Source organism: Balaenoptera ricei, chromosome 6 (assembly GCF_028023285.1).
Source record: "Balaenoptera ricei isolate mBalRic1 chromosome 6, mBalRic1.hap2, whole genome shotgun sequence".
Lineage (NCBI taxonomy): Eukaryota > Metazoa > Chordata > Mammalia > Artiodactyla > Balaenopteridae > Balaenoptera > Balaenoptera ricei.
The window spans coordinates 121,928,216-122,066,998 of NC_082644.1; the positions used below are offsets into that span (position 1 = coordinate 121,928,216).

The 138,783-nt window shown below is 62.3% G+C and overlaps 1 protein-coding gene across 1 annotated transcript; it reads right to left on the reverse strand.

The window, feature by feature from the left end:
• Window positions 1-481: 481 nt before the first annotated feature.
• NOTCH1 (notch receptor 1) lies at window positions 482-47,366 on the reverse strand. The gene is made up of 34 exons (XM_059926058.1): window positions 47,078-47,366; window positions 45,242-45,323; window positions 27,015-27,277; window positions 26,170-26,508; window positions 24,009-24,131; window positions 23,247-23,480; window positions 22,743-22,898; window positions 22,427-22,612; window positions 21,990-22,103; window positions 21,139-21,252; window positions 20,601-20,834; window positions 20,415-20,525; window positions 19,656-19,848; window positions 18,097-18,242; window positions 17,748-17,861; window positions 15,867-15,986; window positions 15,404-15,556; window positions 14,484-14,712; window positions 13,570-13,771; window positions 12,631-12,784; window positions 12,318-12,502; window positions 11,711-11,843; window positions 11,289-11,546; window positions 11,101-11,213; window positions 9,819-10,390; window positions 9,195-9,590; window positions 8,483-8,631; window positions 7,539-7,755; window positions 7,294-7,381; window positions 7,034-7,199; window positions 6,142-6,437; window positions 5,069-5,216; window positions 4,885-4,982; window positions 482-3,610 (listed from the first exon to the last, which is right to left on the reverse strand). The coding sequence occupies exons 1-34, from the start codon at window positions 47,136-47,138 to the stop codon at window positions 2,168-2,170; spliced, it is 7,590 nt and encodes a 2,529-aa protein (XP_059782041.1). The 5' UTR covers window positions 47,139-47,366; the 3' UTR covers window positions 482-2,167.
• Window positions 47,367-138,783: the final 91,417 nt, after the last annotated feature.

Here is a 138,783-nt window from a genome sequence, read left to right on the forward strand (position 1 = left end):
GATGCCCCAACTCAGGATTCCTGAGCCAATGGTTCTGCCCAGCCTGCACCCCTTGGGGTCACCCCCATGGTGCCCCTGCTCAGATGTTCCCGTGGCTCCCTCTGACCTCACACTAGGGTCTGGACTCCTCCCCGTGGCCTCCCGGCCCCTCGCTGTGCCCCTCTTTCCTGCAGCGGACCCCGGGCCGTGGTCCCCACGCTAGTCAGTGGTGCCTCGCCCTCCGTGGCCCAGACAGATGGGAGAGCCCGGAGCCTGGTGTCGGGCTGTATGTGCCCGGGTGTCTGCCTGTGGGGTGTCTGCCTCCCCGTGGTAGACAGGGACACTGGACACCTTCCGAGCGGACAGAGTGACGCCGGCGCCCACGGGCCAGGGCTGGGCGGTCTCACCACCGCTCTCCCATCAGGAGGTACTTCGGAGCAGATTGCCCTGCTCTTCCTCCCTCTCAGAAAGCAAGCCAGCACCACAACCGAGGTTAGCAAAATCTGGACGACCATCAGAATCATTTTTATTGCAAATCAGCTAACAAAAAAGATGAAAAAAAAATACATCATTTTCATCACCTGCAGTTTTGCATGTAGATAACTTTTTTAAAAAGTTTCCTTTTCATGTAAACTACACTCTATTTTATAAAACACAGTAAGAAGCAACATCTTAGGAAGTGTCTGGTCATGCCCGCTAGGGGTGGCCCAACATTGTGCCTGGCGAGGCGCGAGCAGCCGCCGGAGCACAGTGGGTGGCAGGACCCTCCCTGGCTTTGCTCTCAGGAGCTACGGTCCGGCAGCTGCAGGTCAGGTTGTGGGGCCTGCGTTCTGACATCCCTTACCAACATGACCCCTGACAGATTTGTTCAATCAGATTTCTTAAACAAAATCCCCCTTTAGAAATGTATTTACAGACATTTACTCTGCCACAGGCTTATACTTGATAATGTAAGAATCTGCTCCCTCCCCCGGGCGCACGCCCCCCCCGAACCGGGAGGGGTGGCCCGAGAGCAGGCTCCCGGCGCCCCAAGCGCCCCACTGAGCCGCGCCGGGCCCTGGCACGAGGGTCTCTGAGCAGTGAGGCTGCACACCATGTTTCTCCAAGTCTCCTGTAACGACAGGGCCCATCAGCGCTCGGGCCCCAGGAGCACCAGTCCGTCTTCCGCTGAACCTGGGAGACGCGGTTCAAGTCAAGACGCCTCCAACGGGGTGGCCCAGGCAGTGTCTTTCCCCAGAAAGGGGTAGGCCTCCCCGACGTGGGGTCCAAGGTGGGTACCACGCCTCTGACTTCTCACTCCGCACGATGCTTAAATATCAGCGGGGGCTGGGGGGGGGTGGGGCGGACCTGGGAGCCTCCAGAAAGAACAAGAACTCACAAGACCAATGAACAACTACGTAATACTGAACCCGAAACAAAGATTCATGATTGGTACCATGAAATGTACCCTTGGTATACCCCAAGAACACATTTTTAAAAGCATGTTTTAAAAAAGTCATTTAAAAGAACACCAAAATGCATAAACCATATCATTTCACGTTACTTTCCTATTTTAGATGCAAATTAACCCATGTGCCAAAGGAGTAAAGGGTCTGCTTTTCTATCTCTAGCTGCATCTTCTCGCAAAACGCAGGTGCTCCTGGGAGCGGGGGTCGGGGGAGCGCTCCGGCTTTGGAGGAGGGGTGAGGGGGCTGTCTGGGGAAACGGCAGCAGGCCCGGGCACCCCGGGAGCTTTTTGAACAATGCTGACTCAAAAACCTCCCTTCTCTGACATTTCTTTTCGGATTTAAAAAAAAAAAAAAAAAAAAAGGAAATCAATAAATAAATGGCATTTGGAAATCATGAATCTTTGTTTATATTTTACAAACACCTAGGAATCTTTATCCTAAGCAGGGAAATCATGATTGAGAACTAGTTTATTTTCTTGGAGCAGATAAAAGTTGCTACCTGGTGATATACAAAACAGTACATATAAATAAAAAGACAGTGTTTCCAGGTAAAATAAAAGTACATAAATAAATACTAAAAAAAAAAAAAAAAAATTAAAAATCCTTGTCCTCTTATTTTGTATAAAGACGTGTTTTTTGAAAAAAGCTCCTTTGGTCGGCCCCGACATCCACGGAGCGCACGCGAACGTCCAGCAGGGCTTGGGAAAGGAAGCGCAGGGTCCTTGGGGGCAGCCGGCTGTTTACTTAAAGGCCTCAGGAACGTGGGCGATCTGGGACGGCATGCTGGTGGGCGGGCTGGAGATGCCCTCGGACCAGTCGGAGATGTTGGAGTGTGGCGATGAGCTGGACCACTGGTCGGGGGACTCCGGGGACGGGGTGAGGAAGGGGTGCTCGGGCACCTGCAGCTGGTGGCTGGGGGTGTTGTCCACGGGGGAGGAGTAGCTGTGCTGGGAGGGGGGCGTCAGGAACTGGGCGGTGGTCATGGGCGGGGCCAGCGCGGCCGGCAGCGACGTGGGCAGGACCTGGCTGTCCTGCGGCAGGACGGTGTGCGCCGCCAGGCTGCCGGGACCCAGGGGCTGCACGTCCGCCTGGCTCAGCTCCCCCGCCAGGAAGCTCCGGCCCACGTGGCCGCTGGTGGCCGAGCCCACGCCGAGGTGCGGCTGCGGTGCCTGCGGCTGCATGTTCGGTGGCTGCATCTGCAAGTTCTGCTGTTGCTGCTGCGGCTGCACCAGGTGAGGCTGGGCGGCCAGCCGCGTGTTGGGCAGGGCCTGGTAGCTCATCATCTGGGACAGGGCGGTGGCAGACAGGCCGCCGTGCAGCGGGCCCACCATGCCGTGCTGGAGGGCGGGGGCCTGCGTGCTCAGGGTGCCCGGCGCCACGCTCCCTCGCAGCGGGTTGTACTGGTTCGGCACCAGGCCATTCTGCAGCCGGGACAGCCACTCGCACTGGCCGTTCAAGCCTGCGGCCCCACCCACGGTGAAATTCACGGCCCCACCGCAGCTCCCGCTGCCGCCAGCACCCAGGACCGTGCTGGTGCCGGAAGCCACGGGCAGGTGGGAGAGGCGTGGCGGCCCCGCCTCGAAGGCCAGCCGGCCGCCCCCACTCAGCACTGCCATCTCGGGCTTGGCCGCCACGCTCAGGTGGCTGACGCCCAGGTGGGCATCGGGCATCCCGGGCAGGTGGTTGAGGGGCATAGAGGGAGACTGCTGGAAAGGGGAGGGCAGGAGGGGCGGGGAGGCCACATCCGACAGGTAGCCGTGGGGGGACTCCAGGGAGTCCACGGGCGACAGCACGCTCGAGCTGTCCAGCAAGCAGCCCTTGCCGTCCTGGGACTTCTTCCTCCGCGCCTTGAGGTCCTTGGGCTCCTTGCCGCCGCAGGCCAGGCCCTTGGTGCTGGGCTTGCGGGCCTTCTTGCCCTGCACGGCGGGCTTGAGGTTGCCCAGGTAGCCGCCGGGAGAGCAGAGCGGGGGCGACAGGGTGGGCGCGCCGTGCAGCGGGGGGCTGCGCACCAGGCTGTACTCGTCCAGCAGCCGCACGATGTCGTGGTGCATGCGCTCCTGCGCGATGTCGCGGGGCAGGCGGTCCATGTGGTCCGTGATGTCCCGGTTGGCGAAATGGTCCAGCAGCACCTTGGCCGTCTCGTAGCTGCCCTCCCGGGCGGCCAGGAACAAGGGCGTCTCCTCCTGTGGGAATGGACGAGGGCAGGTGAGGAGGTCACCTGTCACCAGAGGGACCGGCGGTCTGCCCCCCTCCTCCTGGCCACGGCCGGGGTGGGGGCAGCTCATCTCAACCCTCCCCAGCATGCTACCTTTACCTGGCCTGTTAAGTCTTAACAAAAACGGCCTTAAATACATCTTCTGAGACCCACCCAGAGACGGTCTGTGGGATCCTAAATTCTAAATCAGTAAACCTTCACCTTTCCGGGGGTCATAGGCCCCACAGGAAATCTAACAGACTGTGGCCCCTCTTCCCTCCCTCCAAACCTGCACAGACGCAAACCCTGCCACAATTTCAGGGGCTTGGGGATGCCTAAGGTGCATCCGTGGGCACCACACGGTCCCCCAGGGACCCTGACATCTTAGCTCTGTCCCTGGGTCTTGGTTTTCTCATCTGTACAGTGGACATGCCGCATATGCCCCCGAGGCTGCTGTGTGTGTGTGGGGTGAGGCCTGATGGTGCCTGCCTGGTACACACAAGGCCTCGGCCACGGCCGCTGCCACACCACGGCAGTCCCTTCGGCCAGCCCCTCCGTCTCCGAGGCCGAGTCTCCCCAGCGGGAGGTGGGATCACGTCTCTGCCCCACCGCGGACTCAGGAGCTCCTGGGCCCTACACTGCCCCCTGCGCCCCTCCCCCGGGACAGTCTGAAACGCAACCAGGAGTCAGTGAAGTATGGGGTGGGGCTGAACACACAGAGGAGCCCAGCGACAAGTTCAGGAGACGTGGGGTCAGACCGGGTTGGGGAGGAAGGAAAGCGCCTCCTTAGCCTCAGGGCACAGACTGTGGCAACGCTGAGGGAGACCGGGGGGCGGTCCAGGCGCAGAAGGTGGCCACTCGCGTTTACACCTGGGGGCCTCCCAGCACAGGGCCCCCCACGCCCACCAGCCTCTTGACTCAACGTGCACCATCTGGGTCACTCCACCCCACCCAGGGACAGCCAGGGACAGGGGTGAGGTCCAGGTCACAGTGACAGAGAGCGGACAGCTGCAGCCGCTCACTCGCTACGCTGGGATGCACGCCCTGCGCTCGAGGGGGGACCCGTAAATACGGCAGGAGGGAGGGAGGGAGAGCCAACGACACCCAGGCACTCGCTGAGGGGTCCCCATCTGTGTGCCGGGGGGTCCTCCGGGGACTTTACAGGTTAGGGAGTTGAGGCCCAGGAGCTGAAGTCACTGGCTTGGGGGTCCCCCAGTCGGAAAAGAGCGGCGTTAGGGGACGTGACTTGCCAGCCCGGCCCACCTTGTTGTTCTGCATGTCCTTGTTGGCCCCGTTCTTCAGGAGCACGACGGCGGCCTCCACGTTGTTCACTGCGGCGGCCCAGTGCAGGGCGGACTTGCCTGCGAGGGGAAGCAGAGGGCGGGTTAGGGAGGAACAGGTGCCCGCAGGCACCCCCGCGGGCTGGGCTGGGCGCAGCCTGGCTCACCCAGGTCGTCCACAGCGTTGACGTCGGCGTGGGAGTTGATGAGGTCCTCCAGCATGCCCTCGACGGCCAGGCGGGCGGCCAGGATCAGTGGAGTTGTGCCGTCGTGCATGCGGGCGTCCAGGTCCGTGGCTCGGTTCCGGATCAGGATCTAGGCGACAGGGAAGGTCTCAGGTTCGGCCAGTGGGAGCGCGAGGCCCCCACCTGGGACAAATGCTTGGGATCCGATCCCTGACATGGAAGCAGCCCCTCCTGGGGTCTAAGTGGCCCCAGCGAGACTGGACGGCCATGGGGTTGGGGCGGGGGGTGGGCGGGGAACCACTGGCCGCCGCTAGAGGGGCCGGGGCCAGAGCACCCGTGAGAAGGACGGTCACTGCTTGCTGGTGGGTGAAAGGAGCTGGGGACCAAGCCGTGTGCGGGACGGGCCTAACTCTTGTGAAGCAAGCGCCCGTGGGAATTTGTCTCTAAGCGCCAGAGAGGCTGCCAGAGCAAACTCGCCAGGGCCTGCCTCCAGGGGCTCATTTAAATCGTCCTTGATCTCTTACTTCCATAGAAAGACAACACGTCAAAAATTACTAAATTAAAACCCCCGTCTGTGCCCCAGAGCAGCACTGCCCAGAGCCTGGTTGGTCGGAGGCAGGGGGACCGGCCGGCGGCTTTCACAGCACCTCTGCCAGGGACATGCCCCAGAGGCCCGGCATCCAAGTCCCTAATCCGCCCTGGTCCTGAGACCCCCAGCAAGGCCAGAGCCCCCGGTTTGCAGGCAGCAAACAGCAGCCTCCAGCCCTTCTCCCCACCGCCAGAGGCGACGCCTCCAGCCAAAGCAGGGAGGGAGGGGCAAGGCGGGAGGGGCAGACGCAGGGGACGGAGCCTGGCTCCTCCTCGAGGACGACACGGGGCTTTGATGCCCTCCCCGGCCTCGGGCCCGCTTCAGGGTGCAGAGGCTCAAGATGGGGAAGAGGGGGAGACGCCAGCTGCCCCGGCTCTGGCCACGCTTGCAATGAGGGCCCCGGGGCCGGCCACGAGGAGGGAAGGCGGGCGCGAGCTGGCAGAAGGGCGCGGGCAGGGCTGCCCACCTGAAAGACACCCTGCGCGTCGGCAGCCACGGCCGCGTGCAGCGGGGTGCGGCCCATGTTGTCCTGGATGTTGGCGTCAGCGCTGGCCTCCAGCAGCCGCTTGGCCGCGTCGGAGCGCGAGTAGCGGGCCGCCAGGTGCAGGGCGGTCTCGCCGGTGCGGTCCGTCTGGTTGTGCAGGCTGGCGCCCTGGTAGATGAAGTCCGAGATGACCGCGGGTGCGTCCTCCTCCTCCTCGCTGTTGCCCGTCTCCAGGCCCCCTCCACTGCAGGAGGCTATCATGAGGGGCGTGTAGCCGTCTGCAGGGGCGGGACAGGGGCGGGGCCTGGTCAGGAAGGCCGGCCCCCAGCAGCTGCTGGGGACTGTGACACCGGTCCGCAGTGGCGGGCAGCCCTGTGGACACGCGGCCCACGGAGGCCACCCTGCCTGGGGCCAACGCGGTCCATCCAAGCGCCCCGAGGGCAGAGCCAAGTCCAGCTCCAACGGGCTGGTGGGCGACAGAGACGCCCGCCGCTCCGCTTCCTGACCTGCCCGAGACCTTCACCAACAGCCCAGCCAGGAGAGAGACCACGTAAGAAATGGGTGGTTAGGAAACCAACACCTCGGGTGTCTCAGAAGAAGCGTTTCGGATCAAGAAATTAACTCGGAGGGCAGAGTGAGTTTTGAGACCGTCACCCCGAGGGGGGAGCCAGCGAGGAGGCTGAGCGACTCCCCGGGGTCCCCACGCCCTCCAAGGTCTCATCCCCCCGAAGCTGAGCTTCCAGCTACTGAGCCCGAGGGCTCAGGGGAGGGGGGCAGGCGGGTCACGAGGTCAGGGAAGAGCAGGCTGCCCGAAGCGGCTAGGTGTCCCGGGGTGGAGCGCCGGAGGGTGGAGCGGGGGGCCGGCGGCACCTACCCGGCCCGCGGACGTTGACGTCCATGCAGTCGGTGTCGGCCTCGCCCTGGGGCGGCGTGGGGGCCATGGCGGACACGCGGAGGTCAGCGGCGTCCAGGTGCTGCTGGGTCCACTGCCGGTGGTCTGTCTGGTCATCCAGGTCGGGGAGGACCACGGGCTCCTCGAACTAAGGAAGAGGGTCGAGCAGAGGGCCACGTCCTAAGGGGCCGGGAGGGGTGAGGGGCTGGGGCGGGGGCGGGGGCCCTGGAGCCCCAACTCACCCGGAACTTCTTGGCTTCCAGGCCCTCGTCGCCCCACTCGTTCTGGCTGTCGTCCATGAGGGCGCCGTCCGAGGCGTTCTTCAGGGGCCTGGGGGTGAGGGGGTGGGGAGGCGGGACTGAGCGGGGCTCCCGGGAGACCCCCGGGGCCCTGCCCGCGCCTGGCGCCTGAGGTGGGGCCCGTGGGTCCACAGGGGGCAGCCCCGCCTCCCGCAAGTCCCCGAGATGCCGCGGCCACGTCCACTAACTTGAGGCCCACGGAGTCCTCGCCGAGGGGCTCCCGCCGCTTCTTCTTGCTGGCCTCCGACACCTTGAAGCCCTCGGGGAACCAGAGCTGGCCATGCTGCCGCCGGCGCTTCCGCGACAGCAGCACCCCGCAGCCCACGAAGAAGAGCAGCACGAAGGCCACCACGGCCACGTACATGAAGTGCAGCGGCGGGGGCGGGGGCGGCTCCACCGTCTCACCTGCGGGCACAGGGGCCGCGGGCGGGCGCCCGGACATCAGGCCGAGCTACCAGGCAGGCTGGCGGCCGGGGGCAGCGCACTGGCTCCACGGCCGGGCGCCTCCTCGCCCACTCTCCTCCATCCCGCCCCCCAAAATAAGGTCATTTTCTACGCGATTAATCAGAATTGCAAACTATCGCTAAATTCTCTCCTGCACCAGCCGGCTATCTGGAGACGGCTTTTACTTTTTTCTCCTTTAAGGGAGAAGGATTAGCCAACTTCAAATCACTGCACTTGCATTGAGCTGTTAAGACAAAGGATTTAGGGGGATTTTCGAGATACAAACTTCAACACTTCACATGACACCGATCAATTCTTTTCTCTCTCTCTCCTTTTTTTTTTAAAAAAAAAGCTGTAATGATTTTGAAATAATACCCAACAAAGAAAAATCAGGAGGAAGGGGTGGGGCGAGAAAAAGGCTCCCACTTTCTGGTGGATGTGCTGGTTCCCCTGGGCCAGCCTCGCTGACAGCTGTCACTGTGGGAGGGAGAGAGTGCGGGGCGGAAAACGCCAGCAAAGCACTCCCGAAACTCTGGATGGCGTGACACCCCCGTGGGTGGCGAACGGCACGGAGAACGTGAGCGTCTTGGAGGGGAGCTGGGAGACAGCCCCTCCCAGGCGGACCTCTCCCAGTGCACGCAACAGCTCCCGAGGGAGTGCGGCTGGGCGAGCAGGGCGGGCCACTCACTCTGCACGGCCTCGATCTTGTAGGGGATGTTGAGGCTGCCCAGCGAGGCGAGCGCGCCCAGGAAGGCGGCCACGTCCGTGGCGCTCTGGAAGCACTGGGAGGACGACTGCACGCACTGCCGGTTGTCGATCTCCAGGTAGACGATGGACCTGGGGGCGCACCGGGGTCAGGGGGCTCGGGCCCCAGCCTCCCCCGTGCCCACCCGGCCCGCTGCCCCCAGGGACCAGCTCTGGGCCCTGTGGCATCACCCTGATGGGCGCGGGCAGAGGCACTCCCAGAACCCGAGGGGGCAGCCTGGGGCGGCGGGGAGCTGGGTCAGGACAGGAACGACCCTGGAGGTGGACACCACGTGCGCCCCAGCAGGGCACATGTGGCTGCCCATCCCAGACACCCCTCAGAGTGCGCCCGCCCCACCCCCGGCCCCGGGGCTCCCTCGAGGGCCACGGGCGCCCCTGTTCCTCGTCTTGGAAGGAAAGCCATGTCGAGAGCCTGACCCTCCCCCGAGCGCCGACCCCAGGCTCCAGGGCGCGGGCCATGGGGTGAAGAGTCCCGGGGGAATGCCATCTCTGCCCCTCACCCCTCCCAGGACCCGTAAGTCCTGGGTCTCCTTCGCCACGTAGTGGGAAGAGCGCTGACGCTCGGGGGGGAGCCCTGACGGCCAGGGAGGGCCTGGCCCGCGCGGGTGGGAGGGGCCCCGTGGGAGCGCACCCACCCGCGGATGTCCATGGGGTCCAGCTCCCTGCGCCGGCGCCCGCCCCCGCTGCCCGGGAGCAGCGAGGCCCCGCCGGCCACAGAGCGCCTGATGGGGTGCTTGTGCAGCTCCTCCTCGCGGCCGTAGTAGGGGAAGATCATCTGCTGGCCGCTGGCGTCGCGCTTGAAGACCACGTTCGTGTGCAGCAGGCGGCTGAGCTCGCGCAGGAAGTGCAGGGAGTGGTTGCGCAGCTGCTCGGGCGGCATCAGCACCACCAGCACCAGCGTGCCGGCCGCCAGCCGCTCGGGCACGTGCCCCGCGCAGTCCAGCCCGTCCCACTCGCACTCGGCGCTGTTGCAGCCCTGGTCGCAGTGCCCGTCCCTGAAGTGGTCCTTGCAGTACTGGTCGTACAGGGGGCTGTGGGCACAGGGCGCGCTCAGGGCTCCCTCCACGCCGGGCCCCCGGGGGACCCTCGGCCAGCACCTGCCCCCCCCCCCCCCCCCGCCGCCCCGCCTGCGAGCTCGGGGTCCTTCCTCCGCCTGCGCCCCTTGCCCTCCCCCTGCCCGTGAGCGGACGGCTCCCTCGTGCTGCCCCGCGAGCCCCGGGGCCCCCGCGGCGCAGAGCGGCCGTCCCCGCGGGCCTTACTTGCACTGGCCTTCTGCGCGCTGGCAGTCGAAGCCGTCGAAGAGGCAGCCGGCCGAGTTGCACTGGCTGTCGCAGCGGCCGTTGCTGAAGTACTTCCAGCACCGCAGGGCCTGCGTGCAGTTCTGCCAGGGGTCGTTGAAGTTGAGGGAGCAGTCGCCGCCGTCCCAGCCGCAGGCGTGGTTGTTGCACTGAAGGCTGCAGACCTTGTTGCCGGCCTCCTCGCGGCAGCCGGGGAGCTCGCAGGCCTCCTCGATCTGCGGCGGGGGGATGTCGAGGCCCACGCCTCCGCCGAAGCTGTAGTCCAGGATATGGCACAGGAGCCCGTTGAACTTGGCGGGGCACAGGCAGCGGTAGAAGGGGCTCTCGGACGTGGGCTCGCAGCTGCCCTGGTTGTAGCAGGGGTTGCCACCCAGGCAGGGGCTGCTGACAGGGAACTGGCACTCGGGGCCGGTGAAGGGGCCCAGGCACAGGCAGGCGGGGCTGCGCGGGCCCGAGATGCAGGTGCCGCCGTTGAGGCATCGCAGGCTGCCGCAGCTGCGTGCGTCGTTCTCACACGTGGCACCCTCGAAGCCCTGCCGGGAAGGGGCCACACAGGGGGTGTCGGGGTGGGCCGGCTCCCCAGACGCCCGGGGACCCGCCCAGGCCTGGCCGTGCCTCTGCATCCCCCATCCCCCTTTCCCCAGGCAGCCGGACCCTTTAGAGAAAGTCAACATAAAACGCTCGGGGGTTCCCAGGGGCTGCGAGTGAGGGAAGAGGGAGCACAGCGGGGAGCATGGGGCGGTTTTAGGGCACCGACAAACCCACGCGATCCTGCAACAGTGCACATGTGACACTACACGTGTGTCAGACCCAAACACCACAGGAGAGCAGACTTGACTTAACAGTGTATCAGTGTTGATCATTTAACAATGTATTAATGCCCGTGGTAAGTGGTAACAATGTTCCACGTGAGGGCAAGTTGCTAACAACTGGGAAACTAGGTGTGTAGAGGGAGGGGGTACGTGGGAACCCTCCTTCTGCACGATTTTTCTATAAAAGTGCTCTAAACATAAAGTTTATTGACACAAAACACACGGTCTCGAGGGGAACGAGGAGGCTGAAGTCCAGACACTCAAGCCACCCTTTGTCCTCCGGCACGTGTGTGGGCTGGGGGGAGGCGGGGTTCTCTGGCCACCTCAGTACCCCAGGTGCACCAAGTGGGCGCGTCCTCCTGTCACCTTCCGACCAGGGAGCCCTCCTGGCCGCACAGGGCCCTTCCCACCGCCCGCCCGGCTGTACCTACCGCTGGGCATTTGCAGATGAACCCGCGGGCGGTGTTGGAGGCCACGGCACAGCTGCCCCCGTTCTTGCAGGGCCTGTCCTTGCAGCCGTTGATGACCGACTCACAGCGGCGCCCTGGGGACGAGAGCAGGTGTGAGGGGCTGACCCCGACCCCGGCACCGCTTCCTGCCCCCGGCCGGCGGCACCCACCAGTGTGGCCGGCGCGGCACTCGCAGTGGAAGGCGTTGACGCGCTGCACGCAGTTCTGGGTGCCGCGGGCGTCGCACGGGTTGGACAGGCACTCGTTGACATCCCCCTCACAGCGCTCGCCCACGAAGCCGGGCGGGCAGGTGCAGCTGTAGCCGCCCACCTGGTCCACGCAGGTGCCGTTGTTAAAGCACTTGGGGCCCCGGGACACGGGGTCGACGGGGGGGTTGCAGTCGTCCACGTTGACCTCGCAGTGCACGCCTGCAGGCCCAGGCGCCGTCAGAGCCCGTGCGGCGGCTCGCTGGCCCCGCTCCTCCCCCGGGTGCGCCCCTCGGCCAGCGGTCAGGACCAGGGAGCCCGACGCCCAGGAAATGGACGCCGGCCACGGGCCCGCACGCTCCCTCCCCGGGTGTGGCCTTGCCTACCCTGTGTGCCCCGGGGGCAGGAGCACTTGTAGGTGTTGGTGAGGTCGATGCAGGTGCCCCCGTTCCGGCACGGCTGGGACAGACACTCGTTGACCTCCTCGGAGCAGTTCACCCCGTGGTAGCCAGCCACGCACTGCAGGGGGACAGCGAGGGGCGGGCCTGAGGCTCTGTGGGCAGCCGGGGTGTGGCCCCCTCACCCCCTGTGCAGGCTGATGGGGCCCATGAGCTGCCCTCTTGCCCAGCGAAGCTGGGGGTTCCTCCCACTTGGCGGACCCAGATGGAGACCCCGGGAAGAGCCCCAGTAAGCTGCAGTTTACTGCCCAAGGTGGGTGTTAGACCCGGTTCCCTAGCATAGAGGTGGGGGCCTTGGGGCAAATCTGGGGGAGGGGAAACCCCGTCCCATTTCCTCTTCCAGGTGCCCCCCCCCCCCAGAGGACAACTCCTCCAGGCAGTCTTTCCTGATTACTGAGCCCTCCCTTAATAAGACTGAAAGTTGTACACGTCTATGGGCTTGGTCTTCCCTGCTGCACCGGCTCCCAGCCCAGGGCCCAGCCCTCGACGACACTCATACCAGACACGTGCACCCTCACCAGGGACGGGTCCCCACCTCGCAGGAGTAGCCACCAGGGTAGTCGGTGCAAGTGGCCCCGTTCTGGCAGGGGCTGGGCGAGCACTCGTCTACCTGGTCCTCGCAGTAGCTGCCCGTGTAGCCCGCTTGGCAGTGGCAGTGGTGCGTGTTGCCCACATTCATGCAGAGCCCTCCGTTCCGGCACAGGTGGGTAACGTTGATGCCTGCAGGGGACAAGGTGGACGGAGCGTGAGGCCTGGGCTCCCCTCCTGACCGCAAACCTCCTGACCTCAGAGGACAGACGCCGGTGGCTGTGGGGAAGCCCGGGCCAGGCCGGGACGCGGCCGGTTACCTTGCTGCCACGCGGCCACCTCACAGGAGACGCTGGGCACGTCGCAGTAGAGGCCAGTCCAGCCACTGTGGCACTCGCAGCGGTACAAGGCGTTGGTCTGCCAGCACCTGCCGCCATTCTTGCAGGGCGAGGAGTCACACCAGCGCACGAGGCTCTGGGGGCGGCAGGGAGCGGCCTCGCTCACAGCGCCCCACCCGCCACCCCCAAGGGGCCCAGCCCACCCGGCAGGGGAACACACACGCGCCAGAGAACCTCTCACCCAAGGTGGCTCGTGACCCCATCCTACAGAAATGGACCCCGAGGCCCATGGGCCCCCCTGCTCAGGAACCGCCAGGGGCTGGGGTGGGGGTCTCTCTCTTGCTCTGGGCCCTCGGTGAATCCGGACCACCAGCTGCCTTTCCTTTTTTTTTGGGGGGGGGGAGGGGGCACACCACGCACCTTACGGGATCTTAGTTCCCCGACTGGCGATTGAACTCGCGCCCCTGGCAGTGAAAGTGTGGAGTCCTAACCACTGGACAGCCAGGGAATTCCCAGCTGCCTTTCCTTGAAGGAAGATTTTTCTTAAGAAGTAAACAGCTCTTTTGTAACTGATGTTTTATGTGAAAATCTTCGATGAATATAAATCTTTAATACCTTTACATATTTCCTATGAAAACACTGGCTTTTAGCTGTCTTCCCCCAGATCAGGTGGTCCTCATTCGCGCTCCATAAACCTCTGCTACCTGAGTTCAAGTTCGCCTCTGACTCCTTATCTAGCAGCTCAGTCCACGGCTGGGCCCCAGGCTGGCAGCCCAGATCTCCAGGAGCCACCCCCGCCCTCTGAGCCTGGCCCTCTCACCCGTACCCCAGGGTGGTGAAGCCAGCTGGAGCTGAGGCGAGGGGGACCCAGTGGTGTGGCTGTGACGCTGAGTGGTGGGCACCCCTGTGGCCCTGACTCACCTGGCAGTTGAGGCCAGTGTAGCCCTGCGGGCAGGTGCACTTGTAGGTGCCATAGCTGTCGTGGCAGGTGCCACCGTGCAGGCAGGGCCGAGAGTCGCACTCATTGACGTCGTGCTGGCAGTAGCTGCCCGTGAAGCCTGGCGGACACAGGCAGGTAAAGGAGTTGATGCCATCCACGCAGGTACCGCCGTTGAAGCAGGAGCTGGAGGTGGGTGGGCAGCAGGGAGGGCGGTGGTGAGCGGGGGTGGGGGCAGCAGGACCCTGCCGAAGCAGGTACCTCCACGCTGGCGTCTCCCCCTCGAATCAGTGTGGCCAAAGGGGCTGAGTGCCAGGACAGGCCAGGAACAGCCTCCCTGAGGTCAGCCAACAGGAGTCCCAGGAGGTCACCAACACAGGACCAGGGACCTCAGATTCTCACACCATGTCATACTCCCTTCCTTTGCCTTCTTTATAACTCACGCTGAGAGGAGCTTCATTACACACATGGTATATAGCGGTTAAGATAAAAATAGGCAGAAACCAGAACTGCACAGACAACACGGGAGATAGTGATGTCAGAAACCAGGGATGAGAATAACGTTCAACACTGAGCTTCCTGGCAGCCAAGGCAAATAAGGAAACAAGATGGGTTACAAGGTCCTTGGTCTGATAGAAGGAGGAACACCAGTTCTTCAGGATAAACCACCAGGGTTCCTGCTTCTAAGTCACACGGGTCAATGGACAACAGCTCTTTTAGGAGGAACAGCATCTGAGTCAACCCGACTGGCACCGTGTGCCCACCAGGCCGACACCTGCTCGGTGCGCAGGTTGCCAGACACTGCGTGGCCCTGCGGCCCATCTGCCTCCCCACGTCAGCCTAAGGCCCGGGACCGCCCTGCACGGCGCCCATACCGGTGGCCGTGGCCCCCACGCACCTCTCCGTGCAGTCAGGCGTGTTGTTCTCACAGTGGATCCCACTGAAGCCCGCGGGGCAGGTGCAGGTGTAGCTGTCCACGCAGTCGGTGCAGTTGGCGCCATTGCGGCAGGGGTTGCTGGCGCACTCGTTGATGTCCTCCTCGCAGAAGGCGCCCTGGAAGCCGGGCAGGCAGTCGCAGAAGGCCGTGTTGATGCCGTCTGTGCAGGAGCCCCCGTTGTGGCATGGGTCTGGGAGGGGAAGGGAGGGCAGGCCTGATGGGCGGGCACCACCCCCGCTGCCAGGGCAACGGAAGCTGCGGGGACCCCGGCACTGCCCCCACGGTGTCCGGCCAGGAGCCCCGGCCCAGCAGGCTGCATCACGGGCTTGGGGTCTACACCCCTCCACGTGTTCCCGGTCCCCAGGCCACAAGGGCGGGGAGAACGCCCGGGCTTAACAGTGAGACCAAGCAAGGCTGCAGTCAGTCTTCCCTGCTCGCCAGTGAGGCCAGATGAGCTACTCGGCTTCTCTGGACGCCAAGGTCATGTGAACCAGGGGTCTGAGAGCCCCGCTCCTCACGACAGCGGTCACGACAAGAATAAGAGCCACGCCGGACCGGGGCAGGCAAGGCCGTCGGGGAGGAGCCCTGGAGTCTGGTGGGGAGATGCGAGGATGGGCTTGAAGCCTGGCAACCTGGCGCCAGAGCCTCCAGAACCACGTGGGACCACCTCGCTGGTCAACAGCGCTCCGTCAACAGCAGCCACCCCCCCAGCACTCCTCCGGCCCCCGATCGGGCGCCCTCCTGGCGGGTCCAGCTGGACCAAGGGGGCTGCCAGCGCCAACCCTGCACCCGGGTGCTGCCCCGTCCACTCTCCCATCCGACCCCGACGAGCTCCCTGCCCTGAGCATCTCAGAGGTGGACGGGGCTGGCCGGCCACTCACTGGGCCGGCAGTCATCGACGTCCGTCTCGCAGTTACGCCCCGTGTAGCCGGCCTGGCAGTGGCAGAGATAGCCACCATTGGTGTTCTGGCAGGAGGCTCCCGCGCGGCACGGGCTCTTCACGCACTCGTTGATGTCAATCTCGCAGGTCTGCCCTGGGGGAGGCGGAGAGGGATCTGTCAGCTCAGCCCCCGCCCCACAGGACTCTCCCCTGCCCCCCAGGAGCGGGGCCTCTGCAGCCGCGGGATGGCCCTCTGGGGGCGTCCCGGGAAGGAGGGGCTCTCCGACTTGCTGTCCCCCAACGTGGGGCCGAGCAGGATGCAGACGTCCAAGGCCAGGAGGGCTCTGCAGCCCGCTGGCTCATCTCCAAGGACGGGGAGCTCACGACCTCTTGCTCTACAGACGCCCCAGCTCCACGGAACGCCCAGCCTCCCTGCCCCAGCGCCTCCTGGGCTCGTGGCTCACCCTGCCAGCCCACGGGGCAGGCGCAGGAGAAGCTCTCGTAGTCCTTGGACTCCTTGCACTCGCCGCCGTTTCTGCAGGGGCCGGGGGCACATGGGGCCAGCACCACCTCGCACGTGGCTCCTGAGGGGAAGAGGCACAGGCGGGGAGCCCCGGCCCGGAGGGTCAACGCCCCGTGGCACCACCTGACAGAGACCACTGCGGCCACCGCCTGCGGCTGGTCCTACCACCAAAGCACATTTGGTTGCCCCGCAGGGGGGCATACGGCGTGGCACTGGAACCCCCGTGAGCGCCTGGCTGAGTCGGGACCCGAACACAAACCAGATGATCCCCTGCCCCCCAGTGGGCTGCGGGGCACGGCCTGGGCCTCACCCCACCGAAAGCGCCAGCAGCAAGGGCTGGGCTGGGACTGACGCCCCCCACAACGTCACAGGGGCCTTGGACCTGCTCCCAGCCTCACGCCCCCTCCTCACCTCCTGGTAGCAGAGGGCCCTGCACTGAGCCGGCGGCCTGGGAGCTAATCCAGGGGCTCTGTGTCAAGGGCAGCAAGTGCCCAACGCAGGAGGCCACTGAACAAAGGCTGCGACAGCAGGGGACGAGCCCTCGCTGCCGGAGACGTGCCAGCCTCAGCCCCGAGCACGGGCTACTTATCAGGGCAGCAGCGGGTGAGGTGTCAGGACCCCCAGGACGGGGACGGGAGTCTGGCTAGACCCCCGGGCACACTGGGGGACTTTTCCTCCCTGAAAGCCCTATGCAGGGCTTCCTGTTTACAGCCCGGGGGACTGAGTCCTGAGGCCGCGAGGAAGCGTTATCTTCCCTGTGGTCCATTATCTCCCCGGCCCTCGGGTGTGATTGTCCAGGGCCTTTCTTTCTATCGGTTTCCACAGCGACCCGGGCAGGCAGGAAATTCGCTAGAGTTTCCGACAATTGTGCAGAGGGAAGCAGGAAGCGGGCAGACGGGAAGCAGGTCAGCACAGGCCGGCTCCTCCCCGCCGGCCCTCCGGCCCCCGATGTCAACGTGTCCGAAAGGGACTCGGGTGCGCCCTGGGTGCGGAAGCCCCTGGGCGGCCACCAGGGGAGAGTTTCCTCACCGGTACAAGAGAGAAAGTCCAGCTCCCCAGCTTTGGTCAAAGAAAACACTGCTCTGGCCATGGGCCGCCCGATGTCATGAGAACCACAGTCATGGGCCCCACCCCGCCCGCCGGGTCCCTCTCAGGACCGCTGGGGGCCACAACTGTCCCCAGTGGCAGCACCCTCTGCCCACTCCCCGTGGGGCTGGTGGCCCTAGTCGTTGTGGACTTTTATTTTTTAACACTTGGCAAATCTCTTCTAAGGAAGGGACCATATCTCGCGATCCCCTTGGCCAGGCCAGTGGCAGAGGCTGAGACGCCCGGGGACAAGTCTCCCGCCGCTCTCAGCGGGAACAGAGGGCTCCTTGTTTCCCCACACAAAGAGGGCCCGCCATCAAAGGAATCCCTCAGGCCCGGCCAGCGGATGGGGAGGGCGGCCTGGCCCCCGGGGGCCCAAGGCAGCATGGACGTTGGGCCGTGGAGGCCAACAGCCCAGGCCCAGCTCCCAGCTCTGCCACCAAGGGGGTCACCTCACCAGATAAAATACTTGGGACCTACTTATACTAAAACTTCCTCCCAGGCAGCCGGTATTTTGTGGGCTCATCTGGCAATGACACCTGCAGGGCGAGGCCCTAATGTGGCCAGGCCCAAGGCTCCGAGTACAGAGCAGAGCCTTTGGGATGCCCGCCGAGCAATGCAGACAAGGCCAGCCCCGGAAAGCCACCGCGTACCCCTCAGGCACCACTCCCATGGGCGGCCCAGGCCCCGCCCCCCACCTCCAGGCCCCGCCCCTGCCTCCAGGCCCCGCCCTCACCTGTGTAGGGCAGGAGGCAGTTGCACTTGTACCCAGCCACATCATCGATACACGTGCCCTGGTTCAGACACGGGTTGGACGCACACTCGTTGATGTTGGTCTGGCAGTTGGGGCCTGGAGAGGGAGGGACAGCAGTCAGTGTGGCCGTCACCCTTGGTGCCGCGGCCAGGTCCCACCTGGTGTGGAGGAAGGGCCCTGCGCTGAGCCTGGGGCCTGGAGTCGACCCCAGCAGGTCCGCACCCCCCGCAGGGAGGGAGCCGCCACGGGTCGCGGTGGCTGGACCTGTGTCCTGGCTCCGCGCTGCCGCCCTGGGGGGCCCGCTCTGCACCAGGAGCCCCGCCCCACTCACCACTGAAGCCTTCCCGGCACGCGCACACGTAGCCGCTGGTCATGTCCTTGCAGGTGCCCCCGTTGACACAGGGGTTCGACTCACACTCGTTGTTGTTGATGTCACAGTTTGCCCCACTCCACCCGGGGTCACAGTCACACTTGTACCTGCAGAAGTGACCACACGGCATCTCAGGTGTGGCCCAAGAGGGGAGGGCCTAGGCTGGGGGCACTCCCCGCTCTGCCACCTTCCTATGATCTGATTGGACGGAGGCGCCGGTCCGCTCTGACCCTCGGAGTCCTTTAAACACCTTTAAATAGCCCACCTTGCCCAAGAAGGTGGTGAGGGTTTGTTAAACTAGACTGGGGACAGTGCCCAGTTCAGGGCAGTGGTCAGAAGGCCCTCCACCATTCACTCGCTGTGTGGCCCTGAACAGTGTGCTTACCCTCTCTGTGCCAAACGGGGGCATGGGGTCCCTGCCCATGTCAATGGCCCCATCTAGACAGAGCAGTGCCGGGCACGTAATGGGTGTCAGAAACTAAAAGTAAGCTTCTCTACACGCTAACATTGACGCCACACACGTAGGGGGTTTCGCACACCACGCAATCCTCCAGCTCCGGGGACACCAGCTGAGTATCCCACAATTCATTTCTGGCACTAACTACCTGGAGTCAGCGCAGACCCCACACCTAGGGCTCGGTCCCACAAGACCGGCCCCAAGTCAGACACTAACCTGAAGTCCCAGGTTGTCACCTGTACTTCTGAGCGAACAGCTATGAATCAGACGCCTTCCTTGTTGCTAGAATGGCTCACAAACTCAGGAAAACAGTTTACTTACAAGGTTAGTGGTCTATTATAAAAGGTGAAACTCAGGAACAGCCCGATGGAAGAGATGCTCAGGGCCAGGTACGGGGAAGGGCTCAGAGCTGCTCCCGCCACCCCAGCACCTGTTCGCCGACACGGAAGCTCTCTGAACTCCTGCGCTTTGCATTTTTATGGAGGGTTCCTCACACAGGCGTGACCAATTTCGATCACCGGCTGTTGGTGATTAACTCACCCTGCAGCCCCCCTCCCCTCCTTGGAGGTCAGGGTGGGGCTCAGAGATCCAACCCCCTCCTCACACGGTTCCCCGGCACCCAGCCTCATCCTCAGGCGTGCTCGAAAGGGGCTTCGACAAATAACAAAAGATACTCCTTCCACTTCTATAGATCTGAGTGATTGCAGGAACCAGGACAAAGACCAGAACAATCATCTCATCGCGCCGCGGTGTCACAGAAACCCTGCCTGCGGCCACGGCACCAATGTGTGTCCCGAGCGCACACTGTGGCCCGTGAGCACACAGAGCCCAGGGCAGCGCTGGGCACAGACCAGGAGCGGAGCGAGCGCCCGACGGCACATTTCAGGGCACCAACGGCAGATCCGTCCTTGAGGGGCACCCACCCACTCAGCCCGGGGCCCACCGCTGGCCAGTCCGGGGCTTCGCGACTGCCCCGCCCCGGCCCGCCAGCCGCCAGCCCCCGAGCAGGCCGCCTCCCTGGGGCAGGGCTCCCGAGGACGCAGGGTGCGGGGCGGCCCCGTACCCGTTGAGGCTGTCCCGGCAGGCCCCATGGATGCAGGGGTTGCTGCTGCACTCGTTGACCTCGGACAGGCAGGTGGGGTCGTGGTAGCCCTCGGGGCAGCGGCAGGTGAAGCCGTTGACGCCGTCCTCGCAGGTGCCACCGTTGTGACAGGGGTTGTCCGCGCACTCGTCGATGTTGATGTGGCACATGCTCCCTGCGGGCGGTGGCACGGGGTGGCGGCTCAGACACCCACGCCCACCCCCCCCAGGAGGGAGAGTGGGAGGGGTCCCAGCCCTCGGGGCCTCAGTCTCCCCCTCCGTGGAACCCCCTCCCCAGGTCCTTCCGAGGCGCAGACTCCCACCGACACAAACTCCCCTCCTGGGGCCCAGGGGCCGAGCTGGCCGGTGAGGGCTGAGGCTCAGGAGGCCCCGGACACGCTCAGGGCAGAGGGCCGTGCAGGGCAGCACGTGTGCCGGGAGCCTGGCTCTGCTCTGGGCCTGCTGGGCCGGCTTTGACCAGGAACGAGAGCCTCAGGGATGCCCGTCCGGTGCCGGCCGGAGCCCCGATCCTTCCGTGGTCTCGGCCACCGTTGCCAAAGCTGGTGGTCTGACAGCTGGGCCCTGGGCGGTGGGCGGCCTGCACCATCCTGCCCCCACGGTCCTCAGACCTGGCCCATCCCGGAGACCCTGACGTGTGAGCACAGCCCGGGCCCCTGAGGCAAGGCCGTGACGAGGGCGGGGGGACAGAGCCCTGCGGGTCCCCGAGCCCTGGGCGGCTCACCTGTGTAGCCCGGCGCACACACACACTCGTAGCCGTCAATCTTGTCCAGACACGTGCCCGAGTCACAGGGGTTGCTGGCACAGTCGTCCAGGTTGATCTCACAGTTGGGTCCTGGCGGTGGGAGACCAGAGGCGGTCGGTTCCCGCTCCCGCCCCCAGCCCCCCAGTCACAGCCCCGGCCAGGCACCTGTGGTCCCCTTGAGGCAGAAGCAGAGGTAGGCATTGTCGCGGTCCTGGCAGGTGCCCCCATGGCGGCAGGGCTGGCTGTGGCATTCGTTGATGTTGGTCTCGCAGTGGTGGCCCGTGTAGCCCGGCCGGCACAGGCAGGTGAAGGTGGCAACGCCGTCCTTGCAGGACCCGTAGTGGCAGGGGTCGGGGTCGCACTCGTCAACGTCCACCTCACAGTGGGGCCCTGTGTAGCCTGCAGGGCGGGGGCTGAGAGGCTCAGTGGGGCTGCTCCCCGGGCACGCGGCCGTCCCATCCCAGGACGCCACCAACCAACCCAGGGTCACTTGCGCTCCCGCCGGGGGAGACTGGGGAGGGATGTCTGGGGACGTCCCCCACTGCCCGGGTCAAAGCCTCACCTTGCTCTTGGCCCCTGGACCAGAGGCCCCAGAATGAGGGGTCACCTTCCCAGCCTCAGCTCCCGGCTATTCCCCTTCCCTGGACCCTACACGCCCGCTTTTCCTCCCCCCGCTCAGCCTGGCAGTCGGGCGGCCCCGCACCTTCCGTGCACACGCAGGTGTAGGTGTTGGGCCCGTCCAGGCACTTGGCGCCATTCCTGCAGGGCGTGCTTGCACACTCGTCCACGTCGTACTGGCACAGGTGCCCAGTGAAGCCTGTAGCCGGGGAGAGGGACGGCGGTCAGACACAATGGGTGCAGTGGCCCCACAGCCAGCCAAGGGCAGGGAGAGCCTGGGGGGGCCCCTGGAGAGTGCTTTGGCCGGGGCTGGGCAAACCCCCCATTCTCTTCTCGTCCCCTTTCAGCTCCCGCCTTTCGGGTCACACGCCTCCCGCTCCCTCACACAGGGGCCTCTGCCCCAGACTGACTCCGGTTGCTATGGCTACAGCCTCGTCGGGCTGAGAATCGGGTTCCCGGCTCGGTGTCTGGAACAGCTGATTTGCATCTCGGGAGAGCCAAGGCTCTGACCCACAACACCTCCCCGGGCCCGGCGTCCCCCAGACCCCAGCCCTCCCCTGGGACAGACTCAGGCGCCCAAAGGCTCCTTAGGCCCTCCTGGGCATCGTGTGCACTGCAGGCTGGCGGAGACGGGAGGCCAGGGCAGGCTAGACCTCCTCCCGTCGAGGTCCCTCCGGGCTTGGCGAACACACCGCTGCTCCCAGGGACCCGCCAGCAGGAGGAGGGTCTCTGGGTCCCGGGCTCCCCAGCAAGGTTGGGGGGCCAGGACCCCCTGCCCAACCCAGCCTTGCCCACTGGCGGAAGCCTGAAAACACCCCGCCCACTCCCGAGGTGAAAGTCGGCAGTCTCCCACCCAGCCCCTGGGGGACCCAAGCCGGCAGCCCGCAGGGACAGCGGGGCGCTCCCGCGGGGGGCGCAGCTGGGGCCAGGCCTCACCTGTGGGACACTCGCACACGAACTCGTTGATCTTGTCCAGGCAGCGGCCATTCTGGAGGCACGGGCTGCTGGCGCACTCGTCCGTGTTCACCTCGCAGTGCACGCCCTCGTAGCCTACGGGGAGGGGGCGGTCAAGGGGGGCGGGACCCCATGACCCACCTCGGCGGCCCTCACCACAGCCGAGGGCTGCCCCCTCCACACCTGCTCCCCGGGGTGACCCAGCTGCCCAGCTCTGGCCTGCTCTCTGCTGTGCCCCACGGGCCTGGCTCGGTCTCCCCAGGTACCCGCTGGGGCCGCGGCCTGGGTGGGCACAGAGGCCGGGGGCAGAGGAGGTGCGGCCGGGGTGCTCCCCGGGGTCTGTCGGCCTTGACGCGGCTTCCCTACCCCCGCTTGCCCGGCGGTGCCCCTGACGGTCGGGCGGGAGGCTGGCCACGTACCGGGCATGCAGATGCACTGGAACTCCCCAATCTGGTCCAGGCAGGTGGCGTCGTTCTGACACGGGTTCGACACACACTCGTTGACGTCGATCTCGCAGCGCGGGCCGGTGTAGCCCTGCAGACACCGGCACTCGAAGGAGCCCAGCGTGTTGATGCACTTGCCCGCGTGCTCACAGGGGTTGGCGCCTGCGGGTGGGCGGGCACGGCACGGTGAGGGGCGGCTCCGGGAACCCTGGCCTCCAGAACCCTCTGGGGTGTGCCCGCCTCCCCCCTCAGACTATTTCCACCAGGTTCCCAGCGCCCTGGCTGCCCGTACCCAGCGAGCACTCGTCCACATCCTGGCTGCAGGCCGGCCCCGTGTAGCCCGAGGGGCAGGTGCAGATGGCCTTGCCGTTGACGGGGTTGGTGTCGCAGTTGGAGCCCTCATTGCAGGGGTTGCTGATACAGGCGTCACTGAGGTGGCACAGCAGACCTGGATGGCGTGGCGGTGGTCAGCCGAGGCACTGCCCCCGGGCCTGGGAACGCGGGCCGCCCAGGGAGGGACAACCCCCCCCACCCACTGTGCCACTGCTAGTGACCCCGTGGAGCGTCCCACGACGCCCGAGTCACTCCGGGAGGTTCACTGCCAGCGGCCCTGACGGCAGGCAACGCCCCAGCCCCGCCAGCCCCTTCACCCCAGAGAGGCCCCTTTTGGGGTCACCCTCACAGGCCCCGCAAAGCTGCAGTCCGTGTGTCTGCGCAAGGGCACGCACGCGAGCCCTGACCCGAGGGGGCCCACCGCCGGGCGAGGGCAGCGAGAACCCGCCTCGTCGGCGCTCACCCGTGCGGCCGTGGGGACACTCGCAGTAGAAGGAGGCCACGCGGTCGTGGCAGGTGGCGCCGTGGAAGCAGGAGGCACTGGCGCAGTCGTCGATGTTCTCGCTGCAGTCCTCGCCCGTCCAGCCGTTGACGCACACGCAGTTGTAGCCGCCGTGGGCATTGTGGCAGGTCCCGCCGTTCTGGCAGGCGTTAGGCATGAGCTGGCACTCGTCCACGTCCTCGGTGCAGTGCTGACCTGCGGGGGCCGGGACCGTCGGGCCGGGCGGCGCCTCCAGACCCTCAACCACAGCCGAGACCCTCCCCCTCGGGGCGCAGGGCCCCCTCCACCAGGAGGCCTTCCCTCATGACTCCTCCGCCTGCCGCCAGCCTGAATCACTCCTTCCCCTGCACCCCTGGCGCCAGAGGGGGCTCTCATCTGGCTGCTGTGCAGGCACAGGTGCCCTGGGGTCCACGCTCGTCTGTGGGCGGGGCCGGCGTCCTACCGGCCAGCGTCCCCGGGTCCTGCCCAGCAGCCGGCCTCAAACTGGGGACCTGATTCTGGCTCAGGGCTGCCCAGGGCCAGGCTGCAAATGGCCCGCACAGACCAGCTGATGCCACATCTGTGCTGACTGCTGGGGCGGAGGCCTCAGAGCCCGGCGGCGGGGCAGCCCCAGGTCACTCCGGAATCCCTCCCGGCCTGGACCAGGTTCTCGCCCCCCCTGGCCCGCCCCGTGCGTGTGCTCCAGCAGCGGCGGTGCCCACCCAGGCCTCTCCGTGCACGCACCTGTCCACTCCGGGGGGCAGCGGCAGTTGTAAGTGTTCACGCCGTCCACGCAGGCGCCTCCGTTCTTGCAGTTGTTTCCTGGACAGTCGTCAACGTTTGCCTCGCAGTTCTGGCCGGTGAAGCCTGTGTGGCAGGGGGGAGCCAGGGGCCCGGTCAAGCCTCCCTACAGGGCTGGGCAGCGCGCGTCGCTGCCCTCACCTTCCCTGCCACGCTCAGTCTGGGCTCTGGCATCTTCCTGGCTGCACCCACGACACCCTACTCTGGACAGAGAGCTGTCCCTCCATGGCCTACCCCGTGATGCCCGCTGCCTCACAGCCCTCGGGGTCCACGCCCCACCCTTCCCACTCCTGTGACCAGGACGGGCGACACATTCCCCTCTAAGGAATCATTTTGTAAAGAGCCAGCTGATCAGACAGGAACTCAGGATTACAGGTCCTAGAGGCTCTGCTGTAGAAGACCTTCTGTGCGGTGGCTCCAGCGACTGGACGCTGCCTGCCGGCTCGCCCCACGCTGGGGGGTTCTCTGCAACACCCCTGTGTGCGGCCACAGGTACCCCGCCCTGCAGGGGCTGCACTGGGCCCGGGGGCCCCCCAAGCGGGGAACCGGAGCGGGGAGACAGTGGGACCCAGGTGGGCAGTGCTGGGGGGATTGCAGGTGTGGCCCTTGGCTTCCCAGGAACAGAGGCGCGGGCAGGGCCCACCTCCTCCCCCAGGCCGGGCCCACCTCTGCAGCACCAACTCCGCGGCCAGCCAGTTAGCTATTAATCCATTCAACTCCCGCTGGTTCAATAATCAACCCAGAAAGGTGCGTCTGGCGATAGCCAAACCTGCAGCCAGTTACTGATTAATGCTCCTCCCGGGGTGCCTTTGGACTCCCTCCTGCCCCTCCCTCTGAGGCCCCCGCACGGGAGGCTGGCGCCCTCACTCCAGACCCACTTGTATGCGGTGGGCCGCAAGTGCTGCTTCTCCCTGGCTTTGGAGGGTGAGCTGTAAAGCAGGAAGGGTCTCACCTCACCCACCCCAGGCGTGCAGCATCCTCTGGCTGGCCCCCCACTCCGCCCACCTCCACGGCCCCACTTGACCCACGTGGCCAGACACAAGGTCCCAGGCCTGGGGTCCCACAACCACCAAGAAGGCATTTGAACCCAGAACCGGGGGGCACGCCTGGCCCAGCCCCCTGTAGACAGCCGAGCAGCCCAGCTGGGCGGCCAGCAGCGCCGCGGCAGGCAGGCGGCGAGGGGAGCGCCAGTGACATGCAGGAAATGCACGCGCCCGGCGTCTGCACGCAGAGACGGCCGCTGCAGTGACAAGGCCCGGGGCTCATGGACAGTGGGCGGGCAGAGCACTTCCTCTTTGCAGGGGCCGAGCTGGGCCGCGGCAGCATGGGGGCTGGGGCGAACCTCGGCTCACCCCTGGGTCAGCCAGACCCTGGGCTCCCCTCCAGCACCCAAACCCCAGCCCCACCTCCTCATCCCGCCCCCTCCTGAAACACCCTTCCCTTCCTCGTTCCTGCCTAACGGCCTAACCGCCAGTGCGCAGCTGACAGACGCGAGATCTTCAAACCTCTTTGTCGTTACTAGTATTTTTAGATCACCAGCAGCAAAACTGACTCAAATGAAAACTACAGTGGCAAGTCTGGGACACACAACAGGGAGAGTGGAGCTGCTGGGGGGGGCCGTGCCCGTCACTGTCGCCCCACCGGTGGGAGACCAGCGGGGCCAGGAGGAAGGGCCACCACTGGGGCAAGTGACGCATAAGCCCCAGCCTCACTGTCCCCACCTCGGGGAAACAGGGGAAGCCCGGGGGCCGCACGAGCGAGGATACTCCCTGCTGCCGTGGAGAGCTCTGTAACGTGCACGTGGGCCCAGGGAGCTCAAGATTCGGGGGTTCCTGAGTGGCCTGGAGAAGGCTGGCGGCAGGGGAGGAGCATCAGGGGTCACGGGCCCAGCTGTCTGGTCACAACGGACCCGTCCCCGGGCAGAAGTGGGTGGGCGGGTGCCTAATGGGTGGCCCCCATTCCAGACCCGCCCCTACACCACACCCAAGGCTGCCTTCCAATCGCCCGCGCTCAGTGGACGGCCACCCCCAGGCCCAGCATGCCCTGCTCCAGCCCCGTGCTGCCTCTGCCCTGGGCACCCCCAGCAGGGGCCGGCGAGCGGTACCTGGCAGGCAGGCGCACTCGTGGGCGGTGTCCCCCGTGGGGCGGCAGGTGCCCCCGTTCTGGCAGGGGGAAGGGCTACAGGGCACGTAGGGCAGCTCGCAGCGGGGGCCGGTGTGGCTGGCGCGGCAGGCGCAGCGGTAGGAGCCGACCTCATTGTGGCAGGTGCCACCGTGGTGGCAGAGCCCGGGGTTCTGGCTGCACTCGTTGACGTCCTGCCTGCAGGTGGGGCCGTGGAAGCCGGCTGGGCAGCCGCAGATGTACGAGGCCTCGAAGGGCAGGCACTGGCCACCGTTGGCGCAGGGGTTGGAGGCGCAGGGGTCGGCCTGCTGGCATGTCTTCCCTGGGGGGGCAGGAGCGAAGGGGGTCAGCCGGCCTCCCTGCTCCCCGCGCCGGGCCGCCCCAAGAGCCGGGGGCAGCCTCCAGGCACCACGGAGGAGGTGCCAGCCGGGGATGGACCCCACGGTGTCGGCTCCTGACACCTCAGGACCCCGACAGCTTAGGGGCCGAAGGCGCCCCTCCAGAGCCCGTGTTCTTAAACTCTGGTGCCCGCAGTGACACCACGGCTCCTGCAGGGGGGCCTGCACTCCTGGCAGGAGGGAGGTGGGGGTCTCCCCTTTGCTCACAGAGGCGGGCAGGGGTGGGGCCCTCCAGGGCTGGAGAGGGGCGTGGGGACCCTCCGGGGGGGTGCTCTGCGCCACTTCTGGATCACGGACCCCAACAGCCGAGCAAAGCCCTCCCCAGCCACACAGACGGGGCCGGCATCTGCTGTGCGGGCAGCTGGGGGAAGGCCGGGGCCTGCCCACCCCTCTCGAGCGCCACAGCCCCGTCCCCCGCCGGCGTCCTCACCTGACCAGCCCGGGGGGCAGAGGCACTTGTACTCGGTGAGAGTGAGCAGGTCACAGGTGCCGCCGTTGAGGCAGGGGCTGGCGAGGCAGGCGTGGTCGCGGGGCGTCAGGCACAGCGGCCCCGAGAAGCCCAGGCGGCAGCGGCAGGCGTAGTCCACCAGGCCGTCGCGCTCCACCGTGTGGCACGTCCCGCCGTTCTTGCAGGGGGCGCTGAGGCAGGGGTTGGGCGCCTGGCATCGCTGGCCCGCAAAGGCCCCGCTGCAGCTGCGGGAGACAGACCGGGGCGGTGAGTGCCCGCCCCCCAGCCAGCCACCCGCCACCAACCCCGGCGTCGGTGGGGCCCCACCCCAGGCAGCGGGCACGGCCGGGAGCGGCCCCTCGAGGAGTGAGGGGAAGTTCTGGGACCAGAGGGGGTGGTGGTTGCCCAATATCACTAGTGCGCCAAACGCCACTGAACTGTACGCTTTTAAGTGGTTAATTTTATATTAAGTGAATTTCACCTCCGTAAAGAAAAGCGATTATGTTAATTGGAGAAACTAGAGACCAGAGTGTTCGGTGGGCCCCGGCGTAGGTTTCAGAACTCACGGAGGCATCTGTCTGCACCCTGGCAAGCCACCGAGAAGGGGACCGACCACGCGGGCAGACACGGCCGTTCTCTGCCGAGGGGAACGGTGCTCTGTAAAATCTTTAGTTTCGGGGGCCTGCCTGCTTTTTCTCCTCTTTAGCTTTTCGGTAATGAATGTGCGGTATTTGGTTAGTAAAAGAGTTCACAGCTTTTTTTCTTTCAACATCGATAGGATAGCAAACGTGGAAAGGACTGCCAACACGACGTGGCCTGGCTTCCCATTTTCTTCGCAACGTGGAGTTCTTTGTCAGGGGTCTGATGCGCTGGGGACCGTGCTGGTCGGCACCCATCCCCACCCACACGTGGCACCCAGACACGGCTTTTCCGTTGTGCGGTCAAGGCTTCACGACAGATGTCCACACGACGTCAGCCAGGAGCAGAAACACCCGCTGCCCAGCTGGAGAAGCCGGGGTCCAGGAGGACCGCCGCTCTGGCAGGCCGGCACACTCACCCAGGTACTCACTGCCCAGGCTGCGACTGGAGCAGGTGAGCCAGGAGGGCGGCGACCTGCCTCCCCTGCCCCCAGGCCTGGTGCCACGCGTTCCCTGCAGGGAAGGGCTCAGCGCCTGCCATCCCCACCCCAGGGCCCCCCTTAGCCACCTGTCGCCTCGGCTTCTGGGGGCTGGGCCATAAACTGCCCCCGCGAGGTCACCTCGCGGCCTTGCACTCGAGGAAAAATCTCAGGAAAAGCTCTGGGACCAGCCAGGCATCACTCTTCCCAGCGGCAAAGTCTCTGAGGTGGAACGCTCCTGGCCTGGCCCCCAGCCTGCAGCAGCCTGAGAAGGCGGCCCCAACGCTGGGCCCACAGCTCTGGGCCCTGTGGGCGGGGCCTCCTCCTACCTGGCGGGGCAGCAGGGGGCGCTGCCAGGAGCCTGGGGTCCCCTGGATGAAGAGAGGGCCCTCCTGAGCCCGGACCATCCCACCTCCCAGAGCCCACCAGAACCCCTGCCCCCAACAAATGCCAGCCCCCCACCCCCTCCCCTCCTGCCTGCCCTGGGGGCTAAAATCAAAGCTGCACAGGGAAGAAGGGGAGGGGCGGCCCCTGGAGAGGCCCTTCGCCAGTGTTGGCGGTGGCAGTGTGGGGGGGCCGGGGTCTGCGTTTCTCAGCAGCTGGGCTGCCCCCCGGCCCCGTGGCCTGGGAGGCATCTATCTCCCTGAAGCCTTTTATCTGGGGCTGGGGCTTGGGTAGGGCAGGCGGGGAGGACGCAAAATGGCCACTCCGGCCCACCATCTGTTGCCAGAAGCCAAAAGTCCCAAACCAACTGGCTTAAAGAAAACCAGCTGCCCTCTGGGAGGGGTCCAGGGGAGGTAACTCAGGCCTGAGCCAGCCCGCTCAGGGAGTGGGGGCTGGCTGGCCCCTCGCGAGGGGCACAGACCCCAGCACGCGGCCCCCGTGCCGCTGGCGCCCTGGCACCTTGGCTCCTGCAAGGCCACACCCCGGAGCCTGGGGAAGGCGGTGTGACCCCCACTGTGCGTGGATCCAGTTACAGGCCGCCTGGTCCCGGCCCGAGTGGCACTGGGAGCCCAGAGCCCTGGGGGTGGGAGGGGGGAGACCCAAGAGGCAGCACCTCCGCCACCTCTCAATGCCCTCCATTGTCAGGCAGGAGCTGGCCGCGGCTCCCACTTGGAGAAAAGGCTCTTTTTTCTTCCCCAGCTACTGACGGAGCAGGCAGGCGGTGGGTGCTGGACAGAGGGTGCTTGGTCATCAAAGCGGGATGGGAGCCAGTCCTGTCCACGCCTCCCTCTCGCCTCTGGGCCCTGCCCCCATCCCACCAGCTCCAAGGGGAGGGAAGCCCACCCGCATGGGCAAGATGAGGCGGGCCTGCCCCACGGCTTCGAGGGGAATCCACACAAGGCTGCCCGTCGCCGTCCTTCTTGTAGGCTAGGCCTCCACCGTTGGTCCCGGGGGTGGCGGGTGGGAGGCCTGCAGCCACTAGAGCAGCCCCCTGCTCAGCCGTGCTCCCAAGTGGACCAGAAGGGCCCACTCGGACGCACAACCCTAGACCCTCCAGCCATGGGGCGGTGTGCCCCTGAACCAACCCCCCTCCGTCCCATCCTGAATGGGAGCCTCACGTGGACGACTGTGGGAGAATCCGCCTGGACCGGGAGCGTCCCGGCCAACGAGGCTGTATCACGCTGGGCCGGCAAGAGGGAAAACGCACCCAGTAAATCAGGCGTCGGCAGCACGGACAAAGGGCGGCTGGGGAGCAGGTGTGCCTGTGGCTGGGTACGCGGGCAGCAGCTGCTGCCGGCCCGGGCGCGGCGGCCGCCAACCCCAGTGGGCGGGGCAGGGGCCAGGGAGGCCCCTCTGTGGGGGAAGGCGGCAGCTGAGGGGGTCCATTGTCCTCCCCACTCCCGCCCAGGCCTGGTGGACCCTGCCGTGAAGGCACGCTGCCCATCCGGGCCGGCTCCGGGGCTGGGCCTGGGCCTGGCCGCCGTCCACCAGCACCCCAGCCAGGGGATGGGCAGGGCCAGAGGGAGGGGCAGCCTCCGGGGGTGGGAGTGCCGAGGCAGGTGCTTCGTGGGGTGTGAGGTACGACCAGGGTCTGGCCAGGAGCCTCAGCTGGGAGGGAGGAAGCCCTGAGCCAGGCGGGCAGGGCCTGGGCCTGGGCCTGGGCCTGGGCGGGTGGGGGGCGGCGGAGCAGCTTTCAGCCAGTCCCGGAGGCCACTCCCCAGCGCCTCCCACCCCCGAGTTCTGTCCCTGCTCTGGCCAGCCTCCAGCCATGCCCCCTCTGTCCCCTGGACCTGTCTGCACCTCTCTCCTACCCTGGCAGTAGTGCTGGGCTTCCTGGGGAGGCACCCACGGCACCCGCCCTTCCCTAAGAAGGCGGAGGGCCCGTGAGGCTGCTCAGACGTGGCCAGGGCCAGCAGCACCCGTGAGCGAGCCCCTCACGGCCATTCTGTCCTCGACACCTGTCCTGGCAGGTCAGTGTAAGTGCCCGGCGGGGACGCGTGCCCGGGCTTGAAGAGGGAAGTCACACCCAGTACCTGCCACGCGATTCCAGGCCAGGGGCCGTCGGGGACCGTGTGGAGAACCCAAGATGGGAGGCACGAGCCTACTGAAGGCTGGACGAGAACCACCCCACCCACCACGCGGCCCAGCCCCTGGAATCCCGGGGCCCATGATGGCTCCCCGTTCCTTGCTCCCCTCCTGAGGGAGGTCACCCCAGCACCTGCTCCTCCACTGGCCTCCTCTCCCAGCCACACACGGCCTGGCCGCCTGGGCGGGGCGACCTGTCCTGGCCCACCCTGGCCAGCGGCAGGTGAGTGACAGGTGGGGCTGAAGGCCCCAGGAGAAGGGCCGCCCCCCCCCCCCCCCCCCGAGGAGGAGCACCTAATGGCTGCGGCCCGCCCTGCCTGGGGCTTTGTTCCCGCCTCAAAGTTTCCACCGTGCCGCTCGGCCCTCCCTGCCACACCCCCCCAGCGCTGCTGCATAGAAATGCAACCCCAGAAAGAAGCATCCGGAGGCAGATGTTGCCTCGACCTTTCACCCTTTCACCCGGGACTAATTCTAAATTGTGCTGTTTTCCTTTCTAAGTTAAGCAGGCCATCTGCTGCCCCCAGGGGACAGATGACAGCTCCCTCCTCCCCTCAGTTCCAAGGGGGAGGGACTCAGTACTGAGGAGGGATTTACTCAGTTCTGCCCTCAAGGAGTTTACGGTCCAGTGGGGCAGAGCCAGGGGTGAGCACGGGCCCTGCACCCTGGCCGGGAGCGGTGGAGTGGGGGGCCAGGGGATCCGTGATGTGCTGCTGCCCTCCTTCCTTCTGCAGGAGGGACAGAGGTGCCCCAGGGAGGGGCGTCCTGGGGGCTCCCCCAATGGATGGGTGAGACACAGTTCGGTCAAAGGGACTTTGGGGGGCGAGAGGGGCCTCCTCCCGCTCTGCCAGCCCCGGCTCTGCGGTGTGCCCCGCCTTCCTGTGCGGGGAGGGGGTCGAGGGGACTGCGTGGGCTCATAGAAGGCCCCACGCAGAGGCAACCTGGCCACGTGGGCAGAGGAGACTCTCGCTCTAGCCAGCGCCGCTGGATTTGATCTGCACGCAATTCACCGATGTGTCCCTGGGAACATGTTTGCTGCACCAGGGGAGGTGTGCCTGTTTAAGGAAAGCCGTGAGGGACACAAGGGCTCCCCAGGCACAGAGGGCCCCGCCCCACCCCACGCTGCCTGGGGGCCAGGACGTGCAGGACGAGCTTGTAACCCCGGCCGGAGGCCACATCTGCAGGGCCCGGAGCCTGCACCCCAAAGGTGGGCAGGGGCCGCGCCACCCAACCCAGAAAGGGGCAGCTCTGCAGGTCCCTGGGCCCTGGCCGGCCCCCCCCCCCCCACCCCAGGCAGCCTGCGTCCCGAGCCCCAGGGGGAAGCAGCCCCCGGCTGACTGCAGCCGTCCTGTTCTCACCTGGCTCCACCTGGCCCCGGAGTAGCAGGGAAGGCAGACTCCCCCCGCCCGCCCCTGGGACAGCCCCTCCACCAGCGTCCGTTCCAGCCCATCTTCCCGCCACCTCTGAAGTCCAAAGTCTCCTCTGGCCGCGGAGCGCAGCATGGTTACTCACAAGCAACAAAGCGGGTGGGTGGGGGGGGTTACCCTTCCCAAACACCCGCCCCCAAGCTGGGGGCCACCAAGCCGCCTGCTCCCAGGGAGGCCGAGTCAGGGCCTGGGGTCCCGCCCCCAAGTTGGGGGTCCTACAGCCAAAGGCCCCTCCCACCGCAAAGCTTGGCCCAGCTCCGCCTGCAGCGGGTTCCGGTGAGAAAGCCCTTTCCCCACACCAGCACAGCCTCCTCTCACAGGCTTTCCGCCCAGGACCCTCCAACACACAGTGTCACCAGGGCCCCTGATGACGGGGGCCAGGGAGCATGGCTGGCTCACCTTGGTACCCGCGCTCCTCCCCAGAGGTGGTCCCTGGTGCTGAACAAAGAACACTGAGGCCCGCCGCCAGGCAGGCACGCCCGCCCACCCCTGGGCAGCTTGGCCAGGCGGTTCTGAGACCCCTGTCCCAGCCCAGGCGACTGGGGCCACCTGCAGACTGAACAGGGAGACTGAGGCCAGGAGAGAGCAGGACAGGGGGCGCCAGACTCTGGGTCCCCAGCTCCTCCCCCAGAGGGGGCGGGGTCAAGGAGCCCAACTGTGTTCTTGGCCAAGGCGTGGGGGGGCGGTCCTGGGCTCCTCTGGGCAGAGGCCAGTCCAAGGCCCCCCAGATCCCAGTTGAGGGGTCACACCTTCCAGGAGGCACCAGCTGCTAATGGATGATGTGCTCACGGCAGGTGTGGGCGCGCGCTCGGTGACATCTGCTGGCCGCCCCCCCACTGCGCCCACCCAGGGTCCTGGGGTCCTTCCTCACTGGGAACAGCCAGGACAGCTCAGCTCTGGGGAACAGAGCCCCCCAGGGAGACATGAGCGCCAGGGTGAGAGGGCGCCCGGTGCCTCCGACGGCCCCTTGTCCTCACCTCCCCAAAGCCCCCAGGACGAAGAGCCACGGCAGGCCAAGTCCCCAGGTTTCTTTCAAGCCTGCAGGATCCTTTGTCCAGATACCTGTCTGAGGGACAGGCTGGGTCCCCGCTGTGACGCTGCTGTGCCCGAGGGGCACCTGGAAGACGGCCCTCTGCACTCCCCTCATCTCTGCCACTTTCTGCTTCAGGGGGTACCCACCCACCCAGGGCATGGGTCAGGTGGGGGTGTGCCTGGGTCAGCCCGGAGCGTGGTCGGTCCTCCATGGGTCTGGAGGCTACAGTGTGGGACTGCTGCCCCCTTGCCCGACCTGCCGCCCCACTGCCCCAGGAAGTGACTGCAGGGGGCCGGCCAGCACCTGGCTGAGCTGTGGTCTCCCTCCAGCCTGTGCAGCCGCCGGGCTGGGGCAGCTCAGAGCCGCGTGGGGTGGGGGTCCCTGCCCTGGCTCCCAGGGCCTCAGGAAGGAGGAAAAGGGCAGTCAAGGCTGCAGAGGGACGGGGGACCCTGGAAAGGGACCAGCCAGGTCTGATGCAGACAGACCCCAACCCCGAACAACAGTGATCCTCAGCCCAGAATGGCAGCAGCGGGCAGAGGAGGCAACCTGGTCCCCGGCGGGGTGGGATGTGGAGCCGCTCGGCCCCAGCAGCTGCTCCCAGCACTCTCCGCTCTTTGTCTTGAATCTTTCTCCCAAGTTGCATCTTTGGATGGTTTAAAATATGCTGGAAATAGGAAGTGCCGGAGCACGGGGAAACCCTTTGTGTGTGGGACGGAAGCCGTCCTCCCGGGAAGCCACCTTTCCCACTGCAGGGAAAACAATGCCCACCCGCGGCTCACGGCCCCCCGCGGCGCTCAGAGCTGCCCCACCCTTGACGTGGGAAGTGGCTTGCCCGTCTGAAGGGACGGAAGGGCCGGTGCAGAGGTCAAGCGGCTTCCCGGAGATGGCCTAGCTGCAGCGGGCAGAGGCAACCCAGACCCACCCATGGGGCAGGGACGGCCGCTGCTTGGCCAGCCCACCCCCATCCCCCGGACACTGCAACACTGCAAAAGGCACAGCCAACGGGGCCAGGGTGTCCTGGGAACGGGCTGTCCCGAGAGAGCCCCTGGGGGCTGTTGGGCGTGTGAGAAGAGCCTGCTGCCCCCCCCACGCCCCCACTCTGCTGGGGGAATTTACCAACCACCCCCAAAAGATGGAGCCTGAAGCTGGAGAAAGGCTGGAACGGGCGTCCTTCCCTGGGCTCACCCCAACGGCCCCCCGAGACCCACGTGGACGAGCCTGCTGACCCCTACCGCCAGGGGTCCCCACAGCTGCCGGGGCCTCTGCTCCCAAGCAGGACGGAGCCAGACCTGCGTCCCCAGACGCTCGGACGCAGTGAAGGGATGGATGCGCGCGCAGCCTGGTGCCACGGGGCGGGCTTAATCCAAAACTCGATCAATGCAGTCCGCGACCGCAGACCGAGCTCCGCACCAAAGCCAGAAACCATTCTGCAACTCCCCGCCTCTGCTCTCAGGAGCAGATGCCATCCCGGGGGTTCGGGAAGAAGGAAGGGTGGCCCGGCGGCGCCCCTGTCCTCTCCCGCTGACCAGGGCAGACGCTGGGGGCAGCCCCGCTTGTGTCCAGAGTCTGGTCAAGAATGCAGGGGGAGGACACCAAGGACCCCGTGACATGGGTCCCAGAATGAAGAAACTGTGGACGCCCCTCCCCAACCCCCGGACCTACTTGGACTCTGCCAGCTGTATCTCGTCTTACTCTTGCAACGGTCCTGCAAGGACACACTGGGCCCATTTTACAGATGAGAAAACCAGGGCTCAGCCAGGTTATGCCCACGGCACCACCTGGATTTGAATGCAGCTCTTAACCTCTCCTGCCCCCAATGGTGGCCCGATGCCGGCCACCAGGGCGCAGTCAGAGCACGGCCGTCCCCCTAGAGGCAGTTAAAGGGCCAGAAGGCGCTCCCTGGGTAGAGAAGGAATGTGTGGGTCCCCTGCACCCCAGCTGTCCCCCGCCCCCTGCCCCTAGCAGCCTGGATTTCTTGCCTGACCGTCGCCTGCTCTCCCCAGACCGGGAGGGCCGGAGCAGACAATGCATTCTTACAACCCCACAAATCAGCTGAAACTCAAAACCCCAGATTCGGGGGGTGGTGTCTGGGTGAGATGCCTGGGAATTGGGGAGCTCCCAGCCGGTGGGTGGGACTGCTCTGGGCCCCGGCTTCCCCGCACCCCTTCCGGGCAGCAGGAGGGTCCCACCAGTGCCGGACACCTGTCACCACCCTCACCCACAGTGCCTGCGTGGCCTTCCTTCCTGTCTTGTCTGGCTCTGGGGACGGAGGGGACGGAGGCCACAGCCAGCCATCCCCAGGCCAGGCCAAAGGAGAGCCGGCCCCTGACTAAGCCACAGCACAGGGCGCAGGCTTCCGGGGGATCCCAGGGCCCACCACCAGCGCCCCTCTCTCTGGACCCTTCTCCCAGCTCAGGCAGGCCACCTGCCCACCGCCACCCACCCCACCCAAGGCAGACCACCAGGCTCCCGTGCCCCCGCAGGACCTCGTGCCCCCCCAGGCTTGCACACGGGCCCATGGTACCTCTGGCCATCCACTTATAGCCCTTGCTCTCACCCCAGGCCCAGCACAGTCCCCAAGGCACCGGGGGGCACAGCAAACACCAGGAGACAGAATCCTGCCAGCTGCACCCAGGCCTTCGTGGGACAGGCCTGCACTGTCACACCCTGGGGCCACCCGGGCATCCTGGGCCAGTTGGTGTGGGTCTAGGGCCATCTGGGGGTCTCTTCCCTGTGGGGAAAGCAGTAGGTTCTTGGGTGGGGCATGACCTTCTGCCCTTGCGTGACCTCGCCCAAATCCTGAGCTCGGCTGGTCTCTGGGAGAGCTTTCTGGACGAGGCCTTGGAGTATTAGGAACAAGCTCCAGTGTGGAGTAAAGCTAAGCCGACACGTCCCATCGGGGTCAATCCACGGGACCACCACGTGGGACCGATCTGTGATACTTCTCATAGGGGAGCTCAGAGAGGTGAGTGAGCAGCCCAAGGTCACACAGCCCAGCACAGGCCGTGCTGTGGATGGCCGCACCATCCCAGCGCGGCCGGGCGGGAGCAGCGTGCTGGAACGGGGGAAGCCCAGCGCCGGGCAACCGGCTCAGACCAAGCCTCCCTGTGTCCTGCAAGCCGGGCCTTCCCGAAACCTGCATCTGCCCACCTGCCTCCACTTCCTGCTCCGTGCCCACGGCTCCAGCCCCCAACCAGGCGCGCACGCCACATACCTGCCGAGGGCCTATGCTGTGCCGGCCCTGGACCCTGGACCACCCGGGAGGACGCCACCATGGTCTGGGCCCCTGCCATGGTGGATGCCGGGACACACAGCCCTGCCCGGCCTCCCCCGTCTGGCTCTCAACCAGACAGGCCTGGTGCCACCCTCATCCTGACCCCAGAGGAGGAAGTGAGGGGAGCCCCGCCCTGTGGGGCCGCCCCCTAGGAGCCGGTCCCAGCCTGGGGAGCGGGGTAATGAGACCCTCGGCTGACCCAGAAGGCCCAGAGGTAGTCACCTCCCCCAGCCCTCTGGACGGACGGGAGACGGAGGCCCCAAGGGGCGGAAGTGTGGCCAGGCCCCCGCCTGTCCCCGCCTTAGCCCGGCCTTTAGCTCAGCATCGCTCTTACTGAAAAGCTCTCAGGGAAAAACACACACACTCAAAACTCTGGCTTCTCCCCCAAACCTCTCATTTCCAGTAACTGTGCAGTTTCCGCTTATCAACAACCGAAACAGAGAGGAAATGGTGGGAGGCAGGTCCCCGTGCCCCAGGCCCTGCTGCTGGGGTGCTGACAGATCTTCCCAGAGGCTGCCGCCCACCTCCTCGCACACGCGTCCCCCCGCGGGCCCTCGACGATCTGCCGGGGCGGCCAGGGTCCAGGGCAGCGCCGCAACCTCCCGGCAGCTTCTGGGGCCCAGCATCGGCTGGCCGATGCTGAAACGGGGCAGGGGGCCTCCCCGGGGCCCGGCAGAGGGGCCGCCGCTCGGCTGTGACGCGTGCTGGCCCACGATCGTGGGGTGAAGGAGGCGGGAGGCCGGGAGGGATCCCCGGAGAAGGGGACGGCCCTGGGCCCGAGCGGCACCTTGGCACCAGGCCCAGAGCCGGGGCTCTTCCCAGCCTCCAGCTGCCTGTCCCCCATCCAGCGTGTCTCAGACCCTCAGCCCCTCTCCCAGGCCCACCGCCCTCACACTAAGGCCCATGTGACGACGCGGGACCTGCCTGCACGAGGCCTCGGCTGGGCTGGGTGAGGCTGGCCTTTCGTGCCACCTGTGCGGCGAGAGTTTGTTCAGCAAATCACAGTGTCAACAGAGGAACAAGGGACCGTTTACCCAGCTGAGAAGAGCAACCAATTCAAGCCCTTCAGAGACACACGACTGACACCCAGCCCGGTGACAGACGGAGCAGGAGGGACAGGCGGGGACGAGGCTCCCACACTCACGGAGCCAGGCCAGACTGCGTGCGGCAGGGTCGCAACGCGGCCGTTTCTTTGGCGAAAATCCCGACAACAGAGCTGGCCCTGGGCCTGGCCTACTGCCGGTGAGAGCGGCTCCCACCCGGCGCCCACCTGTCTCCGGGCAGCCGTGGGGGTGGGGGTGAGCTCTGTGAGTGCAGGTTCTGGAGCAGCGTTTAGGCCTGGCACCTGCCCCACGAGGACTCCCAGATCGAGGCTGGCGGGGGCTGGGGGCCTGCCCGAGCCACTCGCAGGTTTGGGAACCGCCGTGTAGGCGTTGGAGGTGAGGCCGCCCCCATCAAGGCCCGCTGGGAGCCAGGACCCCGGGCACTCCTTCCAGGAAACCGTGAGGGCCCCAGAGGGCTGCCGCCATCGCTCAGGCGGAGAGAGGCTCCAGGTCAGACCGCCAAAGACGGCCCCCAGCCCCAGCCCGGGAGAGCCCAGGGCGCCACAGTGCAGCACGTGGCAGGGGGCCCCGGGAGGCCTGAGCCGCAGGAGAGGCCGGACCCTCTGGAGGTGTCCACACCCCACCTGATGGGTGCCCACTCAAGGCAACAGCTTGGTGTCAGGAAGGGAGCGGGGAGCAGGCAATGCTTAACCTAATACACTCCAAAGTGTGGACGACAGGATGATGACCCCTGCCCCCAAGCCCTGGGGAGTGGACGGTGAGGTCGAGGGCCCCCTTTCCCAGAATGCTTCCATCGCAGGGGCAGAGGGTGCGGGTGGGGAGGAGACCCTCAGCAAGAAGGGACCACTCAGTGGTGAAACCCTGGGAAGGGGTTCTGTTCCCGTAGTTCCATGCGTCCCAGAGTTGCACAGAGAGCTACCCCCACCTGTGATGCGGGGACCAGCTCGACCCTCCCCACTGGGGCCGAGCAGGTATCCAGATGCTAACACCGTAGGCGGGCCACTTTCTCAAGGGCCCGCGGGCCCCTCTGGTGCCCTGTAGGAAACACGGAGCCTCCCTGAGCCCCGAGGGCCACTTGTAGGGGACCCATCTGTGGCTCAGAGCGAAGGGCCAGGCCCCTGGCCTTCTCTCCTCTCACACAAGGCTGAGTGCCTCCTGCCAGGGGTACACCCAGTAACTCTGAGCTGACCCTGAGGGTCCAGGAAAGGATGTGCTCCCACCCCAGGGAAAGGCCGGGAAGCGGGCAGATGACGTGGGCAGGGGCCGAGGGTCTCAGCCTTGCTCCCCAACACGTCCAAAGCCTTACCGCCCACCGCTGCCCCTAGCTGCTCCTCCTGCCTGCGGCTGCACTGCCTGCTGACCTGTCCCAGCCCCTCTGCCCGCTGCCTCCACGGTGGACTCACTCCAAGGTCGCGGCAGGCCTGGGGCACCCGGGCGAGGGGTGCCCACAGCACCGGCCTCGCACCGCAGGCGGTGAAGGCGTCTGCCCTGAAGTCTGGCTCTGAAACAACGAGCCCCCTTCTCCTGCACAGGCCGGGCCTGTGTCTGCCTTGCCCGCCCAGACCCAGCCCCGGCACCTAGTAAGTGCTCAATAAAAGTCCGCTTTCCCCTCGCATTCCTGACGCCGGGCAGGTGGGGCGCTGGCCCTGGAGCCCCGTGTGCCCCTCCTCTGGGCCCGTTGGCGCTCGGCCGGTGCCGGCCAAGGCCCAGGGGCAGGAGCCGAGGCCGCAAGCTGACGTGGAGCCCTGAGCAGGCTGGGACCGCGGGCACGCTGGGCCATGCTAACGAATACACCCAATATGTGCCAGGCCCCACTCGAGGGGGCTCCGTGGCTGCCAGGCGGACGGCCACACAGGCACAGAAATGAGCACCAACTCCTCCAGGAAGCCTTCCACACATCTACCACCCCCAACACCCACCTCCTCTGGACTTCTGTCCAAGACCGCATAAGGACTAGGAAGCTGGTGCCACCGCCAGCCAATCCCTGACAGTCTCAGGCAGGTCAAGTCCAGCGCCCAGAGGAGCGAGGCACAGACATGCGCACTGAGTGAAAGAAGCCGGGTAAGAGAGAGGAGAGGCATGATTCCACGCGTGTGAAACGTCCAGGACAGGGAACGCCAGAGACAGACAGTAGATGAGTGCTCGCCAGGGGCTGGCGGGGAGGAGAAAGGGGAGTGCCTGTTTAATGGGTATGGGATTTTGTTCCGGGTGATGAAAAAGCTCTGGAACTAGGTAGAGGCGACGGTTCCACAACCTTGTGAATGTACTAAATGCCACTGAATGTACACTTTAAACGGCTAAAATCATAAAACTTAGGATATGTGCAAACTGACCACCAAAAAGCAAATATCGATCCCCCCCCAGTCTAGTCGTCAGCTTCCTGGGTTCTCAACGAGCAGAGTCGGGGAGGGTGGCAAGGCCTCGAGAAAGGAGATGCCAGGGGAGAAGCCAACAGAAGCCACTCTGGCAAAGGGCCTTCCTCTGCCTGCCAGCCCCTCCTCTGCAGTACCTGTCAATCACTGCTCCCTCTCTAGTGGGTGTGTCCCCAGCCCAGCGGGCCAGGCGGTTAAGGACACCAGAGCCCAGAGCTGGCCCCAGACCGGCAGAAGCTGCCCTGCTGCACAGCCAGGTCTGACTCCTGGGCACCTCTCCACTCCACCTCTCCACCTCTCTCCCACCACGCTGCTGCCCACTGCCACCATCCGGGCATCTACAGGCCCATCCCAGGGTCCTGCTGGGATGCAGTTGGAAGGGAGCTCCAGGGGCCACCTAACCCCACACCCTCACATACAGAGGAGGAACTTGGGGCCCAGAAAGGAGACACGAGTCTCAGGGGGCACAGCAAACCAGAGCCAGCTGGCTCTGTATCTGCTAGATTGCCTGCGGCGGGGCATGAGGTGGGGCCCACCAGAGACAGCCCCGCTGGGAGCTTCAGGACCGTCAAACACATCCTGACCCACAGTCGTGATGCCCCGAAGCCAGCCACTCATTAAAGCCTCTGGAAAGAGTCTGAAAAGTTCTGGATATGCCCATACATGAAGGCAAAAGCTGATGCAAGCTGGCCTCAGATCCCCACCCCCTTTCCCAGCCTCTTCATCTCTCAGCCTCAGTTTTCCCCACCTGAGGAAACTGGGGGTTTAGAAAAAAGCAGAGCTGGCCACCACCCCAAGGGGGTATGAGCCTGGTGAAGAAAAGTCTGCCAGGGGTTTTATGAGGCCGGATAAAAGCAGCTGTCTGTGTGTGGAGGCATTATCGTTACATTATTGAGGAAAGCAATCAGGATACTCAATCAACTCTGCAAAGCCACAACTTTCACTATTTATAGACAAGACACGAAGCAGGAAAGGTGCCCTCCCCACCCCAGGAGGGCGCAACCCCTCAGCCCAGCCCGGCACTGCCCAGTGGGCCCCACCTGCCAGCAACAGCCATGGCCACCCCTCAGAGTCACAGTCAATGAGGAACAGAGACAGTCCCAGCTCTCATGGGACCTTCAGACTGCCACCCAGCACTCGGGGAGGGGAGCCGTGACGCCCTCTGGACCTGCCCCCCACCCCTCCACTCCGGCTTCCTGGGGTCCCAGCACCCAGCCCACGCCCCCCGCCACCCAGACCCCGCTCAGCTGTCCTGATGAAGAGCTTCTCCTCCATCAGCTGTTTGCCCTGCCCCACTCTCTTCCAGCTAAGGGCACAGTTTTCTTTTTTTCTCTTTGTTAAAACACGTCACTATTATTTTCTCAATGGAAAAAACGTTGGCTGCTGTACAGAGGCAGGGCCAGGCCCCAGAAGGCACCTTCCTGCAGAGATCGCGTGTTCCTTGATGTCCCTCTGCAGTCAGAGGCAGGAGGTGAAGCTTTCTAGCTGACGCTGTGCGTTTACCATGTGTTTTTCTAACCCTACGTCCTTGGAGCCCGGGCGCTGCATAAACAGAGGAAGTCCTGTACAGACCTTGTCCGCTCTCAGCCTAGGAGTGAGGATGAGAATTAACCTGTTCCTCCCCCCCCCCCCCACCCCACGCCTCGCCCAAGGCTCGCAGGTGACTCACTGGAAACAGACAGACCAGGTGACAGAGACGCAAAACGTTCCATCATCCCTCTGCAGCCGAGTCACTTCCACCCGACCCTCTGAACCGCCTCTTTTAAGGAAGTTGTCGTCCCCGCCCTGCTTCCTCACAGAATGGCCAGCGAGGGCCCGGGGCAGCGCAGGCAGGATGCGGCAGTGGTTAGGAACACACGCGCTCTGGAGAAAGAGTTAGGGCTGGGCTCTACTCTGCGCTGTGAGATGCTGGGGCCAAGTGCCAACTTCTCTGTGCTCCGTTACATGCCTGATTCCCGTGGTTACGGGGTTGCTCCGAGCCCCACCCACCGTGCTCACCTCCACCTGACACGTCACGTGTTCATGCTGCCTCTCCTGCCCCCACAGCGGAAAGTGGACTCCATGAGGGCAGGGACTGTGTCTGCCCTGAGCCCACGGTGCCCAAGTCCAGAGCAGAGCCCAGCACACGACAGGCGCGCAGAACCGCAGAAGCAAACAAGGAAGGCACCGATGGGAGCCATCGTGGGCGATGAAGTCCTCCAAATTGGCCAGCCCCTCCCAGGCAGCACGCCGGCTGGGACCCAGCAGGCTGCACCTTTCGGGTTCTCTGAATTAACTCATTAGCCAACGAAACATTCTCAAATGAGGATCCTGAAACCAGCGGCATCAAGTCAAAAGGAGAAGACAGGGAGGAAATGGGCCCTTGCCCTGTGCCTGCTGCGCGCCCCTCTTACGCAACCTTACACATCACCGAGAGATCAACCGTGGGTCAGCCCCGAAGGACAGACTGGGGGAGGGAGGGGTCTGGATTCAGGTGACCCGATGACCTGAGGTCACGAAGCCACTGGGTGGCAGAGCCAGGCCTCAAATACAGGATCGTCCAAAGCTGAGGGCCACCACACGCTGGCTGGCCGGACTTCCCTCCCAGGTACTCTGGGTGCGACGACGGTGCACCCCACTTCTGCGATCACCTGGAAGACGTCCTGGTAAAATTCTGACTTTCTCGCAGGCAGGGGGAGCGTCTGAGCCATCCTGGGGCCTCAGCTCCCAGTCCAGCACCGGGCAGCACCCCCCCACCAACAAGCCTTTCAGACGGAAAACACACGCTCACTCCACAGATGGCAGCCCCCAGAGGCCTTCCCACACCGCCACCCCAATCAAAAGGAAAGAGGGGGCGCCCACTTCGGTATCTCCTCAGCACTGATGGGGCGGAACGGAGGCTGGAGACGCGCAGAGGGTCGCGAAGACCCGCCTTAGCCTGCCCCCCCGGGCCACCACACGCAGCCACTGTCCAGAGACAGCGCTCCGCCCCTGGGGACACGCAGCCTTCCCGCCGCGGCCACTGGCCAGCCGGGCACTGGCTCTCCGTGACTTCCCGGGGGGGCCTTCGCACCAACACGAACCTCTTTTTCCCAGCCTGAGCCCTGTAGACACCTGACTGGCAGCTTCTGGGGAAGGCTCCTTCTCTTTCGGGTGGAAACAGATGAGTCACCTGCTATTAACGCGCCTGGCACAACGACACCACCGTTTCCCACGCCCTGGCCATGCGGGAGCCAGCACATCGACAAGAAAGTCAAGGAACTTTCTGAGGGTCCTGGCTGGATGCTGCCGAGCTGGGACGCACAGCCAGGTCAGCAGGGCTCCGGAAGCCCGCACCCTGACACCTTTGAGGCAAGAAAGTGGCTCCCCGTCAGCTGGGAGAGCAGGGCCTCCCCCACGAGCAGACCGCCCGGGGCCTCCGCGCAACGGTGGGTGATGGGCGAGAGCGGGCAGGCACAGGCCCCGGGGTGGCCGCAGCGCCCCCCGAACTGCCCGGTGAGCCTGGACCCCTGCCTCTCCAGAGCCGGGACCGGCCTGCCGGTCGCGGCTCTGATACCCTTGCCTCCCACCCGGGGTGCCCAGTGGTGCGGCCTCTGAGGACGGCGCTTCCGTTCATCTTCCAAGTGGCTCTGTGGGGTGTGCACAATGGGGTCTCTGTGTGCCGAGCCCGGCCGGGTGCCAGGCCAGACAGGCGGGCTTCCCGCCAAGGCGGGGGCGGGGCGCCGGGCCCAAGGGAGGAGAAAGGCCGGCACCACAGCCCTGATCCCTGGCCGTCTTGGGGGGCAGGACTCCCAAAGTGCCCAGGCTTGGAGAGCGGGAGAGCACGCCCCCGTCCCCCTGAAGTGCCTCACTCTGAGGCCAGCGAGTACGCTGCAGCAGCCTGTACCCCAAGGCACCCCCTTCCCCGCCCAGGCAACACTCGGCTGGAGCTTTGGCCCCGGGAGGCCCCGGGCTGTCCCGGCTCCCCGTTCACACAAGTAGAGACTGCTCCCACTTTCCCCAGCACAGCACTCCCCCCCACCCTCCCAAAGCCCTCTGCAGAAACGCGGAGGCTGCCCCCCGCCCCTACACGTAGACACACACACACCCCAGTGAGCTGAGCGGCCAAGCTGTAGCAGGAGCTCGAGGGGCGGCAGGGAAGGAGTCTGCATTCTGGGAAGCCACGCATAATTAATCACCCAGCATTAATCCACCTCCCCAACAATAGCCACTGCACTTCCACTGAATCCCAGCTGTCGGTCTCTGAATGAAAGGAAACAAGATTTAGGGCATCAAGCGTCGGTGAGGCTTCTGCAGGAGAAAAAGGCCCCCAAAAAGCAAAAAAAAAAAAAAAGTAGTGCGCATTCATTAGTGTCTGACAAAGACACAATGCGCTTTGTCCATTAAACTGCTCACAGACCTGCTTAATTGGCTTCAGTCTGGGGAGGGTGGGAGGCAGTGGAAGGAGGGGGCTGCTTGCCCACTGGCTGGGCAGGCAGTGAGCCCGGGCTGGGGGTTGTCAAGGGAATGGGTCCTCAGCAGTTGGAATGAGGGCGCGCCAACTCGGCAGCCACTTGGGCAGCCTGGGGAGGGGGGCGTTTCTCCAGCCACCAAGCACCTCCTCATTATTCCCATCAGGGACGAACTCAAGTTGAAGGGCGTCAGCCACAGCAGAAAAACTTCCCTCAGGCTGACTGGTAACTCAGAGGCAGGCGGCCAGACAGTAGATTCTAACCAGATTACCCGACCACAGACCTCAGTTCACAGCTGAGGACCCAAGGCTGGGAAGGTGAAGGGCCAGCCGGTTAGGAGGCCAGAGCTGCAGATGCCAGGACAGAAACCAAGTTTCTAGCAGGCACTCCCAGCCCCACACCCAACGGAGGTGGGCACAGCCAACAAGACGAGTTCCAACTTCCCTTCCCCAACCTCACCTGAGGCCAGAGAGAAGTAGGCGGGGAGGGCAGAGGGCTGGGAAGGGTGGGTTTGGCTTTGAAATAGTCAGTTTCTTGCTGTGAGGCATCACCTGCCCAGGAGGCGCTCACCTGCCCCGAAGAGGTACTCCCTGGTTGGCAGGGCGGTGAGGGCCGGGCGTCTCTACAGATGCTCCAGGGCCTCCCTGGCAGGTCAAATTGTTTCTCAGGGACTTCGGAAAGAAATGGGGTACCAGCGATTCCCACCTAGCTCCCCGGGAGCCTGAGGTGGCCCACAAAGGAGCGCTCCAACCTCCATGGGCCAGGCCAGCTCCACACGCAGCATAATTGCTGGTGATTAAGTAATTGCCAGGCTTTGTCCAATAAAACTAGCACGTGACCGCGCCCAGCCTTCTGGGCCATCTCCAGAAGACAATGGCCTAGTGTTCTGTCCCTGCTGGCCCGCTGCAGAAGGCAGGGGCTCTGCTCCCGACAAAGCAACAGGTCCCTGCAGGGGCGCATACTCACACACAGGCCTCAGTGCCGTTGGGGAACACTTCACACTTCCCGCCATTCAAGCAGGTCTCGCTGGGCTGGGAACATCGCAGGCCTGGGGAGAGGCAAAGGGAGACGTCAGCCTGGCCAGCACCCCAAGGGGCACTGCCCACCCCTCACCTCCTGTCATGGGGTTGCTGGGGGCCGGGGGCCCCAGGAAGCTTGGCATGAACCCCAAGGGGATTCAACATTCCGCCCAGAGTTCTGGGGTCAGCAATGGAGGGAGGGGGTGTGGTGGGTGGCGGGTGCTAGGTCACGCTCAAAGTGGAGGCAGGGTGGCCTGAGACGCCTCGGGGACAGCAGTGGAGGAAAGCTGGGATGACCCCGGGCCACGCTCCCAAAGTTCTCACTCCCCGCCCCGTCTTCACTGCGGACCCTGGCTGGGCTGGGGCCCCTATCCAACCACCAGGATTGTCTTGCTGTTCAAACAAGTTCTTCGAGGGGGCGGCGCTGAGTGGGGGGTGGGCAGCCCTGGCCACACTCAGCTCCTCCGCTCGTGGGAAAATGCGACAGCTGCAAGGCCCGCTGCCCCTCCCGCCAACAAAGCGCCGACCGGAGGAATCAGAGCGGCCCATTGTCGCGCCAGGGCCGCCTCCTGGGGCACCGGGACTGCACCCCAGGGACCGGGCCGCGCCTCCACGCCCCCACCGACACCCAATACCAGCTCCCCAGGGCGGGCATCTTCAGTGGCAGCCCCCCCCCCCACACACACACCCAGGGGAGGGGGATGAAGACACTTCATTTGGAAGGAATTCGACCCCATTCCCTGGAAGGGGTCAACTAATCAAGCCCCTCCCTCTCCCTCTTACCAGGGCTATGTAAATTAAGCCCCCCATGGGGGCCGGGGCGGGGTGTGACACGGAACCCTATCTTCAGGAACCTAGGAGCTAATACTCCCTCCAACTTTTAGGAGAAGAGAAAAATTAATCACCATCCGATTCCTCGGAGATCCTCTTGATGTGAAGAGGAGAGAGGAATGTCCGACACCCCCCCCCCGCCGCCCCCCGCAAGGTTTCCAAACTTGAACTCCACAAAGTGAAAGTCCCACAAGTAGCAGCTGTCTTCCGCACACACACACCCACCCCCCAAATTGTGAGCCGGGATGGGGGCAGCGACCCGGCGTGGGGAGGGGACACCGCGGGCGGGGCGGCCAGGAGCCCGGGGACGCCTGGGTCCGCGTCCCTCGCCCCGGCCCTGCGCAAACTCTCTTACTCGGGAAGGAGGCCGGGCCCGCCGGGCCCGCCCAACTCCCCTCTGCCCACCACGCCCGGCGGCCGGATCCGGCAGTGCGGCTCCGTAAAGACCAGCGCGGCGCCCCGGACCCCACGCTCCACGCTCCACGCCCCAACATCCGCCCCCAGCGCGGGCAAGAGGCGAAGAAAAAAGATAAATGGCCCCAAAGCAACAGGAAACCAAAACCGACTCGATTCAAATCGAAAAGTAGTAGGCAGCTCGTCCGTCCGCCCCGGCGGCGAGCCCCACGCGCGGCTGGCCAAGGGCGAGCCCAGGACAGGGTCTCCCGGGCCCCCAGAGGCCCACGCCCGGCTTCAAACCCGACTTCAAACCCGGCCCCAAACTCGGTTCCAGGCGCGAGCCGCCTGAGTCCGCCCCGATGGGGCAGGCGGAGCGGGGGAGGGTCAGTCCTTCTTCCCGAGCCCGGGACTCCGGCCCCTACCCTGTCCCAGGTCGCCCGGTCCCCCTCCACACCCTGGCCGCCCGCTCCCAGGCACCCGGGGCGCGCACCTAGGGCGCCGCCAAAAGTTTCCGAAGGCGCGGAAAGTTGCGGGCTCGCGGCGGGCGGTCGCCTACCTCGTGCGGCGAGCGCGGGCAGCAGCGCCAGGCAGAGCAGGGGCGCCAGGAGACGCGGCATGCCTGCCCGCCGGCTGCCCGCCGCGTCCGGTGGCGGCCTCCTGCGCCCGGCCGGCGGGGCTCGGGCGCACACGCGCGCGCCGGACTGTCCCACGGGCGGTGGCGGCCCGCTACTGCCCTCTCCTTCCTGGCTGGAGGGCGACGCTGCGCTCTCGCGACCTCGCCGGCCCGTCTCCGCGCCCACGATCGTTCCTCCGCTGCGCCCGCGCCCCGCGCCCCGCACCCCTGCGCTCCCTCCCACGGCCGAGGCACTAGTGAGGCGCTGGGCCGCCGTGCGCTCCGCCCCCGCCCCGCCGGCCCCGCCCCCGGGTCCCGCCCCCGCCGATCCCTCCGCAGCCGTCGCCCCCTCGCTGGCCGCGCCCCTCCGCGCGCCTGGACCAGCCCTGCGCCTCCTTGGTGTGGGGCGCGCGTCCCGAACCCGGGTCCTCCGGGGATGGGGGCCGCGGCGGTGCGGAGCGGGGTCGGGGCCCGGCCCTAGGGACTACTTCTCGTTCGAAAGTTTTCGGAAGCCAAAAGTTTGGTCCGTGACTGCGGAAGGATCCGGCTCTGTCCTCAGCCGCGCTTGGCGACAATTGACAACGATTTGCATCTCAATAGCGGAGGAGGCGCGGGGCGAGTGGGGAAAGGGGAACCTGCGGGAGGCCGTGCCCCGCGAGGAGCTGGGCCCCGGCAGGTGGGGAGGAGCTGCCGAAGCCCCGTTTGGGGGACCCTGGGAGGCGGGCTCTGGGCGAAGTCGCGCCCTGGGCGAAGTCGCGCCCTCGGCAGTTCTGGGTGCACCCCTGGCCCGGGGCTCCAATCTCAGGAGCCCGTGGTCGCAACTTTAAGCCTCTGAGAGATCGAGCCCAGGCACCCGTGGCTGTGAAGTTCGGGGCACTTGACCCTGAGGGATGGTGGCACCAGGGCCGCAGCCTCTGCAAAGGGGGCTCTGGGTGCCCCAAGGAAGCATCCTGGGGCCAATGCCTGGCCAGGCGGACTGCGCACCAGCTCCCCCGGGGGGGACCCGCCTCTAGACGCCCCTTGGTCACTGTTCTACCCCTTCTCGGGCGCCTCCAGCCTAAGGAGCCCGGCAAAGCACCCGTGGGCCGAGCAGACCTAGTGTTAGCACTCACGCAGCCCTGGGCCCCTCCCACGTGCTCCTGCCGGATGATTTATTTCTCCACCACGATGCCAGATTTGGACATCCTGTGCCAGCCCGGGTTAAGTGCTGGGCGTCCAAAATGCCTGCCATAGACTCTACTAAACCAAAGTTTACAGCCTCGCACTGGGTACAGACTCGGCCCTACGTTGGGGGTGGGGGTTTCCTGGAGTAGGTGATACCAGAGGGGAGCCTTAAAGGCTGAGAGGGACCTAGCAGGGTAAAGGGTCCGGGGCAGGAGAACCCTCAGGAATGCAGAAATCCCAGAGGCTGTCTGAGAAGCAGCCCTTGCCAGGGAGGCCCAGAGAGGTGGGCAGAGTGGGGTTGCCTGGTGGTGGGCAGATCGCACACCTGACCCCAGCCCGCCCTTCTTGGCACACCTGTTGCGGGGCACTGGTGGCAGCTGGGCTGCTGCTGGGAGCACAGGAGGGACAGCTGCCGCTGGAGCCACCCCGGCCTGCAGCCTCCCAGAAGCTGGCGGCGCTTCTCAGAGCCCGGGGTAACTTCTCTTGGGGTCGGTGCCCAGGAGAGAAGGCGTCTGGAGACAGCAGAGATGTTTACAGAACGGCAGCCTGGAGGAGCAGATTTTCCGTAGAAGGAAGAGGGGGGTTGCGAAGTTCCTCCCATGCCTCCCTCCAGCTCACAGTCTCAGGGCTGTGCACACCACAGGCCCCTCGTCTCCCGGGGATGGACTGAGGACCTCAGGCCAGGCGCTCCTCCGGGGCGGGGCCGTTGCCTGTGTGCCCTCCATCAGAGCTAGCATCTCTGCCAATAGGCCCCAGGCCGAAAGTGAAGGCCCACCCAGCCCTGGCTTGGGGGCAAGTTCTCACCCTTCCGTCAAGGGACAGCCCTGGCGGAGGGCGCTCGGGGGAAGGGAGTCTTACCTGGGAGGGCGCTCGGGGGGGAAGGGAGTCTTACCTGGGTCTGCCCGGCTGTGCCCAGTACCCAGGAGCTGGGCGCTCTCTTTAGCCTGTGGTACAGACAGCGCAGCTAGGCCTCCCAAGCTTCTAAGCCCTGTGCCACCTGCTTCCTTAGATATCTCATGGGCAGCTGGGGCCCCCGAGGAGACCCTGGGAAAGCCAGAAGTGCCTGGGGCTGGGGAGGGGCTTGTGTGAGGCCAAGGACAGGGCCTGGGCTGGGCCTCCCTCCCCTCCAGGCCCTGGCAAGTGGGCACGGAGCTTTTTTGTTCACAAATTAGGCCGGGGATTTCTGGCCTCCCCTTCTCCTCTCTTTATCAAGTTTCCCAGGCCAGGGGGTTTGAGGGAGGAGAGGACTGGGGGTCCCCATGGCCTAGATCCTGGAGACCTTCCCTTACAGGATGGGCAGCCTAGGGGCAGCCCTGGTTGGGGGATGTTGGGGAAGATAAGGAGAAACAGGGAGGGGAGGGAAATTTGGGGTGCTGGCCGCTTCCAAAGCCCAATGGGAGGGTGGGGCCTGGGATGGCCAGAAGTTGAATCAGGGTACAGCAATGGGACACCACTTTGGGCTTCCTGCCTGGCTTACGTTGGGCGCTGGGGCCAGGTTCGCAGGGAAGTCCCCTGCACAGGCCGCTGAATGAAGAGCCCCCAAGCTGTCTGAAGAACCTGGGACCAGGGAGGGTGAGGCCGCAGGCCCGGCTCCCAGAGGTGAGTGTCCAGCGGCCACTTTCTTCTCCAGGGTCCAGCTTGCCGGGCCCCGAGGGGGAGAAGGCCCTCACGCTCCACACCCCAGGCTGAGCTGGGTCAGTTCCCCTGTCTCTTGCCTCCAGAGATACAGGGATGCCATCGTCAGGATGGGCTGAGCTGACGTTGGCCCATTCCTGCCCCGCAAAGAAAACCCACCCGAGCCCCCTCCTGCAGGGGGTCCAGCATGACTTGGCCTGCTTGGTGGGTGGGGGAGCATGTTTAAAGCTCCCCCCGATTCTAAGGTGCAGCCAGGCTGAGACTCCTGGTCCTGGGCCCCCAGCTCCTCTCTTTCCTGCAACGGTTGTTCTTGGCACTTCAGACGCGCCCCTGTGACCCCCGCAGCCCGGGGGGGCGGGGTAGCGTGATGCGCATGACTTTTCCGAGACGCTGTGACAAGACTGGTTCTGGGTCACCCAGGTCCCCGCCTGGCTCTTCAGCAGGCAGATGGGCTCCGGGAGCCCGTGGCAGGCTGTCTGTGACCACGAAAGGGCTGTTCCCGCCCTGCCCTCGTGGGCTGCTCGCAGGTTGGTGTGGGTGACGGTGGCCCTGAGGCAGAGGATACGGGGTGTCGGGAGGAGGGGTGAGGGCTCGGGGGCGGGCCTGAGAGTGGGGGCCCTGTGATGGGCACACCAGCCTGACCGGGTTGGGGGCATACCAGCCAGGGCAGCTGTGGGGCGATTCCAGAACACCACGGGAAGGGCTCGTCCACCTTTGGAAGTTAATTGTCAAACGTATCTGAACTGCTTGCAGAGAGAGCCCAGGGGCCCGAGACGTGTCCAGCCTCCTACCGCACCACAGCCAGGCCCAGGCCCAGCGCCAGACCCTGACCAGCAGGCCCACTGAGGGACCATCACTGTTCCCTGAGCTCAGTCTTCTCCACTATCAAGAGATTTCCAAAGTCCTGTCTACCTTTTTCTACTTGAAACCAAGCCAGAACCTTTCCAGAGGTTTGAGCGTTTTTCCCGGACGTGGTTTCAGTGGCTGTGTGGCGTGGCTTCAGGTGGACGGGCCAGGGCTGGCTCCTCAGCCCCCTGTGCTGGACCCCGGGCTGGGCGTCCCTGTGCGTTCGCGTGTGGAAGCTCCGCTAGTTCCTCGATGTTCTTTCCCAAGGTTGGATTCAGGCCGACGTTGGAGGGCTTCCCCTCATCCTGAGAAGGGAAGGGGCAGGCTGGGGTCTAGAGTTTGCTTTCCTGCCCGCCCTCGCCCCCAAGCAGGGATCCACTGTCGCCCAGGCCCGAATGTGCTGGGAGTGGGCTGGTTGGGGCCGCCCGCAGGTGCCGGCATTTCCCCTGGGCCAGCTTTGCCAGGCCTGATGGGGGAGGCCACCTGCAGTGGGTCAGTTCCCCGCTCTGCTGTCTGCGTGTCGTGTCCTCTGCTGAAATGACCCCACCCTCATCGGCCTTCACCTCCTCCGGGAAGCTGTCACAGAGCCCCCGGGCTTCCCAACTCCTGCACCATCATACAGTATTCCTTGGGGGGTGCACGGTCCCGGATGTAGGAACCTGTCACTGTGTGTCCTGCCCCCTCCAACAGACGCAGACTGACCCACGGCTACCGGACGGCTCCATAATGCGGGACCCTGCACCAGGCCCTGCCCTGCTGAGGGTCCTGCCCACCCGTCACCCACAGTGGTCACTCCTTGCAAGCCCCCAGGCCTCTTGGCAGCTCAGGGCCAGGACGCAGGTTGGCTGTGAGCCCCCCTGCTGCCCACGAAGCCCAGGAAGGAAGGTCAGCATCCCAGAGGCGGGCACAGAGCCTGGGGAGCGTGTTGCCCGGGCAAGTCCCCGACAGGTAGCTGCCGCCCTGAGCAGGTGAGCCGATGCGGCCGGCTGCTGTGGGCTCCGAGGGCCGCAGGACGGGCCCTGGTCCTTGTCATTTGAGGGGTGGGCTGCGGGGCGGCCAGAGGAGCACAGGCCCCGGCGGAGACCACCTGCTCCTCCCCGGGAGCCCCTGGACTAACTGCTCAGGGCGCTGACCCCAGCGGCAGGGGGCCCTGGGCCTGGTGTCCCAGCTCTGAGAAGGAGGGGCCCTGCCTCCACCTCTCCAGGCCCCGCGACCCCCTCAGCTGCCCACAGAGCCTGGGCGGAACTGGGCCTGGGGTTGGATCACTCAGGGCTCGGTGGCCCACCTCTGGGTGCCCCTGGGGGACAGCCGGCCTCGGAGGAGCCTGCCCAGACTCTGGGGCATTGTGTGGAGCGGGCTGGGCCTGCTGAAATCACGGAGGGACACCGGCGGGGCGGGGCTGGGCTCCGAGCTGACCTCTCCTGGCAGGGGCTGGCAGAGGGGCTGCAGCAGGGACGCCGTCACCGTGCCCGCTTTACGCACACTGATGCTCTGAGAGGGCTGTGGGGCCCAGCCCGGGTCTAGGTCTCCCCCTCCCACCCCCGGGGATCCTGGGACCCCTGCAGAGGCGGCTGGGAGAGGGGCTGGCTCTGGGGAGCTTCCACCCGGCCTGGCCCTGCTGGCTGCAGCTCAGAACTTTCTCCAAAGAGAAAGGGCCCCGAGGAGGTTGGGGGGGGGGGGGCGGGAACTGCTTGGCCCCATCCCTCAGGCTTCAGTAGGAGCCTCTGCAGACCTGAGTCACTCACCCAGGGAAGAGCCGGCCAGGCTCCCTCCTCCCCCGTCTCCTCCCTCTCCCCTTCCTTCCTTCTTTCGTTCCTTCCTTCCTTCTGTCCTCCCTCCCTCCCTCCTTCCCTCCTTCCCTTTCTTCCTTTCCGGGGTTAAAAATAGCTGGAAATTACCTTCTAAAAAAAGTCCATTTTTATTTTTACAGGGAAGGTATAGGCTTCTCACAGCAAACTCTTTCTGCCCCAGCGGGAATTGCTGGAGGGAAGCCAGGAGTCCCCGCAGACTGTCTGTCCCCCGCACTCTCCACACCACACCCGCATCCCCACCCACCGGCTGCCCTGTCCCCCAGGCGGGCCTTCGCGGGGAACCTCAGCCCCTCAGCAAGTTTCTCAGGGCCGCCTGGGCTTCTTCCCATTTGCTCCAGACACATTTAAACATGTCTAGGGCTTCCCCCTCCCCCAAACTCCCCCCCAACGGCCCCCTGTTACAGAGAAAATGGGCCTGGAAATCAGGGTTTGGGTTACAGGGAACACAGGGAATCGCGTTCCCGAGGTAAACGGAGCGCAGGCATTAGCAGGTACCGGCACATCTGTGAGTTATTTTCGTGTCTCCAGGGGGAAGGGAAAAACCCCCAACAATCCTTAAGTAAGACCAGAATTCTTCTATATTTCTGCCTTGACAGCTAAGGAAAAAATTTGCCAAAAACCAGAGGCGCTGCTGAGTGTTGGCGTGGGAATGTTAGTTTAGTCAGAGACTTGCTCTGGGCCATTTAAATAAAAACAGGCACTTTGGTGGCAAATGCCAGTGGGCCGAGCCTGCGACTGGAGCTTCTGCGATCCAGGGGGGGTTTTGCAATCTCCCTCTCGCGTCCCTTTTGCTCCAGCCTCCTTATCGTCACAATCAGCATCTCGTGGGTAAACATTCGTTGCAATAATTCTCAAAAATCAGCAAGGAAAGCCGTCTTTCACGTGGCCCCAGCTGGAGAGAGGACCGCTCAGCCGTCGGAGCCCGCCCCGGGGGCCTGCAGCCGCTGGAGGGTCTCTGCACGGCATAAATCAGACCGACTATCACTCAGGCACAGAGAGGATAAACATGTTTCAGCATTGTGGGAACCAGCAGGCCGCGATGGGATTAGCTTGCAGGTTCCCAGGGGCGCGCGGCCTTTGGGGGGGGCCGCCGCCCCTCCTCACCTCCGTGCGGGACCTGCCGGGGTGTCTACTGTGTGCTGAGCATCTGCGTGGGCACCCGTGAGGCTGGGGTGAAGGGCCTCATGGGTTTTTTCCCTCTTTGGTTCCCACGCATCGCGTCTCGTGGAAGGAAAGCTGGTTCCCATGCCTGTGGGCAGGGCCGAGAAGGGGCGACAGGGGCCCAGGGCTCTGCTAGTGCCGGGGGAGTGTGGGGGAAGTTCTCCCTTGGCCACCCACCCGCTGTGCAGGGCGCTGGGGGAGGGGGGCGCCTCACCCCCTCCCTGGGGGCCCTGACTCGCGGGCGTGTCCGTCCTCCCTTCCCCAGAGCTGGGGGTCCTGAGTATGCTTGGACTAACGTCTGCTCATCACTTAGAACAGCAAGGCTTGGGGTTAATTCAAGGGGAGAAACGTGACGCAAAGCAGACGCCACCTGCGTGGAGACCCCCGTGCTCTGCCCCCGCAGTCTGGGAGCTCGGCAAAGCTGGGGGCAGGGAGAGGCCTTATCACTCCGACGCCTGACCCCGGCGGCTGCAGGGGGCCGGCGGGTCCCAGAGGACCTGAGGCGGTGTGCCGAGCCACCGGCCCCAGCGGCCTGCCGTCCATCCATCCGTCCATCTGTCTGTCCCTGGGCCTGGGCCCCTCACCGGGCCGGGGCTGCGACCCCCAGGCAGCAGTTACGCACTGGGTGTCAGTGCTACGAGGCCACCTGGGCCCCGACCTCTTCCACCGGCTGAGCCTGGCCCGCGGCCCAGCTGACCCCCAGCTGAGAAATGGACCGGCGCCCGGAGCACAGGGGTGCCATGGCAGGGGGTTAAGGCGGGATTTGAGAAAATCTCGGGCTCTGCGTCGAGCAGGACGGGTGCCCTGGCCGGGGAGGTGACAGGGCCTTTCGTTGGCTCAGAGGACATCGCTCCTTCCCGGTTGTGTGACGGGACTGGCGGGAGGGGAGCGCTGGGTCCTGCTGGGCGAGGTCAGCTCAGGAGGCCTCTCTGAGGAGGCGACGGGGCGGGTAGAGACCCCAGGAAGTGAGGGACATCTGGGCAGAGTGGCCCCAGCACACCCCGCTCTGCTCCCACGGGGACCGGCCACGGGTGCCAAGGGCTCGCTTGTGCCTTTAGCCTGGCAGCCCACGGTGGGCCTTTGGAATAAGATCGGATAAGTCTGGCATCGTCCACCGGCCCAGTCTCCCTCATTGTGCCCGGCTCTGCCCGCCGGGAAAAGCTCCTCGTTTGTCACTTGCCACTCGTGGGTGTTATGAGCTGAATTGTGTCCCCCAAAGATGCATCGGGTAGTTTCCTCCTGGAACCCATGGATGTGACCTTACTTGGAAATAGGGTTTTTGCAGATGTGATCAAGTTAAAATGAGGTCAGACTGGAGTATGGTGGGCTCCCATCCAGTGACTGGTGTCCCGAGAAGAGGGAATTTTGGACCTGGGAGCAGACCCCGTGAAGACAGACGCAGAGATCAGGGTGATGCAGCCACAAGCCCAGGAACACCGAGGACTGCCAGCCACCGGCAGGAGCTGGGAGAGGCAGGAAGGACCCTCTTCTAGAGCCTCCGACACCTCGATCTCGGACTTCTGGCCAGGAGACTAACACAAGGGGTTTTAACGCAGAGAAAAATGGTTTTTGAACTTCACAAGCTTTGCGCAAGGCTGTGTGAAGTTGGCAAAAGGGGGGATGGCGGCGAGGTGAGTGGGGGCATCTCGGGGTCCCGCTCCCTCGGGAAGGAGAGAGCGAGGTGTGCCGCACCTGCCTCCGCGCCCACTGGCGGGCACGTGGCTACAGCAGGTCCCTCCTTAGATGAAACAACATGATGAGAGGCCTTGCTGTCTGTTAGACTGTGGGCTGGGACTCGGCTCGTCACAGCTGGCGGGGAGAGCACCGCTCTGGTCCCCCCCGGCTCTCTGGTGGCTAAGGGACTCTGCCCTGTGTCCGCTGGTCCATGGCGTGGGGCCGATCCCTCCTCAGGCCGGGAGGTGACCCGCCGCCTCCACAGGGTGCGAACACTCTGCTAAAATGCGACAACGACGCTGAAACTTGAACTTGCTCTGTCCCCAGACGCAGACTCCGACTGGCAAACTGTGCTGTGTTTGCACCACTGCGTACGTCCAAGCCCGTGGGCTCAGCGTTTCCAAGGAAAGGACAAAACAACCCAGAGGGATTAGTGTGGGTTACAAACATCCCAAGTTGGCTTTAAAGTGGAAACTAAATCAGGGTGGGTTCAAGTTCCCTGTGACTCAGGTGAAAACTGAGGACGGAGCATTTCTCCAGGCTCCTCTGAGTCCTTTCTTCTGGGCGTTTCTTCCCAAGGGAGACGGCTGAGGGGTCCTCAAAGGAGCCGCGCTTCCTGTTTCTGCAGAAGGAGGAAAACGGTTGCTTCTCGAATCTTCTGGGCCTTGCTCGGGTCCCCAGGCGGCTGACATCGGTCCTTGCGTGCGACTCCTCCAATTAACTGAACGTGCGGTAAGGGAGCTGGGTGCGCGTGGCACACAGCCTGCTCTTCTGAGACGCAGTGTCCCAGCCCAGCGAGCGGGGACTGAGACCACATCTTGGCCTTTTCTCAGTCAGTTCATCTTCTCGTGCAAAGGTGGGCGATTTTGGTTCCAAAGGAGACTCTGGACTACAGGGAGGCGGCCCCCGTGGGGTGGCCCAGCCCCTGCTCGCAGACCCCGCAGGGGGGCAGGAGTGGCCTGTCTGGGAGGTTCTGGAAGAAGGGGCCCTCCTCCCCTGCCACACACGGCCCAGAAAGGCACCAGCTCCAAGGACATGCGCGGGACCCCGGGAGACAGAGGGACAGGCCTGAGATTTGGACCAGCTTCCCACTGGGAGGTGGTAGGGACCAGCACCCGTCTCCCTGAGGCCCTTGTCAACGCCCCACACCACTGATTTCTGCCCTCCACCCCCTCACGTGCTGCTCAGTCCTGAGCTGGGCCCTGGGGTGACGGACACCCCTGGCCTGTGTCCCGAGAGGCCCCCCAAGAAGGGAGGTGCTGTGAGATTTGGGGAGGCCGGTCTCTGCTGGAGCTGCACCCGGGGAGGCGGGGGCAACCTTCCCACCCCACGCCCAGCGGGAGGCCCCATTTCCTTGGAGCCCAGAGCCAGGAAACGGCTTCGCTCCACGGACCCCTTCCAACGGGACCGACTCAGCCCCCTGGGGACCCTCGTCCAGACACGGCAGGGGCGGGAGGGCAGTGATCCTGAGAGCCACACAGGCCGGGGCTGGGGACCCAGGGACCTGGAGGGGCACAGCCGGGGAGAGGCCCAGGGAGGGCCAGGTCTTCTGACCCGGCATCCTCCTCTTGGTCACAGCTGAGCCGGCGGCCTCTGAGCTTCCCAAGAGGGGAAACCAAGGCAGAGAAGCCGGAGGCTGGGGCCACTCTTGTAGGCAGGTCGCGGGTGGCCTGGGCCTCTCTCCCTCCGTGGCAAAGCAACATTTTTTTTTCACTTCGAGGCCAATGGAGGAAAAACAAAATGTTTGTGTTTACTGGTTACATCTTTTCACACAAGTGAAAATGCCTCATCCCCCACCCCGTCACAAAAATTCAGACAAAACCAACAAGCGTAGCAAAGGAAATTACATTGCGGGCAACCCCAGCAGAGGCCGCGGGTTTTTTTGTTTTTGTTTTTTGTTTGTTTAATTTTTACTGAAGTATAGTTGGTCTATGATGTTGGAAGCCGAGTTTTAAATGCATCTGGGGGCTTCTTTCCACCTCTGTTAGAATCCACAGCGTGGACTGTTTTGGGGTGGAGGCCCCTCCACTCTCGGGGTTCCCCTCCTGGGAACCTCCGCAACCCCGCACCCCGACCTCTGGGCCCACCTTTATGGTTAGACGTCGTAGTTATTTTCGTGAGTCTTCACCCACTGGATCAGGACTCGCTCCTGAGGACAGGGCCTGGGTGGGACCGTTTGCCTGGGGTCTACAGGGCCTGACGCAGTGTAGACGCTCAATCCCGGAGCGCCAGTCCTATGAGCGAGTATAAACTGGGGACTTTCTGAGCCAGCGCACGGCGGCCCCCACCTCCCACCCCGTGGTCCGCTCTCCGGCACCTTACCTGTGGTCACACCCCTGTAGCCCAGGTCCTCTGCATCTCGAGGTCAGGAAAGCTCTGGGTTCTGGGCGGGCTGGATGGAACAGGGAACTAAAAACCACGATGACCTGTGTCCCAGAGTCCTTGAGCCTCTTGGGGACATCCTGTGACCCAGCTGTGGGGGAGGGCCCTGTGGCCGGGCTGTGGCCACGGTCAGAGTCCCCATGGCCAGGGTGAGTGAGTGAGGGCGCACGTTGGGGAGCGGTGCTATTTTCCTTGGACGGTGGAGCTCATCTGGGATGCCATGCCCTCGGGGGCTGGCCCAAGACACGTTGCTTCCTCAGTGGAGGCTGTCGTGGGCTGGAGGGGACCCCGAGGCCCATGTTCCCCATGCCCTTCCCTGGACCTTGGGTGTTCTCTTCCAGCATCTCCCGGGCAACCTGGCATCCCAGGAGCTGAGGGAAGACTCCTGAGAGCCTCACCCGAGGTGCCGTGGGGTGCCGGGAGCAGAGGCAGTGGGGCATTCTCCAGGCCAAAACCCACTGTAGCTGTCCTGTTGCACGAGTGTGTGTGTTCATATTTAAAAACTGAGTTTAGGGGCTTCCCTGGTGGCGCAGTGCAACTAAGCCCGTGCGCCGCAACTACTGAGCCTGCGCTCTAGAGCCCGCGAGCCACAGCTACTGAAGCCTGCCCGCCTAGAGCCCGTGCTCCACAGCAAGAGAAGCCACCGCGATGAGAAGCCCACGCACCGCAATGAAGAGTAGCCCCCGCTCGCCACAACTAGAGAAAGCCCATGTGCAACAACAAAGACCCAACGCAGCCAAAATTAATAAATAAATTTTTAAAATAATAATAATAATTGAGTTTACATTTGTTTTAGAATTCAGGCACACCTCGTTTTATTGCACTTCTCAGATATTACGTTTTTTACAAGTTGAATGTTTGTGGCCACCCTGCGTTGAGCGGGTCTATCTGAGCCATTTTTCCGACAGCATTTGCTCACTTCCTGTGTCTGTGTCACATATTGGTAATTCTCGAAATATTTCAAACTTTTTCTTTTTTTTAATTTTTAAAAAAGTTTTCTTTTATTTATTTATTTAGGCTGTGTTTGGTCTTTGTTGCTGTGCGCAGACTTTCTCTAGTTGCAGCAACTCTTGGTTGAGGTGCGCAGGTTTCTCATTGCGGTGGCTTCTCTTGTTGCGGAGCACGGGCTCTAGGCGCGCGTGCTCCGTAGTTGTGGCTCTAGAGTGCAAGCTCAGTAGTTGCGGTGCACGGGCTTAGTTGCTCCGCGGCATGTGGGATCTTCCCGGACCAGGGCTCGAACCCATGTCCCCTGCATTGGCAGGCGGATTCTTAACCACTGTACCACCAGGGAAGCCCTCAAACTTTTTCATCAGTATTACATTTGTTATAGTGACTGTGGTGAATGATCTCTGATGTTACTTCTACAACTTCTGCATTTTTTAGCAATAAAGTATTTTTTAATTAAGTTCTGTACATTGTTTATTTTTAGGCATAATGCTATTACGCACTTAATAGACTACATTATAGCGTAAACATGACTTTTAGTTGCACCGGGACCAAAAAATTCGTGTGACTGGCTTTACTGCAGTACTTGTTTTATTGTGATACTCGCTTTATTGCAGGGTCTGGAACTGAACCCACAGCATCCCCAATATCTTCCAGTTGCCCCTAAGTAAGACCCTGCTCAGAATAAAAAGGCTCTGCTTTGTCCCATGGGTCTTGGCTCTTCTTGTGCCCCACAAGTGCCCCAGTTCGAGGAGCTTTACCTCAAACGTCAACCCCAAATAGGAGGAGCACCGGGTGGGCAGGCCCTGGCACTAGGGTGATGACTGACTTCTGTACTACCGAGGTTTCCGGGATCGCTCCCAAAGCCCGCGGGAGAGCTTGGGGGTTGCATCCTAGACTTTGGGGCCAGGACCCCCTGATCCGCATCTCTTGGCCACAGTCTGGAAGCTGGGTTAGGCTTACGCAGGTGGCTTTCCTGCTGTGAACCTCTGGCTCCTTATCTGTAGGATGGACTCACTTCTGGCCTTGTTAGGGCATGAAATGGGCTAAGTGGACACTCAGTGCTTCTGAGTCCGGCTCATGGTCAGCACTTTCGGTGGACAGCTGTGGTTTGGAAACCTACTGTTCCCCTAACCATCTGCCTGTGTGTTTGGACTTCTGGGTCCACGGGTGGGCACATGCAGAGTCCCTCTTCCACAGGAGTTGCTGAGCAGGGGGCACCTGAGCCATCTCTGCCACTCTGTGGGGAGTGGGACCCCAGGAGCCCAGAGACAGACAGAAAGTCTAGATGGCATTGCTGGAGCCCCGGGATCCAGCCATACCTGAAGCTGTTGGGGTTTTTTGTTTGTGTTTTCTGGCCATGCTGTGCGGCTTGTGGGATCTTACTTCCCTGACCAGGGATTGAACCTGGGCCCATGGCAGTGAAAGGGCAGAGTCCTAACCACTGGACTATGAGGGAATTCCCTACCTGAAGCTGTTCTTAATAACCCCATTTACCCTTCCAGGGCTTTACTGTCTACAAAGCAACTAAATATTCATCTTCGCCTTTTACCTTCAGCGACCCTGCTGGAGGCTGGGCAAGGCTATCCTGCCTGCAAGACCATTGGGACACTGAGGTCTGAGAGAAAAGGACAGCATTCAGGATGGCACAAGGCTTTGGAAGCAGAACCAGGATGAGAATCCAGGCCTGTCTCCCTCCTCAGACCCCTCCAGAAGCCCCCTGGCTGGGCAAGCTCTGCCTGCCTGTTGGGCTGGTGTGAGAATGACCACTCAGGGCTTCCTGAGCGGACCTGGTACCCGGCCAGAGCTGGGAGGCCCGGCTGTCCAACGGCAGCCAGAAACCCTCCCAAGGCCCACCCAGCGCCCCCCCCCCCCCACCGCCCGCCCTCTCTGGTCTCTGTACCACTGCCAAGTCAGCCTGAGAGGCCCCTGTGGTCAGCGACCTCAGGGCTTGGAGCAGACCCCTTGGCTCAACGCCTGTCACAGCAGACACTGAATCCACCCACTTCCTTCCCAGGTCGCCCAGCCCGGCCGGGGGCTGCACCGCTAGCCACCTGGGTGCCAGGGCCCCTTCCCATCCGGGCCCAGCAATGGGCACCCTCCCTTCAGCCTCGGGCCCTTCATCCGCCCCTGTGCCCACTTCCTTCTTCAACCCTGGACAGGCAGCTTGTCGAGGGGAGGGTGTTGGCTCCGCTCAGGAAGCGTCCTGACCCTGATGTTTTCCCTCATGCTGAGCTGTGCCCTCTGCCGCCTTCATCCCAGGGGCGAGCAGGTGTTTCCGCACCCAGGCGCCCAGAGAACCTCCAAGCCTCACAGCGGGAATCAGAGGCCCCCAGAGGCCCCACAGCTTGGCCACGGTTTCTGTTGACTCTTAGGAGAAGTTCCCATCCACCTCGGCAGGAGCTGGTCCCCCAGCAACCAGCCAGCCCAGCCTGGCCCTCTCTGGGCGAGTCTCATTTCTGTCCTAGGATCACGAGGGGCCCGTGTCCGGGTGGGAGCCGTGGGGCTGGGTTCTCCCCTGGCTCATGGGTCCTCACTCTTCCTCAGGCAGGTCCAGCTCTCCTGCATCAACTTTCCCATCTGTAAAATGGGGCCAACAACCCCCCCCCAGAGACAGCCGCAGTGAGACACGGGGAGGGGGGTGTAGAGGGGTGGCCAGAGGCTCAGACGCAGTGCCAAAGAGGAGCAGACTCGTGTTACAGTGGGAGGTACCGAGGTTGATGCCAGACCAAGGAGGTGGGGCATCTTCTGGGCCTCACCTGGGAGGGGTGCCCTGCTCCTGGGCCCTGGCCCCACCTGGCACTCGGGTCTTCAGCCAGCTGTCCACAGGGCGTCTTTTGGGCCCCTGACCCCAGCGTCCTGGCCTGCCCCAGGAAGGCCAGACCACCGGGGACAGGAAATGTTCCCCTGGGGACTGTCCCCTCCCTCACCTGATGGTAGCAGGCCAGCTTTGTGACCACAGACAAGTCACCTCACTTTTCTGAGCCTTACTTTTCTCCTCTAGAAAATGGGAATATTTCTTCCTACCCTATTCACCCCATGGGATTGGCCAAAGATTGGAAAAGGTAAAACGGGGGGGGGGGGCGAAAATGCTGGAAGAATTAGGAAGAGTTTGGACTCCTCCAGCCAGGCCACCTGCCTGGCCCTGGACCACATGCCACCTTGGGAGGCATCAGCCCGAAAGTGTGTTGGGCGTTTGACCATCCACAAAGCAAGGCTGACACTTCACAGTTTGTCTACACTATTGCATGGGACCCTTCCCCGTGGCACCCTGGTCTCTCCGACACTAGGACCCCCTCCCCCCAACACCATCCCCCAGGCTGGGCTCTTCCTGGAGTTTGGAAGATGGGGGTCACCACCCTGCCCCCAACCAAACCGACCACTTGGAAATGTGTTTGTTGGGATGGGGTGGGCCTGAGGCTCTGAGGCTCCGGGTTGGGGTCACACTTGGAGAACCTACTTCAGTAAGCCCCCCACGGCCCCGGCGCTGCGTTTGGGCCTTCAGGGGTCACAGCCTCGCAGGCCATGGGCAGCCGGACAGCCCGTCACAGCTCCGGGGCCCTGAGCCCGCAGCAGGGCCCTCCTCTGCTGTGTGAGACAGTGTGGCCTGGTGTCAGCCTGGCTGCGGGGTGCCAACCCCCAGACCAGCCCGGCTGTCCAGGACCTGGGGGCCTGAGGCCGAAAATGGAATTGAGCAGTCCTTTCGGGAACCAGCCCCGAGCAGAGGGGCCGGGTCAAGGACAGCCTCTGGGGTGCAGGAAACAGCAATATCCAGGGGGGCTGGAAGCCCGGCGAGAAAGGGAAGGGCTGGGTCATAGGGCTTCACAAAATATTTGAAATAGGCAGGAAGTGATGACTTCTTAATGTCTACTACACCCCTCACTCCCGCCGCCCGCTGCTGCGCCAGCTCTGAGGCCACCAGGGTCCCAAGTCGGAATTTCAGGGAGCCCACAGCGTGGGCTGAGGTTGGTGCCCGCCCGGCGCCCATGAGGAAGCCCAGGCTCCTCTCCCAGCCCTCCGGGATGTGCAGCCAAGCGGACGGTTCTGGGGGCGACCCGGCCCCAGAGGGTGGCTCAGCACAGGGTCCCGTCTCAGTGCCAGACGGAGTCCCAGATTTATTCTGACGTCAGTGTGTAGCGACAGGCGTAAAATGTTCATATTTTTGACCCAGTAATTCTACTTCTGGGAATTTAACCTGAGGAAATAATGTGAAACCCAGAAAACCGGCCGCTTGGAGACTTCTCTGGCTGCAGCCAGAACCTGGAAGCAACCCAGATGTACGGAGAGGCTGGCTAAGAAAACCATCCGTGTCTGTCTAATTGAATAATGTGCAGTTGTTAGAAGGCATGCCTGTGGAAAGTTCCAACAACGTGGGAAATGGTTCCTATGTGATGGGGGGTGGAAGAGGTGGCAGACAGCATCTCCGGGCCACACGGAACAAAGCCTTGAATTTCATGTGTCCTCCCTATCTGCCCTGGTTCCGGGTGGTGGGAAACAGTGGTTTATGTTCCTGCCTAAATGTTCTGCTCTGGTCCGTGGTCCACGGTGGGGACCTTCTTACAAGACCCTGGACTCAGAGACCTTCCACCTGGGCCCCCAGGGGCTGGAATCCCAGGGTCTGCCTTCAGCTCAGCAGGTGCAGGGGGTCTCCAGAGGGGAGTTGGGAGGGAGGGTGCACGTGGCCTCCTTATGGGGGGTGGGGCGACAAGGACGTGCGCCCTTGAGGGTTAGTGGGTCCCAGGGAGCACAGGACCCCGCGGCTGGGCCTGCCAGGGTCAGGAGGCGGCCCTCGGCAGCTCTGGCCTTGGTACGGTGAGCACCAGTCTCCTCTAACCTCCGCAGGCGGCAGGCACGGGCCCAGGCGCTGGGCTCTGCGGCTGGCCGGGGTTAGGCTGGGGGCTCTTGCTTGGGAGAGCACGGACAGCAGTAGCCACGTTCATCCCAGCGGGCACCACTTTTACTCTCTCTACTGTGTTACCCGACCGTCCTTTGAGGAAGGCCCATGTAAAAGTGGGGAAACTGAGTCACATGGTGTGTGTGGGGGGGAAGGCAGGGCAGGATTGGGTCCGATCACCCTAGCAGTGGCCGCAGCGTTTCTCCACAGTTCCCAGGACACCCTGGAGTCTGATGCATGACTTTGAGCTTCTGGTTTTCCTGGGGGAGGGGGTCTGAGCCTTCACCAGGCTCCCCAAGCCCCCCATGCCATGCAGAGGGGAAAAGCCAGGGAGCTGGCCCGGGCTGGCCAGGGAGGAGCCTCCCACAGCCATCTGGCTGGCGCTGGGCCGCACACCTCTCCCCAGAATACTTTCCGTTCTTTCTACTTAAGACCTAATTTCAGGGGTGACCCAGGAGCAAAACGGGGAGGCCAGCAGGCTGGGAAAGGCCACGCACCCGTGGTGACCGATGCACCCCTGCGTGGCACGGCAGCTTTCTCACCGTTAATCATCTCGATGCTCACACAAGACACAAGTAATTACCAGGCTGAGTGAGGGTGTTGATCTGCTCTCGCTGCCGCTGCTGGGAGCGCGGGGCTGGGTTGGGCCCAGGCTGGCCTCCCGTGGGCACCTGGGGCTCCCTCATTCCCTCCACCCCACCAATGGGGAGCCCGCCCTAGGGGCGTGCAGGGAAGCCCCGGTCTGACTTCAGACCGTCCTGCTCTCGCCTCCTGGCCTTTGGCCCCAGCTCCCTCTGCCAGGCGCACCCCCCCACCCCCTCCCTGTTCCTAAAAGCGCAGCCCAGGGCCTAGTCTCTGGGAGCAACGCCAGCCCCGCTAACCTCCCCGGGCTCAGTCTTCTCACCTGGAAATAGGGGCAGCGCTACCTTCCTCATGGGCCGTGAGGTGACAGGGGCGGCTACGTGAGATTTCTGGGGACCTCGTGGGGACAGGCTGAGCTTTGCCCTCGGCATGAATGAAGGAAGGAAGGAAGGAGGGGAATGCAGTCCTGACACGTCTACACACGATGTGCTCAGTGAGGAAAACAGGACAGGAAGGGCACGTGCTACAGGCCACCGTTGATACGAGGTGCCCACGAGAGGTAAACCCAGCAGGTAGAGCAGTGGTCGCCAGGGCTGCAGGCCGGCCTGGGAGTGACTGCTGACGGGGAGGGCTCTCCTCTGGGGGTGACAAGGAGGTTCTGGAACTGGACAGTGGTGATGGTGGCCCACCACAGAAGATGTATGAGATGCCCCTGAACGGGGCATCTTAAAGTGGCTACGTCTACGTTATGTGAATTTCATCTCAAGTGAAAAAACCAAAGCATGAACGGGTGGAGGTGCCCCCCCCAGGTAGCCGCCTACCCCCCGGCACGACTCTGGCCCCAGAGGTGAGCGCTGGCACTGTCCCCTCCCAGGTGAGGAAGCTCAGCCCAAGGAGGGAGGTGACTTGGTCAAGGGCACACGTGGTGGGTGGGGTTGAACCCAGGTCCCTAGCTGCAGAGTGGACAGACAGGAGGCCCTCCGACCCGGTTTCCCCCTCTTAAGCCCAGGCCTCGGGCGTGGGGCAAGGTGAGGTCCGTTCTGGGGGCCGAGAGTCTGTATTCCCCGAGGGCATCCTTGGAGGCAGGAAAAGGCTGGACCAGGCCTGGGGGGCAGGCGGGCGGGGGGGGACGGGGGGCGGCCCTTTTGTGGGCCACACTCTCGACTCTGTCTGGTCCGCCCTCCCGCCCACATCCGGGGCCGCCGATGGCCGGAGTCTGGGCCTGACCCTGCGTGTAAACAGCTCCCGCCCCTGCCCTTCCTGTCCCTTCGGCCCCTCACCCCAAACCAGGCCTCCCCTTCAGCCAGAGCCCAGGGGCTGAACCAGGGCCCCATGCCAGGGCCCAGAGCCGGGATCGCTGCCTGGCAGGCCCGCCTGGCACTCAGACCCTACCTGAAACGAGGTGACAGGCCCCCAGCACCGCTGCCCAGGGTGGGGCCAACCTTAGCCCCTGCGAGGGTGCGGTGCCCTCTCCCTGCCCTGACCCGGTGTCCCGGCCACTCGCTGGAGGCCAGGTGGATCTGAGGCTGGGAGTTGCTTACAACCCCTGGGGTGCAGGCCGGGGGGCCCTTCTCTCCTCCCTGTGCACCCCCACCTCAACTCTGCCTCTCACAGACTGTCCTCAAGGGTCCCGCTCAAGCTCCGGGCCACATCTTCAAGGGACCCCCGCCCAACCCGCGGCCCTTCCTCCCCTGCAAGGCGCATCTGCCTCCTCCCACCGGTCAGGGCAGCCCCACGCCACTGCGTCCTCTGGGCTCCCACTTCACGGGCGGGGGTTCCTAGGGCAGGGAGGAGTTGACTTGCACTCTCCGGGCACCCAGCTAGGTCTCCGTGACTGTCCCAAGCTCTACGTGTGTGTGTGCACACGAGTGTGCGCATGCGTGCACGGGTGTGTATGCGTGTGTGCGCGCACGTGTCGGGGTGGGGCACGCTACGCGCTCTCGGCCTCGCTGGGCCGCTGACGTCTGCTGCTGCGGAGATCCCCGGGCCGGGAAGGAGGAGAGGCCTTTCTCCCACAGCGAGGCCCAGCTTCCCGAGTGTTGGCAGCGGGCACGCAGGCTCAGCTGGGCCCCTGGCCGGGGTCAGGCCCCCTATATGGCCGGGAGAGGCTCTTCCGATGGGGCGGCTTCTCGGGTCTGCAGGTGGAAAGGCTCCTTGCTGCCGGCCGTCAGCCCAGCTCGCTGATGCCTGCCCCAGGTTTGGCCCGCGCCGCGAGCCCCCCAGATGCCCCTAGACTGCCCAGACCTTCAGGCCCCCGTTTCCATTCCTGTCCTCGTTGTCCCTCGTCTTCTGTGTCCTCTGTCCTCCCCCAGAGGTTCCTGAGCCCGCCCTGTCCATCGCTCCCTCCCTCCATCCGCATCCCTGGCAAGCCCCTGCCACTCCCAGAGCCTTTTCCTCAGCCTCACAGTGAGAACTTGGCCCTCCCAGCACTGGGGACCCCGGCCCACTTGCCTTTGGCCATGTTCCCACTCCCAGTGTTGCCTCCGCCAGGGAGCCCTCCTGGCTTGTTCCAATGCCAACAGGAACCCCCTCGGCCAACTACATGGAGCCAGTCAGAGCCTCAGTGAGCCCTGGCCGGTGAGGTCAGTGGCCATCCCCATTTGACAGACGGGAAACTGCGGCTGGGAGCAGAGAGCCGCTGGCCAAAGACCACACAGATGTGTGGTCAGATGTGTGGCTGAGCGGGGCCACGTCCCCTTGGAACAGGTGAGAATGTCCTTCCCTCCCTGTCTAATCCCCAGGGGAGCCATCGGACGGCAGTGCCTCCCACTGAAAAGGGACGGAGGGGCTGCGCTTCCCCAAGCTTTGGCCTCCCAGGAGCCCAGCCTGATCCGTCTCCTGGCCCCAGCTGGCCTGCTGCCTGTCGGCGTCCCTTGCCACGGCCGTGGATGCCAGGACAGGGCTGGTCAGGGCCCTGCCACACCCCAGGCTCTCTATGGCATCCACTGACCACCTGTTTCCGGGATGGCATGTCCCTTGGCTGGGGCAGAGAGGGGACAGACCGCCGCACCCTGGGCCTCCCGGCTGCCCCTCTGGCCTCATTTCCCCTCAAGGCAGCCCCCCTTCCCTCGTCCTCCTCAGCTCCCCCGCCCCCCGTGACCCACCTGATCACCGATGTCACCGACAGCCCTCCCTGCACCTGGTCACACCCCAGGCCTGTTCCCACCTTCTGGCCTTTGCCCTTGGCTCCCTTTGCCAGGTGCACCCTCCCCCGTCCACCCCCCACCCCTTCTCCAGAGAGCACAGCACAGGACCTCTGTCTCTGGGAATGATGCCAATCAGACCAGCCATGATTTCTGGGGAGCTGATACTGGGCAGCCTCTCTGATACTTACCAACCCCCTTACCTCCTGCTCCCTGGGAGACACCATCCCTACTGCCTCCCCCATTTCACAGACAGCGGGCAGGGGTAACTTCTGAGCTGCTGACCATCACCCCAGATCTGCAGGGGGCACTTCACCACAGCGTCCGGGGCCCCACACGGCCCACAGCAGCCCCTCATGCTCCTGCATGGCCCACAGCCTGTCAGACAAGGGCCCTCTCCCTTCTCACAGACTCAGCAGATTTCCTTCCCTCTTCCCTTCCCTTCTGCCTCATCTCCCCTTCCCACCTTGGGCTGAGACCATTTTACTGCTGAGATCACTAAGGTCAACAGGGAGGCTGCAGGGTTGCTGGTAGTTGTGGCTGCCCAGGTGAATGGCGTACCCTGGTGTTGTGCAGTGCACAACCTGAACCACTGTGCTTGGCAGCCCGTGGTCACTCCCACTTGGTGCCTAAACCTGGCCAGTCTCTCCCTGTCCACCCTCTGCCTGACAGGTGTGAGTGACAGGAAGACTCAGAAGCTTGACAAGGATGTGCCTGGCTGGCCAAGTGCTGGGACCATGGCCTCCTGGTGGCTCAGGCAGCATTCCTGGGATGCTTGTGCCCCTTTCAGCAGCCAAGGCACTTGCTATGCAAACACTCAGGGCCCCACACACAATGGTTCCCGCCAGCCTGGCTGGCCAGCCAGACCCCCTCCTCTACCTCCTCCCTACACCATTGTCCTTCCCTCTGGAGAGGGGCAGTGTGGGGAGCACTGGGAGGGGGACCCAGGCCCGGTCCCTTTCTCCAAGGCAGGAAGGGGCTTCTGGGGTGTCTGGGAATGCAGGGGAGGATGAATGGCCATGCAAATGAGATGCTGATGACCCTGGGCCAGGATTCCCCAGCAATTGAGTCCTGGGAGCTGCCCCACCCCAGCCCAAGGGAAGGGCTCACCCACCCCACCCCTGCCCCATCTGTGGGCTCAACTTCCAGCCCCTCCACTGGAAATTCCTTGGGTGGAGAGGGCGGCTCATCGGCCTCCCGCCTTGGCCTCACACATTCTCTTCCTTCTGTCTGGGACCCCAGCCTGGTGGGCGCCCCTCCTCGGGGTCTGGCCCTCCACAGCGCGGCCCATGCCACAGGGGATTGTCATTGCCCACCTGCAATGGTGCTCCGTCACCCCGGCTGAGGTCTGAGTTGGAGAGGAAAGGGCCTACTTGGTCGGGACTGAGTTCTGGGGCCAGCAGCCACGTTTGATGAATGAATGGGCAACCTAGTCAGCCTTCCACACCTACTCCCACACACCCAGAGTCCCGACCCAGGCCTGGAACAGGGGGCTTTGACAGGACCCCGGCCCCTCCTTCGCTCCTCCTCCCCTGCTGTTGCCGACCCTTCCCTCCGCACTCGCGTTCCCAATGGGAACGCATTCGCCTGGTTCTGAAATCAACAAGGATCCAAAGAGCGTACTGAGGAAAGCTTTCCACACCCATCCCGGCTCTCCGCCCGTCCTGAGGGCCAGCAGGTGTCGTGTCTGTGGGTCCTTCCTTAGACCAGATTCTGCAGGCACGTCGAGCGCACATCTCTCTGCCAGCCTGCTCTGTTCCTTGACACGGTCGGGAACCCATTCTGCACACCGCTGGGCATCACTCTTTTCACGTACGACGCGCAGAAATGGCCCCTTATTAAAACTTGAAGGCCTTCTTCCGTACTCTTTTCTTTGTCCATCGAATATTCTGCCATATGGTTTCTACAGTCCACTGATGGGCATTTAGGGTTTTCTTCTGGACAGCTCAGGAACCATGACCTTGTACCTGAGATCACTGTGGGCAGGATGCCTTCCTAGAGGTGGGACCACTGGGTCAAAGGATGTGCATTCGTAGTTCTGAGACAGTTTGCCAAATGGCCCCCTGCTGTGATTGTACCCATTTCCAATAATTTACAGTAATATGTGCGAGTCCCTGTATCCTCACTGCACTGCCAACAGTTTGTCATCAGAGGCTCTGCCAATCTGATAGGTACACATGCCATGGGTGCATCTGTAATTTGCATTTCTCTCACCAAGAGTGAGGCCAAGTATCTTTCATCTGTTCATGAGCCATTTGCTTTTCCTTTCATGTGAACTCTCTGTTCATATCCTTTGCTTTTTCATTTTTTCCCATACTGCATTGGTTACCGTTTTATTGATTTGTTGGAGAACTTTACATATAAGATAAATGATCCCTTTGTGTGATAGAGCTTGCAAATATTTTCCCCATGTTGCTCTGGGTGGTTTTTGCTAAGTAGAAATTTTATTTCGTGTATTTGAATTGGTCAAAACACTTCTTTGTGTAAATTTGATTTTTGTATTTTATGTCATGCTTAGGAAGTTCTCACCTCAAATTTATAAAGAAATTTCTACTGTTTCTTTCTAGGCCTTTGTGGTTTTATTTTTCACCTTGAAATCTCTGACCCATCTGGAATTTATTTTGGTATGAGGTGTGAGATATAGCTCCAATCTTATTCTCTCTTTATTCTTTCCAGATGGCTTCCCAGGTATGGGTGGGTCTTTGAACCATCCATCTTTTCTCACTGATTTGAAATTCTATCTTTGTCACATGCTAAATTCTTTTACGTGTTTGAACCTGCTTTGGGGCTCTATTCTGTTCCATTAATCTACCTGTTTATTCTTGCACTAGTATCACACTGTTTTAATTATTGTAGCTTTAGAATCGTTTTGATACTTGGTGGGGCGAGTCTCCTCTTCTTACACTGACAGAGATTACAGGAGCCCACCCCAACATCCATGACCTTCTCCCTTCCTCCTTTGTAACCTGGTTTTATTTGAGGCAGAAAAGCACTAAGAACCTGCATCTCCCAGCTTCAATGCAGAGAAGTGTGGCTACATGACTAGGTTCTAGACAGTGAGAGAGAAGTAGAAGTGAGGTTTAGTGCTTCCAAGGACTTTCCCTGTAAAGGAGGGCGTGAATGCTTCTCCTCCCTTTCTCCTCCCAGCTGCCTGGAATATGAGGTGATGGCTGGAACTCCAGCAGTCATCTTGCACCACTGGGCAAACTTGGAAAGGAAATCACACAACAGAAGGGCAGGGTGGAGAGATGGAAGGCTCCTGAGTCCTGAATACCACGTAGCCACTGCAGCCCTGTACTGCCTGCCTCACTCAAGGCTCCTTTTGCAGGAGAGAGAAATAAACACTCATCAGAATAAACCTCTGAATATGGGTCTCTGTTATAGTAACCAAACCTAATTCTTATTGAAACATATTTGTTCTTTTTCAGAATTTTCTTGGCTGTTTTTGCTTGTTTAGTTTTCTACATGAACCTTAGAATTCATTTGTTTAATTTAAAAATAAATCTTATTGGTTTTTAAAAAGTGAAACATCATTATATTTATGGATTTATTAAGGAGAATTGATGTCTTTATGGTATTTTTATATTTTAAAAGTTAGGCCTTTCCATTTGTTTAAATATTCCTTTACATCCCTCAGTTGCATTTAAAATCTTTCTTAATATGGATCTGGAATATTTCTTATTGATTTCCAAATACTTTATAATTTTACAACAATCATATAGGGGATCCTCCTTTCATATATTGCCCAATGGGTTAGTATTTCTACATATGAAGGGTATTGAGAGTCCTGTATTTATTTTGCTCCCAGCCACCATAAGGAATTCTTTTTTTTTTTTTTTTTTTAATTTTATTTATTTTAGTTATTTATTTATTTTTGGCTGTGTTGGGTCTTTGTTTCTGTGCGTGGGCTTTCTCTAGTTGCGGCGAGCGGGGGCCACTCTTCATCGCGGTGCGCGGGCCTCTCACTATCGCGGCCCCTCTTGTTGCGGAGCACAGGCTCCAGACGCGCAGGCTCAGTAGTTGTGGCTCACGGGCCTAGTTGCTCCGTGGCATGTGGGATCTTCCCAGACCAGGGCTCGAACCCGTGTCCCCTGCATTGGCAGGCAGATTCTCAACCACTGTGCCACCAGGGAAGCCCAGGAATTCTTTTATTGTTTGAAACCTTTCAGTTTTTTAGATATTTAATAAAATTTTCTGCAAACAATGATACTTTTATTTCCTCTTTTTCCTGCAGTTAAAACTTTATTTCTTTCTCTTATCTAACTGCATTGGCCAGTACCTCCAGAACAGTGTTAGATACTGGTGGACCCCATTGTCCTATTCCTGACTTTAATAGATATGCTTCTAGAATTTTCACATTAAGCAAGATGTTGGTTTGGGGTTAAGACAGATATTTTATCAAGTTAAGAAAATATTTATCTAGTCATATTTTATTATGATTGTTTAAAAATCTAGATATTGTTGAATTTTGTCAAATGCCTTTTTGGACATCAGTGGAGATGAATTTTTTTTTTTCTTTTGAGCTATTCAAAGGTAAAGTATAATCATATAATTCGGAGTGCAAAAAGTAAACAGATGGTGTGCTCAAATGAGGTAATTTCAGGAGATTTAGTAAAGGGACTATTTACAGAGGTGGGGGCAATGATTAGGGAAACAGCAAGGGGTCCTGCAGCCTGAGGGCCATATGAGCTCCAGCTTTTAGGGCAGGGACAGGTGAGTACGGGAAACTGCAGAGAGGTTGCCTGGCAGGTCCCGTGACCCTCGTGACCCTCGGTGGAGAGATGAGCCAGCGCAGAGGGGGAGGCAGCAAAGCCGAGATCCTCACCCACCCTCGTCCCTCCCCCAGGCCCGCCTGTGGCCTCAGTGGGCGATTCCTGCAGGGGTGCCGGCCAGAGTCTTGCATCCCAGGGCCCAGCCAGGGGTGGAGGAGCGGGGGCTTCACCTTTTTAGGACTGCTGGGTTCTGCCAGCTGATAGCTGCCTAGGAGTTTCGCACTGATTTCCAAAGGTGAAATTTGTCTACAGTTTTTCATATATTTTAGTGCAGTTTTAGCTGGGTTTGATATTAATATTATACTGGTTCCATAAAATAAAATTGGAAGCTTTCTCTTTTCCCTCTTTTTTTTTTTTCCTTCTCTGTGTGCTGAAGGAACTTAAACAGCATCAGAACCGTCTCCTTCCTGACGGTTTGCCGGAATCCTGCTCGCAACCGGTGCTTTGGTGGGAAGCGGGTGGGTCACGCTAATTGCTTTCTTTTCTGGCACTGGTGTGTTTACATTTTCTATATATTCTAGTGTAAGGTTTGGTTAAAACTACCCACTTCTGGACTTCCCTGGTGGCTCAGCGGTTAAGAATCTGCCTGCCAACACAGGGGACACGGGTTTGATCCCTGGTCCAGGAAGATCCCACATGCCGCGGAGCAACTAAGCCTGTGTGCTACAACTACTGAGCCTGCACTCTAGAGCCCGCGAGCCACAACTACTGAGCCCACGTGCCACAACTACTGAAGCCCGTGCGCCTAGAGCTGGTGCACCACAACGAAGAGTAGCCCCCGCTCACCGCAACTAGAGAAAGCCTGCGCGCAGCAATGAAGACCCAACGCAGCCAAAAATTAAAATAATAAAATTGCCCATGTCATCCAAGTTTTAAAAATCCATTTGCATATTATTGAGCAAAGTGGACATTTAAGGGCCCCTCAGCGTTAGTGCTTGGTCCCCACATCTCACTGTTTATTTGGGGTAGTTCCACCTTCACCCTTTTAAAAAAAACCCCAGTTAACGAGTATGCTGTGCTTTGCAGGAGGACGTCAAGATCAGGATGTTACACCTCAGCATCTTGTACAAAACCTCATACACCTTTGCTGCTCCAGAAAGATCTTCTTTGCTGCTCCAGAAAGATCTTAGCAATATTTGGTCCAGCCTCCCAGCGGTGCAGATGGGGAACCAAGGCCCAGAGGGACCTGTCAGCCACAGAGAGACAGGAGAGTTGGGGCACAGCCACCATCAGCACCAGCATTTACTGGGTGCTTACTGGGTGCCAGGTGTGGGCGGGGGACTTTCCACCCACCGCGTCATCTCACCTCCGGCTGTGAAGCTGGGTGAGGCCCCCAGTCCTGGCGAGGGCAGCGAGGCTCAAGAGGTGCTCCTGCAGGAGGGGGATGGCGACCAGCTGAGGAGCAAGGTGGACTGCGCCTCCTGAGCCTGCGGACACCAAGGCCGGGCCCTGCCAGTCAGCGGCATTTCCTGGGCAGGGGTGGCCTGGCAGAGGCAGGCGAGCCCCGAGGGGAGGAGGAGGGAGACGAAGAGGCCCAGGTGCCGCCCTTCTGGAGAGCTCTGCCCTCAGTCTTCGGAGAGTCGGTGGAGGCCAGGGCGGGGCCCCAGACCCACCTGAGCAACTGTCCAGGCCCCTGGTAGGGGGCCCTTTGTCTGCACAGCCCTGTGGAGCCCGTCTGGGCCTGGCCCACGTGGCCGGGGTCATCCCAACACGACGTGTGCCTAGAGGCTGCACCCACCCCTCCCCACCCTGGAGGGCTTTCTGTATTTTTACCCATCACGTGTATTTTGTTTGTTTGTTTGTTTTGTTTTGTTTTTCTCTCTCTCAGTTTTAATTCCCTGCACTTTTTTAATTTATTTTTTTTAATTTTTTAAATTTTTTTATTTTTTTTATTTTTTATTTTTTTAATGCTATTCTTGTCTGCTTACATTCTTTTTATTTATGTATGTATGTATGTATGTATGGCTGTGTTGGGTCTTCGTTTCTGTGCGAGGGCTTTCTCTAGTTGTGGCAAGCGGGGGCCACTCTTCATCGCGGTGCGCGGGCCTCTTACTATCGCGGCCTCTCTTGTTGTGGAGCACAGGCTCCAGACGCGCAGGCTCAGTAGTTGTGGCTCACGGGCCCAGTTGCTCCATGGCATGTGGGATCTTCCCAGACCAGGGCTCGAACCCGCGTCCCCTGCATTGGCAGGCAGATTCTCAACCACTGCGCCACCAGGGAAGCCCTCCCTGCACTTTTTTCTTAAATTTTATTTATTTATTTTTTGGCTGCATTGGGTCTTCGTTGCTGCGCACGGGCTTTCTCTAGTTGCAGCGAGCGGGGGGCTACTCTTCGTTGCGGTGAGCGGGCTTCTCCTTGCGGTGGCTTCTCTTGTTGTGGAGCGCGGGCTCTAGACGCGCGGGCTTCAGGAGTTGTGGTGCGTGGGCTTCAGTAGTTGTGGCTCACGGGCTCTAGAGCGCAGGCTCAGTAGTTGTGGCGCACGGGCTTAGTTGCTCCGCGGCATGTAGGATTTTCCCGGACCAGGGCTCGAACCTGTGTCCCCTGCATTGGCCGGCGGATTCTTAACCTCTGCGCCACCAGGGAAGCCCCCTTCCCTGGACTTTACACGGTAGCTCTTCCACAGCAGGAGCCATGCCAGGCAGGGGCTCACAGCGGGAGGTCAGTCACATTTGGGGAAGAATTTGGGGGTGGAATCAAAGAGGAGGGGGCCTGGTGGGGCTGCCTGGACAGGTCACGACCTTCGTCCTTTCCTCAGTGCCCCGTCGCCCACTCTGAGGGACACAGCGATCCTCGCCTCTGGCCTTCCTGCCTTCAGGTGGCAGGGTTCCCCTGGGGCTCGCCTCTGCTCCCGAGGAGTTGAGGGAACCTTCGTTCACTGGTGCAGTGAACTGAATGGTGGCCAACACAGGCCCACCTCCTGATGCATGTAACCTGAGAATGGAACTTTATTCGGAAAAAGGATCTTTGCAGATGTATTGGGTTGGCCAAAAAGTTCGTTCAGGGTTTTTCTGTACCATCTTATGGAGAAACCCGAACGAACTTCGGGCCAACCCACTAATTAGTTAAGGATCTTGAGATGAGGTCCTCCTGGATGAGGGTGGCCCTAAATCCAATGACTGCTGTCCTTATAGAAGAGGAGAGACAGACACAGAGGAGAAGCCGCGTGAAGACGGAGCAGAGACTGGGGTGACGCGGCCACAAGCCGGGGACGCCTGGGCCCCCAGCAGCTGGAAGAGGCAGGAAGGACCCTCCCTGGAGGCTCGGGAGGGAGCGCGGCCCTGCCGCACCTGGATTTTGGACTCTGGCTTTGTCCGGCTGCCCTGGGACATTCCTGCTCCAGCCTCCAGGACGCTGCCGCCTCTGTGCCCCCTTCCGCCTCCCTGGTGGGGCCTCTTCTCCTGCCGCTCCTCTCTCCCTGCTTCCTCGGTCAAGACCCGACCTCGGGCTCCACAGGTCACATGGCGGCCAGGCTTCTCCAGCGGAATTCCCTGTCGTAGCGAGGGCCGGGCCAGCGTCGCCCCCGTGGCAGGTGAGCGCCTGGACCCCACAGCTCCGAGACTGAGCCCCGTCTCCCCCCGACCCAGGACTCCGGCCGTTTTCTGTGTCCTCGGCTAGTGGCAGCTCTGGCCTCCCAGGTCCTGGAAACTTTGACCCCCTCCTTCCCCACACCGCACTGTGAGTTTGTTAGCAAATCCCATCAACTGGGGCTTCAGAAGGAAGCCAGGACGCACCCACTCCCCGCCCCTCCCCCTGGATTACTCCGGGGACCTCTTACTGGACCCTCCCAACCCTCGCCCTGCAGGCTATTTTCAACGCTTCCAACTAGAGCAGACTTTCAGAATGCAGGTGGGAACAAGTCACCCCTCTGTCTCAAACCCGTGGGCGGCCTCGTTGCAGCCTGAAGAGCCACCGAGTGACCTCCGAGGCTGGCAGACCGCTCCCACCGGCCCTCACCCTCACTCCACTGCCGACCTGCCTCCACACCTTCGCTGGCTGTTCCCTCTGCCCGGAACACCCCTTCCCGCACGCCCGCCCGCTGGCCCCTCGTGGCCTTCACCTGCCGAGGACATCACAAGCCCCCTGCTTTACTACGAGCACCCCCTGCCCACACTGCCTGCACCCACCCGCCCTGCCCGCCCCCTCAAGGCGGGCTCCGCGCAGGCAGAGATTTTGTCCTCTTTCTCTCGCACTGCGACACCCCCGGCACCCCGATGGGGCCTGTCGAGCTGTGGGCTCTCTCCTCACAGATATCTGCAGGACGATGAACGCACGGAGGGGTGAGATTAAAACACAGAAACTGAGTGAGCAAAACCCGGGTGGAGGGCTGCCGACCGCCGGTGGTGAGGCTGCAGAAAGCCGGGGGCGCGCTGGTGGCATCAGCAACGGGTCCGTTAGGTTACAAGACCCATAAAACTGTCCACGGTCTTCCAGAGACAGCTGGCCCTGTTCAGCGCACACCTAGAGAAACAATCCCAGACCCTGAGGGGAACCTCGTAGGAACAAAGGGCCTCTGCGAGGGGGTCGAGGAGAGCACGACAGCCTGCCCCTCAGGTGGCAACACTGAGCGGGGCTGAGGGCACCAGGTGTCCCAGGGGGTGTCAGTGCAGGAAGGAATCCCTTCTCCCTCCGTGTGATGGTACGAGTTATGCTGTGTGTTAGCACAGTGGCCCAGTACCAAGCGCCTTCCGCTGGGATCCCTGCTGACCTGGGGACACTGAACCTCAGAGGGTGGCCCGGGGGGCCACAGGGCACTGTGTCAGGCTCCTAGCCCTTGGCCAGCCCCACCTCCGGGGCCGGCTGGCTCTGTCCTTAGGTGATGCGGTGAGGATATTCTCTGAAAAGCCACCTCCACGGAGGCCACAGCCCAGGCACCCACAGCTGCCGAGGCCCGGCCCCGTGGGAACCGTTATTTCCTAGGGGGCGGGGGCTAGGTTTTGCATGAAGACTGTTTTCCCAACCAATAAAATAAAGATTCTAAATGGCTTGGCAAATGGCCTAAACGACAAAACTCATTTTCCCTGGTAGAAGCGGACAGCATCAAAGGATAAAATGTAACAAAGCTGCCCGCTCTGCCCCAGAGGCTCCTGGCATCAACCCCACTTTTACACCCCCAGACACAGGCTGCTTATAAATAAACCCAGCCTGGGTATTTTTGTTAGAGAAAGATTCTCCAAATACAGCTGCCAAAGGCCCGATATTCAGAGACCCGTCCTGGGCCGGAGCTTGTGTGTGAGGTCCCCTCGGGCGGGGGGCTCAGAAGGAGGCATCCAGTGACTGTCATTCCCAATGAAGTTATTTTTATGCTCAGAAATGTTTGTGGGAAAGTCAGGGAGAGGTGGGAGGAAAGGAAACAGAAAGACCCCGATCACAGGCGGGAAGGGGACCGTTCACTCCAGCAAGGCTGCATCCTGCCCCCTAGGCCTTGGCGGGGGACGTGGGGGGCCAGAGGAGACCAGGCTGGACTTCCCTCGGCCTGGCCAAGCTCCAGGGGCTCGGGCCAGGGGGCAGAGGGCCGGGGGCTCTGTACAGCTGACTCTGGTCCTTCCAGGGCCCACCTCCAACTAGGGGCTAATTACAGCTGCTGAGGGTGCGGGGGCCCTGCACCCACACCCCGGACACTGAAATAAGCCTGTCCGGACAGGGCCCGCTGGTGGTCTAGCCCGTTCCCAGCCCACCTGAGCTGCCAGGATGACTTTCTGTGGCCAGGCAGCCCCGCAAGGCGTCTGGGGGTGTGCGGGGAGGGCGTCTGCCCAGGACCCACCCTCACCAGGCAAGGAAACTCCCCCACCCCCAGCCTCAAACCCGCCGTCAGAAGGGATGTGTTCCTGCTGGGAGCGCCCTCTCCCTTCCCCCATCCTGCAGCCCCGAGGGGGCGGCCAGCCTGAGCTCCCCCCTTGGTCTTCCGGAAAGGCCGGGCAGCTTCTGGGCCTGATGAGAGAACTTCCTGCTGGATACACCCAGGGTTCCTGGGCTGGTGGGCCTGCCTGTTTCCTCTTATTTTCTCTCTGTCTCTCACTCACTCACTAATTCACTCATTCATTCATTCATTCAATAGATGTTTTCTGAGCCCCAGACACAGAGATGAGGGAGAGAGGGCGCAGGCCGGGAGGGGCCGAATGCCCGCGTCCGCGTCCAGTGCCCCGCAGGCCGTGCGGGCACAGGCCACCGAGATGTCTCCCGCCTATCAGGGTATGGGCAGCAGGCCGGCTTCCATCCCCATCTTTCTCCACTGGGGTCTCTCCTGGTGGCCCCACCCCCAAGGAGGCCTGAGGTGGGTCCTGAGCCAGCAGGGCAGGGTGGCTGAGGCTCCCTGGAGCCCTCTGGGTCACTGGACACACACATGGGGAAATGGACAAGCAAGCAACGCAACAGCAAGTCCCAAGTTGGCCAGAGACGCGAGGCAGAGACACGAGGCAGAATGAGGTGACCTGACCTCATGACTCCTCCAGGCCACACTCCGGCTGGCCTCTGAGCTCCCTGGGACACTGGGGTGCTGGCTTGGCCAGGTGCAGGGGACCCCTGAAGGACACACTTCCTGGCTCTGCCCTGGAGGCACCCAGGGTCGGGGTTTTGTCTTCAGAGGGACCCAGGCATGGGCCAGGGAGCAGCCCCTGACCCACTGGCACCTGCCACATAGGGAGGCACCCCACCCTCATCCCAGAGCAGCCTGCGCTCACCTGTGCCCACCTGTGTATATCTGCCTGCTGTGCCTGCCTGTCTACCTGGGTCTTATCTGATGGGCCGGCCATGCCCCTCGTGAGCCTGTGCAGGCCCCTGGTAGCAGGAGGCAGTCCCAGCTCACCTCCTATCCCCCAGACCCTTCCGGCAGCCCTGCCCTGCCCCTCCTGGTTGGGGCCCCATCCAGGCTGGCCGGCTGGGTGTCCCATCTCACCGCACCTGAGATAAGGGCCCGGCTCAAAGCTGCTTTGTTCGGCCAACAAAGGACATTTCTGCAGCGCCCTGGGAGCCGGGCCACAGGCTGGCCCGTGCTGGGGAGGCCCCGGCCCAGCCTCGGCACCAGCTCGGGAAACCTTAGCCCGGCCCGGCTGGGCCTCGGGGGCTGGGGACGCACCTGCCGCAGGCTTCCCAGGCCCTCGGGCCCACAGGAGGTGTCCCCTTTCTGCTCCCCGGCCTGGCCCAGCTCCCGGCTGCAGGGCCCACGGCCTCGCAGCTCCACAGCCAGGAGAGCAGGCACCGGCGGGCAGAGGGGCAGATGCGCTGCCAGGAAGCCGAGCCCAGCGGACAGTCACCAGAGGGCAGGGAGAGCCCCCTGCTCCCGGGCCTGGGCCCCAGCACCCCAGTCCTGCGTCCTGGCCTTTGCCCACGCTGCTCCCTCCGCCGGGAGCACTGTCCCCGGCCCTCCCCCAGCTAACTCTGACTCGAGGGCACTGGGACTGAAGATTGCATCTGGGGAGGGACTGCTTGGATGGCCGGTGCTGGACTGAGGGTCCACGGTGTTTGCAGTGGGCAGAATTGCGGCCCCCAAAGGATATGTCCGCTTGGAACCTCCGGAGGTGAATTTATTGGGACTCGGGGTCTGTGCCGATGTAATGCAGTAAAGAGCTCGAGATGAGACCCTCCTGGGTTAGGGTCGCCCCACAGCCAATGACAGGCATTCTCATAAGAGAAGAAAAGAGACACAGACACGCAGAGGGAAAGGCCATGTGAAGAGAGAGGCAGGGGTCAGAGTGATGGGCCCACAAGCCCAGGAGCCCCAAGGGTCACCAGCAGATCGCCAGCCCCTGGGAAAGGCAGGGAGCGGACCCTCCCCGAGAGCCTCTGAGAAAGCGCGGCCCTGCAACGCTGTGATTTCAGACTCTGGCCTCCGGAACTGGGAGAAAATAAATTTCTGTTGTTTTAAGCTGCCCAACTTGTGGTCCTTTGTTATGGCCACCCAGGGACACTAATAGTGTCACCAGATGCCCCACCCCCAGGCACGGCCGGCTGGAGCCTCCTGCGCCCCCGACATCTTCAGGGCACCCCGCGCCCCCGGTTTGTAGGGTTCCCAGCTGGGCGTCTCCTGCAGCGGGACGGGTGTGTCCCCTCCTCTCTGACTGCAGTGACTGCCTCCCAGCCGGGCGGACGGCAGGGACTCAGCCACTGCCACTGTCCCCGGGCTGCAGCCGGGGAGGTGCTAGTCTCCAGGGGGCGGCCTGGGTGGCTGGAGAGCCTGGCATTGGCCCCACCAGCTCCCGCCCCTCCCTCTCCCTGCTTGGGGTTTGCGGGGCCCCCCCAACTTCCTCCCTCCTTCCCCCACAGCCCTGGTCACAATGAGCGGCTCCCTAGGCGTCCCTGCTTTCTCCCTCCCCCCAGGCTGGCTGGAGCCGGCCTTCCTTCCACCTCACCCCGCTGCTTCCCACAGGCAGGCGGGCAGGCGAGCTGCTCACCGGGCCCAACCTGCATGCTTTGGGTCCCAGGGTCCCGGACAAGTGCTGCAGGGACAGCCCAGGAGCCAGGGCCCCCTCACCTACTCACAGCCTGATGGGGCTGACGCTCAGCCGGTTAGAGGCGGGAAAAGTGAGGCAGGCCCAGAGAGGGCGAGCAACCTGCTAAAGGTCACACAGCCAGTGAGTGACAGGCTGGGCCTGGACACCGGGGGTCTGACTCACTTCCCTGTGACTCAGTCCCTGCCCCTTCCCTGCAGTCCCTCCTGGGACCAGCGAACGCGACGCGAGTGCCGCATGAGGGGACACCCCACTGCCCCCACCCTAGTAGTTAAAGATTTGGGCTCGAGTGACTTTGGCTGAGTACCTCCAATTCTCTGAGCCTTGGTCTTTGCGTCTGCAGGGTGGGGAGACAGGCCAACCACAGGACAGGGCGGCACTTGGACATGGTGCGGAGGAAGGCCTTTCTGGGCGGGGCGGGGAGAGAGGCTGGGCAGGGCCCCTCCTGGGCCCCTGACTGTCTTCCCTGCTTCCTCAGGCTCATCCCAGACAAGCAGAGATTCGTTCATTCATCCATCCATCCACCCCTCCATCCCTGGCGTATCTGCGGAGCACTCACGGTCAGTCGGGCCTGTGGGGCCTCTGGGAGCTCAGCCTCAGGAGGGGCCGCCCTGTGGGCTGCCGGGGGTCCACAGAGACGCCGGGGGTGGGGGGTGGGGCCAGGAGGATGAGCGGGGTCACATAAGCTAACGGAGGGCACAGGTGGTACTCCCGGGGACAAACACAGGCAAAGATCCAGAGGCGAGGCCCAGGGCGCTTCGGGAAGGGGCAGACCCCGAGTGGCAGAGCCCAGGCGCCAGGAGGACGAGGGGGAGCAGGGCAGGGCCGCAAGGCCCGAGCCCCACGCCCGAGGGGGCGGCCAGGGCCTGCCCCCACGCAGACCAGGACGGGGGGCCGGTGCAGGCCAGCGGCTCCCTCCATGGCCATAGGGGCCAGCTCCCCAGCACAGGTGCACACGCACGCCGCCACACACACTCTCCCACGCGGCCTGGCCTGCACGCACTCACCACCCCCCTTACACTGATGGCGGAGTCACGCACTTAGGCCTGGGGCCGGGCAGGAAATACCCAATAAATGTTTATCCGGTGACACATGGGGCTGAGTCAAGAGCCTGGGGTGGGCTGAGTGCCGGGACGTGAGGGTCCTGTTCTCGGGGCTCCAGATGGCGGGAGGTCCCCAAGGTGGCGGGTCTGGCGCCCTGTGCAGGGAGCCGTCCTGGTTCTGCCCGCTCAGGGGCCCTCCGGGCAGGTGCCCTGTCCTCCCGGAGAGCGTCCCACCGCTTCCCCACGGGGCGTCACACAGCTGCGTTGTTGCCCTCGGCCCGACCCCGCCTGCTCGGCCCCGATCCCTCCTGCTCCTCCCCCCGGGGGCCCAGAGCCTAGCAGACGCGGGCTTGGGCGAGGCCAGGTGATGCCTGGGCACCAAGAGGGGGAGCCAGCTGTACCCGGTGTGCGCATGCACGTGTGAGTGTGCACGCAGATGTGCCCCGTCCACGTGCAAGTGTGTTACCACGTGCACGAGGACACGTCACGAGCGCATGCTGTGTGTGTTCTGCATGTGCATGTTTGTGTACACAGGTGCGTGCAAGTGTGAGCCTGAGCTTGTTCGCCTGGGCGACCCACTTACATGTGGGCACATGTGAGCGTGTGCTTGTCTTCAGGCGTGCGTGCTGTGCGGGTGCCCTTGAGTGTACAAGTGCATGTGCGCACACACGTGTGTGTGTGGACGAACGTGTGCACGTAAATGTTTGGATGTGCGTATGCGCACGTGTGTGCACGGTGTGGCCCAGAGTGGGCAGCACTCTGCCAGGCGGGGCCTCCGAAGGCACGGGGAGGTGGACAGCAGCAGGGGAGGTGCTAGGCTGCTGGTGGCCCAGGGCGGAGGCGAGGGCACCCACGTGGGTCCCGGGGGCCTGCGGGCACGGAGCCTCCGCAGCCCCCGCTCTCCAGTGCCCGTGGGGCCCGCCCACGGTGAGGCTCAGGGCGGCTGAGGCACAGCAAGGCAGAGACCCCGAAGGAGGCCTGAGTCCCCCAGCCCGGGCGGGTCAGCCCCGGGGCCTCCCGGTCCTCAGTATCCCCATCTGATTAATGGGGGCAGTGTGGGCCCTTGCCCCTGTCTCTCTGACGGCGCCGGCCCGTGTCCCCAAGCCCCAGCACAGGCCTGAGTCCCGCCAGGCCCTGCTTGCACTCCAGGCCGACACCCCCAACCACTTCCTCTCCCCGCCCCCCGCCCCCCGGGCCACAGTCCCAACATCTGGTCAGCGTTTCCAGCGAGCTGGGGGGCGGGGGCTGGGAGCCAGGAGGGGCCCGTCTGCGGGACAGTGTGGGAGTGTCACCACTGGGGCTGTGACAACCAGCGTGTCCGGGGGCGGAGCCTAGCCTGGCTGGTGGCGGGGGGAACAGAAAGGGGAGGCCGTCAGGCCAGAGGCAGGTGGGTGGGAGACCCCCTCTGCAGGCTCTCCCAAGGAGGGGTCCTGGACTGCAAAATCCCCCCTCAAGACAGTGTGAGGTGAGGGGCAAGGTCCATCCCAGGCCTGCCCCAGGGGCTGGCCCCGCTCCCTGTGGAGCTTCCCACAGCCTCAGTTTCCTCTTCTGTAGGGTGGGCATGACCCTGCTGGTGCGGCCTCCAGGCTGTAGACGACGCTGGAGGTCAGGCGGCCCCTGCCTGGCCCAGAGTGGCCTTCCTTGCAGCGGGGCCACCTGCGTCCCGGGCGTGGATCCCATCCCTGCCTGTGGGTTTATCCCTCGGCCTTTATCAGTTTCTGCATCCGAGGCTGCAGGGTGAACTGTGCAGGGGAGGGAGGAAGTGGGTCTGGTGCCCCCCTGCAGGGTCTCCCCCACAAGCTGGCCTGCTGCCTGGCAGGTGGGTGCCAGGGCAGTGGGGGGCAGGGACCCCAGGCACACTGCGTCTGCTTCTACCCCAGGCTCAACGCCACCCTGGCCAAAGAAGACGCCAGCGCATCCGTGTGGAGGGCCGGCCTGACAGCGGCTCCAGGGGGGCGGCTCACCCCCCTCCGGCTCAGCCCTTCCGGGTGAGGTAATGGGAAAAACTTGCCGCAGAGGGGCCCCCAGCTCAGGATCCCCAAAGACGCCCACAGGTTTAGCGTGGCTCCTCCCAGCTGTAGGGAGTGTTCCCCAACTCCAGGGCCGGCCCAGCCCCGGGCCCCTGGTCAGGTGCCCCAGGTCCCCAGGCCCCAAAGCCCCGGTTATGGGGGCCGACCTGGGGGCGTTTCCGGGTTCTCAGACTCCACAGGCCAGGGGTTTATTTATTGCTGAGGCTTTGATTTGTGTGTGTTTTTTCAGTCCCTCCCCTCCCCCTTGGAGTCGGCTTCAGGAAAGCGGTTCCCCAGGCTGTGGGAGCCTCGGAGGAGGCCAGGCCGGAAGGGGGGACAATTAAATCCAGAGGAGAAAGAGTTAATCCCAGCACCCGCCCCCAGCCCGCTTGCCTGCTCACAATTCACCAGGAAATAAACAAGAAGCGGTTTGTTTCCATTTGTCCTCAAAAAATACAAGGATTTCCTCTCAGGCTGGTCTGGTCTGCCCCCCAAGGCCCCTCTGAACCCCAGGGCGGGCAGGGCAAGAAGGGGGTCCTGCCATGGGGAGCCCCTCATCAGGCCCCCGGCCACCCTGTCCCCCTCAGAACTTGCAGTCCGGCAGGGGTGTCCCAGGACCCCTGGGTGGATGGAACACCCGTCCTGGGCCGTGGCGGGTGAGCCAGCGCCTCCCCGAGGGTGGGGCCCGTGGGTCGTGCGCTCTCTCCCTGCCTTGCTCACTCATAGGTCACTTGTAGAGGACCTACTGTGTGAGGGCACAGCTTTGCTCTCAGGAGCTCACCGCACAGGCTGGAGAGCAGCCTTGTGTGTCCTCGTGTGTCAGGCCCCTCTAGAGAAGAGCGAGGGCCAAGCGGCCTGGCCAGGTAGCAGCTTGTGCAAAGGCCCTGTGGTAGGCAGGCACTTGGCACCTCCAAGAAACAGGAAGGAGGGGACCGAGGCTGCAGGGAGCGGGGGCAGGAAAGGCATCAGGGCAGCGACCAGGCCCCTCCCGCAGGATCTCCCAGGCCACAGGGAGGCATTTGGAGCTCCATCTGGCTACAGTAGGGAGTCCGGAGGGGACTAGTCTGGGGATGCTGTGGTTCACGATTACTTTTTAGAAGCTCACGCTGGTGGACGGTGACGTGGGGCGGGAGAGGGGCCAGCAGGACCTGCAGTTTCTGGGGCACCACTGAAGGGAAGGGGCAGGTGTGGGCGTCCAGTGTGAGAGGCCTGCTTTCTCCCCAGTGGAAAGGCGGAGGGAGGTGGGCGGAAGCGCAGCTCCAGGACTTGGGGTACAGGTGTCCTTCAAAGCCGGGGACCTGGCATGGCCTCCCGGGAGCTCGTACTGGAGGAGGGTTCCGTCTGAGCACTGGGCCCTGCAGCCAGTCCTCCAGGAGAGGGGACCCTGTGGGCACGGGGAAGTCGCTGCCTGGGAGGCTGGAGGAGGGGAAGGAGGAGGCTGTGGGCAGCGCCTGTGGTGCCCCCAGCCACCCTGGGCTAGGTTTCCTCACCCAGAGAGTGGGGGTGGTGATAGCACCTCCCCCACGAGGTTGTGCCCTTGAATGAGGTAACAACAGGCTCATTCAATGGGAGCTGGGCCCCAAAGGCCCTGTGGCCTCTTCAGTAGAGGAGCTGCCTGGGTGAAGCCTGTGTTGGCCACCCCCAGGAAGCCCTCCTAGATTGCCTCACCTACTGACTCACCACTGGTCCCCTACACTGGCTGTTCACTCTGCCTGTCACTCCCTTCCTCTCCCACCCCAATCCATGGGTGCTCCGCCCGTGTCCCCTCACTTCCAGTGGCTGGCGCCTGTATCCTTATCCACTTTCCCCAGGGGTGACAGCATTGGGGGGCTGGGAGTCCTGGGGCGTGTTTTGTTTTGTTTGTTTGTTTGTTTAATTTATTTTATTTATTCTTATTTTTGGCTGTGTTGGGTCTTCATTTTTGCACGCAGGCTTTCTCTAGTTGCAGCGAGCGGGGGCTACTCTTTGTTGCCGTGCGCAGGCCTCTCCTTGCAGTGGCTTCTCTTGTTGCGGAGCAGGGCTCTAGGCACGCAGGCTTCAGTAGTTGTGGCACGCGGGCTCAGTAGTTGTGGCTCGCAGACTCTAGAGCACAGGCTCAGTAGGTGTGGCGCACGGGCTTAGTTGCTCCGCGGCATGTGGGATCTTCCCGGACCAGGGCTCGAACCCGTGTCCCCTGCATTGGCAGGCGGATTCTTAACCACTGAGCCACCAGGGAAGCCCCCTGGGGCATGTTTTGTGTGGTCCCCCAGCTCCCCTGCAGGTTGAGCTGGCCTGGTCGTCAGGTTTGTTCCTGGGAGAGCCACACTAGGTCCGTTGGGACCGGAGAGGCCCCAGGTGGGGGATGCTCAGGTTGGGATTCTGGAACCCGAGTGCCGTCCAGCCGGGTGGCTGAAGAGCCCTGTTCTAGCGGCGAGGGTAGCAGACCCAGAACGCCGCAGGTGTGCAGACCCTCCCAGCCATGGCCATCTTGGAGGGGATGCTGGCCACGCAGTCTCCCCAGACCCCAGGGGCTGGGGGGCGATCATGTCACAGTTGGGTCTGGCCTGGTTTTCAGCCTGAGCTCCCCTCCGCCCATGGGAGGGGAGGGTCATACAGACTGCTGGTTTTACATGGCGGCCAGAGCTGGGGTGGGCTATTCTGGGCGCCAGGACCTCAGTGGACTCACAGCATTGTGGGGAAGGCAGAGCAAGTCCCCTGGGGAAGGGTCAGGGCTCTGACCCGGAAGAAGGGGACCCTGTGACCGGGAGTGGGGCTAAGGGGTGGGGGTGTCCGAGGAGAGGACTCCCCCTGCTAGGGGTCCACAGCCCCCCGTGTCCCATGGGACTTGCCCCCTCCCTTCGAGGCCACTCCCAAGGCCAGGCTGCAGTAACCAGCTGGGCAGTTGGGGGGGGACTGGTCAGGGAGGGGCTGCAGGACCCACTGGTACCTCCCCCACACCTGGGGGTCTTGAGGATGCTGGGTCAGGGCGGGGTCTGTGGACATAGCTGGATGGGGAGAGTCTGCTGAGACGCAGTTCTGTGTCCTGAGTCAGGATTTGACCCTGGAGCTGGCTCTGGGACGCAGCTCGCATTAGCCGAGGGGCGGGGCGGTGCAAGGTGAGCGCTGGACGGGACCAGAGAACCCTCTGTCCATCTGTGCCTCCCCCGAGGGCCCAAAGGACACCCTGGCTAACATGAGCGGGACGCTCAGCGGAGTGGGCACTGCACAGCTGAGGCCCAGTGGTGGCCGTCCCCTGGAGGCCGAGGTGAACAGGAGGGGACGCTGCCAGGAGCCGGCCTCCCAGCACCCCAAGCCCCCGTGATGGGGCATGTCAGAGGGCAGAGGCCAGGTGTGCAGAATCGTCCTCAGGGGCAGCAGAGCCAGGACGGCAGCCAGGGTGTCCTGCCCCGGGGACCTGCGGCACGGGTATAGGCCGCGCTGGTCTCTGGTCAGTTAGCCACAGGGCGGGGCTGATGGGGCACATGGGCGGGCAGCTGGCCAGGGAATTACCCCACTTATGCAGCGAAACATGGCAAGGACAGGTGAGCCAGAGCTGGCGCCAGCTGCTGCCATAGAAGCATTTCTCACCCATGTTCTGGGCCCAAGCCGGCTTTGAGACCCGGAGCCCAGCGCTTGAAGTGGAGGCCAGGTCCCTTAAGGAAAGACCCTGTGATGCCAAAGCAAGGTGTGCAGTGGCGGTTCTGCCCGCGCCTCCTTGAGGGGCCTGTGGCTGCTTCCCAGAGCACCTGGGCACCCAGGGGAGGACATTGGGAGACCCCAGTGGCTCGTGGCCCAACCCGTCCAGCGGGACATGGGGATGAGGTCATAAACAGAGCCTCTCCACGGAGCGTCTTGCGAGGTCAACGTGTTGACGACATCGAGGGAATCTGACTGGGGACCAGGAAGTGCCAGGTGGCTGATAAGCCTGCAGAGATTCAGGGGCTCCTCCACCAGAAACATTTTAGAGGTTTGGTGGGCTGGACCCGACGGCAGAGGCCACGTCGCCCTCCGAGACTGGAAGGGACCACTGGTCTCCGAGGGCGGGGCCGACGGTGCCCTTGCCCCTGCTGTGCAGGAGACAGCATGGCCCCAGCTGCCTCTGTGGATCCGAGAGGCACTCCAGGGGCCCCTGGGCACTGCCCCACCTGCCTTGGTTGGGGGACGCAGAACACAGTCAGTTTTGAGTGGGGTCCAGAACAAGAGAGTGTCTGCAGCCAGTTTGAGCTATGAGGCAGGCCTCCCTGCCCCATGGGCCAGGACCGGGAGACCCCAGGAAGCCAGAGGCATCGCATATAAAAGGACTCGGTAAGCCCGGCCGGAGGGCTACGGCCAGACATCTGCTAGCAGCGGGCCTCACCGCTGCGGGAGGAGCAGTCCCTGGTGTGCCGGGCCTGGCAGAAGCTGAGAGCCTGCAGGGGCCAAGTAGCCCCCCCGCCTACACAAATCCATGTCCACCAGGAACCTCAGAAAGTGACCTTATTTGGAAATAGGGTCTTTGCAGATGTAATTAGTGAAGGATCTTGAGATGAAATCATCCTGGATTGGGGAGAGCCCTAAATCCACTGACAAGTGCCCTTAAAAGAGAAAAGGAAACAGGCATAGACACAGAGGACGCCACGGGAAGCTGAGGCAGAGATTGGAGCAAGGCGGCCATAAGCCAAGGAATCCCGGAGCCACCAGCAGCTGGACGAGGCAGGAAGGACCCTCAATTTCTATTGTTTGTAGCCCCCCGGTTTGTGGTCCTTTGTTACGGCGGCTCCAGGAGACTCACACAGCGCTGGCCACGAGACAAGAAGTGCCTGTGATCAGGGCTACCCATCCTGGCCAACAAGTCCTAAGTTTGGGCAATAATGTGCCAGGGTGTCAACGGCCCTGGGGCAGCCCCTGGCCAATGACTGACCGGAAGCCAGCCTCCCGCCCGCTTCGGTTTCCTCGTCTGTAATGGGAGGTCTTGGGAGGAAGCATGTGGCTGGGCCCCTGCCAGTGGGCACCCAGCTGGGGGCCTGTGCTGCCCCGGTGCTTCGCTTCCCCTCCGTGAGTTTCCCTGGGGGTGACACCCCCGTCCCGGGGTGGGGGGGCGGATTAATAGTGCACCCTCAGCGGTCACCCGCCTCTAGTTGCATCTCTCCCCTGCCCAGCACTGTCTCCTGCGCCTCACCCGGAGCTGCTTTCTCTGTCTCGGGTGTGCCCCGGGGAGAACCTCACGGAAGGACCACCCACCCCAGGAGGTCCCGGGAGAATGCCGTTTCCAGTTGTCTTTGGATAAAGAAGCTGCACAGAGGGATCGGATGCATCAGAATGAAACAAACGTCTGCGCTTTGAACGGCACTATCAAGGCAGTGGAAAGGCAGCCCATGCGATCATATACATGGTAACGAGTTAATATCCAGAATTCACAAAGAACACCTACAACTCAACAACAACAACAAACAACCCAGTTCCAAAATGGGCAAAGAACGCGAATAGACATTTCTCCAAAGAAAATATATGGTTTGCCAACAAGCACACGAAAAGATGCGAAACATCACTGATCATTAGGGAAATGCAAATCGATACCACAATGAGGTACCACCTCACATCCATTTATCACGGTATTATAAAAACAAAACCACCAGCAGATAAGTGTTGGTGAGCATGTGGGAAAATTGGAAACTGTGCACTGCTGGTGGAATGCAAACAGTGTGACGGTTCCTCAAAGAATTAAACATAAGAGTTACCATGAGGGGACTTCCCTGGCGGTCCAGTGCTTAGGACTCGGTGCTTTCACTGCCGGGGCCCGGGTTCCATCCCTGGTCGGGGAACTAAGATGCCGCAAGCCGCATGGTGCGGCCATAAATAAATAAATGAACAAATAAAAATAAAATTTTAAAAAATTACCATACAATCCAGCAATCCCACTTCTGGGTGTTTACTCAAAAGAACTGAAAACAGGGACTTGAACAGGTATTTGCTCACCCATGTTCACAGCTGCATTAGTCACCATAGCTAAAATGTGGAAGCAACCCAAGTGTGCCCTAACAGATGAAGAGATAAACGAAACATGGGCAATGCAAACCTTGGAATACCACTGGGCCCTAAAAAGGAAGGGAATCCTGACACAGGCGGTAACATGCATGAACCACGAGGACCTTGTGCTGAGTGAAATAAGCCGGTCACAGGAGGGCGAATACTGTATGATTCCCGTTCGATGAGGTCCCAGTGGTCATGTTCACGGAAACAGTCCAAAGACGACTCAGACGCATCGCCTAGGAGATCCCGGCAGCGGGAACAAGGAGCGGACAGTTCAGCCCGGTGCTTCTTTTAGGGGAGCCAGGACCCCCCGCTCCGTGAGGGCAAGGGTGCTGCCAGACCCAGCCGGGCCACCTGAGCTAGGGTTTCCTCCTCTATATGATGGTCGATGGTCGATGGTTGCGGCGAGCCCTCCTGGGTGTGGGTGTCTCCTGAGCTGATGCGATGGTGGCGGAGAAAGTGCCCTGCCTGGTCCCACGGTCTCACTGCCACAGCACCTGCTTAGGCTGCCAAGAGCCTGGTGGGGGAGAGGTGTCCCAGACAAGGCTGATGCTGCCCAGGGACAGAGAGGTCCCCCCATGGGAGGCTGGGAGGGAGTGCTGGCTGCCAAGTCAAACAGACCCCGTGTTCTCATTGGTGGGCACAGCAGGGTGTCTCTCTGGCCCTCGGTCTCTTCATCTGCATGGCAGGGTTCATAATAGCACCTGATCCGCGGGGCCTCTGAAACCATACTCACCAAGCGCCTGGCACACAAACAGCAGCTTTAAAATTAAGCTGCCCTGAAAGCATGTTTGATAAACCGTGGAAAAATGCCTTCCATGAGACCCGGTGCCGCTATTAAAAAGGGAGTTGCAGAAACATGTCTAATGGTCCGGGCGAGTGCTCACGATCTATTGTCAGATGAGAAAGAGTGATTAGATGACCATCCAGTGTGTTTGCCTGATGACTGTCCCACCTTCTGGAGCGTAAGGTAGGGCCCCCGTGCTGCTCATTTGCAACAGCACTTCTGTTTGGGGGAAGCTCTGGGCCCTGGGCTTTTGGATAATTACTTGTGGAATGAATGAATGGATGGATGAATGAGTGAATGGATGGATGGAAGAATGAATGGATGGATGGTTGGGAGAATGAATGGATGGATGGATGAATGGATGGATGGATGGATGAATGAATGGATGGATGGATGGATGGATGGATGGATGGACGGATGGATAAATGGATGGATGAATGGATGAATGAAGAGTGCCTCCATTTTGTGAAGCAAGGCACATGTTATAAATGTGTAGAGAAAACCTGGAAGGCTATGCCCCAGATACTGATAAGCTGCCCCTGCCAGGAGGAATAACTGCTGATTTTTTATCTTCTTTTTTTGTGCAATCCTCCTTCACCCCGTTTTTTTTGGTTGTTTGTCTTTTTTTTTTTTTTGCATTCCCAAAGAGCTGCAGTGAATGTGTGGGAGAAAAGGTCAGATCTGATGGACGGTTGTGCGGGGTTGCAGGAGGGGAGTCGTGCGGGAGTCACAGCTCTGTGCCCTCTGGCCCTTCTGCCAGGCAGGATGGATGGATGGATGGATGGATAGATCATAAGGAGGGACAGTCCCAACCCCAGGGACAGTGCGGTGGGTGCTGGAAGCCTGTGGGCTTCAGGCACAGAGGAATGTGTTTATTTCAACCCCTCCCCACCCAGGGGAGGACCAAGGGGAAGGGGCACGCTGCAGCTCCTCTCCCCTCCCCTCCCCTCCCCTCCCCTGTTCCGGGCCCCTTGCTCTAGCTCAGGATGCAGGGCGTTTCGCAAGGGATGAGAAGGAAAAACCAGGGCCCTCCCTGCTGCCATGTGCTGGCCCTCTGCAACAAAAGTGATTCTGTACTTGAGAAAAGGAGAGGGTTATGAGAAAAACTTCCCGTTACAGGGTTTTACATTCGGAGGGAAAATGCTGGGCCTTGCTGGGTCGTACCAGGGGGGCCTTCACAAAAGCCCCTTTGTTCCCCCCCCCCTCAGTGCCCGACAATGGTACAGAAAGAAATTATCTTTTCAGCAAAAGATTAAGCGGGAGTCCGAGCCCAGACTGGCTTGTTTCCATGTGGCTGGGAGGGGTGGGGGCGGGGGGTGGACTCCTCTCCAGACGCAGGTCCTGGTGGGCCTCTTGGAGGAGGCAGCAGCCTTCCCAGGAGCTGACAGTTTAGCTGGGAGAGAGGAGGGGAGACCATCAACAGCCTCACTGGATCAGACGCTGTTGCCCCGAGTTACAGATAAGGAAGCTGAGGCGGACGGGCAGCTGCTCCACCCCTGCTGAATCTCACTCTCTCAGGGTCCCAGGCGGGCCTTCCCTGCCCTGGGAAAGGGATGACATCAGAGAAAGGGGGCTCCGGCCACCCAGGCCGGCATCAGGGGATAAACCTCGAGGGGGAATTAGGAAACCAGTCTGCAGCACTCACCTGCCTGCCTGGCTCATCTGCCCACCTGGCCCTCCCCCAGCCTCGTACCTGAAACTCCCAGTTTCAGTCTTCACTTTGTCCAAGACTGTGGCCCCTCCCAGCCTCAGCCTCCCCTCCCCCATCGCTCCTGAGAAAGCTCCCAGGGAAGGGGGTGCCAGAGGCCGGGCTCCTGGGTCTGCAGGGTTGCTGGGGACTCGTGCATTTCCAGGAATGGAGGCAAGTCTGGACGGGCCTGGACCACATTCAGCCCAAAGCCCTCAGTCCAGACGGGGCCCAGGGAGGCAGGGGGCATCTGCGGGGGAGGGGCCACCTCGGGCCGGTAGTGCCGGTGAAAGTGAGAAGCAGGTCTAGGTGTGGAGGAACCCGCCCGCCTCAACCCCTCTCTGCCAGAGGGATCTCTATCCAGGCTGGGAACCCGGGGCCGTCTGAGGGTCTTCGTGGGCGCAGGGTGGCCCCAAGCTGGGACGGTGGGCCTCTGAGGGCACCACTCCTGCCCTGCCCCCCGGCAGGCACCACTTGCTGTCCCCTCCTGCCCTGGGAAGGGAAGGGGTGGAGGCCCAGGTGGCAGGAGATTGGGGCCCTAAAGGCTCCCGGTTGTGGAGGTGAGCCCAGAGGGGAGGGCTGGGGCTGGCGGGAGAGCGTGAACCCTCCGCTGGGCCTGGGGCTGCCCACCTGGACTTTCCTGGGCCACCGCCTGCCCTCCCCTGCCGTCCGGGCCTCACTTCTAGGCCCAGAAACTCCCAAGCAGAATCTCAGGCCGTTTGAGCTGGAGGCAGCCTGGGCGCTGAGACCCCTCTGCTGCCTCATTACAGATGCCGAGGCCGGAGCGGAGCTGGCCCAGTGAGGTGGGCGGTGAGGGAGGGTTCCCACCGCCAGCCCCCAGCGCGGCCACAGCGGCCGGCGGGGCGAGGAGCAGCCCCAAGCTGCCCATCTTCTTCCTGCTCGTAACTCGGACCAAGCCTGTCTCTAGGGCGTTTTCACAGCTTTGGTTTCACGCTGTTGGTCAGCGTGGCTCCTGGCAGCTGTGCAGGGCCTGTCTGTCCGCTGCCCTGAGCGCCCAGGGCAGGGCCTGCGGGTGCCCTCACCTGGTGCTCACACCCCAACATGTTTTGGGCGCATGGATGGACCCCACCATTGTCCCAAGTGCTCAGAGCAGAGACAGCGCGTGTGTGCGTGTGCGTGTGTGTGGGTGCAAAGGCCTGTGGGCCTGGGGCAGGGATGTGGGATGGGTAGGTGCCACACAGGCAAGCAGGGCCCCCTGGGCAGGAGGGGCTGTCCCTGGGGTGCGGACAAGCTGGAGGCTTCCTGGGCCTGGTAGGTTCTCCAGATCCCCTGTCCTGCCCTCCCCTTTTCTCACCAGGTGCTGGACAGCTGTGGGCGGGGCCTGAGGGGAGGAGACCCCGTGACCCTCAGGAATCTGGGTCAGGCCTCCTGGCAGGATGAGGTGATAAAGGACTGAGGCCGAAGCTGTCACCTCATCCCCATCCTGGACCCCCAGACCCCCGGCCGTGTTGTGAGTCTCTTCCTGGGGATGCAAAGCTCCCAGCTTGGCCCTGACCCTGTTCAGTGGCCCTTGTCTAATAGCTGGACTCACAGGGTGAGGGCCCTGCAGTGGCCACAAAACTGGTGGGTCGGGGCCCAACCGGGCTGCAGGGGGTCTCCACTGACCACCGACCTTCGGGGCCTGCTGGTGTCCCTGCTGCGCTCCGCCACTCGGGGTCCCCCCACCCTGCTCGGGCCTGGGAACGGGGGTGGGCGAGTCTCCTCCCTCACCGTGGAGCACTGCGCTGAGTCTTCATGACCCTGGGGCTCCTCGTGAGGCCCCGGGGGCTGGAGGAGGCCTGCCTTGAAGGCCTCTGGAGGTCTCTGAGGGGCAGCCCCAGCCCCTGCTCTCTTGCCTCCGGGGCCGGGACCGTCTCCCCACTCTCCTGCATGGCTCTGAGCGGCCGGGGACCTCCAGGCTGGGTTGAAACTGGGCAGAGGGGACAGAGGACAAGTTCCTCCCGCTGCCTTCAGTTGCTCACCTGCAGCCTCCCTCCCGCCCGGCCCTGCTCTGCTCAGCTTTACTCTCCACACCCGCTTCAGTGTACACGTCCAGAGTCTTGGCCGGGCAGCCCTCGCTGGTCCCTTGGAGGGGCGCCTGTCTCAGTGACCAGGCAGGACGCAGAGTGTCCTTGATGAGTCCTTGCTGTGCCTGGGGGCAGTGACATCGTTACCCCACTGAGCAGAGAGGGGCCCCGGGCCCCAACACGGTGCGATTTGGACCCCGAATAAGAGGCGGGCTGGGGATCCAGGTGCCCACGCCAGAGGTGCCTGAGGTGCATGGGGACCACGGGATGAGCCCTGACGGACAGGCCGGGCCTGGGTGCTGACCACAGAGTGACTGCTCCCCAGAACATTCCCCTCCAGGCAGCTCCCGGCTCCCTGTTGACCCCCCAGATGCAGCCTGCCCCATCCTGGTCCTTAGGGGTCAGCCGTAGGGGTCCAGCAGGCTGCGGCAGCCTGGCCCTGCCGCCTCCAGGCAAGAAGCCAAGAAGCGGGCAGGGGCAAGGGGAGGGGAGTAATGGAGGACAGACCACGGGGTGTCTCACACCCACTCCCCTCGCCTCGCCCAGCCTAGAAGGTCACCGCAGGGGGACCGGGGTGAGCCTGGGAGACAGGGCCTCCCCAACGCCCCACAATTTCTCTCCCCCCCTTCCCCTGCCTCCCCCTGTGCAAGCCCACTGCTGCGGGGGAAGCCTGCCCATCTCAGCAGGGGCCCAGCAAGACCCCTCGGGGGAGGTGGCCTGACCTCTGGGCAGTCCTCCAGCTGCAGGTCCCAGAACAGAATCCCATGGGACTGCCGGCTTCCCAGTGTCCCTGGTCCAGCCTCTGGCCCCAGAGACCTGACCTCCTGGGACCCCTGGGCTCTGGCACTGGTTCTACTGGTTGGGGTCTGTGCGCTGGTGGCGGGGGGGGGGGGGGAGTCAGGAGAGGTGAGAGCCCAGCGTGGCTTGGGGGCCTTGGCTGCGAGGCTTCAGGGCCTGGCACCTCCCGCCATTGCCAGCCGCCTTTCAGGCTCAGGGTGGCCGGGGGGTGGGGGGCATGGTAATGGCCATTGAACCCTCGCTCTGTGCCTTGGCACGCAGAGGGGTGGGGGGCTGCCTTCAGGGGGCTCGCTCGGCTACCTTAGCCCTGGCAGGGGACAGGCAGTGGGGACACAGAGGGCCCTTTGCCCGGCCACCAAGCCTCTGTCCCTGTCCAGGGCCCACACTTGCTCTCCTCTCACAGGCTTGCCCTCCACACCCCGTGTCCTGCCAGCTCAGGGGCCTGGTGGAGGCCACACCCCGCGGGCCTCAGTTTCCTCCTCCGGAACACAGCCCCTCAAAGCCCTCTCAGGGCAGTGCCCAGACCCCGGGGCTCAGAGCCACAGCCCAGGGAGCCCCAGGCCTCTGGCTAAGGGGTCAGGCCAGAGCCCAGGGCGGGCAGGGACTCTGCGTGTGCGTGTGCGTGTCCGGAATGTGCCTGATGCTCCGCGTGGAGACACCTGCCCGGGCGCCCCTCCCCCGCGCCCCTCCCCCACGCCCCTCCCCCATGCTCCGCAGCGGGGCCCCTCCTGTCCTGGAGTCCTGCATTGGTTCCAGCGCTTCCCGGGCACATTCCCTCCTCTCCCACCCTGGACCTCGAGCCCCTTGGGGTGCCCTGGTCAGTAGGGAGCCTCAGCTGCAGCTTGGCCCCCCCTAGGGACTCCCGAGCCCCTCAGGCCTCCCCCAGCTGAGGACCAGGGGAGGCCTGCTCTTGCCCGGTGTCCCGGGCGCGCTGCCAGGCGGGGGGCTGCAGGACATCTCGCCTAGGGTTGACCCTAGGATGGGCACCGGGGGAGTGGGGACAGAGCCTCTCCCGGAAGCCGGCATGAGGATGGACCCAAAGGGCCCAGGAGTCGCCTTGGACGGGGAGGCCCCAGGAACCCACCAGCAGTCCTCCCAGGCGCCCCTGGGCTCAGGTGGACTTTAGTGGCTGGTGACCCGGGCCAGGGGCGCTGGAAGGCCCTCTCGTCCTCTGTCCACTCACTCTGAGTGCTGGCAGCAGTGGCAGTGCACCGGCGCCGGGCCTGCAGTGGCTTGTGTCTCTGGGCAGTGATTTTTGGGGCGTGGGTGGGACGGGGAGGGGGGCTGTCCCCAGGGTCCTGGGGGAGGCGGGCAGGGAGGGGCGGTGCAGGTGGAAGGGAACACCTGCCACTGAAGCCTGGGAACGTGGGAACCGAGCTCGCCTGGGCGTCTGATCCTGCAGGAGGAGGTGGGGGCAGGGCAGCGGCGGGGGGGGGGGGGGGGGAGGGAGGGAGGGAGCATCTGCGGTCAGGGGTCCCTCAGGCCTCCAGGTGGGCTTGCTACCTCCTGAGCTCCAGCCTGTGGCCCTCTCAGCTGAACCCCCAGCCCCGCCCCTGAATCTGTCCTGGGGAAAGGGTGGTGGCCATAGACTCAGCCCCTTCGCAGACCCCGGAGGACCAGGGGGTCGGGGCGCAGCCCTGCCCGCAGTTTCCCGCCACCCCTCCCCAAGGCTCTGCCTGCACGCTTACTGCACTCCCACTTCAGCAAAAATGTTCCGCTTGCTTCCACCCCTGCCAGGGGCCTGATACACCCCCACTGCCCCCCCCCCAAATTCCTGGCACACTCAAAGTGCCCAGAACCACTCATCTGTGGCCCCCTTCCCATCAGTGACCCCCTCACCCAGCAAGCCCTTGGGCCTTCTGGCTGAGGGTCACAAGCCATGGAGAGCGTGGGAAAGGGGATTCGGGGACGGCCGGCTGCCCCCTTTACAGAGGGCTGACCACTTTGTATACAGCAGTCCCCCCAGCCCTCGCGAGCTTGAAAAGCCTGCGTTCTATCCCCACGTTATAGCTATAGCGGGACGCTGAGGCTTGGGCGGTTCAGCCAGCTCCTGAGGGCAGTCACCTGACAAGAGGCAGAGGTGGGCTTTGCACCAGTGGGCCGGGCTCCAGGGTGTGTGCTTGGGGCTGTCACTCACTGTCCCCAGTAAAATCGTCTGGAACCAGAGCTCCGGCAGGTACTTGGGGTTGGGTCTTGTGAGTCGGGGGAACTGAGGCCAAGGGACACCACACATGACCCCAGTCTCTTCTGACAACTGGGGATCGCAGCTGGGATTTGAGTCCCAGAGCCAGGCTCTTACCCATGCTGGGCACGCTGGCACGGGCCAGGCAGGGCTGGGGAAGCCTGAGCTCCAGCTTGTTGGGCTCTGGAAGGCCCGCCAGCTGGAGGCTGCCCTCTGGCCGGGCGTCTCCAGGCCCAGTGGTGTGGTTGTACAAGTCCAGCCTCTGAGCAGCCTGGGGGCCCCACCTGGCTGGCCGGGGGGTAGCCGTGGGGAACATCTGTGCTTCCAGCCCCTCTAGAAGGCTCTCCCTCTGCCAGCAGGCCGCGGCCCAGCCAGCCCAGCTCTGCACACCCCTGGGACACCCTTCATGTCTCCATCCCTCCCCGCCCCCCGGCCTCAGTTTCCCCACCTGTCAGGTGGGAGGGACACCTCCTCCCCTGACGAGGGCTTAGCCTGAGGCCCACGGACTCCTCAGGTCTGAGCTTGAGCTTCCCGGGGTCTGTAATCCTCTGACTCTGAAAACTGGGCATGAAATTCTGTGCAGTTGTGCACTCCCCCAGGGAGGGGCTCTGTGATGCGTATCAGATTCTCAGGTGTCTCAGGCCCCTGAGCAGCAGGGAGCAGTGCAGCTGGGGCAGTTGCCCCAGAGGCAGCGCAGAGGTGTGGGCAGGGGGCGTGGCTCGGGGGCCCTTGGGGGGACCTCAAGGCGGGAGTCGCTCCGTGGTGGGGGGCATATGGTGCAGATGAGAGGCAACTGCAGCGAGGATGGAGGGTCAGGAGGACGGTGGGCAGATGGGGGTCATGCGGTGTGGGGGGCAGGGGAGCTGTGGTGCGCTGGATGGAGGACCACTGGACGTTTCCCCACAGGGGCATCCCTCGGGGCTCCGACCTCCCTGAGCTGGGGGCCGCCCCGGAGCCAGGATTTCCTGAGGGAGTGTGTGTCAGAGCCAGGGCCTGGCTGGGGCCCTCGACAGGGTGGCTCCTGGACAGGAAATCTGCGTCCCTGCGGCCCCTATCCCATCACTTAGGACTCTCCTGAGCCCCCGGATCAGCTGCTGGGCGGGTCCTGGGAAGAGAGAGAGCAAGCCGTGCTCATAGGGCCTTATCAGCCTCAAACCCCAGGCCCTCCCTGCTTAGGAGCCGTCCATGTCTCCCCCATGTCTCCCTCATGAGATCCAGGCACCCCTGCCTGAAAGTCAGCCCGCTCCTCAAGTCTGGCCTCCCCCAACTCCACACCTAGAATCTCCACCTCCGTCATCCTAAAGGGCCAGGGAAATGCCTCCCCCTGCAGGAAGACCGCGCTGATTGACCATCCACCCGTGGGCGTGGCCAGGCCCTTCTTCCCATTTTAGCTTCCGAGGGTCTCCCAGCAAGTCAGACCCCAGACCGAGCTCCTGGACTGAGCCTGGCACACTCCGCTGCCCCAGACAGGCTCAGAGAGGGCCCCGGGGCTGGAGGGACCTGGGCTTCCGACACTCTTGGGAAGCTCCGCCTGCCCTGCCCTGCCCTCCCCGGGTCCCCCCAGGCTCCATCTCTAGGTTCTGGCTGCCCTGACCCCGGGCCACACTTACAAGTTCCTTCCCCTGCCTGCCGCCTGCCTGGGGACCTTCCCAGGCCCAGGGACCTGCCCTTCAGGCGCAGCCCCACCCCATGGATTACACGGCTCAGGCTGGAGGGCTCGGCAGGGCGCATGAGTTCCAGGGATACCCAGTGCTTTGCTGTCCCTGCTGACCCAGGGCGTGGGGTGGGGGCTGGTGGCTGCAGCATCCACAGGCAAAGTGCCAGGTCCCCAGTGTGAAGTGGGCTCAGGGCCCCCCCGCCTCCAGGCTGCTCTGAGACCCCCCAACCCCCCTCAGTTAACGGTGACTGCGGCCCTGGCTTCGAGTGCCTCTGGGGCTGGCCGGCTGCCCTGGGGGCCTGAGAGGGCATCAGGGTCGGGGAGTGGCTGCAGCAACCTGGTCAGACCAGGGTCAGCAGGGCCACAGCCCTCGGCCCCCAAGGGCCCCGAGGTGTCCCATACCTTACGCAGATGTGAACCAGGGCACCCAGCAAGCTTGTGGCTCCCAGCGGCCCCTGGCCCCGGGCGCCCGCCTGCTGAGTGGCTCCAGCGGGATTGACCCCAGGCCGTCTCAGCCCAAAATGTTCACGTCTATCTCCACGTCTCGGTTCTGCATTCATTCGTTCAACAAATATTTCTTTTTTTTTTTTTTCTTTATTAAGCTCTACTGTATGCAGGTGCTGACCCCTGCCAGCATCGGCCCCCGTGGGGACCCCCCGCAGGGCGATCTCAGGGATGCGAGTCTGGGGGTGGGAGTATCTGCCCACAGACCAGTGTGGCTGGAGTCATGGCGTCGGGGCCCGTGGGGGAGCCGAGGTCAGCGAGGGGGATCACACTGCACGCCCCTCGCCTGCACATCTGATCTTGGAAGTCAGAGCCGGGCCCCAGGCAGGACCTCTGGCTGTTGCTGGCTGCCCAGAGGCACAGAGGGGCCTTGGTGGCCGGCTGCACGGGTGGCTGATGCAGACACTTCAGGGGCCAGGTCCGGGGACAGCGTGCTGCTCCAGCCTCCGGGGACCCAGCTCTCCCAGTCGCCCACAGCGGGCCTCGGTGCCCCCGTCCACCCGCCCGGGGCGAGGCCCTCACGCTGAGCTGCCCTGTCCCCTTCCGCCCCCTGTCCCTGCCCCAGCTCACCTGACAAATTTCTGTCCCTCTTTAGACCTCAGCTGAGACAGGCCCCGCCAAAGCCTTCCGGACACCTCCTCCACCCCCTTCCCAGGGAGGCCACTAAGTGGGGGCCCCGTGTTGCCCACCCCTCTGTCCGGCCCCGCTCCACCTGTGCTCTTCCGGTCCTCGCTGGACCCTGATCCTGGGGGCCATCACTGCCGTCCAGCGAGCCCCCGGCCCCCGGCCTGCGAGATGAGCTGATTAACACCGGGCTGATGTCCTAGTGCAGGGCTGTAGAAGCTACACAGGTCCTGGGTGGGGTCCCTTCCCCTCCCCTGCCCCCTAGGGGCCCGAGGCTGGAGGGCTGCTGCGGGAGCTGTGGGCAAGGGGTTTCTGGATGCCCGACGTGCCCGTGCTCTGGCCAGCGCAGTGCCCGCTACCCCTGGCAGCCCTGCTGGGACAGGCCGGAAGGGCCAGGAAGGAAGGTAGTGTCAGAGGAAGGGGGCCCGCCTGGTGACTTGCCCCTCGCAGCCATCGGGGGGAGTTGGGGCTTCCTCAAGGGAACAGGAGCCCCAGCCCTGGCCCTCACCCTGCCGCTACGCTGATCTGCAGGGCCCAGTCACCAGCTGCATGGTGAGACCCCTGCCCAAAGCTCCGGACACTCAGTTCTGGGTGCTGGGCTTGGGTCTGGGAGGGAGGAGGTGCAAGAAATTAGGAGTGTGTGTGCGTGTGTGCGTGCTTCCCCTCCCACGCCCATAACTAGGTCATTCCCTGAAATGATGTACTGCAGGTGACCTCACACTCTGGGCTGGCAGGCCCCGTTGTCCCTGGAACAATGGCCCAGGCCCGGCATTCCAGACCGTGGCCGCTGGGACAGGCGGGAGCCTCACCCCAGCCCTTTCTCCAGCCCCAGCCTCTGCATCCCCTGCAGAGGCCCAGCTAAGATGGCCCTTCCAGGAAGGGCTGCCGCCGGAGGCCCCTGAGAGCATCTCTCCCACAGCGCTGTCTCTGTTCTCTCCTCTGTGTCTCTTCCCCGGAGCGGAGCCTGGCCAAGAGTCGATGCCCCGTGAACCTGCACTGAGTGCGCGGAAGAGTGGATGAGTGTGAATGGATGGATGGACGGACGGATGGATGGATGGATGGATGGATGGACGGACGGATGGATGGATGGATGGATGGATGGACGGATGGATGGATGGATGGACGGATGGATGGACGGACGGATGGATGGATGGACGGATGGATGGACGGATGGATGGATGGACGGATGCATGGAAGGTCCCAGGGGGTCCCCCCACCAAGCTTTCTTCTAGAAACAGGATCCGGGCCCCCAGGTGGTAGGACGCTGAGAGATGGAGGAAGCCCCCCGCCGCTGACCCCAGCAGCAGGGAAAGAAGCGCTGCGGGGAGCCACCCCTCCCCCTCTGCCTGGTCCCTTCCTGCTCAGTGATGGGACAGGTAGGCGGTCCTCAGGGGAGCAGGTCCAACCACCTGCCCTCTTGGGGATGGAAGCCAGGTGGCCATGGAGCCGGGAGACCCTGCCCAGGGTCCTGTCTGGGCAACCAGGCTCCGTCCTGGGAATCGGCGGCTGGTTTTCCTCCGCGTGTGGGAGAGTGAAACCTCCGTCTCTAATTATACACTGGCCCTTCTCCTCCTCCCTGCCCAAACCTTCCCACTTCAAAGGCCGCTGGCCCCTAGGCAGGGAGGGAAAGCTTCTGGGTGTCCTCACGGCCTCCCCTCCTCCTGGGGCTGGCGTCCCGCAGGAGCGTCAGTCCCAGGGTGGGGGTCGGGGTGCAGCCAGGGAGCCTCATCCTTCTGTGAGCCCCGGGGGCTCTGACCCAGAACCCAGCTCACTGGGCTGCCAGGCCATGCTGATGGGTGGGCGCTCACCCCAGGACCCCAGCCCAGCCCGTCTGCCCAGCTCCTCTGGCCCTAGCGGGGTGGGGTGGGATGCTCCAGCCCAGACAGGTGATGGGGGGAGCCTGGCCTGCTCCCCACACCCACTCCTGCTGTTTTTCCAGCAGCGCCCACCTCCAAGCAGCCCCACCCGATGCACAGGCCCTAGAAGCTCTGCTCTCGGGAGTCTGCCCCCCAGCCCCATGCAGCGGGCCCCCCACTGCCTGTGGCTCTTCCAAGTTTCGGTCCATCCTGAGTTTGCTTTTGGCGCTGCCCTGGGCTGCCCCTTACCCAGGCTCTGCCCTCAGGGCCCTCTTGCTGCAGACACACAGAGCCGGCGCCCCCGAGACCACGCAGCCACCTTGAGCTGGTGGCAGGGAGTTGGAGGGGGGGAAGTGCTGCCCCAGGCCAGAGCCATGCCAGAGAGCTCAGGATGCCCAGAGCTGCCCAGGGGTGTGGGGAAGGCAGAGCCCGCGTTCCCAGGCGAGGGATCAAGGCAGGTGGAACGGGGGGCCGAGGAGAGAGGAAGCCAGTGTGTGCCCAGGGAGGCAATGTGGGCAGGGCTGGGACGTTGACGTCACCACCCTGGGGGTGGCTGGCCAGTCCCCCATGGACCACGCAGCTGGATGGTTCCCAGGGGGCCAGAAGGGAGAGATGCCAGTGCTGGCCCAGGAGCCAGAGGTGGCTGTGGGCCGGGAGTGCCAGGGAGGCAGGGCCTGCCCTGAGCGTTCAGAACGAGGGAAGTGATTTCCTCTCTGCATTGCACTGATCCGGCCCCCAGGCCAAGCCCCACCTGTGCTCCCGGCTCCGTCCTGACCCGGGAGCCCTCCCCCAAGCCCTGCGCCATCACCCCACGTGCAGTTTCCGAGTCGCTGCTCCCAACACCTTTCTGCCCATCAGAGAGTTGCCTGCTGGCCTCGCCCTGTGTGTGGAGGCACCAGCTCCCTCCAGCCTGGTGGCCCCCCGGGGCCAGGGACGGGGCTGCCAGAGAAGTGCGTGGCCAGCATTGGCTCAGTTAAGACAAGAAGCCCCTCCCTTGAGGCCTCCTCCCCAGGAAGGAAGGAAGCAAGGGAAGGAGGAAGGAAGTCCTCCCAGGATCCTTCAGGCCTCTGAAGTGGACCTCCAGAGGCAGTTCCAGCCTCACCTGTACCCCCGCCATTATACAGTGAGGCCCGAAACCGCTGCCTCTCCCAGGAGCTCAAATAAAACTCTGAGCATTTGATCTCGATTTCAAAGGGGTCTTTGTCCCTTGCCCGCTGGCAAGTAGGCCTGGCCGCTCCTGACTCACCTGTCCCTCCCCCGAGCCAGGCAGGGCAGGCCCGGGAGCAGGTGTGGCCTGGCCCTGGCCCCTCCCCTGGGCGGGCAGCCTTGTCCTGGGTTGGGGGGGTGGGGTGCGGCTGGCCGGCCCCTCTCCTGTTCCACTCAGTCTCTCTCCCCCAGCCTCTCTCTCATCCACCCTCTCCCAGCACGGCCCGCTCCCTGGGAAACCAGAAGCCGCGGGGTCTCTTCCCTGGGAAACCAGAAGCCGCGGGGTCTCTTCGGTCGGTCGGGGGCACAAATGCCAAATGGGCCGAGGCTGTCTTCTCGGCGGGGGGGCGGGGGGGGGTGAGGCCCGACAGCTGGGCAGCAGCCTCAGCAAATGGTGTGCGAGGTTAGGCCTCCCCACCCCCCGCCCCACACAAGCTCCTCCTGGGGGGCCGGAAAGGCATGACGCCGGCTTCCCCTTGGGCTGCAGCGGGCTGCGGGCACGGAGATGGAGTCAGGCCCGGTGCCAGGCAGGCCCGATGGTGCCCCCGCCCTGAGGAGGGGGTCCTGCGGATGGGCGGGGTCGCCACGCCTGGATGGAGCCCATTGCCTGCCCCACTGTGGGAAGCCCAAGGCCTCCCGGGCAGGGCCAGGCCCCTTCCTGCAGCTGCCCTCTCCCCCCACCCCGGGCTGGCCTCACCCCAGCCCCGCTCCCAGCTCCCCTTCCTCTCGGGGCAGTGGCCCCAAACGCACACGGCCATCCCTTCTTGGAGCCTTCTCCCCTCTGAGGGGCCTTTCTTCGCGGGGCCTCTCGCCACCAACCGCCCGGGGCGCCTGAACCGTGTGCTGGCCCTGGGCTTGGGGGTGACGGCACGGGGACCAGCTCCGCCCCAGGGGAGCCACCCTCGGGGACACGGCAGGGCTCTGGGGCCCGGGCACCAGGAGGTGCCCTTCACTCAGCAAGTCTCTTCTGAGCGTCCGCTCTGTCGGGCCTCTCGTGAGGCGCGGGCAAGCCAAGGCGACTGGGCACTCTGTCCCCACGGGGCTCTGAGTTGGGGTGGTGGCCACCCTGACAGGCCTGGAAGCACACAGGGTGCAGGGGGTGACGAACAGCGGTCGGAACCACCAGAAGTCTGCTGTCCCCGTGCACGGAGTCCCGGGGGTCTCCGGTCTCTGCCTTGGGAGGAACAGATGGCATTTGGGGTTTGCACCTCTCCCCCGCAACCCGAGCTGTGGCCTCAGCTGCGCGTGTCTCCTCACAAGGCTTCACCCGGGGAACTGTGGAAACCTGACCCCACGGACAGCTGAGGGGCAGGGTGCCATCCCGCCCCGAGCCCGCCAGAAGGCTCAGCTGGTGTGGGCCACTCCACCAGCCCTCGGAGGTTTCCGGGGACCCAGAGGCCAGGGTGGCTGGCATGTCCCTCTGGCCGTTTACCACCTCCCTGGAGACCACCTGGGGCAGGGACGGCGGTTTCTAGGAAGCGAGTGGGCAGACGGTGCTGCCCAAAGGGTCACCGGCGCTTCCTGCGGGGGCGGGGCCACAGCTCAGCCCAGCCAGGGCAGGGCGGCGAGGGTCCCTCCCCGGGAGCGCGGCGTCCGGGCCTGGGCGCCCCCATCCCGGCGTCCCCGGCACCCGCCAGCGTCATCCAGGGGGCAGCAAGCGGACCGAGTGTGGGCCACCGGGGGCCAGGGCGGGCAGGGGGCTCCCGCAGGACCAGGGAGGCCAGGCAGAAAGGAAGCGGCAGCGGGGAAGGGGCCTCACCCTGTGCGTGTCCACCGGAGCCTGGGGGGGAAGGGGAGAGCCCAGGGGGCCGTGGACCACAGCCGGGCGGCCACTCACGGGCTGGCCACGGTGACGCAGGGAGCCCTGGGGGCCACGAGGGCCCTCCAGTACCTCGTGCCTGAGTGTGCTTTGGTCCCGGGCTCTCTGGCTTCGGGCCCAATGGCCGGCTCGAGCCCGGGCCAGGTGAAGCGTGGGGCTCGGGTACGGGGTGAGTGGTGGGGGAACCAGTGCTCCCCGAACTCCTGCCTCGCCCAGAGGCCTGGAGAACGCTGCCCAGCGAGGGGCGGGCCAGGCGGCCTGTGCCCCCATGCCTGGGGCCCCCACTCGAGGAGGGCCATCTTTCCCAGCCCGTGCGCTCCTGCGAAATGGGGACCCGGCCTTCCTGCCTGCCAGGGCTGACCCTCCTCAGACCAGTCTCACGGGCGTCTAGTGACCGCCGGTGCGTGTGCGTGTCGGGCCCTCCTCGCGCTCACACCAGCCACCAGCTGGGCCGCCCGCGGGAGGAGAGGAGCCCAGATTGTCCAGGGAAGGCTGGCGAGCGGGTGGAGAAATCAGAACCACAGGCACCAGTGCTGGGAATGTGACATGGGGCAGCTGCTCGGAAATCAGGTGGCAGCTCCTCGGGGGATTAAACACAGAGCTGCCAGCTGGCCTGGCAGGTCCACTCCTGGGTGGATACATACCCAGGAGAAATGACAGCATGTCCACACAACACCTGGACACATACGTTCACAGCAGCCAGAAGCCAAGTGTCCGTCAACAGATAAACATGTGGTCCATCCAGACGGTGGAACATCACTCAGCCACGAAGAGGAGTGGGTACAGACATGGGCTCAACCTGGATGAGGCTGGAGACGTCATGCTGAGTGAGAGGCCAGCCTCAAAGACCACGTCGCGTACGATTCCACTCACGGGAAACACCCAGAACTGAGGAGTCCACGGAAGCAGAAAGAGGCTTCCTTAGGGTGGAGGGGGACTTGGCGGGGGGGGGGAGGAACACGTAAACGATGAGGGGTTTCTCCTGAAGGTGATGAAAATGTTCTAAAATTGATTGTGGTGATGGCCGCCCGTATTTGTGAATGCACTGAAAACCGTTGAATTATACACTTTAAATGGGTAGAGTGGATGGCACGTGAATTCTACCCCAAGCACGCCATTAAAACAAAGACTTGCCCAGGGTCCCCAGCCGGGCAGGGTGCCAGCCTGGACTCCACACAAAGGAGCAGTGGCTGTGCCTTCTGCCACTGCTGTGTCCCCTGCCGCGGATGAGGGCGGGTAGCCACGGGGGCCAAATGGGATTGGGAAGCGGAGGCCCAGGCCTGGCTCCGGGCTGCCGTGGGTCTAGAGCTGTTTGTTCAGGAGGCCTGGGCCCTGCTCCTGACCTGCCCAGAGCCCTCCTCCCCTCCCGCCCCTGTCGGACCTTCCCAGAAGGATGTTTTTCCAGGGACCTGCTGAGCAAATGGCATTTAGTCTCAGGCCTGGAAGCCTCATGGGGACGGATCTCATATCCCACCCCCGTTCAGCAGCCGCCTGTTTCCTCCGGACAACCCAGACCTGGCCAGAGCCTGCTCTGCCGCTTCTCAGCCTCTCTGAGCCGGGGGATCTGGGGGTGCTAGGCTCATCGGCTCTCCAGGGCCTGACGTCCCCCACCCCAAGTGTGTGTGGTCTTTTTTTTTTTTTTTTTTTATCATTAGGATAAAAATGGCTGCGGAGGCCCGGGCAGCTCAGCCTCAGCCTGGCAGCTCGGGGAGCACAGCCCAGTTGCCTAGGAGGGTGGGAGGCATCCCAACAAGCATCTCATCCCTGTCCCGGGCCCAGTTCCCTTCCCCCAGACCCCGGCCCCTAATCACAACCACATTTCCCACAGCTGGCCCCCGCGCGGCCAAGCCCTGCGCCATCAGATCTGGTGGGGGGGGGGCAGTTTTCCCAGAAACGGCACCGTGAGTCACCAGCCAGCCCAGGAAGTGGTTGCCTCCTGTCCAGCACCACCAGCTGACCACTGGGCCTCAGTTTGAACCACAGAGCAAGCCGTTCACGCATGACCTCAGCGTTGACCGAGTGCCTCCTGCGCCCTGACCTGAGAGGCTCGGGGCTCGGTGGGCGGGGCTCGGCGGGCAGGTCCCCCATCAGCAGCCAACAGAACCCTCACTGAACTGGAGGGGTGACAGGAGCTCTGGGGAGGCGGGGGTCGCTGGGCCTGGGGCAGGAGGAGGGAGGCCCCTCGGGGACCTGTGTGGCAGGAAGGGCCTTCCCAGAGGGAGCAGCTGGTGGGGAGCCCTGAGGTCAGAGCAGACAGACAAGCCTGGAAAGGAGGCTGGGCGGCTGAGCTAGCAGAAGGGGCCAGGCTGGGCCTCGGAGCTCAAAGTGGCCACAGGACTGAGAGCAGGGGCTTCCCAGGTGCCAAGGGTGCACCCCAGGAAGCCAAGAGGAGGCAGGGGAGAAGCAGCTTGTAATCCCCTAACCACCCAACTGGCCCCCCACTACGGCCTTGGACGTGAGTGCCGAAGGGACCAGAGAGGGGAAGCAGGTGGCTCAAGGCCACACAGCAACCTAGGATCAGGCCCCATGAATCTAAATCCCATCCAGCAGCTTCCAGACCCCTCTCCTGCCAGCGTGCTGGAATCTTCCGGGGAGCAGAAGATGCCAGCTGAGGGGTATTTTCAGGAGAGGCAAGCAGGAAAACCCAGGTCCTCAAAAAATGAGGCTTCTCCGCCTTCTGGGGGTCGGCCCAGGCTGTGAGCAGGGCCCGAACACCGCGCTCAGCAGGCCGGATGACACTGGCCCTGCTGATCCCTGTAACGGCTGGGGGTCTGGGGAAGGGGCCTTGGGGACAAGGCTGGGCCTGGCAGGCTTTGTCCTGAGTGGGGAGGGGTGTACCCTGGGTCCAGCATTCTCACCCTCTGGCACCAGCTGCCCAGCCTGAGATGCAGGGGCCACCAGGGCGGAGCCTGGCACCCCTCCCCTGCCAACAGCTGCTCTTGGCAGACGCAGGGTGTGAGGGGAGTTGAGGGCGCTTCGTCAGCTCAGGAGAGTCGAGCAGCGCACAGGCCTGCCTTCCCGGCATTCCCTCCACTCGGGCCGTCTGGCTGAGCTTCCCCAGACCTTCTTCACCCAGTCCCACCTCTGAGCCTTTGTCCCGCCACCCCTCCCTGGGAACACATCCGCCCTGCAGGCCAGCGCCCACCGGCTCCACCTCAGCCCTGGCTTTGTTCTACCTCTCTGTGTCCGCCTCCGCTCTGGGATCCGGGACCGTCTGGGAAGTCGGCCACTGCGGGCTGTGGGACCTTGGAGAAGTTACCCAACCTCTCTGAGCTGAGACGTCCTGGGGTAGGATGGAGCTGTTTGCCTCGAAATGCCACTTAGAGGATGAACAGGGCACGGGCAGCGCCTGCCGTGGTGGGAGCATTATGGTCACCCACCAACTCCTCCCTGCCCGGCCACAGCAGGTGCTCAGGAAATGCAGCCCCTGGGCTGTCAGAGCCGGAGGGACCTCAGAGGCTCTTGGAACAAAGCTCCCGTTGAGCCAGGAGAGGCTGGGGCCAGCGGGGGCCGGGGTGCCAGCCTGGCTACCTCCCTCACCTGCCCCTGCGGACGCCCCCCCTGGCAGAGACCCCGCCTCCTCAGCCTACTCCGATCCCACCCACCCCCACCTCCTCCGGGGGCCTGTCCTGCCCCTGCTCAGCCCAGGGACCCCGGTCACCACCACGGCCCCTGCCTCCTCTTGGGAAGGGACATCAAGTCACCCGTCAGCCCTGCCGTGAGCCCGTATCAGGACTGTCCTTGCCCTGAGAAGACAGCGGCTGCTTGGGCTGTGTCTTGTCCGGGGCAGCAGGGGATGCCAGCTTCGGGGTCGCCTCCAGTCAGGGCAGAAGGCATGCCTGGCCTGCATCATACCCGAGGGTGGGCTGCGTGGGCCTTGTCACCAGACCAGGAGACAGAGGTCACACTGCTTACCGTCTCCCCACAGGGACCTGGCCCCACTGGGGCAAGGTGAGCCCTGAGCGCCCACAGAGGTCTCGAGCCTGCAGGGAACTCTGTGTGCCCAGGGGAAACCGAGGCACAGCAGGTCAGAGTGGCTGTCACACGGTGAACGCCCTCCAGCCCTATCGGACTGGCCTCTGCCCGCCTCCCCAGTGCAGGCACAGGCGGGTGCTGGGTCCCGGCCGGAGGGGGAGTGCAGGGTCATTCACATCTTCCCCTGAGCAGCCCTACTCCCTGCTGCTTTCCAGAGCCCCGGCCTTGGGAAGCGGGGGGCCCAGGAGCCCCTCTGTCTGCCCACACCCCGGGGCCAAGAGCAGAAGTTTCCCAGCCACACAGCTGTTGACACGTGTCCGTCCCGGCTCTCCTGCCGGGGGGAGGGCGGTGAGGAAGATGCGGGGCGGGGAGCGTTCGTTCTTGGGTCACAGAAACGTTGCCTCCTGCCAGCATCTTCCTGAGGAGGGAGTGCTCCTGGATCCTGGCTGACAGCCAACTCCAGAGCCCCGTCCTTCCCCCCAACCCCACCGCGGCCCCAGGGGTGCTCTTCCACCTCCAGCTGAGTGATTCTTCCCTGACGGAGGTGACTTCCTCTGCTCGGCCTCCTCCCATGTTCGCTTCCAAAAAGACTAATTAAAAATGAAACGGGGCCAGGCCGCGGGCTGGCTCTGGCCCTCCCAGCTGTCTAAACACCCCGTGCCTGCAGGGTGACCTGGACGGGGGAGGCTGCTTGACCCAGCTCCCAAACCGGGGGCTCAGGGATCCATCCTGCCCGGGAGCCCCCCGCCAGTCCTGTTGTTTCAGGGGTTTGTCACCGCTGTTGGACTTTAAGAGGTAGCCGGAGAGGGTGGTCTGGGGAGACCCTCAGGGTTGCCAGGGATGGCGGACTCTGAGAGACGTCAGCGAGCCGTGGGCCACCACAGGGGTGCGGGGGAAGGGGAAAGATGGGAGGGTTTGGGAGTGAGTCTCAGCCTTGAGGTCCAACAGGCTCTGAGGGTGGGGACCTAGCCAAGCCCTGGGTCTGGGCCCAGACAGGTCCAGGAGACACAACTGCCAGAGCAGGGAGGCCAGAAGTGGTGGGGGGGGTGTGGCTCTGAGCTCAGGATGGTCCCTGAGGCGGAGAGTACACGTGGCCCGGGGCTGTGGATCTGGGTGGGGAATGGAGTCCTCACCAAGGCGAGTTGGTGCACAAGTACATCAGCAGGCACCTGGGCCAGAGGGCTTGTCCTGTCTGGGAGGGGTAGGCTTGGGGCAAGGAGTGGGGGAACCCAAGGTGCCAGGACAGGAGGTTCCTGAGCCAAAGGCCAGGGAGGGGACAGGGCAGCTGGGACGTTCGGGGGTGGGGTGGCAGGGAGAGGTCGCCCCAGGGCAGCCTAGCTGGCCAGGTTCCCAGCCTGTGGCATCGGGGGCCCCGCTGCAGGCCTGCTGTGGGATGGCCCTGCGCCCGACGGCCCAGCTGCAAGGGGCGAGCCCAAGGGCCCAGGGCGTCTGTCAAGGTGCTTTTCGGGGAGGTGGGGCCCCCGCTGGACCGTAGGGCTTTGGTGTGAGTCTCAGTGCAGAGGCGCCGGTGGGGAGGGCTCCCGAGAGGAGGCAGCCCCGCCCAGCCAGGGGATCTCAGGCAAATCTCCGCCTCGCTGGTGCTGAGAGCCTCGCCTGGGAGCTGGAAAGGAAAGGAGACTGTGGATGAGAAGAGGCACCTTGGGAGCAGCTGCGAGGGAGTTGCCAGATTTGGGGCGATCAGGAGCCTGGGCCCCGGCACTCACCTGCTCCGGGGGTGCCTTGGGTGGGGAGGGCGGCAGAGGCCTCCTGGACAGCTGCAGAGACAGGCAGGCCAGGGCTAGAACCTGTACTTCAGGGCAATAAACTCCCCACCAGCCGAAACCAGGAGAGAGGGATGAGAGAGAGGAGATGCGACGCCCAGGCCTGCTCGGCCCCGAGCGATGCCATTATGGGGCAGCCCCGCCCACCCTGGAGCCCACAGGTGGCGTGCGGAGAAGCTGCGGGGTGGGGGGGGGGTGGGGTTGCTGTCGGGGCCCCCAGGTAGGACAGGGCAGGCGGGAGGGCAGAGAGCATGGGGGCACTGGCGCTGCCTGGCCAATTACTCCGGGGAGAAGCCTGAGTAGGGCCTGGTTTGAACGAGGATTCAACCTTCTAAAGGACAAGATGATGTGAACCCAGTTTTATTGTCAGGCAAGATGTGCAGGACCTGCCGTAGGTTGGGGAAAAGGCAGTGGGCTGTGAAGTGTCCCTTCCAGGGTGGCTCCGGCTCTGTGAGAACCGTCTGGGTTGGGGGGAGGAGGGGGCCCGAGCGGCCATCAGTGCCCACAGCGCGGAGCTCCAGGCCCGCCCGCCCGACCACGTTTCTTCCTTTCTTGCCTACCGTGCATCTGCCAGTCTGTCTGCATTGAGCAGTACGGCCTGCCTGTTTTGTAAACAAGGCACCCTTTGCTGGAGGGCAGGCCGAGCCCCACCCAGAGCTACCTGTCCTGCTTCAGCCGCAGGCCGCAGGCCGGCGCCAGCCACCCCTCCCCTTGAGGGCTCAGGGCTCAACAAGGCTTGGCTCCTGGACCAGAGCCTTCCCCCTGCACCCCAGCCTGGCTGGGGCCTGGCCTCGGTGGGCGCCCATGGCTCACAGACGGGCATAGCCCTTGAGGGAAGCCATCACCCCTTCCACAGGTAAAGAAACTGAGGCAATCAGCAAACATTTAGGGACCACTTAATGTGTGCTGAGTCCAGTGGAGGAAAAAGAGAAAGAGCTGGACGAACACACTGTCCCTGAGCAGCCCGAAAGGGGCCACTGCTGGACACGGGAGGGCCCAGGGGTGGCTGTGAGTTGGGTGGGGGGGTAGCAGCAGGTAGGGCAGGACTCCCTGTTGCCTAAGGAGGCTGAGACCCCTTCTAGGTGGAGTAGTCCAGGAAGATTTCCTGGAGGAGGAGGAAGAATTTCAGGGGCCCTTGGAGGCTAGGCACTTCTCTTGACATCAGTTTCCCCCGCTCGGTGAAATGGAGAGAAGATGCTTGTCTTGTTGACTGAACAGATTTTTGTTCGGTTTTTTTTCTCAGAAAAGAGCAGATGAGCTCACGGACAAGAAGATATTAGGGCTTCTGCTCCCTCTGTGTGCCTCTGTTTCCTGTTTGCACAATGAGCCCAAGAGTCATCGTGTTCCCGGGTTCACTGGTAAGCCCTGGTGACCTGGAGGCTGAGCCCTGGGTGGACCGAGGCCGGTCCGTGCTCTGCACGCTCCCCCCACTCCCGTCTCAGGAGCCCAGGAAGCAGCTTCTGGGACCTGCCAAGGGCTCGGAGGTCCACACCCTCCCGGCCGGGAGAGCCGCTGACCCTCTGGGTGGCTGTCAGCAGAGCAAAGAGGAAGCCAGGCTGGGAACCTAGTGGTGCAACCAGTCCGTGGTGCCGACGACCTCGTGAGCTTGTGCAATGGACCTGGGGTCCGGAAAGCTGGCTGCCTGTGGCCGCACGCAACGGTAGGCCAAGGGGTCACCCAGGAGGCGGCCCTCTAGCCCAGGTGGCCTGGGCAAGCCGCGACCACAGGTCACCCCCGCCTGAGCCGGCCAATGGGACCCCAGCCGCCACTGCCCTTCCGGACACTGAGGCCCACACTTAACATCCCCCCCCGACCCAGCTCCAGTGACTTCTCCCTGGGGGCTCCCAGGGGCAAGGCCACCCTCCCCCCCCACGCATACGTGGCCACTGTCCTCCCTCCAAGGGTGCCTGTCCAAGCCCAGTCCCTATCCTGTTGCCCTTTGGGCCCTCGATCCCCCGGGACAGAGCAGGAGGCCTGGCCCTCAGTCGGAGCCAGGCTCTGGTCTCCGAGCGGCCCTGGGTTGGAGTCCTGCAGCCCCGGGACTGCCCTAGGGGCTGCGTCCGGAGAGGAGGGCTGGGAGGGGGTCAGGCGTGTCTCTGGGTGGACCGGGCATGGGAGGAGCCACAGAGGCCACTGCAGGCCAAGGGGGGCCACGGGCAAAGGCCAGGGCAGCAGGAGATGGGCCCAGGTGAGGAATCGGCCTGCCTCGGCCCAGCGTGTGCCGGGGAAGGCCGGGCTGCGGGAGGCCCAGGGGTGGCGATGTGAGGATAACAGGACGGCTCTTCCCACAGCTCCTAGCGGCAGCCCACCCCCCAGCACACCCAGGCCCAGGCCGGCTCGGATCTGGGGTTGGGAGGGGCTGGTCGGACCCTGGTTATCTCGGCTCCCCTGACAGGGCGCTGGATACAGAGCCCAGAGCCCCCAGCCAGGCCGGTTATCAGGGGCCACTGAGCCCTGACCTCACCAGGCCCAGGCTGGGCACAGGGGCGGGGGTGCCTGAGGCGTTCCCAGCCCGCCCCCGTACCCACTATCTGGAGCAGCCTCGCCCGGCCTGAGATAATTGCCCAGAGAGGAGACAGATGCTGGGAACGACGCCACAGGGCCGGCTCCCAGTGGCCACGGAGAAGGGAGTGGGGAGGTGGCCCCGGACCCGGTGGATCGGCTCAGCGCAGCGAGCACTGTTGGGGCGAGCCTGAGGGTCCCGCTGGAGAGGAAACTGAGGGCGCGAACTGCCTGGCGCCCACGTGTGTCTGAGCAGAGCCTAGACTGGGGCTCGGGCTCCGGCCTCCCGCCCACAGTGCCCTCCTCCCGGGACCCTCAGATGGCCTCTGCCGTGCAGGCCACGCGGTCTGCAGGCCTGGCTGCGTGCTCTCCACTCGGGAGGGAGCTGAAGGACCGAGGGGATGCGCTCGCCGCCACGGGCGCGCCCTGCACAGGGCTCCCAGGGCCGCACGGCCCTGCCAGGGACCTGCCGGCCCGAGCCCGTGCCCCAGGCAGGGGCTACCCTGTGCGAGGCCCAGCGCGTGGCTTGTGGCCTGGGGCGGGGGGCGGAAGGAGACACCTGTTCACGCCCACCCAGGGCCCTGGGGCCCGGCCTGGGCCTCGTGAGGGCAGAGGGGTTCCTGGGAGAACGGGATCCCAGAAAGCCCCTCTTCCCACACGAAGGGCCTTCCAGGGCCACCCAGCGCCCGCGGCCAGCCTTCCTGCCAGCTCTTGCAACACTGCGTGAGGGCTGCGCAGAAACCCGATCTCGGGCTCAGGCCCTGACGTGCCCCCGCCGCCCGTCCCACTGAGCTCTTCTCCGTGGCGGGGCCGCCGGTCCCAGACCCCATGGAGACCCATGGCTCGTGCCTGCAGGTTCTCAGGAGGGCAGCGGTGGGCACTGTCCCGGCCCTGCCTCCCAGGTAAGGGGACTCCGAGACGGGACCCCCTGCACGGAGCCGTCCAACAAAGGCCTCTGTCCCACCAGCCGGCCAGGGCTGTGGAAGAAACCAGCCCCTGACCCTCTGGCAGCTGGGCAAGTCCGCCCACTCCCCGCACCTCAGTTTCCCCATCCGGGAATGGGACGCCTGCCCAAGACCCTCGTCAGATGCACCCCCAGCCCGGCCTCCTGCAGGAGAATGGGTGCCACGCTGCTCTCCAGGCGAGAGGGGCGAGCTCTCCTGATTCTGCCAGGAGCCCAGGGCTGCCCCAGGGCCGGGCGGGTGTTCGGGTCCTGCCTTCTCCAGCGCTGGCCCCACTCTTGTCTCCTGGGAGGAGGGGTTCCGTGAGGTCTGTGGGAAGGGAACCCTGGGTGCCACGGGGAGATGGTGGGTCCTGCTCAGGCACGCCCAGGCCTCAGGAAGCTTCTCCAGGACTGGCGTGGTCAGAGCTGGGAAGAAGCAGCAGGTCTGGGTGGGTGAGTGGGCACTGGGGGCCCCTAGATTCTAGCTGGACACCCCCAGGACTCGTCCAGCCTCAGGCCCAGCCTTCTTCCCCCCCTGCTCCTCTTGGGTGGTGGAGGGGTAGGCAGGCCGAGGGCAGGTGGGCAGGTGGCCTGATAGCCTTGGCTTCCTGTTCCCAGCACTGGCCACCGCAGTTGGGGCCTTCCTTCCTCTGCAGCAGATGGTGAAGGAGCAGTGGTGACGGGGGATAAACAAGCCATGGGCCTCCTCCCTGTGGGGAGCTGCCAGAGCAGGGTCCTCACAGGTGGGCTCAGTGGAGGAGGGGGCTGGCCCTGTGGCCAGAAGCCTCCTAGAGGCAGGCAATCTCCTCTCTGCACCAGGACCAGGCCCCTCTGGCTGCTCTCTACTCTGAAGCTGGCAGGGCTGCCCTGCCTGGGTGTGCAGGTTGGGCACTGCTCAAGGGGCTGTGAATCGTCAGGGCAGTGGTCCTGCTACACGAGGCATCTTCCTAAAGCTCAAATCGGAGCCCCTCCTCAAGTGCTGGCTTCAACCTGGAGCAACGCACCCTCTCATGCCCCCCCCACCCCAAGGGATGAAGCTTGACTCCTCTGCCCCCGGTGCCACCATGGCTCTCAGCTTGGGTCTCACTTTCCCTGCGAGCTCTGTGCTCCTGCTGCCTCCGCCCCCCCACCGGCACCCTGGTCACACCATGCTGACACTTCCTGGTCTCTGGGGCACCTTTGCCTCCGCCATCCCGGCCCGTTGGTCTGTGCGTTCTGCCAGGGCCGGAATCAAACCACTTTGGAATCCCACCGAGATCTGTAGAAGGCAGGGGGGCGGGAGGGGCCTGGGGCCGTGGGAGATAGGCTTTCCTGGTAAGGCAACCCAGGACTGGGGCAGAGAGTACGCTGGCGGTAGGGAGCAGGTGGGTGCAGGGGAGCCTCTGGTCAGGGGCACGGTGCCAGGGCCAGCGAACTGAGGGAACCGTGTCCCTCTGTCAGCCCCCAGGACCCTTGCAGCCCCCAGTTGCCCCGCAGCCCTGAACCCCCTCCTTCCTGCCTCACACAAAGCCCAGGCTTTCCGGGCCTTACCCCTCCCTCTGTACAGGAGCCCAAGCCCCTCCACATCCCCCCGCCCGGGTAGCACCCCCAGCCGCTGGTGCAGCCGTGCCCCGTCCCTCAGGTGCGTCTCTGCTCCCGCGGCAGCTCAGCCCCCTTTGAAAGTCATGCTGGCATTCAAGGGCCAACCCCAGAGGTCCTGGGAAGATGGGAAGAGCCCGCATCTCCCCCTGCCTTGAGGGAGCCCTGAGGGGCCTCTGTGGGGCCCGGCTGGACCCTCGGGACATTTGAAACCCGGGACACTCAGGAGGCCTGTTAGGGGGGCCCACGCTCGCTGACCCCGCTGGGCATTTGGGTCTCCCCCATCCTGTTCCCACCAGGCAGCCCAAGGTGCTGAGAACCGGCACATGCCCGGGCAGGGCCCACTGCAGTTGGCGGCTCAGAGGATGGCACTCCTGCCCCGCTGCTGGCTCAGGCCCCCTTGGGAGTCAGGGTCAGGGAGGTGCCCATCCACAGGTCACACCCTCCTGGCTCTGGGCCCCCGCTTCCTTCCTCCCTCCTTTCTCTCCGGCAAACTAGAGACCCAGAAACCAGACCTCCATGAGCCCAGTGGACTGCTGGGAGCCTGGTGACTCTGTCCTCCCCCCATGCTGGGGAGCAATAGTCTCTCGAAGGGCCTCTGGGCGTCTCTCAGGCCTGTCCCCAAGGGCCGGCGCGGCTCGGGCTTCAGTGACCCTGAAGCAAGTGTTCCGGCAGCTCTCCTCTCTGCAGACCCCCACTGGCCACATGGCCAAGCTGCCCAGCTGAGGCTCCTGCTAGAGACAACCGATGGGGCGGGAGGGAGCGGCAGCCAGGGGTCAGCCCTGGAGGGGCCAGCGGTGGGTGTGGTCTCCAGGCCAGCCCCGGGAAGGGCCAGGGAAGGGGCCAGAGGTGGCCTGGCCTCCTCTCGGGCAGCAGAAGGGTGGACACCAGCTGACACCCACACCCCGCTGCCTGCCACACCTTCCTCCTCGGCCCAGCGTTTTCTCACGCTCGGAGCTGGCATGGCGAACCCTGCCGTGCTGGGACTTGTCACCCCATCCCGGGAAGGTGGGCGAGGCTTTTCCTCTGGGCCCGGGGGCAGGGGCCACCGCAAGTCAAGACATGGCCTGGAGTGGCGGAGCCGGGTTGCGACACCGGCTGAGCAGCTACAGGGGGCCCGGCCCACACCTGGCCCGTGTCCCAGTCCGTCCGCCTACCGTGGCACCTACCCTCCACTGGGGAGGGTAGAGAGCATGGGTGGGCTTGGGGAGGCGGGTTCCCATCCTTCCTAGAGGTGGACCCAGGGGCTTGGGCCAAGGCCCTGCCCCGCTCTGGTCCCCAGTTGGAAACTGAGGAAACTGAGGATCATAACGGTCCGTCGGGACACCTATGTGCACCCACACGCTCGGCACCTTGTCGGAGCCTGGGGGTGTGGTCAGCAGTGTGACCTCAGTTTTCCCCTCTGGAGAGTGGGATGACAGGACAGCTACCTCAGGGCTGCTGGGAGGCTCCAACAAGAAATGCACACTTTGGGAGTCTTGGGTCTTGCAGCATCACGGCTGTGACTTCGGGACAGAAGGCCAGGAATTCCTAAGGGCCCCTGAGGCTGGTGCACTGCGGGGTCAGGGGCCTGATGGCCCCCGACTCCCAGGCGTCGCTCAGTCCCCGGACAAGACCTCGGATCTCTCTGGCCAGAGCTGGTGGGGCTCACTCTCCTGCTGAGAGCTGGGTGGAGGCCCCCCTCCAGCCGGGGCCCCACCTCCAGCCGGGCCCCCACCTCCAGCCAGTTCCTTCAGGGGCTAAGCCTCTGGTGACAGACTCTGGCCCCTGAGCAAATCTATGTCATCTGAGGTCAGGCCGGCCTGTGGATCTCCTCAACCCACCAGGCCCTGGAGTGGGCGTCTGGTTGTAAAGAAAAAACCGGATCTTCTCTGGGCACCACCCCTGTAGGGCTAGTGGGGACCCAGGCTGAGGGTGGTCCCCAGGAGGGTGGCATGAGTACCTGGCCTGTCCCATTTGCTTCAGCGAAATGGGGGGCGGGGGGTAGAGTGGGACATGGGACAGGCTGGAATGGCGCCCTGGACAGACCCTCCTCAGTTCTGTTGTCACATGGAGAAACTGAGGCCCAGGGAGGTGCAAGCCCACGGCTGGGTCCGTGAGCCAAGCTGGGCCCCCGGAGGCCCTGGGCCTTCCTGGCCTTGATGTGCAGGCCTTTCACTGGGCAGGAAGGAGGGCATGGGGCGCGGGGCTCTGGGGAAAGGGCCCCACAGCTTAAGAGCTCCTTCTGCAAGAGTCACCAGCTGCCGTCGGAGGCTGGGGAGATGGAGAGGCAGGCCCCCTGGGAGGCAGCCCCTTGACACCCTGGCAACCCCCCAGGCAGGCGTGGGAATGGGACTGGCGGGAACAGGGCCTCTCCCCCAGGAATCAGCAGCTGGGTGCCGGCCAAGGCCGGCCTGATCCAAAGAGGAAGCGAAGTTCAGCTGCTGCGGAGCAGATGAGCTGCTGGGGGCAGGCACAGGCTGTATGGACGGGGCTCCAGCCCCGGCACTGGCTGAGCCCTGATCCCAGGTGCAGATGCCCCAGACTGAGCCCTGACCCCAGGCCAAGCTGAGTCCTGAGCCCTGACACAGGCGTGAACTGAGCACGCACCCCAGCCTTGGACCAACCCCCGACCCCAACCAGACCGGCCCCTGATCCAGGCACAGACCACCCCAGCTCCAAACAGACCAGCCTCATCTCTGCTGACCTCAAACTCCAGCTTTGTCCACCTCTGGCTCTTTGCTTCCTCAGCCCCCAGACCGAGAGCATCCTGGGTTGCATTAGCAGAGGCCAACCGCCGGGATCGGGAAGGTGACGGTCCACTCTGCTGGATGCTGTGTCCCTTCCTGGTCCTGCACTTTCAAAGGTCCACAGACCAGCTGGAGGGGATGCAGGAGGGAGACCAGAGTGCAGGCCTGGGGGCGCCGAGGGGGCCAAGGCTGGCTGGTGTGGAGGCAGGAGGCCTGGTCAGCCTGGTGGGACCCATGTCACCTCCGGCATGTGAGCCAGCGTGTCACCTCCACCACCTTGTCTTCCAGCCAGCCCTGAAAGGTGGAGCGCGCCCGCCCTGCTTTGTGGACAAGGAACCGGGCCGGACAGGGTCAGTGATACCCAAACGTACACAGCACGATCCGAGTCAGTCTGACCCGAAGCCCAGTCAGCTGTGCTGGGGACAGACCTCAGCCTGATCCCAACACCACCAGCCTATGGGGCGGGGGCTGCCTTGAGTGGATGGGGCAGCTTCACGGGGGCGGGGGGAGACGTCGGGGGAGACGCAGGGGACCACCGAGCTGGGGTGTCGGAGCCGGATCTGGGCCCCCAGGTGGGAGGGGGGCCAGCCTGGGCTCTTGGGCCCCTGCAGCCACCAACTCGGGCTCCCTGAGCCTCCCAGGAGCTGAGGCTGGGCATCCCGAGCTTGGGGGAAAAGAAGCTGTGTTTATTCGGAGCTCTAATCTCTGGGCCTTATCGCCGCCTGTTTGCCCATTGAGAGTTCAAACATGGCTGGAGGTCACAACGGGGTGGGGAGGGGCTGACAATATTTGCCCGCTTCTCCCGGTGGTGTTATAAATAGTACGGAGCCTCTCAGCTCGGAGGGGTCTCCCGCGGGCACCAGATGCCAGGTGGTGCGCCTGCAGTGTTGACATTCCCCAGCTCCGAGTTTGGCTTCCGATAGCGGCGCACGAGGGCGTGGCCGGAGAAGCCCTTTCTCATAGGAAAGCCCGAGAAACAGCTGCGCAGCCCCCCGCGGGGCTTGGTTGCCCCCATGCTGTCCCAGCCCACACCTGGGACGTGGGAAAGTCCACCTGGAGTGTCCAGGGGCCGTGCTGGGGCTGGGGACAGCAAAGCCCCGCAGGAGGCCGGGCCCAGCCCCACGTCAGGGCCCACGGCGTGGTGCCCAGACCCTGCCCGAAGGAGGCAGTGTGGCCTGGTGGTTAAGGCACACGAAGGTTCCGTGCACTTGGGCAGTGTGTGACTTGGGGAGCCCCAGTTTCCAGCTATTAAACGGGGTGCTCGTGAGTCCCACACCATAGAGCTGCGGGGAGACGGATGAGATGCTCAGCCCCACACACACACCACCGCCCGCCTCCGCACTGGGCCCAGTAGGGCCATCGCCCCCCCCCCTCACCCCACAGGCTGACCAGGCCCCAGGGGAGGCGGGCTTGGGCATGCCCTCCCACCCAGGTACCAGGCCGTGAGCCTGGGGGACTGCTGGCCAGCAGGAGCCTCCCCAGCTCCCTCAGCCGCTCCCCGGTTGCTTCCAATGAGGGCCCGTTTCCTTTCTGGGTTTATTGGGGTCTAATCATCCTCATCACCCAGTTTACGGGACCTCTGGTTGCTTCAAAGCCCGCCTGGTACCAGCAGCCTGGAGAATCCTCCAGCCCAGCCCCTGAGGATGGGAACCCACCTGCTGCTCCTGGGGGCCCTCGCGGGCTTTAGGGGGACGGGCCAGGAGGTGGCTGGTAGCCTTGGCCGCCTCGAGGGCCTCAGCGGGACAGCGGCACCCGGACGGTGCCGTCACCGCGTCCAGCCCAGGGGAGCCCGGGTCTAGGCAGGCAGGCTGGTCCCAGGCAAGGGTGCCAGCATGGCCGGCCCGGGGTCAGGTGGCTCCGGGACCAGGTTGCGGTGTGACCTGGGTGAGCCCAGGCCCTTTGTCTTCCCAAGTCCCTTCCTCCGTAAAAAACAAGAAGAGTGAAAATTAGATCTTATGGCTGTGTTGGTCTAAAGACAAATACATTAATATTATATATGAAAGCATTTTCTTGTTCTTAAAAATTCCGTTTTTTCTCCTGATTTTAAAAGACATTAAAATACTTCCCTGAGCCTCTGAAAGTCTCCTGGTTCCTGGTCTCTGGGCCTGAAAGGGGAGTCGGTCTCTGGGGATTCAGGAGCCCAGAGAAGGGGCCTGACCTGGGCTGGGGGTCGGGGATGCGACTCAGAAAATGTGACACCAGAGCCCGGAACAGGACACAGGAGGAGCCAGCCAGAGAGGAGGGGCGGGGGAAGAGGCAGGAAGAGTCTGGGGCTCCTGGAGGTTGCTGGAGCCAGGGTTCCAGCAGCCTCCAAGCGTGGAGGCGGGGCCTCGTGGAGGCGGGTGGGCAGGGCCTCTGGTGGGCAAGGGCTTGTCCTGAGCACCAAGAGGAACCACAGGAGGTTTACGCAGGAGTGGGGGGTGGGGGTAAGGTGTGGGGGGAGGGGCTGGAGCTGCAGCCCGGAATGTGGGGGAGACGCTGCTGCAGGTGTGGGGGGAGTCCCAGCAGGGAGCGATCCCAGCCTGGAGAGGTCCCAGCAGGGAGCCATCAGGAGGCTGGTTGGCCCTGGGCCTCCTTTCCCCACGTGCACAATGAAGGGTTGGGCTAAATGGTCTCCAGGGAAGTTCCTGAAGGCCAACGGAAGGCTTGGGGGGAAGGGGGCGTTCTACGGGTTGAGGGGTCCTCACCCAGCGCTCCAGGAGAGGAATAGGGTGGGGTGGGGCCGGGGCAGCTCCCTCTGCCGCCCTGCACTGCGGCCCCCCAGCTACAGAGCTCTGCCCATTGTCTGCCCCCCACTTCCCTCCTGGGACCACCTGCCTGGGGACCAGCAGCCCTTGCGGTCCCCCACCTGCGTGCAAGCGCCTCCCCTGCCCTCCGTCCGTCCCTCCATTGGTGGCTAAACTGCCATCAATCAGGGCAGCCACACCTGCTGCTTTCGAGTTCCCTCCTCCCTCCGCTGGCCCTGACAGCCCCTGCCACCCTCCTCTGGGCTCAGGGGGGCCCAGGCACCCAGCGGCCCCTCAAGGACCCCGAGGCAGGACTGCTCAGACCTGAAGGCTGCAGCCCTCTGTCCTGTGAACTCCAAGAGAGCCCCCGACCAGAATACCTGCCAGGAGGGGCAAGGCCCTGCACAGCCTTCTCACCATCCAACAGGTGAGAAAACCGGGGCCCCCTCCCCTTAGCTTTGCACCGGAGAGGGGAGAGGGGCACAGGCGGGGACGGGGAGGGGGAACCAGGAACGGAGCCCCTCAGCTGCCTCCCCCATCACTCAGAAGACCCCCTCCCCCCGTCATCTGTGTCAGGGATAGAGACCAGGGTCCTCCCCTGCAGCTCAGGCTCCCCAGGAGCACTTGGACCTGTGGCTCTGCACCAGGGATGGGACAGGCGCTGGGGTGGGACAGGCGCTGGGGTGGGACAGGCGCTGGGATGGGACAGGCCCTGGGGTGGGACAGGCGCTGGGGTGGGACAGGCGCTGGGGTGGGACAGGCGCTGGGATGGGACAGGCGCTGGGGTGGGACAGGCGCTGGGATGGGACAGGCGCTGGGATGGGACAGGCCCTGGGATGGGACAGGCCCTGGGGTGGGACAGGCGCTGGGGTGGGACAGGCGCTGGGATGGGACAGGCGCTGGGATGGGACAGGCCCTGGGGTGGGACAGGCCCTGGGATGGGACAGGCCCTGGGGTGGGACAGGCGCTGGGGTGGGACAGGCGCTGGGGTGGGACAGGCGCTGGGGTGGGACAGGCCCTGGGATGGGACAGGCGCTGGGGTGGGACAGGCGCTGGGATGGGACAGGCGCTGGGATGGGACAGGCGCTGGGGTGGGACAGGCGCTGGGGTGGGACAGGCGCTGGGATGGGACAGGCGCTGGGGTGGGACAGGCGCTGGGATGGGACAGGCGCTGGGATGGGACAGGCGCTGGGATGGGACAGGCGCTGGGGTGGGACAGGCGCTGGGATGGGACAGGCGCTGGGGTGGGACAGGCCCTGGGATGGGACAGGCGCTGGGGTGGGACAGGCCCTGGGATGGGACAGGCGCTGGGGTGGGACCTCCACAGCATCCCAGCCCTTTCTTGGCAAACAAAGGCCCTGCTGACCATATGCTGCTGCTCTGATTTGTCTGGGCTGGGGGGGGCCTGGGGGGCCTGGGGGGCCTGGCACACCCCACCCAGCCACCTTGGCACCACAGAAATGCCTCTTAGCCTGCCGGGCCCCTCCCTAATCAGGGGTCCCCCAGCCCCCCAACGCCCCCTCCCCCAACTCCGTCCCCACAGCTCTGGGACCGATGCCTCCGCTGCCCTAGCTGGGCAGGCTGCCCATGTGTGGCGGTCCGCACGGGGCACCACAGCTCAGTCCCCAGAGGGCGGGAGAGGACTGGGGAGTCGCTGGGACAGACCAGAGGCTTGAGGGGATCCTACCCAGCTCCATACCAGGAGGTAGGGGGGAAGGGTCACCTCCTCCCCAGTGCCGAAGCCCCAGGCCCGTCCTGCTGCCCAACAGGGGCTGGCAGAGTGGGGTCCCGCCTGCTGTGCCCTGCCTCTCCTGAGCCCGAAGCCCCAGACTCCTCCCAGTTCCCCTCCCCCACGCCTCCCGCCACCCCCCCCACCCCACCCCCCGTTGGGCGGGATCCCACCGCTTCCCTCTGCGGGACCTCCGGCAAGGCCCGGTGCTCTGCCCCCACCTGCGGGACCACGCAGCTCACGGGGCTCAGCCCAGCATCCCCACCCCCAGGCCCCGCCCCTCCCAGCCTCCCCTAGCCCCAGCGGCGATTAATAAATGAGGTGAACACTGAGCTCGGTGAGGCCTGGCAGTGCCCCCGCACTCCAGTGCAGCGCTTGGGGCTCAGCCGCAGCCCCGCGAGCCAGTCCACCCTCACCCAGCAGAGCCCTCCCCCCACGCCCGCCCGGGTCAGTTCCCCAAGCTCCTGGCGCCACCTGCTGGGCCGAGTGGACGCTTGCGGTGCTCGACCGGCTCAACCACAGAGGCCCAGGTGGGAACTCAGACGGGGAGTGGCTCAGATGGGGAGGGGGCTCAGATAGGGAGGGTCAGAGAAGTCCTGTGAGACCTTGGGTGGCTTGAGGAGGGTTGGCGCGGGCACACACACACATTCTCTCTCTCTCTCTCTCTCTCTCTTTCTGTCGTTCACACTGGCCGTTCCTGGGGCCGCACTGCCCCCCTGTGGCAGCAGGAGGCGCTGCATGGAGCCCAGTCTCTGAGACCCTGGCAGGAATGCTGGTCCCTCAGCCACGTGTTGTACGGGGACCCTGAGGCCTGGGTGAGGGCAGAACCTGGCGAGCCATGGACCCCTTGCTCTGCCCCCCAAGTCTCCGGGGACAGTCTGAGTCTGGTACTTGGAGCCCTGGGTTCCAGACCTAACAATCAACCACCCCTTCCCTAGTGCAGGAGGAAGGGGCTCCAAGACCGTTCTCCCTAGAGAACCGGGTCCAAAGTTAGGACACATGTCCCAGCACAGCCCTGCCCTTCCTGGGGACCCAGACTGCCTGGGCAGCCAAGCAGAGCTGCCAGACGCTGCCAAGGACTGCGGAAGAGGAAATTAAACCCCAAAGAAGTAGAAGAAATAATAAAGATAAGAGTAGATATAGATGAAATAGAAAATGTACAAATAATGGAGAAAATCAGTGAAACCCAAAGCTGTTTATTTGAAAAGATCAATCAAATGGATAAATTTCCAGTTGGTGTGATCAAGAAAAATAAAAGGAAGAGACAAATGACCAATATCAGGAGTGAAAGAGAAGGTATCACTTCGTACCCTAAAGACATTACAAGAATAATATTTCAGTATTATCAATTGATGACCAAAAATTGGACAATTTAGGGCTTCCCTGGTGGCGCAGTGGTTAAGAATCCACCTGCCAACGCAGGGGACATGGGTTCAAGCCCTGGTCGGGGAAGATCCCACTTGCCGCAGGATAACTAAGCCCGTGTGCCACAACTACTGAGCCCACGTGCCACAACTACTGAAGCCTGCACACCTAGAGCCCGTGCTCTGCAACAAGAGAAGCCACCGCAATAAGCCTGTGCACCACAACAAAGAGTAGCCCCCTCTCACCACAACTAGAGAAAGCCTGCGTGCAACAATGAAGACCCAATGCAGCCAAAAATAAATTAATTAATTTTAAAAAAATTGGACAATTTAGATGAAATAGAAAAATTCCTTGAAAGACACAAATGATCAAAATAGGCACAAGAAGAAGTATGTAATCAGAATATTAAAGAAATTCCATTTATAATTTAAATTTTGCCACAAAGAAAGTTCCTGGCCCACACAGTTTCACTGGCAAATGCAACCAAACATTCAGGGAAGAAATGTCAATTCTACACAGACTCTTCCATAAAATAAGATTTTATGAGGCCACCATTATCTTGAGACCAAAATCAGACAAGATATCACAAAAGAAAATTATAGACCAATATCCCTCGTAAACAAGGACACAAAAATCTTTTAACAAAATATTAGTAAATCCGGGCTTCCCTGGTGGCGCAGTGGTTGAGAATCTGCCTGCCAATGCAGGGGACACGGATTCGAGCCCTGGTCTGGGAAGATCCCACATGCCGCGGAGCAACTAGGCCCGTGAGCCACAATTACTGAGCCTGCGCGTCTGGAGCCTATGCTCCGCAATGGGAGAGGCCGCAATAGTGAGAGGCCCGCGCACCGCGATGAAGAGTGGCCCCCGCTTGCGGCAACTAGAGAAAGCCCTCGCATAGAAACGAAGACCCAACACAGCCAAAAATAAATATATAAATAAATAAATAAATAAATAAATAAAAGATTATTATTAAAAAATATATATATATTAGTAAATCCAATTGAGCAAAATGTAAGAGGAGACTACACCATGACCACGGGGAGTTTATCCCAGGAATGCAAGGCTGGTTTAACATTCTAAAATCAATCAACATAACACACCATATTAGCAGAGTGAACAAGAAAATCCATGTGATGACCTCAATAGAAGAAGCAAGGGGACTTCCCTGGTGATCCAGTGGGTAAGACTCCACGCTCCCAATGCAGGGGGCCCGGGTTCAATCCCTGGTTGGGGGACTAGATACTGCATGCATGCTGCAACAAAGAGTTCACGTGCCACAACTAAGAAGCCTGCATGCCGCAACTAAGACACAGCCAAAATAAATAAATAAATAAATATTTTTTGAAAAAATAGATGAGGCAAAAGCATTTGACAAAATTCAACCGCACTCATGATAAGAATGCTCAGCAAAGTGGGAATGGAATGGAACTCAACTTGACGTGAGCGTCTATACACAAAACCTATAGCTGAAGTCACGCATAATGCGGAAAAACTGAATGCTGCCCCCAATGGCAGGAGCAAGGCCAGGATGTCCAGTCTTGCTGCCTCCATTTAACCTTGTCCTGGAGGTCCTAGCCAGAGCAGGAAGGCAAGAAATAGAAATAGAAGACATACAGATTTAAAAGGGCAACATGGTCCTATGGTAGAGAATCCTTTTAAAATTTCAAAAGTAACTTCTAGAACTAATAAGTAAATTTAGCAAAGTTGAGGGATAAAGGGTAAATTTAGAAAAATCAACTATATTTCTATATGCTAGTATTGAAGCATTGGAGAAAAAAACATTTTTTTTGGCCACACTGCACGGCTTGCGGGATCTTATTTCCCCAACTAGGGATTGAATCCAGCCCATGCCAGAGTCCTAACCACTAGACCACCAAGGAATTCCCAGAAAATAAAATTCTTAAAAATTTACAATAGCATTAAAAACATCAAATAATCAAAATAATGAATAAAATATTAAGGAATCAAAATAATGAAAAAAACACAGAAGACTTTCAAAAAAAAGACTAGAAAACTTTGCTGAGAGTAACTAGGGAAGGCCTAAATAACGGGAGAGATATACTGTATTTGTAGACTAGAAAACTCAATATTTCTAAGGCACTCATTCTCTCCAAAATAATGTAGAGGTTCATTGCAAATTCTATCAAAATTCCATGAGGCTTTTTAAAAGGTTTTGACAAGATGATTCTAATTTGAGGGACTTCCCTGGTGGTCCAGTGATTAGGACTCCGCACTTCCACTGCAGGGGGCTCAGGTTCGATCTCTGGTCGGGGAACTAAGATCCTGCATGCTGCACAGCAAGGCCAAAAAAAAAAGGATGGTTTTAATTTGAAATTGAATTGCAAAGGATCTAAAATAGCCAAGAGAATTTTGGAAAAGTTGAAGGGCCTACACTCTAAAGACTTACTATGAAGCTGTAGTAATTAAGACAGCATGGTACTGGCAGAAGGATAGACAAATGGATTAATGGAAAACAGAACAGGGAATCCAAGAATAGACTCCCAAACATATGGTCAATTGATTTTCAACTAAGATGCCGAATCAATTCAATAGGGAAAAAAATCTTTAATAGATGGTGCTGAAACAACTGGATACGCATAGAGAAAAAAATTGAACCTCAACATTTATTTCACTCTCTCCACAAAAATGAAATCTGAATGGATCAGAGGCCTAAACATAAAACCCAGAACTGGGCTTCCCTGGTGGCGTAGTGGTTAAGAATCCGCCTGACAATGCAGGGAACACAGGTTCGAGCCCTGCTCGGGGAAGATCCCACATGCCGTGGAGCAACTAAGCCCGTGTGCCGCAACTACTGAGCCTGCGCTCTAGAGCCCGCGAGCCACAACCACTGAGCCCTGGCGCCACAACTACTGAAGCCTGCGTGCCTAGAGCCCGTGCTTTTCAAGAAGACAAGCCACCGCAATGAGAAGCCCGCGCACCACAATGAAGAATAGTCCCCTCTCTCAGCAACTAGAGAAAGCCCGCGTGCAGCAACGAAGACCCAATGCAGCCAAAAAAAAGAAGAAAAAAAACAAACAAACCCAGAACCTTCTGGAAGCAAACATAAGACAAAAGCTTCATGACCTTGGAGTAGGCAAAGATTTCTTTCAGGTCACAAAAGCACCAGCCATACAAGAAAAAAATTGCCAAATTAGCTTTCATCAAAATCAAAATTTTCTTCTCATGAAAAGACACCATTAACATAACTGAATCACTTTGCTGTACACCTGAAACTAACACAACATTGTAAATCAACTATACTTCAATTTTTTAAAATAAATTTATTTATTTATTTTTGGCTGTGTTGGGTCTTTGTTGCTGCGTGCAGGCTTTCTCTAGTTGCAGCAAGTGGGGGCTACTCTTCGTTGCGGCGCACGGGCTTCTCATTGTGGTGGCTTCTCTTGTTGCAGAGCATGGACTCTAGGTGCGCAGGCTTCAGTAGTTGTGGCTTGCGGGCTCTAGAGCGCAGGCTCAATAGTTGTGGTGCATGGGCTTAGTGGTTCCAAGGCATGTGGGATCTTCCGTGACCAGGGCTCGAACCTGTGTCCCCTGCATTGTCAAGTGGATTCTTAACCACTGCGCCACCAAGGAAGTCCTACTTCAATTTTTTTAAGAAGACACCATTAAGAAAATGAATAGGCAATCCACAAGCTGGAGAAAAAATTCGCAGTACAATCTCTGATGAAGGATTTGTGTTCAGAATATGTAAAGAGCACCAATAAACAAACAATGAAAATACAGACAACTCAATTTTTAAAATGGGCAAAATATTTGGATAGGCATTTCACAAAAGAAGATGGACAAATGACCAATAACCCTGGAGAGGTACCCAACATCTGCAGACATCAGGGAAATGCAAGTTAAAATCACAGTGAGATACCAGTGCACACCCATTGGAATGGCTACAATCCAAAGACTGATGACACCAAGTGTTATTAAGAACATTTAGCAACTGAAACTCTCCTACTTTGCCAGTGGGAATGTAAAACGATATAACCATTCAGAGAACTCTTGGGGAGTTTCTTATTAAGTTAAATATGCATCTGCCCTAAACCCCAGCAATTTGACTCTCAGGGATTTACCTGAAGGAAATGAAAACACATCACTGTATCAGTCATCTGTGGCTGTGTAACAAATCCCCACAAGCCTGGTGGCTTAAGAGAACACCCAAAAAAAAAAAAAAAAAAAGAGAACACCCACTGATTAAATCATGGGTCCATAGGTCAGAAGTCTCTTGTGGCGTGGGTCTCATGATGCTGAGATCAAAGGTCAGTCAGACTGGGCTTGTCTGGAGGCTCAGGGACAAATCCAGTTCTTCATGTTGTAAGATCTGGTCCCCACTTCCTGATGGCTGTCCCTCTGCTCCTAAAGGTCACCCTCATGCCCCCTCCATCTTTAAAGCAATAGCACAGTGTTCTTCTCCGACTCCCTCCCCACCTCCACTGGGGAAAACCCTCGCTTTTATTTTATTTTACTTTATTTTTATTTTTTAAATATGTATTTATTTATTTATTTGGCTGTGCCGGGTCTTAGTTGCGGCTCGCGAGATCTTAGTTGCGGCATACGGGATCTAGTTCCCTGACCAGGGATCAAACCCGGGCCCCCTGCATTGGGAGCTTGGAGTCTTAACCACTGGACCACCAAGGAAGTCCCCCAAACCCTCTGTTTTTAAAGGATCATGTGATTAGGTCCTTCTCACCTCATGGTCTCCTGTTGCCAGACAACGTAACTTGATCTCAGGAGTAATAGCTGGCCATATTCACAGGTCCCACTTGCTCGAAATGGAAGGGTAAAGTCATTAAGGGCAGTCTTAGAATCTGCCTACCTCATTCACCAAAAAACCTGTATAGGGATGTTCCAGGTAGCCTCATTTGTAAGAGCCAAAACGCAGAAGCCAATCAGATGTCCATCAGCAGGTGAGTGGATCAGCCTCTTGTGCTGTAGCCATATGGTGGACATACTCTGCACTGAAAAGGAGCTACAGATGCACATAACATGGATGATATCAAAACAGTACAGTGATAAGATTGTTTCCCACAGGAGTGCAGGGTAGCAGTTCTGAACCCACTGTGCATGCATCTTGGAATGGCACATTTAAGTGAATGGATGGTGGGAACCAGTGTGTCACTGTTGGAGTGGGCGTTGCAGGTAAGCAGGGGAGGTGCTAGAATGGTCCTTGTGGTGGTGGATTCGAGTTGGAGGCATCAGTATGAACCCGTGATTAGCTTCATATAAATACAGATGCTACATAGAGAAATATTTACGGATATGTGTGCATACATAGGTTCCAATATGCACATATGTTTCCTTGCTCTGACTGTGAGAGGGCTTAGACGCTATGACACCCCAAGGGCAATGAGCACCCCAGCACCCAGATCTTGGTTTCTAACACCATCCTCCAATGAAAGGATCCAGGGCTCTTTGGAGAAATAGCTGATTCTAGGGCTGGGGCAGGAAATACAGATGATGAGCCTGGAGCGTCTTGTGGTGCCAGAAAGTAAGGAACTGTTCAACCCCCTTCCCAGAAATAAACAAACCCACAATGGTAGGGTGTATATCAAAGGGACACAAAAGCCAACCCCAAAAAGCCCCCAATGGGCCAAAGCTGGAGAAATTTAAGCAACAAAATAATTTCTTATCGCATTCTAACCCACGGTGTAAAATAAATATCCAGGAGTCCATAGTGATACAAATAAATGATTGGCTCAGTAAGTGGAGATAGTAGACAAACCTCTCATGCAGAAGAACTCCAAATGGTTTATGTAGATACCCCCTGGAGGGGGAGCATTATCCCCTCTCTTCAGGTGTACATGGGGATGTCCTTCCAGAGGACAGCAGGGAAGGTGTGGGGAGTAGCTTTACCGAGAACACCTGGAAACACACCTCAGCCAGGTGGTCAAGGTCCGCATCCTCGGTGATAAGTCATGTTGACAGCAAATGCCCCTGATACGGTGTGATGAGAAGGGCACCTCGCCTCTGTGGTCTTCCCCCAAAACCCATCACTCCAGTCCTGAGGAAAACATCAGACAAATCCCAGTAGAGGGACATTCTATGAAATCCCTGGCCAGTCCTCCTTAAAACCATCAAGGTGATCAAAAACCAGGAAAGTCTGAGAAACTGTCACCGCCCAGAGGAGCCCCAGGAGACACGGCGACCAACTGTCTTGTGGGTCCTGGGACAGGAAAGGGACTTAGGGAAAAGCTAAGGAAATCTGAATAAGGTTCGGACCTCTGGTTAATGATAAATATTGTATCAATGTTGGGTCATTAGTTGTGGCTCTCCTGAAGTAAGATGTTACTAATGCGGAAATGGGTGTGGGGTGTACGGCTACTTTCTGTACTATCTTTGATGTTTTGTGTAAGTCTGAATCTATCCTACAATTAAAAGTTTACTTAAAAACCCTTAAAATGTGGGCTGCAGACACATGGCAGGCAGAGAAGGGGGCAGATTGGTAAAATCCAAACTCCATTCCTGGTAACTCAAAGCATATGCTATGGATAGAAACATCGAAATGAAACACAGTGGATGCCAAGGCCTGGTCTCACGTTCTAAAAATGCCCAGGACAGGATTCCAATCTGTTTTTAAAAACTGACCTTGTGCATCTGATCCCTGCTGGGGCCCCGAGAAGCTGTCGGGTGTGTGGACATGGTCATCTGGTCCAGGAGGAGCCCACCTCCTCCCACGAACCTACCCTGCTGTCAGATCTCTGTCCCAATTCTTTCTTTCCCTCTACTAATTTATCTAAGTTTATCGGCTTAATCAAGTATAACTACCTCTTAATTGTATAAAACCCCTTTTTCAAAGTTTGAAATGGAACACCTGAGAATAGTCCAGACGTCCATGTATTTTAAACAAGCTGTGATAGTAAAATTCAATATGTGATTTTCAATTTAAAAAAATTATGCTAAGCTAAAGAAGTCAGATAAGGACAAGAACGGGCTGTCTGATTCCATTTACATGATGTCCAAAGTCCAAGCGCTGTCACAGCTGGTCTGTGGCGACAGGAATCAGATAGTGATTGTGGGGCAGAGGTGGGGGGAGGGAGGGGATGTGGGAAGGGGCCTGAGGGAACTTGTTAGTGTAATGCCTTCCTGGTCTCTACTTTTTAAAAAATTATTATTTTTAATTGTAAAATACACATAAAATAAATCTACTATCTTAACCATTTTTTTTTTCCTTTGGCCGTGCCCCACGGCTTGTGGGATCTTAGTTTCCCGACTAGGGATGGAACCTGTGCCCCCTGCAGTGGAAGCGTGGAGTCTTAACCACTGGACCACCAGGGAAGTCCCTTAACAATTTTTAAGTGTAAATTTCAGGGGCATTAAGTACATTCACACTGTTGTGCAACTATCATCATCATGCATCCCCAGAACTTTTCATCTGGCAAGTAGAAAATTCTACAACCATTAAACACTAACTCCCCTTTCTGTTTCTGTGGATTTGACTACTCTAGGTCCCTTATGTAAATGGAATCATACAATATTTGTCCTTTTGTGTCTGGCTTATTTCACTCAACATAATGCCCTCAAGGTTCACCCATGTTGTAGCATGTGGCAGGATTCCTTCCTTTTTGAGGCTGAATAATATTCAAGTGTGTGGATAGAGGACATTTTCTTTATCCATTCATCCATCAGTGGACATCTGAGGTGCTTCTACCTCTTGGCTGCTGTGAAAGATGTTGGAGTAAATGTGGATGTGCAAATATCTCTTCTAAACCCTGCTTTCAGTTCTTTTGGGTATACAACTAGGAGTGAGATTGCTGGATCATACGGTAATTCTATTTTTTTTAATTTATTTAATATTTATGTATTTACTTATCTGGCTGCGCAGGGTCTTAGTTGTGGCACTCAGGATCTTTTGTTGTGATGCTCAGGCCCTTCATTGGGGCGCACGGGCTTCTCTAGTTGTAGCTCGCAGGCTTAGCTGCCCCGCGGCATGTGGGATCTTAGCTCCCCGACCAGGGATCAAACCCGCGTCCCCTGCATTCGAAGGCAGATTCTTAACCACTGGACCACCAGGGAAGCCCCTATTTTTAATTTTTTGAGAAAACTTCATACTATTTTCCACAGCAGCTGCACCATTTTACATTCCCACCAACAATGCACAAGGGTTGCAATTTCTCCACATCCTCACCAACACTTATTTTCTGTTTTTCTGATAGTGGTACCTCATCATGGTTCTACTTAACTTTTGAACATACAGAATTCAGCTATAATAACTGTTTCAATGTCTTCCTCTGCTGATTTGTGATAACATCTCTATCAACACTGGGGAGGTTTGGGGGGATTGGTTACTCTCATCATAGGTCACGTTTCCGTGCTTCCTTGCATGTCTGGTAATTCCTGCTAGTATGCCAGTCATTGTGAGTTTTACCTCATTGAGTGCTGGATATTTTATATTCCTGCAAATCCTCTTGAACTTTGTTCTAGAATGCAGTTACATTACTTGGGAACAGTGTGATCCTTTTGATCCTCGACTTTATGATTTGTTAAGTGGGTCCAGAACAGGGCTCAGTCTAGGACTAATTATTCTCCATCACAGAGGCAAGTCTGTCCAGAGGTCTGGCTGATGAGAGCAGCAGTCCCATGGGGCACTGTAGCTTCTAATCTTTCCAGATGACTCTTCACATGCCCCTTCCAAGGTAGGCATGGGCCAATCCTCCACTGGAAACTCCAGGGACCCTCTCAGCTCACCTGGGTTCCCTGGGCAGCTCCCCCCTCTCTGACACTCTGTGTCATGTTGCTCGCGGCCTGACCTCCCCAGACTCTCACCCAGGGGATCCACTGGGACCATCTCGTCCCACTTCTCATGTCACAACCTGGAAACTCCCTCAAGGCAGTGAGCTGGGGCAGGTCTAGGGCTCGCCTCACTTGCCCCCATCTCTCAGGGATCATTGTCCCATTTTGCCTCGTATCCGGTGCCTTCAGAGCCATTGTTTCACACATTTTGTCTGTTTTTTTTTTTTTTAACGAAGCATTTTTATTTTATTTTATTTTTTTTTTTGGCTGTGTTGGGTCTTCATTTCTGTGCAAGGGCTTTCTCTAGTTGCGGCAAGCGGGGGCCACTCTTCATCGCGGTGCACGGGCCTTTCACTGTCGCGGCCTCTCTTGTTGCGGGGCACAGGCTCCAGACGCGCAGGCTCAGTAGTTGTGGCTCACGGGCCTAGTTGCTCCACGGCATGTGGGATCTTCCCAGACCAGGGTTCGAACCCGTGTCCCCTGCATTGGTAGGCAGATTCTCAACCACTGCGCCACCAGGGAAGCCCTTGTCTGGTTTTGTGTTGTTTTTTGGTTGTTTCAAGTGGGAGGGTAAGTTCTCCATCACATCTGGAAGGAGAAGTTTTTCCTACTGGAAATGTCCTAAGTCTGGTTTTGGATGGTGGCCACATAGGTGTATCCAATGGACAAAACTTATTGAACTCACTTGATCCGGCAGGTCCCCCTCTGAGCATAACGCTGGAAAACTGAAAGTAGGAACACAGAGATTTGCTCAGAGGTGTTCACAGCTGCATCGTTCATGGTAGCCAAAGGTGGAAACAGCCCAAGTGTCCACGGACCAATGAAGGGTAAACAAGATGTGCTGTATCCATTCAACAGAATATTATTCAGCCTTAAAAAGGAAGGAAATGATGACACAGGCTACAACATGGATGAATCTTGAGGACATCATACTGAGTGAAATATGCCAGGTACCAAAGGACAAATCCTGTAGGATTCCACTTATATAAGTGTGATGGTTAATTTTATGTGTCCCCTTCACTGGGGCAAGGAGTACCCAATATTTGGTCAAACATTATTCTGCATGTTTCTGTGAGGGTTTTTTTTTTTTTTTTTTGTCTGAGATTAACATTTAAATCAGTAGACTGAGTAATGCAGATTTCCCTCCCTAATGTGGACGGGCCTCATCCAATCAGTTGATGACCTGAAAAGAACAAAAGGCTGATCCCCCCCACCCCACCCCCAATAAGAGAGACTTCTTCCTGCCTGAGGGCCTTCAAACTGAGACATTGATCTTTTTCTACCTTCAGACTCCAAATAAAGCCTTGGTTCCCCTGCATGTCGTGCCTGTGGACTCATCCTGCCAACCTTGGGGCTTGTCAGCCTCCATAATCGCATGAGTCAATTCCTTGTAATAAATCTCTCTAAGATACACACACACACACCCTACTGGTTCTGTTTGTCTGGAGAACCCTGACTAATACAATGAGGGCCCTAGAGGAGTCAAATCCATAGAGACAGAAAGTAGATGGCGGGGGCCTGGGGCTGGGGGAGGGGAGAAGGAGTGCGTGTCTAGTGGGAACAGCCATTCAGTTTGGGACAAGGCAGGAGTTCTGTGGGTGATGGTGGTGATTGCGGCACAACAATGGAATGTGCTTAATGCCACTGAGCTGTGCACTTAAACATAAGGTTAGGATGGCAAATTTTATGTCATGTATATTTTACGACAAACATTGAACTGAACACCTCAGCTCTGTGCAGAGAGGGATGTCACCCAGAGCCGCAGCCACACACCAGGGACCCGGAAGTCACTGCCACCGCAGCCACAGCGCCGGTTGACCCGACTGAAACCAGCAGCCGAGATAAGAGAGCCTCCGTGACCTTCCCCGCCAGCAGCAGCCGTGACATGGCCTGGCCTCCTGAAGCTTGAACAAGATTTGCGAGCTGCGTCCAACAGAGTCTTTCAGTGTGGTTATAAAGATTTGGGCTTCCCTGGTGGCACAGTGGTTAAGAATCCACCTGCTAATGCAGGGGACACGGGTTCGAGCCCTGGTCTGGGAAGAGCCCATGTGCCACAGAGCAAATAAGCCCATGCGCCAGAGCTACTGAGCCTACGCTCTAGAGCCCGTGCTCTGCAACAAGAGAAGCCACTGCGATGAGAAGCCCACGCACTGCAATGAAGAGTAGCCCCCGCTCGCTGCGACTAGAGAAAAGCCCGCGCGCAGCAACAAAGACCCAATGCAACAGAAAATAAATAAATAAAGTTTAAAAAACAAACAAAACATGGGGTTTGCTCGAGTCCACCTTTTTCTCAAATGCCTGCCTCCTCGAGCCCCCTGTGCCCTGGAGCCCTCTGTGCCCCGTCCGCTGTGCCCCGTCCGCTCTCCACCGGCCACTCCTTAAGCCTGCGGCTCAGCTGTGATCCTGGTACCTCATCGTCACAGGAATGCCCCTGCGGGTCCCAGAGACTCCGGAGCCAGTCTGCCCCTACAAGGCTGTGCGCATCTGTCGCCCGTGAGGAATCTCCTCTCCAGCGGCAGAGCCAGGAGGCCGGGAGACCAGCTGCCTCACCAAGCGTTCAGCCCACAGGGCACCAGGCACCTCGGGGGAGCCCAGAAAAACGCAAGCATCCAGGTGCCCGTCCAGCTCCTGCCCCTCCTGTTCCTACTGTGCCCCAAGGCCAGGCCAGGCACAGACCCAGCGGGATTCACCGCCCTGAGCGCTGCCACAGAGTGAGTGGACTGAAGGATGTGAGGAGCTCTGAGGGGCCAGCGCCAAGGGGCCCGGGGCGCGAGCCGGCGGCCCTGGCACCGCCCCCTCCCCCCACCTCCCACGCTGGGCTCCGGCTCCCGGCCCCGCTGGCCTCTTGCAGGCGGTGGAACCCTGGGCAGAGACACCTAGAGCGGGTCGGGGTCTGGCACGGGCTCGGGGGTGAAGCCTCTGCGTCGAAGCCTGGGGGCCGGAAGTTTCTCGCGGACGGAAGGAACGGCTTCATCACAGCTTGGTCTACTGACCCCTGTGCACCTGAAGCACCTTCGGGAGGAAACTATGCGCGGGTCGCCCTGGACATCTATCCACGTGGTCCGGGGAGTGTGCCCGCCCAAGCGGTCCACTCAGGGCCCCGCTGCCCAAAGCCCCGCCCAGGGTTTCCCCGGCGACTGGGGCCGGGCCACGCGGTGAACACTGCCGCCCGGTGGCCAGTGGGTGAACTGAACGGGGCCGGTGCCCTGCTCCTCTCCAAGCCAGTCTGCTGCCCGGAGGGAGGGGCGGTGGAACTGCTGGGTCTGAGGACCCTCGGCCGGCCCCGGGGCTCCCCCGTCCTGAGAGGCTTCCCCAGGCCTCCCTGCCCCACCCCTTCCTCCGGGCCTGGAGGGGACAGGGATGGGCGACAGATGTGCTGACCTCTCGCCAAGTAGGCCTTGGTGCCCCCCCCAGTGCTAGGCCCTGTGTCTGGGGTGTGGGACACAGAGATGACCCCTGCCCCCAGGGAGCCCCCCAACCTGGAGGTGGGAGCCAGGTGTCACGGAGAGCAAGGCGTCGGGGGCCAGGCCTCAGAGGTGACAGGCAGCAGGGGGCTGGCTGCAGGGCCCCAGTGCACCCCGGTGCTCCTGAAGCAGCCCAGGTGGGTGGGTCAGCGAGGAAAGAGGCCACCAGGGACTTCCTCCGTCCTCTCTGGTCAGCAGAGGCAGGGCCTCCGGCCAGGCTGGGCCAGGGCCGAGTGTGGACGTGCTCTGGACACGACTGCTGACCCTCCTGTGGCCCCGAGCACGTCCCGTCCTGCAGCTCGGCAGGGCTGCCTCCAGGGCTGGGTCAGGCACTGCTCACGCTCCAAGCCTGGCCCCCTGTGACAGGGGCAACTGAGGCAGGGCCAAGCCCAGCGTGACGATGGAGCTGGCAGCAGGATCCTGGCTGGGGCCTCGCCCTCTCGTCCTGTGAACCACAGGCCCAGCCAGGACCCATGGGAAGGACTCTCACAGCCAGACGCTGTGCCAGCACTGCCCACGGGGCACGGCCGTCACCCGCTCTCAGGCGAGGACGCGGAGGCCACGTCCCACGGCAGACTCAGGACCTGAACCCTGGGCTGGGAGACTGGGCTCCCCATGTTTCCCCGAGATGCAAACAGGAACATCTGACCAGCCCCCCCCCCACCCGCCTGCCCAACCACCCAGAGGAGAGCCCTTGGGTTATAGGGGCGAAGCATCTGGGGGCCTCTTCCATGGCCTTTCCTGCTCTCTGCAGAAACGGGGGCCCTGCGGAGGGCCCTGGGTGCCTTCCTGCACCCGGTGTCATCAAGGTAGACTGCATGACCACAGATGCCCCGTGGCGGGGGCGCGGGCACCAGGACACCGCTGCCCCCGTCTGTGTCCTGCAGTTTGTCAGGGTCTCCCCCAGCCCCAGTGCCCTGTTCCACCCAAGAAAGGGTGGAACCCTGACCTCACACCAGCATCCCCGGGGGACGCTCTCAAAGTCTCCACTGTCCGGGCCCTGACCCCAGGGTCGAGAGGGGCCCACACAGGGGACTTGTAAGGGTTCCCCAGGTACCAGGACTGAGAACCATTCCCCTTCTCTGTGCCTCGTTCTCTTCATTTGGGAAATGGGAATAATCAAGCCAATGGCAGTGGAGGTGGAGGCCATAAGCACCTGAGGGCCCTTTCAGATCAGGCCTCAGCCCGGGCAGCAGGGGGCATCCGGGAGAGACCCCTGCCCATTTTACAGAGGGGAAGCCTGAGGCTCAAGAGAGACCTGTCCAAAGTCTGTAGGGCAGAGCCCGGGACCTGGGGCCACTGTGGCCCAGGCTGGTGTGCTGGGGGGAGGGGCAGAGTGGTCATCACCCCCAACCCTGGGCTTAGTGCTGGGGTAAATAGTCACCCCAACTTTGGGTTTCATATGCTGGGGGGACAGTTGTACCCCCAGTACTGACAACCCCCAGAGGGCTGGCTGTGTTCCCCAGTGTCCCCACCTGCTCCCGTGTCCTCCCAGGGCTGGGAGGGAACAAATGTTGGAGCCCTGCTGGGAAAGCTGCCCGGCCAGGTCGCCCGCACGGGGCCCACGCTGAGGCCAATCCGCTCATGTGGCCTGGGGCTGGAGGTGCCCCTGGCCGCCCCTCCTCATAGCGGGGCAGCCCTCAGGCGGACCTCATGCCACAACCGATGGGCAGAAGGTGAGCACGAAGGGCCGCTGACCTGGCTGCTCTGGGTCCGCCGCCCCCACCAGCCCTGTCCTGCGAGTCTGCGCCTGCAGCCCCGCCCCGCCCGCCCCGCCCACCAGAGGGCGGGGCCTTGGGGCGGGGCCTGCAGGGGCCGGGTGGTGGGAGGGGACAGGACCCCCACCGCCACGACCGACCGTTCCCTTGTAGGAAACCCACGGAGCCCCCCGCACCCACTGCCTGCGGCCACCTCCTCGTGTCTGTCCATCGAGACGCACTTTCTGTACACGGAATAACACGAGCGGCTCCTAAGTGTACAGTGTGGTTGTGACACGTGTGCTCCCCCGGGTCGTCCCCTCCCCTTCCAGCGTACTCCCAGCGGGCCCTGCAGAGCTCCGGGCGCCTCCCCCCCCCCTCCCGGCGCTGCTGCTCTGGGCCTCAGTTTCCTCATCTGACAGATGGGGGAGAATTTTAGCTTCCACTTCCCAGCAGCAGAGTGAATAATGCTAATGCGTTACTCGAATTACAGCCCCAAACCCAGGCCAGGTGCCCCCCCCCCCACCGCTGCCCCTCCCCCCGGCTCCCCTGCCCTGCACAGGTGCGGCCCGGCAATGGGCAGGAAGGCGGGCGGAGAGGAGTGTTTCCGCCGAGGCCCCGGGCCCAGTGAGTGCAGACCCTGATAAGGGCGCACATGGCCAGCCGCACGTCCGCCTTTTGTCCCCAGCTCCGGTCATTCTTTCCTGCCAGGACAGAAGGACTGAGCGCCTGGCGGTGGCCTTCCTCCCCTCCGCCTCCTCTCTGCCCCGGGCTCTGA

Coding starts and splice junctions, on each gene's coding strand:
- NOTCH1 (XM_059926058.1), bottom strand. CDS start 47,138: ATGCCGCGTCTCCTGGCGCCCCTGCTCTGCCTGGCGCTGCTGCCCGCG. Junction 17,862..18,096: donor GTGCCGGGAAGGCTTCAGTG/GTGAGTGGGGCG, acceptor CTCCCTCTCCAG/GCCCCAACTGCCAGACCAAC. Junction 7,200..7,293: donor TGGAAGCCAAGAAGTTCCGG/GTGAGTTGGGGC, acceptor CCTCTTCCTTAG/TTCGAGGAGCCCGTGGTCCT.